At 44.5% G+C, this 144,179-nt stretch overlaps 3 protein-coding genes and 2 long non-coding RNA genes across 6 annotated transcripts in view; 3 read left to right on the top strand and 2 right to left on the bottom strand.

The window, feature by feature from the left end:
- Positions 1–33,244: 33,244 nt before the first annotated feature.
- On the bottom strand, positions 33,245–65,579 carry MAB21L3 (mab-21 like 3). 2 transcript variants are annotated; one of them, XM_063148379.1, is made up of 7 exons: positions 65,448–65,579; positions 48,942–49,050; positions 44,560–44,700; positions 39,744–40,035; positions 37,227–37,408; positions 36,257–36,451; positions 33,245–33,490 (listed from the first exon to the last, which is right to left on the bottom strand). In XM_063148379.1, the coding sequence occupies exons 2-7, from the start codon at positions 48,987–48,989 to the stop codon at positions 33,257–33,259; spliced, it is 1,092 nt and encodes a 363-aa protein (XP_063004449.1). In that variant the 5' UTR covers positions 48,990–49,050; positions 65,448–65,579; the 3' UTR covers positions 33,245–33,256. The 2 variants fall into 2 exon arrangements, with proteins under 2 accessions (XP_063004449.1, XP_063004450.1); XM_063148380.1 differs by lacking the exons at positions 44,560–44,700; positions 48,942–49,050; positions 65,448–65,579 and adding an exon at positions 42,426–44,522.
- On the bottom strand, positions 57,340–98,465 carry SLC22A15 (solute carrier family 22 member 15). Its single transcript, XM_063148378.1, has 12 exons — positions 98,336–98,465; positions 84,473–84,685; positions 81,221–81,353; positions 80,051–80,215; positions 78,461–78,590; positions 76,502–76,717; positions 75,006–75,146; positions 74,156–74,241; positions 72,548–72,668; positions 71,579–71,651; positions 68,817–69,005; positions 57,340–65,787 (listed from the first exon to the last, which is right to left on the bottom strand). Exons 1-12 carry the CDS (start codon positions 98,420–98,422, stop codon positions 65,701–65,703), a joined length of 1,641 nt encoding a protein of 546 aa, XP_063004448.1. The 5' UTR covers positions 98,423–98,465; the 3' UTR covers positions 57,340–65,700.
- On the top strand, positions 98,076–115,644 carry LOC134414174 (uncharacterized). Its single transcript, XR_010026685.1, has 3 exons — positions 98,076–98,365; positions 109,840–109,956; positions 112,991–115,644. It is a non-coding gene; the product is annotated as an uncharacterized LOC134414174 (long non-coding RNA).
- A 1,981-nt stretch (positions 115,645–117,625) lies between these two features.
- Positions 117,626–126,192, top strand: LOC134415110 (uncharacterized). Its single transcript, XR_010026940.1, has 5 exons — positions 117,626–118,010; positions 118,456–118,544; positions 120,793–120,972; positions 124,522–124,580; positions 126,122–126,192. It is a non-coding gene; the product is annotated as an uncharacterized LOC134415110 (long non-coding RNA).
- A 17,075-nt stretch (positions 126,193–143,267) lies between these two features.
- The window catches only part of NHLH2 (nescient helix-loop-helix 2), a 2,857-nt gene continuing 1,945 nt past the window's right edge, over positions 143,268–144,179 (top strand). The window contains exon 1 of the mRNA XM_063150413.1: positions 143,268–143,740. The gene's annotated coding sequence lies outside the window, so the exon portion shown is untranslated. The remainder of the gene's footprint in view (positions 143,741–144,179) is intronic.

Here is a 144,179-nt window from a genome sequence, read left to right as displayed (position 1 = left end):
TTTTTTTTGTTTTTTTTTTTTTTTTTTTTTTTTGTTTTTTTTTTTTTTTTTAATTTTTTTCTATCAAGCCTGAAGAAAGAAACAGAACAGAAACAAAATATAAATGGGTTCTCTCTCTGTAAGTGCTACAGCAGGGGAGCATTTTTGAAAAAATGAAAGCAAGGTCTGGGTTATAGTCTCCATCCTTACACTCACCTCCTTCTCTGTCTTTTCCCTCCGTGTCTTGCTTTCTCTCCAGCCTCCTACCACTGCCTCTCAGGGTGCTGAGCTGATGCTTGTGCTGGTGCTTCAACAGGTTACCAAGGAATTGTATCACTCACAGGCTGGGCCTGAAGAGACATTTTGGAAAGCGCCTCATCTCTCCCCACAGCCTATTGTCAACAGATGTGATAGCTCAAATAGGACAGCAATTGAAGGTGACAAGAATGTCATTGTCATCTGAGCTGCTGGGAGCAGCCTCTGGCTGCTCAGAGGGGCAGAATGTCCTGGTGAAGTACTGACCTCAAAGCTCAAACTGTATAGAGGGTGCTGGCCTCCTGCAGCACCACCTCCAAACCACCTCTGGCAGAAGATGAATCCCACTGGCATCTCCCTCCCCTAAAGAAACCTGGCCCTTGCCACCCGGTCCAACACAGTCCCTCTCCTGGCTGGCTCGGCTGAAGGTCCAAGGAGTGAGTGGTCCAGGCAGGTCCTGGCATGGCGAAGGGTCATTCTGCCACCCTCTGGGCTGCACCTACCTCCCCAAGGCAAAGCATGCAGTGTTGGGCTCAGGCACACCATGTGTCCCTCAGGAAATCTGCTTCACCCCTCCCTGCTGGCATGTCTCCTGCACCACCTGCCCCCATCCATCCCTGGGCAGCAGCAGAGCCAGAGGACAGGGGTTATCCGTGCTCCACACCAACAGCCTGGCAACTTCAGTTGCCCATTTCCATGACAGCGTCACGGGCTGCAGAGAAAGGTTTACAGAGGGCACAGTGCCAGGAAAGTCCCTGGAGAAGATCTACCTAGAGAAGATTCCCTTTTAAACCACAATCTCACCCACAGCACCCATGACAACTGATCTCTCCTAGAACTGAATACAGGGAAAAGGTATTTCTTTTTATGCCTTTGACTGGCAATGAGCACAAGGTAGAGCCCTGGACATGGGTCTTCATTCACTGGCAGAACTGCAGTGGCTGAGGGAATCGCAGCTCCCAAAGCCCCAGAGCAATCATGTGCTTGCTTGAAAGAAAAGTTTTGAAGCTGGATGACCCTTTACTCAGACCTGGAAACAAAAAAGCCAACATTTCTTCATTCCATAGCATGCCTCTGAGAACCATAGGTACCATGAAATACCTTGAAACCAGACAGCAGCCAAAAGCAGGCTCCCAAAGTTAGGACATTCTTCTGAATGCCAGGGAGGAGGCTGTGTGTACGCCCTGCCTCTGAGTGTAGCCTCAGGCAAGACACTGCCTTGGTTGCCTACACCTCAAACCTGCTAAAAGTAACCTTTCCTGGTCTTGCTTTAACTCTCCAAGAACATGAGTTCCTCTGCAAGCCCAGCACATACCACTCTCCACATTTAGCTGGCCAAGTAGACCTTCTGGAGCTGCGGCCTGGGCCCTTTAATTGCTGCTCCTGTATTTCAGATGGCTCTTGCAAACCTCCTGTAACCTGAGCAGACAAAATTGCTGCTGGCACTGGAAAGCAGTTATGCAATATGCAGGAGGTAAAACCCTCCTGGCAGGGGCACGTGAAAGGAGATACAAGTGGGAGGCTCCAGTTGCTGAGGTGAACACCATGTCCCACGAGGAGACTGGGAGAGAGGAGATATACATGTCATAGAATCATAGAATGGTTTGGATTGGAGGGGACCTTAAAGATCATCTGGTTCCAGCCCCCACTCCAGTGACTGTATCCCTCCTTGCTGTTGTTCTCCCAGCCCATCTCTGCCGTGAAGGGTGGACAGACCTGGGCATGGTGAAGACACTGCTGGAAAAAGCAGCAGTCTGAATCTGAAACTCCAACAGACAGGAGGCCTGTGCAGAGGCTGTTCACCCTTGTGAACATGTTTCAAGCATCACCTTTTTGTGTTCAAAGCCATCAAGTCAGCCACATATTCACTGAGTTGTATCCTGTCTCCCCTCTCCCTGTGCTGCCCTGGGGCATGCAAACACAGGAGGCTCCTGAGGCAGAGCTGGGAAGGTGCTGGGCACCCCCACAGGGTGCAGCCTGCCACCTGTTGCCCTGGTAAGCATGCTGTGCCATGCCATGCCATGCCATGCCATGCCATGCCATGCCATGCCATGCCATGCCATGCCATGCCATGCCATGCCATGCCATGCCATGCCATGCGTGGCTCCTCTGCCAGCTGGGCCCCGCTGCTCCCAAGGGCAGGGTTTGGTTCTGGCACGTGTGAGCAGCAGGGCACGGATCCTGTTTCCTTGCACTGGCATGTGCTGCGCTCTGTGGTGGGGCTGTACAGGCTTGAGCTGTCCTGTCTCCTCAGGTGAAGTGTGAGGCTGATCCCACCCCTGCTGCCAGGGCAGCTGCTCCAACCTGTAAAGGCAGGATTTTGCCCACAGCATGTTTTTCTCCAGCCATGCAAATTAATGTGGAATTAACCAAGAAGTGGGATCTCGCCAGTGCTCTGCACCACCTGCCTGAGTTGGAGTTGCTGGTACTCCTCTCCATTTCTCCCTGCTGAAAGCCCCCAAGTTGCCAGCTCCATGGAGCTGTCCTCTCGCCCTCAGCCAGAGAGACCAGAGCTCCCAACGCTGCTGGTTCAGCTGTGAACAAATGTCCACCAGCTTCTTGCTGCACTCTCCTGCATAAGCCATGCAAAATATTTGGATTTTGGCTGCAGAAGGTCTTGCACACTGCTCCTTTCTAAGCCTTGTGAGAAGCTGCCTTGCTTTCCCCTGCCTGATTAAGCACATTCCTTCCTCTCTCTCTCTCTCTCTCTCTCTCTCTCTCTCTCTCTCTTTTCTTTGCTCTGCCCTGCAGCAATTTCCAAAGCATTTTTGTGGCAGCCAAGACCCGGAGACAAATTCATGAGCTGTGGAGATGTGGTTTCTGCCATGTGCTCTCTGCTCTGAGTCCTGGCTAATGCAGGGGAGGTGGGTCCACAAGCATGAAGGCACTGTGCTCCTTTCCTGAGGGTCAAGGGGTACTCTTCCACATCTGTGTCTTTCTGAGTGAAATCAAATTTCTCACTGTGAGCTGATTGGGGAAATACTGTCTATGCATTCTCTTCCAGGTTCCTGACTCTCAAAATAATAATAATTATGTGGCCTGGAAAAAATTATTGTTAACCATAAGCCTGGGAAGTGCTTCTATTATTCAGCTTTATGGGAATCCATACAGCTCCCATGGAAGGGGATTATTTACCTAGGCCCTGAGAAAAAGTGGAGGAGCCTGCATGCTCCTTCTGGCTATTGTGCTGCCAAATCCCACGGCAAGGCGGCCGGAGGAGAGCGGTTTCCTCTGGCTGTCATTAATCCTTGTGGGCTTGGCGGCCTCAGCGCACGGCATCCTTGGGTCACCGGCTGCTGGGGAGCCAGGCTATTGTTTGAGGGCTTTTGTCCCAGACAGAGGAGCTGGGGAGCCAGGCTTTTCAGGTGTCCCCACCACACAGCGACTGGTTTGCAGCCTGACACTGGCTCAGGCCTTTCCCGGCTGTGCTGCTGGGATTGGACCCGTTTCAATGAGGCCGAAGGAAGGGGTGGCCCAGGGATGTCCCAGTATGAGCTGTGCTCACCCTGCATCAGGGAGCTTCCCCACATACCTGTGGCTGCAAGGAGAGGGCTCCACCACAGCCCCCATGGATAGGATGGAATGCCCAGGACCCCCAACTTTCTCCGGTCCCGAACTCTCAGCCTGATCTTCTAATCCCTGCAGGGCACAAGCAGGAAGGCCCAGTTTCAATTCACGGCATGAACTGGAGCAAAGGAAATGGGCTCTTTCTCTAAGAGCTGAAAGAAGTCTTGCAGAGAGGCTTTCTAACAGGGATGTTGCCCATGGCATGTATGTGCATAAATGTGCATGGAAGGAATTGTGTCATGGCGGGAAACCCAAACAGGCCATTCACTCTTGCCATGGGCTTGCAGAGCCCTTTCTGGTTCTTTTAATGGTGACAACCTTAGAGGAAGAAACAGAAATATGTGTTTTCCAAGCCAGGGTTCAAAGGGGGTTTATAGCTCTGATGGGAAAGTCTCTGTTCAAGGTTGCATCTGTCTCAGCACAAACTGCACTTTAGAGACAGCTCAGAAGGAAGTAAGCTGTGATTTCTTCCCCACTGATGCTGGCAGGCAGTGCACTGGTAAGTTGCCTTTTCTTTCTCTAGGTGAGGCATACAGCAATGCCTTCATGTGGGCATTTCTCCTCACTCCTGTCCCTCTCAGGGCTTTAGGAAGGCCCCAGAGCAAAGCAGCCAGCCCCTACAGCCACCACATTGTGACTGGAAGCTTTCCTCTCTGGCTTGCAGCTGGAGCTCCCTGTTCCTGCCCTCTTCAGAGGTGTTTCGTGCTGCCACAGCTTTGCCAGTGGCAGCAATATTATTTTGACGCTGCAGTCACTCCTTTTTGGTAACTCATTGCTTTGAGAGGTGCTGCTGATGGACTGGAATGACAAAGTCACTTTTTACAGCAGCCCAGCAGTGACACCAGAAGAGCATCCAGGATCTGAAGAAGGTCTGTCTGATGGCCCCCATAAACAGAGCTGTGCTATTGTCCCCCCCAGTGCCACCTGAGCAAGCGACACAGGGAGAGTCTGTGGGTTTTCCAAACCCACACAGTGTGGGGCTGCCTCAGAGACCCCATAGCTGGTGCACCCCATGGCCCTGTGTGCAGTGCTGGGCTGGGGCTAGGGGCACACTGGTGTGGCTCCAAACCTGGGCTCCCAGCCCACACCTCTAGTGCAGAGGTGCAGGGACCCAGCTGTGCAGCTGGCCAGGCAGCCTCCATGCCTTGCAGAGATCACATAACACCAGCGTGGCCCAAGGGACCCCTGGGAATCTGCAGCAGAGCAAAGGTCCAAGCTCTGTGTGACCCAGCCAGTGCCTGGTGGAAGCAGAGCCACCCTAGTCCTGCATCAGTGCGTGGGGGAACGGGGTGATGCTGCTCTCAGGCATCAATCCCTCCATCTTCTCCCTGACTTTGCCCAGTGAGGGGCATGCAGGGGTGCCGAGGGACACCCTTCCCCTGCCCTGTGCTCAGCGGATGAGCACCGCAGTGGCAGCCAGACAGAGCTGCTTTCTGCAGCACAGTGCTGCCATTGTCCAGCTGGACTCTGGGCTCTCTCATCCCCACCAGGATGCAGGCACAGCCTGGAGCTCTGCAGCCCAGCAGCACAGACAAAGTGAAGGGGATGGGTGGAAGCCTCTGGAGCCCGCAGCCCACCTTTGTGTCTCCACAGTGCAGCCCCACTGCTTTTTGGACTTCTGTGCAAAAGATGATGCAAGGGAGCACAGTAAGGTGGTGGCTAAAAAAAGGAAAATCTGAATGAATAGGAGGGGGAAGGGAGAGCCGATGATGCTGAGATGTGAGGGGCAAGAGCGAGCCAGTGAGAGAGAGCTGGGCTGCGAGCCGGAGAGGAAAAGCCGTGAGCCCCGTGGGAGCTGGGCTGTGGGAAGAGACAATGCGATGGAGGGGAAGGAGCCAGCTCCCACTCTGGGACAGGCACAAGCTGCAATTAGAGAGAGGAGACAGCGTGTCTGCCCAGCCTGGGAAGGCTCTGCCATGGACTCAGGGTCGTGCAGGGGCTGGGGCAGAAAGCCCCTGCCTGCTCTGTGCCCCTGCACACAGCTCCCCTTTGGACGGCACCCGAGGGGGCAGAGACCCCAAGGGCAGACACTGGCAGTGCCTGTGGCTCCAAGGCGCAGGGGCTTTGCTCCCCAGCGCTGGCACAAAATGTCTGGGTTGCTTTGTGCTTGCCCTGCAGTGGCACAGCCATACCAGGCCCCCTTCCCTGGGTCAGCGCTCCTCCCCTGGCTGCCCTGGGCAGCTCCCTCCTGCCTCCTAAACCAACTGATCAAATACCAATGTCCTCCAGGCAAGCAGGTTGCTTGACTGTTCACCCTTCACAGCTAGCACCCTTCAGCAGGTTTTTGGAATTTTCCTGGATGAAGGATGCTATGGAAATATGCAACTCCAGAGCACACACTCTGGTTTTAGTGTCCTCCTCTGCACTGCGATTATCTAGCTCCCAATGGAAAATTTAAGTTTGTTTGGAAACAGTCTCTGGGTTTGGCTTGAAAAGACTCAGAAAATGCCATGCAAGGGTCACAAACTTTTAGCACAAGCCATGTTTGGCTGGGACTGTAAAAGAGGAGGGAGGTGGAGGAGGAATATGAGCACACACCATTTTTGCTACCACAGACTTGGCTGGGAAACTCTGCGCTTCGCTCCCTCTGGACATAAAGGTCCAAGAAAGGAGTTTGGTGCTTTTAAAAGAAAACAACATGCAGCCAGAGGAACTGATTTCCACATTTGCTTTTTACGGCTCATTTTCACCACCCAGCCAAGAGGCAGATGAAGCAGAGCTCCTGCAAACTTCTGCTGAAGTGACAGCAAAGGGAGATGCTTGAAAAAAGCCATCAACTCGTGGCAGGGACGGAAGAAAGAGGAGAGCCCTGGTGAACCAACAGTGGTTTTTAAAAATATAAAATAATATACTTCAGACTTGCAGTGGTTTTTGCTTCCTGATCAACAGTTTTAAGCCAACCCAACTGCTTTCCTCTTTTTCTGGGCATTTTAAGATCTTTTCACCGAGGTGAAATTAAATACGAGGCGCCGGAGGAGACCTGCCGGTTTTCCTGCCATTCTCACCTGCGTGGGAGCAGCAGGAGCTGGGAGTTAAGGCAGCGCCGTGTATTCACTGACCAGGCAGGCACAGAGAAGTGTGGAAGATCACCACAGTGTATTTAAAGCTGTGCAGCAATAACAGCTAATTTGTTTTTGCCTAAAGAGCAGTTAGGGTTGGTTTTGTTTCATTTTAAATAAAGACATTTTGACTCCAAAGGTCATTTCCGTGGAATAACAATGCTCCTTTCAGAAAGGGGCACCGGCAGGGTCTCCGTTACTCCCAGTGCTCCCAGTCTGGTTTGAAAGCCCAGCTGCAGCTCAGCCGGGTGAGCATCCCCTGGGCTGCCCTCTACATGTTGCAGCCACGGGAAGTGCCAGAGCTCAGGAAGAACTGTTGGCTCCTCTGCTGGGGTGTTCATATAGGCACCATCCTCTCCTGGTGCCTATTTGACAGTAAAGTGAGGATGGTGTCCAGTCCATTTCACCCCTCACCCCAACCTCAGCAGCACCCCTGTGCCTTCTGGGAGTGCTGGAAGAGGATGGCGCATCCCCAGCAGGCAACTTACGGCCATAGGTTCTCCTCATCCTCAACAGGTATGGCATGAGGAGCAGATATGATCAAAAATTCTGATTCTAAAGTAGGTCATTTGCAGTGTGGAAAGGTTTTCCATGAGCATTTGTCATTTCCTTTAAATGGCAGGTGAATGTGCTTCACTGACTTCAGTGAAATTGGTACCATGATCTGTATCCATGCAAGCACATCGATGCTAGGCAATACAGGAAGCATTCAGCAGAGCTGGGTGAAAAAGTAGGCACCTTAGTGCCCAGATCCAGTTACATACTTATTTTCCTACATGCTTCCTAAACAGCTACTCTCTCAGGCTTTATGCAGGCAGAAAGCATTGGAGCTGTGAAAAAGTAAACCTAAGGCTTAGGCTATTCTCTGTCTTGCAGGCATGTATTTGCCAAAAACTTCCTCTCTGCTCCAGTGCAGCCCCCAGCATCACTTCCTATCAGTCAGTCTTTAAGTTACAGGGCACTTTGCTTGAAAAGTACTTTATCTTTTATTCTATGTGGGGAAAGGATCTTCAAAAAGAAAAAAAGCCTTTGAGTTAAAAAGAGCTCTCCTCCTTAGCAAGCACTGCTGTTTGTCACCATCTCGGAAATTTGTAAACCCTTTTCTCTGTATTTATCTAACTCTGCTATTTTGGGATTTGCCGTAACTGTCTGCACCAATGAGGTGTGTGTGGAAGGGAGAGTGTCTGTGCTGCTTGGCTGATATTTTTGGCCAGTGCAGAGCTCATTTCTGGGAACCTGGGTACCATGGGAAGATGCAGTTCTGATCCCCTCATCTCTCTGCCTCCTCTTCCTCTTCTGAGAGCATTGATACCCACAGAGGCTCAGGACTCCCCAGAATAGATGCCTCTGGGTGTGCTGAGGGATCGAGGAGAGAGGAGGACACTGGGATGGATGGCAGTGGGACCTGGCTGCAGTGGGACCTCTTCTCCCATGCCAGCACTCTTGTAGCTCCAGGAAAATTCATCATGACAGCTGAAGGAGGTTTGCACAATTTTGCCTCCCAGGGGCATGGTGGGACTGTGATGCTCCATAAGAAAAGGCAGTTTACTTCCTCTGCTCTTCCCAAAACTGCCCTGGCAACTCCCAGTCAGCCAGCTCCTGTGTGGGAAAGAGCAGCACGGGCCAAACGTGGCCAGCCAGGAACAGAAAGGAAAGGGCTTCATGAGCTCACAGTGCTCCCCAGGGAGGTGTGAGTGCATGCATATTGTATGCACACAAGTGTGTATGTACCTTAATACCCTACAGCTTACAAGATACTCGTAATTTTTATTTTCTTGACTGGCAAGGGTCTTTCCAAACCTTTTCCAGACACAGTTAACCCTGTCTGCCCTATTCCGCTCTCTTGTGCTGTCAGTGGAGAGACATGTCCTCGCCTGACCAAAGTTGTGTTCAGAGCCATTGTACATCTACTGATCACACACAAAGGTCTTCCAGATTTCTTGGAAGCTTGCAGGAAAAATTTTTTTCAGTTCCAGAGTTTTGATTAGGGCTTGTCTTCCAGTAGCCAGGAGGTCACAGTGTCTGCACAGATCACAACCTGAACATCTGCATCCTATTATACAGCGTGGTGATTATTTTTCAACATTCCCCACGTCTTCTAGCAGTGACAGTGGTGATTAAAGCCTGGAGTGGATTCCTGAGTAGCATTTCAGCTTCCTTTACTTTTGCATCCTGACCGTAAACAGAAGAAGAGGGTTTTCCTTGGGCACTAGGTCAGGAAACCCGTGTGCCTTAGGGTGATGCTGACGCACTGATGAAAGCCTGGAGATGTCAACTGGTACAAAGCAGCTGAACAAACCTGCCAAGGGATGCCAACAATAGCAGGATGTCACTGCGGCTCGCAGGGAGGAGATTTCCATTCACTGATTTGGCTCCCGTGCCAAAAGCCGTCCAGTGGTCCAAGGAATAAAGCCATTGTCTCCAGGAAGTGACCTGCAGCAGACTGTGGTGGCTCAGAGAGAGTGACGGGGATTTGGTTTCCCATCTGCAGTGCCAGAGCAGCAAGAGGAGGAGGAGGAGGAGGAGGAGGAGGTGTGTGAGGCAGGATCTGGGCAGGGCACCTCTGGGCAGCCCCCCTTGCTCCTCTCACATGGTTTGAAGGCCCTGCTACAAGAGCTCCATAAACCGTCTTGTAGAAGACTGGGACTTTATTGTTCTCCTTGGTGGAGGGAGGGGAGACAGGTCAGGGAGATCAAGGAGCCAAGAGGAAAAGGATTATTCATGGCAAGTCTATAGCAAGAGGCTGGAGCTGCCAAGCAAGTATTCCAGCCAGGAGACAGTCTCAAAATTTCCTGACCGAGAAAGGATTTTACTTTCTCTGCTCATTATGCATGGTGGCATTAATGAGCCCACATTTCTGGGCTGTTGGGTTTGGCCTTGTGCAGGTCAGCATTCAACATTCAAGAAACTTCCTTCACTGTATTTTTCCCTACAAGTCTGTGAGGCAGCCAAGGGCAGGAAACTGTCTATAAATGAGGGCAACTGCTCTGGGTAGGGTCCCAGCACTGAAAGCAGCTGATGTCTATGGTCTGGGTCCAGCCAGACGGGAGAGAGGAGAGAGAAGGCCAGACCCCTTCTCCTGGGAAGAGGGGCTGTGGCACACACCAGGGCATACGCCCTGCCCAGCAGCTCCTGCTGCTTGCCCTCACCACAGCCCTCTGCAGCTCCTCCTGTCCTGTCCCTCATTACCTGCCTGGCATTTCTCTGCTTGTCTGCTCATCTGTCCCCTCCTCGGTGTGCCAGAGTGCTGTCCCCATGTGCCTGCCTGCACGTGCAGCATGTGCAGCCCTGTCTGTGTGTCTTGCTCTTAGTGAAGGCTCAGGTTGCCCGGGGCTGCCTGCACATCCTCGTCCATCTGTGTTTCTCCGCTCAGTTACGCTCGTGTGCCTCTCGCTGGGTCCGCCTTCCAGCGCCTGCCTGTGTCTCTGCTTGCATCTCCCTGCACTGGCCCTTTTCATCCCGGTAAACAGGACAGGCACGTGCATCCAAACCCCGTGTGCCCAAGCTGGCTGGAGCTGCCCCGGCTCAGAGCCAAGACAAAGGACAGGGAAGAGGAGGAGGGACGGGGAAGTGGAGGGGAGCAAAAGGGCTATTGGAAAAGGCCTGGGGGACAACCCAGCTTCTTGCTGCCTTTGCATTGCTCTCATGGAAAAGATCCTCAGATAAGCTGCTCACTATGATAATGACCTAGTGCCTGCAGCCACCAAGGTGGAGGTGAAGAGAAACTCTCCTTCATCCTCCAAGACAAGAAAGGACGAGTATGAACCAAGGCAGCTGCCTCTTGGGCTAATGGGGGTCAAGGGTGGGGGGCACAGATGCACATCAGAGCTCAGGCAAAAGGGGAGGGCTGCAAGACATTTGGAAAAGGCAGACTCAAGGCAAAAATCCTCCAATTTCAGAAAAATGCAGGTTGTGCAAGTAAGGCTGTTAAGGAGTAACAATGCACCCCTCCCTCAGAGAAAGGGCAGCTGGCCTTGCACGACATAGCTTGGAAATACCTGCTCAGAGCCTTGCTTAAAAATTTGTTCCCTACACACTGGCAACCACATCACACACCAGATGAACTGCCACCTGCATGAGGAGCTTCTGTGCTGTGCCCACAGGTGTGGTGGTGCAGGGGGAGGATGCTGCAGCAAGGGCATGTTGAGACTTTCCAGAAAAGTTTGCAAAGGGCAGGAGAACTGTGGCTGCTATGGGCTTTGAAGAGTGCAGAGGACCCTGATGGGCCAAATTACAAGAAGCAGAGAGGTCAGGTGAGAAATCCTGGAAGAGGAAGGACTGGCAAGGTTTCTGGAGACATAGCTGGGAGGAGGGATGGAGCAAGCTGGCTCTTGCTTCTTGCATGGCACATGCCACACAAGTGGTCAGAGGCACCCTGGAGCACCGGCAGTGCCGGCAGTGTACACATGTGCAGGGAGACAGATGCAGGGGTGGGGAGACAGGAAGAGGCACAGAGGCAGGCACAAGATGAGTCAGCTGTACCAGCTGATGACTAGGGGGGGTCCTGGAAGCTGTCAACATTTCTGTCTCACTTTCTGGAAAATACCCAGCCTCAATGGAAAACTACTGCAGCAGAAGTTACCAGCACAAATCCTGCTTTGAATACTGGGCCAAAACCAACACAGCGGTGCTTGCTTTCCCAAATTTTAATATGACTCCTTTAGTCCTACATGGAACCAAAGAAACCTTAATGAAGCAGTTGACACGATGGAAGAAAGGGATGCCATCCAGACAACCTGGACAATCTTAAGATCTGGGTGCTTCCAAGGTCAAGTTGTTGCGTCTTATGCCCTTGCGGTCATAAACACTTAATCCAATTTCAATCTCAGCAATCTCTTCTGGGAGATCAGGACAGAAGACTCTAATGTTTTGAGGAGACGCCTGACGCTTCCTTTTTTGCCTGGCCAGCCAGCAGATGACAGCAAGCAGGACCAGGCCAACTGCTGCAGTCCAAAACAGCCACCCAGAAAAGAACCGGCCTTCCTCTGCAATCGTGCTATTCTCAATCTCCTGCAGCAAATGAATCAACTCCTGGTGCAGATGCACCTCACGCTCCAGCATCTGTTTGGCCGTGGCTCTGCTGATGTGCTGATACTTCTTCTGGCCAGGCTGGATCATCTCTCTGGCCATCGAAGCTAGGAGGAGAGAATTTGCTGCAGCCATGGCCTGGAGGAGGAGGGAGGAAAGGGGGCTCATCAGGTCTGCGTGGGAGAGAGAAGGGAGCTGGGGCCACCCAGAACATTCCCAAAGCCTCTCCAGGCACCTGCCATCTCTGGGAGCCCTGAGCCACTCTGCCACCAGACCCAAATGTGGCAGTGCTCTGTCCTGAGGGGCTCAGCTCTCTCTCTCTGTTTCAGAACCCCCTGGCATCTGCCCTATCCTCCATCCAGCCCAGCTTTCTCCCTGCACGAGCACTCACCAACACCTAAGTCCTACATGGGTGCAGCTGTGGTGGAGCTGGGGCTGCCTACTGATGCTCCTGGCGACTTCTCCCACTGAGGGACATCCTCCATGATGTCACAGCCACCAGAGCCGCATCACCTGGTCACCAAGCCCAGGCTCTGTCCCCACCACCCAGCTCAGCAAGGCCTGGCCACCACACCAAGAGCAAACCCCACCTGCAGAGGAGAGCTCCCAGGAATGCTCTTGGCAAAGGGACTCCCCTCCAAAACTGCAATTGAAATGAAAATGGGAACTGCAGGTGGATGTCCCTGGTGGTCTGACTCCAAGTTACCTTGCAAAGAAGAGCTATGAGCCCTTGGGCAGAGACCACTCTACTTCCTCCCATTCTCTTGGCTTCCTTCTGCTGGGGCAGGGCATGTGGATAGCAGTTAATTTAAGAGAAATTTTTAAAAAATCATGGCAGCCACAGCTAAAGGTCTAGCAAGGAGTGCCTGCAGCTACCAGTGCTCTCAGGTACAGCAGCAGGAGGGGACATCTTCACTGCCCATGGGAGAAAGCTAAAAAAAACCCAAATAAATCTCATTACTTTTCTTTCCTTCAACTACCCATTTAACTCCCCGTGCCTTCCGCTTGTTCCTTGCTATCTAATTAGATTTCCTCAGATGACCATGTTTCAGGGCAGAAGGCCGGGGGGTGTGCAGGTCTCCCAGGCCTTGGCCAGCTGCAGGGAAGCAGCTGGAATGTGTGCCCCCCATTTTCCCTGTGTCCAGGCTCTGTTCCTGGCTGCTTTGTGATGGAGATGTAACAAAGGGAACGCTGCAATCGCCACAGCAGGTTAGCAGATAAGCAGCCCTCCCTTAATGAGGACATGATATACCTGGCAAGATTGTACCCCTCGTGGGGAACAACAGGCTCTTTCACTGCAGGGCTGGCACAGCCAGGAGCAGCTGAGGGACAGAGGGAACAACAGCTGATAAATCAGCTCAGCAGCACCAGCCTTAGCAAGCCCCACATCAGCTGTTGTTGGGAAGCCCTGGGATGTCCCACATTGGATTCCACCAACAATCACAGCAGGACAGCAATTTTGAAGGGCTACAGCTTTTCTAAATTTGGCTTTTCCAGGAAGGCAGATGGGCATGGCAGATCTCCAGCACCAAGGGAAAGCTGCATTTCTGCCGCCAGTATCTGCTGGGGGAAGCCAATCCCGGAGGGAAAAGAGCAGCATTACCACACTGAGAGACCTCTGCTTGCTGCTTGGGAGGTAAAATCCCCACTGAAAGGAGCCAAATTGTTACTGTGTGTATCTAAAGGCACTGAATTATTAAGGAGATCTCTTAAGGCTGCAGGTGAAGTAGAAAGCTTTATGGATGATATTAAATGTAATGGACTTCTAATGGGAAACCACCTGATTGCCACAGAATGTTTCTCAGCTGTGGAGCAAACCCAAGCAGCTGGAGTGAGTGTGGTACAGACCATTATTGCCCCGGGGAATGACTGGGTTTAGTAGTCCTTTGCAGCATTTTGGAGTGTTACAGTGAGCCTGTGATGGAGAGGTACTCCCTCCCACCCCATCCTCTGAGAATATTCACAATCCAGCCTTTGCTTTTTCTGGATGAGCTCAAAACAGCCTTTCCCTGTCTCACCAGTGCACACTTACACGTGATTAAGGTCATATAAGAGCTGGCTGTTGTTTCCAAGCATCTTGAATTTGCCAAAATTAGGCTGGACTTGTGGAAACTGGGTTCCCGAGACCTCGGGCACTCCCTGCTTTGAATAGCAGGCCAAACACAACACAGCAATGCTTGCTGTCCCAAATTTCAATATCACTCTTTTAAAAAGTCTCACATGGAGCCACAAATTACAAAATTCATTTATGAGAGAGAGGACCCATGAAACACCAATACTTTAGGAAGCAGCAGGGAAATTCCTGTCAGTGATCCCAAAGGAGTTAGACAGGGTTCTTCCCAAAAGGTAAGGAGGGTGATAGCCCAGCTGAAGTGTCTCTACACCAATGCGCACAGCATGGCAAACAAGCAAGAGGAGCTGGAAACCATGGTGCAATTAGAAAACTATTACCTGATTGCTGCCCCAGAAACACGGTGGGATGAGTAGCACAACTGGAACACTGCAATTGAGGGCTATAAGTTTTCCAGAAGAGACAGGATGGGAAGGAGGGAGGGTTCCTGTGCTGTAGGTTAAGGAATGGATGGATTGTGGAAAATTGCCTCCTAGCAACAGCCACAGACAGGGTGAGAACTTGTGGATGAAAATCGAGGATGGGACCACCAAAGGACAGCTTGTGGGTGGGGTCTGCTCCAGGTACCTGACTGGCTGATAACACTTCTTGCTTCAGCTGCAGAAGCATCACACCCACACATTTTCATCCAGATGGAGGCTTTCAACCATCCAAACATCTCCTGGGAAAGCAGTACAGCTGGCTGAGAGCAATCCAGGAGACTCCTGGAGTGCCTAGAGGACAACCTACTGGTCCAGACATTGGACAAACCTGCCAGAGAAGTGTTGCTGGACCTGGTGCTCACATGTGCTGATGAGCTCATCACAGAAGTTTAGTGGAGGCTGTCCTGACTGTAGCAGCCAGGCCCTGGATGAGTCCATGATCTTGAGGAAGATGGGTCTCGTGGGGAGCAGAGTGAACTTCTGTTAAAAAAATTAGAGGATGAGATCCCCTGGGAAGATGTCCTTAGGGACAGAAGAGCTGACCAGAGCTTTCAGGACACTGTTCTTAGCTCCCCGTCCATGTGAGTCGGGAATCAAGCAATGAGTAATTCTTTAGGTGACTTGAGGGGTAGAAAAGGCCATTACAGCTGACTACTCTGCTGTGACAAAGAAGCCCTTGCTCCAAGACCTCATAATCAAATATAAGACAAACAAGGAAGGTGGAATAACCAGGGTGGAGAGGAAGTCAAGGGCTAGAGGAAAGTGTGATGTGTACCAGAGCTGCAGGGACTGAGGCTTTCTATTCCTAATTAACAGGCTCACTTGTCTTATTTTCTGCTCTGACCACCATATGAGCCTTTTAAATATAGAAGGCTCCTCCCTGGCTATGTACACAGCCAGCCAGGCACCACCATCCCTCTCAGCTACATGGCCACAGGTCACATTTTCAGAACCACTTGATGGGTGGATTAATGGCTGCCTTTTTATTGCCAGCTCTCCAGCTTTCAGGGTGGGGTGGAGGTGGGAAGGAGAAAAATAACTAATAAAAAAACCCCATATGTGAAGTTTTGAAGTGTCATGAAGGTGGATTAAAAAAAAAAAAGCTGAGATTTTATTTTAAAATTAATCTGTAGGGGGTTTATTTGCTGCTTAGTATGAAAAATGTGAGGCTTGTAGGCTCATTTTTCACACTTTCCCCCACACACAGCCCAGGCCTGGAAAGTTACTTTATTATTTTTAAATGAAAATATGGAGCTTTACTGGAATAACTAGTAACTGTGGGTGTTCTTCAGTGCTGCCCAGTGCAGCCACCCGCACAGAAAAATCAAGGTTTCTATTACATTTAAGGAGAAGAGCAGGGTCTCTTGCCCTCTCTTTCAGGCTTTGAGAGGCGATATTTCTAGGAAAACCCTAGAAATTATTTACCATAATTGATATCAGTTTTATGTACTAAACAGCTGAAATTGAAGGGTTTAGGGTTGTTTTGTCTTTTTATTACTATCAAGAGGGAAACTGCTCAGATTTAAATGCTGTGCTGTATGCAATGCAAATCAAACCCCAGCAGGATGCAGAAGGAGGTCTGGGTGCAGAGTAAGGGGAAGTCAGCAAGTGGCATGCACAGAGCCTGGGCTCAGAAGGGGGCTAGGAAATGAATCCCCACGCCTGGCTGTCTCCATCGCCTGTGGAACTGCGGCGGAGCAGCGCTTCGGTCAGAAATCTCCTGCCCAAATCTCCTGCCCAAGCCGGCGTTTCTCACAGTGGAAATCCAACCCCCCCGAAGGCCAGGGCGGGATTGTTTTAACCTCTCGGGCAGAGCCAAGTCTCCAGCCGCGCTGCAACAGGCAGCACGCCGCTCTGATGCTGTTCCTGCTGCGGCACAGCTCCAGCCCTGCTCCTGCTCCAGCCCTGCTCCTGCTCCAGCCCTGCTCCTGCTCCTGCTCCTGCTCCTGCTCCTGCTCCTGCTCCTGCTCCTGCTCCAGCCCTGCTCCTGCTCCAGCCCTGCTCCTGCTCCTGCTCCTGCTCCTGCTCCTGCTCCTGCTCCTGCTCCTGCTCCAGCCCTGCTCCTGCTCCAGCCCTGCTCCTGCTCCTGCTCCTGCTCCTGCTCCTGCTCCTGCTCCTGCTCCAGCCCTGCTCCTGCTCCTGCTCCTGCTCCAGCCCTGCTCCTGCTCCTGCTCCAGCCCCTGCTCCTGCTCCAGCCCCTGCTCCGGCCCCTGCTCCTGCTCCTGCTCCAGCCCTGCTCCTGCTCCTGCTCCTGCTCCAGCCCTGCTCCTGCTCCAGCCCTGCTCCAGCCCTTGCACCTGCTCCAGCCCTGCTCCTGCTCCTGCTCCTGCTCCAGTCCTGCTCCTGCTCCTGCTCCTGCTCCAGCCCTGCTCCTGCTCCTGCTCCTGCTCCTGCTCCTGCTCCTGCTCCTGCTCTGCTCCTGCTCCTGCTCCAGCCCTGCTCCTGCTCCTGCTCCTGCTCCTGCTCCTGCTCCTGCTCCTGCTCCAGCCCTGCTCCAGCCCCTGCTCCTGCTCCAGCCCTGCTCCTGCTCCTGCTCCTGCTCCAGCCCTGCTCCTGCTCCAGCCCTGCTCCAGCCCTGCTCCTGCTCCTGCTCCTGCTCCTGCTCCTGCTCCTGCTCCTGCTCCAGCCCTGCTCCAGCCCTGCTCCTGCTCCTGCTCCTGCTCCTGCTCCTGCTCCAGTCCTGCCCCTGCTCCTGCTCCAGCCCCTGCTCCTGCTCCAGCCCCTGCTCCTGCTCCAGCCCTGCTCCTGCTCCTGCTCCTGCTCCTGCTCTGCTCCTGCTCCTGCTCCAGCCCTGCTCCTGCTCCAGCCCTGCTCCTGCTCCTGCTCCTGCTCTGCTCCTGCTCCTGCTCCAGCCCTGCTCCTGCTCCTGCTCCTGCTCCTGCTCCTGCTCCTGCTCCTGCTCCAGCCCTGCTCCAGCCCCTGCTCCTGCTCCAGCCCTGCTCCTGCTCCTGCTCCTGCTCCAGCCCTGCTCCTGCTCCAGCCCTGCTCCAGCCCTGCTCCTGCTCCTGCTCCTGCTCCTGCTCCTGCTCCTGCTCCTGCTCCTGCTCCTGCTCCTGCTCCTGCTCCTGCTCCAGCCCTGCTCCAGCCCTGCTCCTGCTCCTGCTCCTGCTCCTGCTCCTGCTCCAGCCCTGCTCCAGCCCTGCTCCAGCCCCTGCTCCTGCTCCAGCCCTGCTCCTGCTCCTGCTCCAGCCCTGCTCCAGTCCTGCTCCTGCTCCTGCTCCTGCTCCAGCCCTGCTCCTGCTCCTGCTCCTGCTCCTGCTCCTGCTCCTGCTCCTGCTCCTGCCCCTGCTCCAGCCCCTGCTCCAGCCCCTGCTCCTGCTCCTGCTCCTGCTCCAGCCCTGCTCCTGCTCCAGCCCTGCTCCAGTCCTGCTCCTGCTCCTGCTCCTGCTCCTTCTCCTGCTCCTGCTCCTGCTCCTGCTCCAGCTCCTGCTCCAGCCCTGCTCCTGCTCCAGCCCTGCTCCTGCTCCTGCTCCTGCTCCTGCTCCTGCTCCTGCTCCTGCTCCTGCTCCTGCTCCAGCCCTGCTCCTGCTCCAGCCCTGCTCCTGCTCCAGCCCTGCTCCTGCTCCTGCTCCTGCTCCTGCTCCTGCTCCTGCTCCTGCTCCTGCTCCTGCTCCTGCTCCAGCCAGCCCGCGGCCAGCCAGAGGGATTTGACTGCAGCAGTGCTCCTGCTGCCAATGGGCCCGAGATGCCTGCTGCACTTTGCATGCAGCTGCTCTGCCCACAGTGATTCAGCCTCACCCTGGCTGCCCAGTGCTGCCTGTTTTCTTCAGAAAACCAGGGTGATGTGAGTCATCTGGTCACACCAGGGCTCGCCACATCTGGCTCAGGTGCAGGACCATCCTCAGCCCTCTGGCTGCAATGGGCTGTGCTTATCGTCTGTGGTCCTCAGGGCTGTAGCCAAAAGCACCTGTCCATGACATGGGGACACATAGAATCATAGAATGGTTCAGGCTGGAAGGCACCCTGGAGGTCATCTTATCCCTGCCATGGCCAAGGACACCTTCCACACCTCCCACTAGTTTACTCAAAACCCTGTCCAGCCTTGAACATTTCCAGGGATGGAGCATCCACAATTTTTCTGGGCAACCTGTTCCAATGGCCCACCACCATCAGAGTAAAGAATTTCTTCTAATATCTAATCTCAACCTACCCTGCTTCAGTTCGAAGCCCTTCCCCCTTGTCCTATCGCTAGGTACCCTTGCAAATAGTTCTCTTCCTCTTTCCTGTAGGCTCCCTTTAGATACTGGAAATCTGCCTCATGGGGCAGAAGACACATGTCTTCTGACCAGGGGCACGCTGTCAAGCTCACAAGAGGTCCTGTCCAGAGCAGGGGAGCATGATTTTTGGTGTGACTCCTGTGTGGGAGGCACATGGAGGGGCCAGGCCCCCTTGGCATCCTATTTCCCACATCCCATGCCCTTACACACTGGGCAGGGCTGGCTGCTGCACTACGAGGGTGCACAGGAGGAGACCTGGGGCCAGCCCTTTCCAGCTGCACCCAGGCGCTGCTGCAGGTTTGGGGATGGTGGCAGGGAGGGAGAGTGCTGACAGGGCACAGGTGCTGTCCCCAGGGCTGAGCCAAGCTGTGCTGAGTGCCAGGAAGGTGTCACACCTACAGGTCTATGCTCTTTGTGCCCTGGCTGCCTGTCCCAGGAAGCGCTGTCTTGAAAAACCACATAACCCGGGGTAGGGCTGACTTGCTGACACAGGGCATGCCCTTGCCCAGCAATTCATTGGGATGCAAATAGTATTTGCATGATAACTACTCTGCCTAAATAACACCATGTGTGGTATGGAGTGTGAGTGCTTTTCCTCTACTCTGAAATAACTTAATCTAGAGACAAGCTTTTTGAGATGCATGAAGCTCAGAGCAGATCCAAGGTACTGCCTACAGTTTCCACACAGCATCATCCTGACTTTCTTGTGCTGCTATGTGTGACCAGGGGAGCCATGAGGTGCCTCACATCATAGCAGGAGGGCAGAATCATCATGCTAAGCAATTAAAGGACACCCCCATCCCCCCACACCAGCTACCCACATGCCTGGACTTTCCTTCAGGCTGGCACAGCACCCACTGCCTTCCTGAGCTGGCATCTCAGCAGGTGGGAAGGAATTTGGACCCAGTGGATCTGATTGCCAGCACTGTTAAGGAGGCAGCTGCAGTCTTCACAGGCTGAAAGTCTGGCTTTAGGACCAGCCACTGCATCCCAAGTGCCTGGCTGCATCTGGACCCCATGCTGCCTGAGGGCACCTCGATGTCAGTAAGGGGAGCTGCTGTGCCCAGCAGCCTGGAGTCTGCACTGCGGTCTGGTGCAGCAGCGGGCAGTGAGTGGTCTCAGCTCATCTATGGCTTTAAAAGCCCTTCCAGAGAGAAGGAGCATGAGGGAGCTGTGTAGCTGTGTAAAGGGCTGATGAGAAATATTTAAATATTTCAGTTCCCAGTGTAACTTGAGTAATTTGGAATGGAAAGTTTCCATTACCCAATAAATCTAGTGCATTCATTTAAAAGGAAAAAAAAAAAAAAAGAAAATGGACAACTTTTGGTGTTGGCTTGGGGAACATAACAGTGCAGCAGAGTCACAGACAAGCACCACCCACCAGCAGGTACATAATGTTCTTGGCCCACGCTAAGGCCAAGGAGGGACACGGGGTAGGCATGGAGCAGTGGGCACACTCGCTGCCCAGGGAAGGCCTGCTCAGTCATGCTGGCATAGATAATGCAGAGAAAAAGTTAGGCTTGGATCAGAGCAGGTGAAAACAAAAACCCCAAACCTGTGCACCTTCAGATGAAATTAAATTGCATGAAAAACTTTTTTAGGAAAATTTATAAGGAGGTGCCCATGTGCGAAGCAATGCTCTGCACTACCTGACTGTGAGAACAATATCTGTCCAGGGATCAGACATGGTCACCCCTGGCTTCTGCCTAGGAAGGACAAGTACCTACTGCCTTGCAGGGATGGCTGTGGGGCTGGACTCTCCCAAATCCAGGAGCCCCGTGCTTACATTGGCTTGGAGGATGAGCTCTCCCTGCCCCAGCTCCTCCTGCCACGGCCCACCAGTGGCGCTTGTTCCTGAGGCGTGCTTCACAGGGAGCCACGCTCCCCACAGCAGGATTTGGGGGGAGGGAGGAGGCTAATATGTGCCCGGACTGCTGCTGTCAAGCAGCCCTCGGCCACCTCGATGGCTTCAGAGTGGGGACCCGGGCCGGGAGCGGGCGGTGCCGGCTGGCGGGGCTGCACTGCGCTCCAGCGGCCGCCGAGCTCCCTCCCGGCAGCAGAATGCCTGCTGGCGAAAGGCATCCCTCGGGCTCCCCCTACACCCTCAGACCGTCCTCACTGCGACAGCTCCCAGCCCTCCCCAGCGCTCTCTGTCTCAAGGACGATTTTAGTATTACAGCAACTCTGGTGCCTCCCGTTATCCTGCTTCCCCTCGCTCCCAGTCTTCCTGCAGCAACAGTGCAGGCAGAGGAGAAGCTCGCACAAGGACTGTGGCACAGGGTTTGGGGAGCTGGGGGCTGCTTGCAGCAGAGACAGGAACACACGAGTAAAATGAGTAAACAGAGCAGCACCTTCTTCCCTAACACACCAAAGAGGCACGGAGCACAAGGGAGAACACAACCAAGGCAGCCTGGAGCCTCCGAGCCCCTTCTCCCTAGAGCTCACAGCTCTTCCAGGGGAACAAGCAGGGGGATGGCACTGTGACACTCCAGAAGGGACCACCTGGCATGTGCTGGATGTAGGGCATGAGCTGTGCCCTCACCAGCTCGCACACACCAGACCCTACAAGCTCAGGAGCAGGGAAGTCTTGAGATCTCTCGCTGGTCAGAGTGACCCCGAGAAAAGTTGGAAAGTCTCTTTTCCCAGCCCGGCGCTCGAAGAAGGAGTCAGGGCTCTTCAGTTCTCGGTCTCAAGGTTGTTTATTGTATCTTATCTATAAAATTCTTTCGCCTGTCCTGCCAGGATGTGCTCAGCAAGACAGCCCAAGGCACTCTGCCTGCCCCCGGGGTGGTGTTATGTCTTTATACTAAAAACTATGTGTACAATATTTACAGTAACTTTCCAATACCTATCACCTATGTTAGACAGTGAGCTTCTACTCTAAACCAATCTAAAAGTGACAACATCACAGCAGAAGATGGAGGCCAAGAAGAAGAAGAAAAGGCTGGACACACCCAGATTCCTCCATCTTGCCCCCTGAACTCCCATTCTAAAACCTCCAAAATCTACTTTTTCACCTTGTGATAAATTCACTATCATTCTACTTAAACTGTCGTGGCTTGCACATCTTCATCTAAGGTTGGTAACTTGCTCCATGGGTCATAATCAAAACCACAGGCATTTTTGGGCTCTGCCAGGGTCTCTGAGCCCCCTGGCAGGGGCCTTGGCTGCTCAGGACAGCCAGAGGGATGTCCTGGGTTCTGACAGGAAGGAGAGCAAGAAGGGCTCTCCCTGGAAGGCTGTGAACAGAGGTAGAAGCTGAGCTCCCACCTTCACCCTGATTGGCACCAGAGCACCCAGCTGCCAGCAGCAGGGCCAGAGTGATGCCCTGCCCCTGTTGGGGACAAAATAAATGCCCTCTGCACCTGGGGGTGCAGCTGCAGTGCAGAAACTGTTCCCAAATACAGCTGGAGTTTTTTTGTGGAGCTGCGGCACAGACAACCCATGGCAGGGCTCCCACCTGAGCTGGCTGGGTCAGGCAGCAGAAAGGAGGGTGGAGCAGTGTTGCCTCCCTGCAGCAGGATAGTGCAATAGCAGACAGCACCCACTCACAGCCCGCCTTGTGTTTCTGGGCAGACACTGACAGTCGTCCAGATACTCATACAGCTTCCTGCCCAAGCCAGAGGAACAGAATTACTGCAAATACTGCTATTTTGGGCACTCTGAGGAATACAACCTTGCCAGTCAGTCCTGCCCTGTTGCAGGGACCATTTTTGAAGCAGAGGCGAAGGCAGTGGCATAAAAAATGGTCTCCTCATGACAAATCCTGCATTTACAATTGTAAATAATATTTACCTCCAAGGCACAAAAAATGTGCAGAGGGAGCACTGCAACTTGGCAAGAGATGTCTCTATAATCACCAAGAAAGATTTAAACAAGCAAACAAACAGAAAGGAAACCATACCATTAATGATATGAACTATCAACAGAGGGAAAAACAACACACCCTCACTAGCAGCAGCAGCAGCAGCTTTTTCACCTACAGAGCAGCCAGGCCGACACAGATGACTTTCCCAGCTCAGTACAGGCCAGAAGGCTGGGAGAGCTGGCTGGGTCCAGATCTGTGTACCACCCTCTGCTGCATCACTTTGCACAAGTCACAGGCCATCCTTTTGCCCCATGCACCAATGCAAGGAAGGAGAAGCCTGGAATATGCAGCACCACAATCACACCTCCCTCCTTCTTTCCCAAAATGGTGCACAGTTCTACCTGTGCCAAATGTCATACTTGGAAGGAAAAACTTCAGATCTCTCACCTTAAAAATCCTGCTAAATCCAGCTGTTCTTCCCGGTTCTCAGGACGGGCTGATGTGGGTTCATGTCTTGCCCAGGTCAGGGAGAGGGTCTGAAGATACTTTTGAGGATGTTGTAGGGATAAATTGAAGGAAGAAAAAGAGAGAGTCCTGTTGATTTTAATGGTCATCGTTCAAAGCATTACCATGTGCCTGTCTTACAAAGGTATCAAATGAGACCCCAGCACCTGCACTTCATTTGACCAGGGTTTGCCAGCTTGTAAGAGCAGACCACTGGAAAAAATATCAATAAAAGCTAAGCTTGAACTGCAGCCTCTAATAAAATGAGGTTTAGATCGAGCTGTTGTCCAGTGTACATAGGTAGGAACCTTTGTATTGTTCCCACACAGCCCTGCTGTCAGCATTACAAGAAGCGTGCTGGGCTGACATTGGTGCATCTCCCTGCTAACCTAGACTTGGGCACATATTACAGTTTCCTTTTATTATTGGTCACAGATCAGATCAGTCTCTGTGTGAACTAAAGGATACCCCTGCTCACACCACAAGTTTTGTGTGAAATTTCAGTGAAGGTTTAGCACAGCAAGTTTGTGGACAACTGAGCTATGCTTGAAGTGCCCTGGATAAAACAGAAATGAGCATTAGGGCTCTCCTAGACTGCCTTAGGCTGTATTTCAACAACTACTGAGTATTGCCAAGACTTCTATTTGTTTTCTAATATGTTCCCTGTTTAGAAAAACATCCCAAGCCCCCAGTGCCCTCCTGTTCACTAACCAGGTGCTACACAGAGCTCTGGAAACAAGCACTGGGTTTGGATGCTAGCATGTTTTTAATAAATTACATATATTTTGGATGTAAACAGTGACTATTTGTTGAAATGTCATTTTCTATTCTATTGTTTTGACTGTGGGTTGAAGGTTCAAAGAGATTAAATTTTAGAACAGCAAAAGTAGCCCTTGCTGTAGTTTCCTAAGCAAAAGGGGAATGTTAAGTACTGGAACACCAATAGGGAAATGGTCCTCCACTATGAACAGAAGAGCTTTCCTCTTGTTAAATCCTAGCAGGTGAGAGCAACCAGCTGCTACAGCCTCTCTGTGCTGGGATTGCAATAAGGGGCTTTGCCCAGGCTGCATGATGAGGCTGCTGCCACCTCCAAATCCCAGCCATCCCCACATCCTGACCTCTATCACATCCCGACCTCCATCAGTCTAGTTTGCCATGTGGCTATTTCACATGTAGCAGGAAGAACAGTGATCATCTTAGGTTTTTGATCATGTTTTGAGGTTTCTTTAACAGCCCTTGAAGTATTCCATTTTGCCAGAGGTACATGGTACCCATGTTTTCAGGTGTTCCCTTGCTATAGGACCCAAATCCATGTGCATCACGTGGTTTGACTTTGTCAGCTCTGATGTCTCACCATCCTGCTCCAGATTCCCCTCTCTCAGTGCCTGGAGGAACCTCACTGAAAACACTTCCAAACCAGTTCTTATCTTACAGCAGCTCCAAGAGGCACAATAAGGACCAGGGCCTTCCAGCATGGGGCTCGAGCAGGATTTCTGCATTTAGGAGCCTTGAGCACAAGGACAGTGCCTGAGCACAGGCTGCCTTGGCTGGCAGAGTGACCAGGGTGACAGGAGGACAACATTTGACCAGTCTGCTCCTCTGGGCAGCTTCTTTTGCACTGTACTTACTGAGGCAGCTACCTTCAGTTCCAGCTGGAGGCACAGAGCTTGGGCTCTGCCCCAAACTGATGGTGCCCATGCACCTCTGGAGAGTGATGAAGGAAAGCACAGCCCAGGTCTGGCTCGACTGGTGCATACATTATAGAATATCTGTTGTATGCATATTGCATATGATCATCACCACTTATTAAAAATCTTCATCAAGACTCGAGGTGCTATTGCTGGAAACAGCCTTTGTCATCATCAGGGATGCTTTTGGGATTGTGTGGAGCCAGAGGGGGAGCAGCAGCAGCTTCTGGGGGCACACAGCTGCTGCCATCCTGTACAACACTGTCTCAAGCTGCCACTACACCCAAGGTGGGCTTGGCCAGCCAGGGTAGGATTTCTGCCCCTGCCCCACTCCCACCATGGCTGTAGGCTGAGCAGAAATCCTCCAAGCGTTGTCAAAAGGCTCTGCCTCCTGAGCAGCTTCCCTGGCTCCTCATGGGTCCAGGCACTTGTCCAAAGTCACCATGCTGTGCAGAAGTCCCGGGAACAGCCCAGGGCTATGTCTGGCTCAGAGGAAGCAGAGAGAGTCACTCCACCCTGCTGCAAGGCTGAGGGGTGCTTTCCCTCTGTGTGAGTGCCCTTCTGCAGCCTCTGTCAGGCTCCAGGAGGGGAGACAGTCTGCTGCAGTCTTTTTTTGGTTGTTAATATCGGGTGTGAGTTGCCCGAAGCCATACACCGAGCATCTGGCACTGCCATCCCCTGAATGCTGCCACTTCATCATCCTAAACCAGGGATGTCATTAGTGATCTGCATGGCTGTGGCACTGCAAGGAGTGCTCATCCATCTGCTCCTCCCCAAGTAACTCCTTATCACTCCAGGAGTTCTCTAGGGTGGCTGGAAAGGCTCTGTTGTCTTTCCAGCTGTTCAGATCAGCATCTCCTTTGTTACTCTGAGGTTTCGCTAAGGGTTTGCATTGTGCTAAGTTTCAGAAAGCTCAAAGAAACCAAAGATCTTTGTATGCCAGGCTCCTGCCCTAAAGTACTTAAGTCTCCAGGGACTAGAGGGCAGACAAAAGAGAAGAAAGTGCAATATCAGAGCAACAGATCAAGCCAGTGAGAGAATATATTATTCATTAAGTATATCTCAGAACAAGTAACAGAGGGAGTGCAGGAACAGAACTTACAATTGTCTTAGGTACAGTTATGAAAAATTTATACACCCATTTTTATCTCCTCTTTTTTAACATCTGTTTACTTCATTTGGGATAGGACTAGGCCTAGCCACCATTTTTGAAAATGAGTGTATTTATATGTTCCCACTGTTTTCACTGTTCATGGTGGGGTGGGGTGTACGTGTGATCATGTGAATAGATAATGTCCACAGAGAGAGCTGCAGAGGTCTGAGTTTGAGTCTAAAGCTGGTGGTAGCTGGAGTCTTTCCTGAGACTTGTCGATTAAATGGGCTCACAACAGAGACTGAGCTGCTCTGACCTGTGGTCATGTCTGTCTGGTGGCACAGATGCCAGAAATGCATCTGTATGCTGCCTTTCTCAACATGCCAACTTTACTCTATGCTACTTCTAATGCCAGCCAAACCAGTTCAGAGGTGATCACAAGAAGACCTCCTAGATGTATATTCTCACTGTGGGGCTCCTGCTGATTTTTGGAGGGTGTCTCCTGTCCCCAGATTGCTGGAGGACTCATTGGATGCTGTGCTAAATGCACTGGAACAGGAAGGACCCAGGGAACAGCTGTTCAAGTCAAGGACCTGGGCCTCCAGCACAGAGATGATGATAACTAAGAGGCCATCGCCCAGGGCAAGCCCCTCCCAGAAGTACCACATTCAGTGCATGTGCAGCTTTGGCTTCTGGCATCCTTTACACCTGCTGAGCTTTCTTTTCCCATGCAAGCTCCCTCTTCAGGCCCTCATTTGGGAATAGAGGGAAGCAGTGAGGGGCTGGTGGCTGCAGAGCTACTCCCTATTTCAAAGTGGATGCTAAAACCTTTCTGCTCAAAACTGAGCAGGGACACAGACAAAACAAATACCCTCAGCTGGAGCCTCCACAATCACTTTTAACTCTCCTTACCACCTCAAGCAGAGGCAACTCTGCACTGTCATACAAAATTAAACTACCTCTTCATTCTCCAGTCTAATCTCTGTCTCCACAATATGATCCTGAGGTATAATCTGATTATGAACCTTCATATCACACTCTAACAAATGGCCCCAGCTGCCAGGCTAAGTGGTTTAATGAGATACTGTGTCAGTTATCAAACCAAAGGCAGAAGAGACACTGCAGACAAAGGCATTGCTTGCTCAGTCCCATCCCCAGGATGGGACATGAAACTAATGTTGTGTCTCTTCTGTAAGAGGAGCAGACCTGCCCTTCTGCAAGAGTTTTGATGGAGAACTGTGCTCTGTCAGGCAGGGTGGCAGATGCTCCATGACTGGCAGCTGTGAGATGTGACCACAGTGTTGTCTGGCCATGAGGGTCTGAATACAAGACAGAGAAAACACAGTTTGTCTTTAGTCAGATGTTATTACATCTGATCCAAACATAAAAGCCCAAGATGTATCACATGGCAAATCAATATAGTTGTTTGTTAATCCAAATGCAATCAGACACTTTTTTTTCGTCCTGTCTACATAAGACCCACCCTTCCCCCTCAAGAGTGCAGCCAAAACATAATTCCCTCTCAGTGGCTAATGGCATTCATAAATTACGCTCAAGATCCATTGTTCATTTAATCCTTTTTGCTGATATTATGTCTGGTCACTGATTTGTTACCTCTCCAGTCTATGGCATTTTAATGACACAGCTAAAAAACAGCCAAACTCTTCGGCTTAGTGATAAAAGCTGGATATGTGCAACAAGGAGGAATGGTGTCTACCACTAACTCAAGGGGAAGAAGTGTGGGAGAACTACAGGCCAGAGCTGGTTGTTGCCTGGGGAAGGCAGAGAAGAACAGGCTGGAGTAAACTCATTGATTCTGGCCTGAGCTCAAGTCTTATGGAGATGATGGAGCTGTTGGCCCATGGCCTCGGGAACATGGTTCACTTCCAAGACAACCAGACCACAGCAAGCCTCTTAACCAGCCTAACATGGTTTGCCAAGGAAATCATTGATGATAGTCACTCTTTCTTTGAAGTTGCAGTTGTTTTATAAGTTGTTTAACTTGACCTCTGTGTGTTGTTTCCTCCTCAGCACAGGGGTTATACGGCATGGATTAGTATATCAATGTGGCATTCCATTGCAGGAGATACTGATGAGACTCCATCTGGAAGGTTGCAAACCAGCCTGGTCATCTGTGCAGAGATGAATTACCCTCAGTGTAGAGCGAGAGTGGAATTACACTCAGTGTAGAGCAAGACTGGAACAGATGTTTTATCAGAGAGAAAGAGACCACAGAGTCTGGCACATCTAGTCATGCTCAGCTGAAGGTAAGGGAGCTTATGATTACCCTTGTGATGGTTGCACAGACAGCAAACCCCATGGAGGGTGAGCAGCAGCTTGATCTGTACTGGTACAAACCAGACTGCACTGGCTGTGAGCACATCTAGGCTGAAAGTTCAAAGAAAGCTCCTAATGATCTGTGTGGGTCTGAAATAATCTGCCTGCCTTGGGAGCCAGGGGCAAAGCATCCACCCACCTTTGAAAGTATCTACCTACCTTTGCTCTCGGTTATTCTGGGGGAAAGGACCAGGAAGAGCAGCAGATGGATTTGGTGGCTGATGACATTCCTCCCAGTCCTCACCCCTTTAAAATGGGATCCTAGGAATTCAACATTGATATTCATTTCCTTAGTAAATTTTACAGTGGATTTTTAAAATGTCCTCTGAGCTGCATTTTTGTTTTAGTTCACTACTAGCTTGAAACTGGACTTTCTTTCAGCTGTCCTGAATTAACCAGACTTTTTCCCTGGAATGCATTAGCTAGCCTCCTGGAGCTGCAGTGCATGCAGCCTTGCCCTTCAGGTCCCCCAGCTGTGTGGGTGACAATGCTGTCACCAGAAGGGCTATGGCCTGCCCTCTGCTGCTGGGATGTGCTGCAGAAGCAGATGGGTGTAAGGTGCCTGCAGCTGTGGCACAAGAGGTTTGGCTGTTCAAGTTGCTGGATAACAAATGGTGCCCATCTCCTCCAAGGCAACATGAAAAATGTGATGGGCCAGATGCAACTGAGCCATGGCTTGGGATCAGGCTCTGGACCACCCTGCCCATAAAGTGGTGCCCTCCCAGGCTGAAGCAGGCTCAGTTCATGCTTCTTGGAGCTGCTGGCTTGTGTTGCTGCCTGATTCCAAGAGTGGCTTTTCTAAGAATGGAAAGAAAAAGATATTAAGATTTTTAGTCCAGAAATCTTTAAGTAGCATAAGCCACAGTTGTGCAGCTGGTAATTACCACCACCCAGGGGAGTCTAGGAAGATGCCATTCTTTTTTTTAATTACTACAAAGCCTTTCAACTTGATTAATTCTTTCCTTAATGCATTTCCTTGTAATTTGTATTTGTGAAGATGCTAATGGTAAATTAGACAATCTTTCCTATGAAAAATACATTCTGTACTCTCCATAAGCTTGGTTTCTGGTGGCATCTGTGCATTCTTCATCACCCATCCAGGAGATGCCTTCAAAGTCAGGTGCTGATCCTTTCCTTTCTTTCAGTTCAAAGATGTTGCTTGAAGCAGAACTGACAAGGTACAACTAACACAGGTACAATTAATGAAAGCATCGTCCTTTTCTCTGTGCTGCAATGGTTTGGGTCAGAACAGACTAAAACACATTTGCTACCTGGAGCTGTTTAATTTCCTTTGAAATTGTGTATATTACTCCAGCCAGAGAAGTCAGATGCCAAGGAGGTCAAGGGCACCACAGCCTTCTACAGTAATGGCACAGGTTGGCCTGAAAGGGTGAGTGGGACCTCTTGCCATGATTTGAACACTGGCTGCTGTGTCACTATCTCACATGACATTACAAGGCCCTCAGATGAGTGTTGGGGGTGGGATATAATAATAAAAAATATGTTTCTCCTCAAAACCAGAAATCCTAGCATTGGTAAGCAGAAAAATATTTAGAGTGAAGGCAAAATTATCCTGCCTATCATTGTCCATGTTCCAGCTTTGCTCAGAGAGGGCAGGCTGCTCCCCTGGGAACATAGTTTGCAAGGTGATCTAACTTCATTGCTGGGCACCATTTCAAACTGAAGATGGAGTGTAAGTGAGGGTGAGTAGATGGTCTGTAATGGCCTCTGTGCACACCTGGGTCCCACGAACTAAAAGAGCTTTGATGTGCGCTGAAAAATAACTATTCCCACCAGAGCCAAAGGGGTGGCATCAGAAAACTTGTTCCGAGAATTTTTTTTTTTTTTCCTGGAGGAAGGAGAAAACAAGAGGGAGGCAGAGGAGCCTAAGGCACACATGGGAGTCATGGCCTAGTCCCATGGAGAGAGGGAAGGACCCTAATGGAGCAGGGCAGTGGCTATTCCTGCAAGTTCCCTCCTTCCCAGAAGCCTGCCTGCACTTTGCTTGTTGGTGCTTTCCCAATCGAAGGCTGTTGGGAATTACTGCAAGCCTATCAGAAGGCTCTTAGAGCTTCCAGAATTTAGAGACTTTTTACTCAAGTCTTGCTATTTATTAGAAAGCTCCCCCATGGTCTCTTCTCTCCTTTTTGGCAACAGAATTCAGCATTAAATCAATCGAGCTCATTTGTCTCAGCTCGATGATAATAACAAGATACTGATTTTAAGAGCAAGATCCTGGATTGGTGTTTGTGCTTCAGAGAGACATTGCCCTCTAGTGACTAGAAGGCAGGCTGTGTAAAAAGACAAAACATCACGAATTTTGCACAGTTTTATATGTCAGAGCAACACATTCAATTGAAATTTCTGACAGATGGAGCAATGCTGACTGTGGCAAGGGCTGAAAATGCAGCAAATACTCATGAAAGCAGTGAAAAAGAGAGGGAGAGAAAATGGTCATCACATTCCTTCCAGACATTCTGAACAAAGAACTTTTGATTAAACTTATTTCAAGAAAGTTGTATTTGTCCAGATGCTCACTTTTTAAAAAGAAAAATTATAAATATGAAAAACATAAAACTTATTCTGTAGCCAAAACACAATGTGGTATCTCTTTTTGGAGGAAAATTTTGGGATGAGGCCATGATTTTGCAGTCAGGCTTGGTGTATAAGTGAAAAGCTATTTGCAGAATGTTTACTATGGTAAGAAATGTGATAAATATATTTGGCAAGTTTGGTTTTTTTAATAAGAGACCTCCTGCACAACTCTCCCACAACCACAAAAAACTGCCTCACAACAAAACCCCACACACCCAAGCAGACCTGCATGAGATGATGTAAGATAGTAGCTCAAAAATGTCTCTGAAAGGAATTAATTCTTGTATTCAACTGCTTCCATGAACACTTTAGTCCTTTCCTCAAAGCCTTTTCCCTTTGCCAGTGGCCACCTGTATCACATCTTGCTGTTCTAGAGAAAAAGCTGCAGGATTGTTCCTGTGTCTTTGTGGTCAGTAGTAATGTACCTTCCATGTTTCAGTGGTGACAAGGATATTTTCTGCCCCAGCATATGCTAGCTGCTGCATTTGCTTGTGTAAACAAGAAGAAAACAGAACAAAAACAGATCAGACTTGCCTCAGAGCAGGGGTCCATCATTCTGTGGTTACTTCCTGGCTTTGCTGAGTCATTGCTGGCTGTAAGAGGCTGCCACTGTGGCAGAGCAGTGGAGCATTCCATGTCATGGCTGTGCAGCACACAGTGCATGCCCGTGGTTTTGCGTCACAGCAGGCTGTGACCCCAGCAGCTGATGACTCTGATACACAGCTGCATCCAAGTTAAGGTATCACCACTGAAACATTTTTTTTCACACAGCTATAAAGGGAGATAAATTCTTCAACAGCCACAACTAAATCCCACAAGAACCATACATCAGAGCAGTAAAATATTAAATTTGGGATTAACAGGTCTGAATGTTTTGCACTGTTTTCAAACAGTCTGAATTGTTTTTGCTCTCCTCTAACTTCAGAAGCCAGCCCTTCAACCGCAAGAGAAAATCAAGATGAGACAGGAGACATGACTTCATTGCCACAGCTGTCTGACTGCCTGGCAGATCGGCATCTCCTTGCGCGTTACGGGAACAGCTCAGCTCACAGGAAACAGGAAAGCCACACTTGAACTGGAGGTGTCATCATGAAACTGACACTTGTGTCCCATTCAGGGGGCCTGGAGAACAAAGGTCTAGCAAGAGAAGTTAACTGTTGGAAACAGTTCCACACAATGCAGTTACCCATGTGGAAAGGTGGCCTGGAGGGTATTCGAGGTTCGGAGCAACGCGGCTGCCGGTTTACGTGGTGGGATCAGGTCTATACATGGTGAGATCTGGTGCAGGAGACACGGGACCACGACCAGGCCAGGACCACACAGCTGGGATCCTTCCTGCCCCGTATCTGCCCTGCTCAGAAAACTAGGTGACAGCCTGCTCCAGAGGCAGAGGCTGTGCTGGAGACGCGTGGCTGTACCAGAGTCTGCCACGATGGGGAGATGCCGTGCCACGGATGCACCTCATGCAGCTCCCTGGAGTGCAGGATGCAAATCCCACCTCTGCCAGCCCCCTTGGCAAAGGACTTGTTTACTTTCCTGCACAGATGTGACAAAAAGCCCCACCAAACCAAGCCCAAAATCCCCTCTATCTTTGTTTAGTTTCAGCAATTTAATAACATTAAATCCAACATTCTTTATATTAATTCTAAAGCTCTGTTCTTTTGAAATACTAAAATCCATGTTGTTTTGAAACTTCCTCAAAATTAAAAGCACTGAGAGTCTTGGAGTTAAGAGCCTTTGAAAAAAACTCTCTTCTGCACTGCACCCAAAAATACATAGGTGTTAAGAAGTAGGGAAAGACCTGCTCCTTGTCCAGCCTGCTTGGTAGAGCCAGGGATGGGAGTGAAATCTGCCCTGCCAAAGCCCCCTAAATGTATGGCACTAACACAACTGGCAAAGGCAAACATGAAAAAGACATATTTGAAGAAATTGGAAGAAAAACATAAGTGGAGGAGAGAAAAATGAAGAGGCAAACCCCACTGTTCCTCTTCTTGCTTCCATTGACCTCTTCAACACTAGCAGCATGTTTAAATCCCTACTGGATTCCTAGTGGAGCAGGATCTCCCTGAATTGAATTTCCTCTGAGAAAACTTCCAGAACACCTCAGAAATATTCCTCTGCCTCTCTGCAGAGCTGGCCTGTGAGGTAAGCAGGCAATTAAACCTGCTGTCCTTGTGAGAAAGGTGAGTGCAGCAGCAATACAAGTGCTGGGTTACAGAGGCAGCAGAGCGAGACTCCTTTGCGCTGCCTTTCAGCTTAGGTGCCACAAGACTGGAGACACAGAACAAGGCAGTTGCCTGCTCTGACTGACACACAAAGTTGGGTTTCACTGGCTGTAGCTTCCAGGCAGGCTGTCACTGTTGAAAGCAAATTAGATCAGCTGGGCATCAAGTGATACCTCCCATCAGTTTTCACCGCCCACCGCTGCCAGCTCCACACTTCTCTTTAGCGCTGCATGTGCCAACTGTCTCACAGAGCCAGCTGCAACATCGACTGGAAGGACACAGGGAGCAACCACAGGTGGGGAGAGGAGCTGGGGATCCACTCAGGGTTGGGGCATGACTTTGCCTGCCTTAGTCCAGGCAGAAAACAGGGTTCTCCAAGAAGACTGCCAGCTTGCTGGCCACCAGGTCCAGGTCACTGGTGTTGGCATATTTGAGCAGATTGGTGTTCTTGAGAAAGTAATGCTTGAGGAAGTGCTGGCTTACACACTTGTGCAGCTTCTGTACCAGCCTCAGAAAGGCTTCAGGGAAGCAGCGCCAATCCTTGGTGCGTGGGTATTTTTCACACGTCCAGAATAGCACTGTCTGTAAGAAGCAGATGGGAGAGAAGATGTGTTAGAGGTTCTGTCGAGGGCTCACACAGCTTACTAAGGCACTTTTAGTGCTGGTAAGTGGCTGACAGCCTTGGAAATCACAGAGACTCACGCTGCTACCTCCCTGTGTTAACGTTTCTGCAGTGGAGGGATCCCAAGTGACCAGGAGGAGCAGCTTGGAGGTGCCTGGTGAGGATCTCTCCCCAGAGGAGCCACTCTCCACTGACTGAGCCAGGAGCCCAAGGAAAATGATCTCACTAAAATAATCTTGGCCTATTTGCCATCCTCCAGAAGGAGGCTCTGTAGAAATGCCAGGCATTTTAAGCTGTAGAAAATGGCCTATTATGCAAGGGTAGAAGCCAGTAGATGCAAGGAGGGACAGAGCATAATGAGATCAACATAATTATTTGTTAGCTTCAGCTGTATTTGTGCTGAAGATACATGAAGATCTGCATCCTAAACAGACTGAGATTCCAAGAAGCCATTGCAGGTGCAAGGCTTGCTTTCTGGTCAAATGCTGCCTGTTTTTTTCTGACATGTGATATTTCATGTCTTATGTTCTATTCCCCTAAAATTATTTTATGCAATTTAACATTTGAGAAATACATAGTTAAAATAACAGAATGCATACGATTATTGCTCTTATAGTATTATTTTTACACCGCCTATGTTGCATTTTCTCAGACTTTCCCATGACTGAGAAAAATTTTCTCAAGGAACTTAGACTTACTGTACTAAAAAAGCCATACTAACTGCCTTGGTCAGCCTGAAATAACTTTTTAAAGTTCAAAATCACCTATTCTGTGTTCAATAATTCTGCTAAGTCCCTTAACTATCCTCTGAATCCCAATTTTATTTTGCAAATTCAGCTACCCAAAAAGAGACTCAGACATTTTGAGAGGTGGCAGAACTACAGCCTTCAACTTGTCTCTTTCTACAGAGGTAGAATTTCACCTGTAGTTGTACTGCAGACAAATTTCTTCTCAAACAGTTTTTCAAATGTGAAAAATTTTTTGTTCACAGCTGTAATAACCACAAAGCCTTTTCTTGAATGTCACCAGGGAATAAAGACATAGTGAGGAATTCGAGCTATAAGTCTTTGAGAGCTGCTCCTTGAAGACTTGCAGAGCAGTTGCCTTTTGACACACTAAAACTACTTCAGCAGGCAGCAGTTGCAATGGAAGGAAAAGGAAAACAGTGCTGCTTTTCCAGTCATGAGCCCAAACAAGTGATTTATCCCCAGCATTTATGTCCCTAGCTGCCAGCTCTCTATCTACAGCATAGAGTTGGCTTTCAGAATGTACCTAGATATTTTTGAAATTCCAGATCTCAAACTCAATTTCTATGCAGGTAAGCAAAAGAAGGACAATTATGTGGTCCTCTCTGGCTTTCAGAGCTTCTGGGATACAGATTTCCTCTGTCAGAGAGGATCTTGTTTAATCCTAATTGCTGGATACCTCTGACAGGGGGAACCTGAGGATGCGAAGAAACCTAACACTAAGCCTCTGCTCAACTGCTGGTTTAACCACTGACTGTTTCTCTCATTTTTCTTTTTTTTTTTTTTCTCCTGTTTTTCTTTTTAATGTGAGTAATTTTGAAAAATCCTTTCTGTCTGGTAAACCAATCCTCTCTTGCCGTAAAAGCTGGAACTATAGTTACAGTAAAGAACTGAAGAGCTTCTGAATAGTTTCCTACTTTAATCAAGAGTCCATACAACAGCACTTCCTGCACATCTGCTCCTTCAGCCAGGGAAAAACATTGTTCCCAAGGGTTAAATGGTTTTCCACTTTGTCTTACATATGACAGTTTCCCCACCAGGTTGTTCTTACAGGCACTGAGGAGGAGTTTTGCATTCAGCTAAGCTATAATCAGCCTCATCAAATATTTTTTTACTCCATTTTGACTTAGAGTAGTGCCATGACTGTAACAGCATTTTATGGTTTTTCCAGCTTTTTCTTTAGGAAGAATCTTAGCATTGCATTTAGTTTTGGACACCAAGAGATCAGTAACTACTGTGGGAACCTAATGGCTTGAGGCTTCAAGGTGGGAAAAGTACAGCCTCTCCCTGGCAACTCCAGGAGGAAGAAGTCCCAGAAAACAGGATTTTAAATCTATAATCTAACAAATGGTGCTGCCTGTGGCCCATCGGTGTCTGCAGCTGTCAGATGTGGGGACACAGTCATAGCAGAGTCTTCTCTCTCTTCTTCACAAATCTTGTTTGAAGTCATCTTGAACCCTGAAATACTTGCAGGGAGGATGCCACCACCCCTTTAACTCTTTCTTCCCTTCCTACCCCAAGTGAAACACCACCAGAACTGTAGTTTGCATCTAATTCATTAATAATGCTTACCTAAGACAGTTTTGTTTGGTGCATATCCATAAAGAAAAAAATCACTATCTTTCACCAGAGAGAGAGGGATGGATATAGATGGCTGGGATAGTCAAGAAGCAGGAACTAAGTGTGTAATTACAGACAACAGTATAATGTGAAGTCAGAACAGAGCAGGGGCCTCGACTCCATTTATGTTGCTGCAATCATAATGTTCCTACAGGCCTTAGTTTCTTATTGAAGTTTGGAACACATATTTAGTGAACTCCTTGCCACCACAAAGCAGTGAAAAGGTAAAGCAGTTTTGACAGTTACCTTAGAAGTTACACAGGTGCTACACTGATTTACACCACAACATTCTGGCATTACTGGATGGAAGCCCCTGCAACAGATCCCATGACTGTAGGTAGGTATCAGGGTGATGCCTACCTGAAGGTGATAAGCTGTGATGACAGGCTTATTGCCAGCACACCAGACATCTTCCTTCATCTGCCTCATGACCCTGAAGCACTTCCTGCGACAGCCACCATCTTCATCAAGTCCCTCCATGAGGATGTGCTCAGCACGGGAGAAGCACAGCTGCCAGTGATAATTAGAGCGGGCTAGGAGGTCGAAACCCAGCGACTGTGGAACAACAGGGGAAGTGGGACAGCAGATCAGAGGCAAACTTCTCCCAGCAATGCAGGTTACAAAAGCACGTGTGACACCTCACAAAGCCTATTCTAAACAGGGTTAGCAGAGGCAGCAAACATGAGGCGCGCTCCCATCTTAATTCTTAGTTGAATAAACGTCCATTTTGCATTGTTTCCTTGTGTACTGGTATCACTTACTGCAGGGAGATCCTGTTCCAGAACCATCATGCACAGTACCAGCAGTGCCACTAAAGCAGAGGTGCAGCTCTGCAGGCACTTTGCTATGGAGCAGGAGCTTGTGCATAAGAGGGGAGCAGGACTGGAAGGTGGAATGGGACCTGCAGGAACTTGGCAGCTGGGGCTGGACTGAAGTGCCAGAATCCAGCCATGAGTGTTGTAGGGAAAGACGGGATTGAGCTGGAAGGAAAACTGCAAGACACCAGCCCATTTGCTGAAGTCTTACATGAGGCAGAGCAAGAATAATGCATGTCAGAGCTGTGTGATGCAGGCTGAACTGTTTGCCAGAGACTCACGGAATAAAAAGCTAACTCAGATATTTTTTCTATAGAATTCACCACTGTAAGGGGGCAGAAACAAAATCCAAATAAATTCTGACAGAATATTTTGAAACATTGCCTCTCTCTTTAGAGAATACATCTTCTAACCCTACTGCCATCACCATACAGTTCTTCCTTCGGTAAAACACTGTCAGACACCTGAGAGGTAAGTTCCATCCCAGAGTTAAGGGTGTTTTTTACAGTGTTTACCTTGATGCATTGCACTTTTTCCTGAGAAGGCCAACGCTTAAGGCAACGAGGCCACCGGGCTTTCTCAGGCCAGCACGTTGGAATCTCCACAGCAGGGACCAGCTCCACCTCAACCTGGGATTCTGACGTCTCCACAGCCACACGGACCACTGAGCTGAAGCTCTCCAGCACTGTCACTTTACCTGTGAAAGGACAACAAGAGAAGAAAATATAGATAAAAAGGTCCTTTTTTACAAGCCAAGCAAGAGGCTGTCTAGGACCTTGCAGTTCTATTGGTCTGTCTTAACATTTTATCTTCAATAATATGAAGAATACAAGAAAAACCTAAATCTATGCAAGTCTATCCTGGGGAATGAGAACAGGAAGATGAAAGAACAAAGTTCTTAACTTTACACTCAATTATAATGCTTTTTTTTTTTTTTTTTCCTTTGTAGGTCCTCTTAAACCCTAGGATCGGGTTCTTAAAAATAAAGCTAGACAAGTGATGCAACCTAACATTTCTAATGGTACACTACAAGGAGATCACTGTAGATTGGAGAGGACCAGATTAACACTTCCTATCTAAAGATGTTCTTCCTTCAGAGAACCTGAGATCAGGCCCTTGCCAGATCACACTTAGCACTGCCAGTCATTCAGAATGTTTTGTGGGGTATCTGTAAAGTTTGTTTCTGGAGATGCACTTGCACAGAAGACACTACCAGAATTTATGGTCTGTTGTGCAGAGCAGTCACCCATAAAAGGCTAACTTATACATCACTGCGAGCGCTGAGTGTTAAGAAAAGTTAGTTCCAAGGAGATTTGGAGGAAAGAAGTTTCCTCAGTGTGAAAGAAGAGTGCCTCATCTCCAGGAACAGCACAATCTAAGAGTACAGAAAGGAAAGCAAGCTGCAACTAATGGACTTTGTGGGATGTTTCCTGTTGGTCCAGTTGAGTTCATGGATGAAATTTCTGTCCAGTCACTGAGGGAGGATCATTGTCCCTTCAGCTCTGCCATCTGAGCCTAATGCATGTTCATCCTCTAACCCACTGAAGTGAAAGCCTGAGCAGATGAACATAAGCAGTTTAAAAAGCAGAGTGTTATCCCACCTCATTTTGAGTGGCATGGGCTAAGGAGCAATTCATGGGGTGAATTACCTTGCAAAGAGTAGAGTCCATCCCAAACAGAACTTCATAAACCTCAGAAAATCTATGTGCTATTTCCTTGCTGAGCCAAGCCTGGCATCAAAACAGGAACTGTTCTGTTCCCAAGCTTCCAACAAGGATTTCTAGCAGCTGAAAAGTGTTAGAGCAACCACTGTGTCAGCATGTAAATATGTTCATGGCTTTTCCAAAAGCATTGCAATGCTTATACCTATTTTTCCACTAATGAAAAGTGAGACACCTCAAAAACTGATTTTGCTAGTGCTGAAAGAATTAAAAAACAGGGAAGCAAAGATATCAGTGAAGTTTTTCTGTAACTTTAGCCATACTGTGGGATGAAGGAAGTCCATTCTTCACAGAGACAAACAAAAATGGTAATTGCTTCTCCTGACTTCATCTTAGCCCATCTCCTACCAGCGGACCTTACAAAAAAGGCATCAGAATAATCAACCTAAACTCCACTCTCTGGGGTCCTTGCAAGTACCTTTCCTGCAACACTCAACTTTCACTCAAGAACTTGATGTGACTGTGGATGTGACTGTGAATGTAACTTTCACATAAGTGAAGCCTCAGAAGCAAGCCTGTTCCAGCTGGTCTTTCCAGCCTCAATGGTGAAATTTCACTCCTATCCACCTTTCCATTCCTATGATAACAAGTATTTCCTGAAAAAAATGCCAAATCTAGCAGAGCTTGACTTTAACAATTTTTTTCCTGTGACTACAATTCAGAGTGCGATCAGATGAGTGGAAATAGCTTCTATTGCTCTGAAATACAGAAGACTCATTAGGCTACCGATGAATAAAGTCATTCTGGAAACATGCCATGGGAAGAGGCACCACAGGAGTAGCTTGGACACTGGGCAAAAGAGCGCTTGTCCAACATACTTTGCTTCAGTAGAAGTCCCTCTACTTAGTTCCCACCATCCCATGCTGGAAAGCTGTGGGCAGCTAAGGTTTCCCCAGAGCATTATCTGCCCTACAAATATCTTCAAACATATTCTTCTCAGATGTACACATCTTTCCAGTATCCAATTTTCTTATACTACCTTCTGTAATAATTTAAATATATTGCAGGGGCTGTAGTAGAGAAAGATTTTTTCCCCAAACTCCTAAATGTTCTAAAAATCAGGGCTGCCTCTTAGTTGAAGAGGGTGATGTGGCTGGAGACTCTACCCAAATTCCTAAGAAAGGAGTAACATCTTGCTACAAAGAGCCCAAGAACTACTGACTTCTATCTTCAGTGCAGGTCTGTGTCTGTCAATGCAATCGCTTGAAGTTTTCCTGGTTTGGGAGAGTTTTGCTCAGCTTCTGACCACACAAGGCAAACACTGTGTGTGTGTGTGATGGATTCCCTCACACCTGTCCCCACCAAACTCACTGGAGAGGTTACAGGAGACAATCGACTTCTCCACCAGCTCCCGGAAGACGATAAGGACCTTGGCTGGAACCAGATCACCCTCGATGTTCACATCCTCTTCATGCCACTGCTGGAGGCTTTTTGAGAACTGCTCCACCTCCAGCCACTGGTGCAGTTCCTCAGGGTCTCGCACGGAGGAGAGGAGCTTGGCTCCATGCACGGTGTAATAGCGCCAGTGCCGTACCTGGCACTCCCTGTAACCCGTCAGGCCACGCAGAGGAACTGTGATGAGGAACTGGCTGGGTGCTAACACCTGGGAGAGTTCAGAGACATTGAGAGAGGAGACAAGGGCAGATCCATGAGCTAAAGGAAAACAGGGTTGAGGAAGGACTAGGTCAAAGTGGGGGCTTGGAAAAGAAGGACAAACCATGGTATGATGGGACTAACTGAACACAGCCAGGACCAGTCTAAGGGTTACCTTGGAGGCATGCAGACTAAAAGGAAATTGTCTTAGAAGGCATTTGATGTGAAGCCCTTAGAAGATAAGAGCTCACTGGCTGATTTGCCACCACACCTGCCATGTTTTCCCCCTTCTCTTGCTATTTCTAGTCTGCAGTTGCATGAGATGTAATAACCAGCAGCTTCCAAGGAGCAGAAAGGCATGAGAGAATATGTTTTGAGATCCAGCCAAAGGAAACCCAAATAGTGCTAGTTATTATCTCAGAATTGTTACTTGAGATAAGCCCAGAGTCCAATACTAGTAATAACTATGGCAAAAAGTGCACCTTTCTGATCTCTTTCAAAGTCCACTACAGACAATAGCAAAATAAGGCTATGGCACATTAATTTTACAAGTGTTTCACTCTGTTTGACTGACACTTCAAGGGACAGAGACATAAGGCAAGTGACATGCCTGAGCCTACAGAGGCTCAGAGAAACTCCCAGAAACAAGTCCAGATCCTGGCCTGCTATAATAATGGAACTGCATCTCCTGATGAGCATGACAGAAACAGTGTAAGGATGGAGGCAGAAACCAATGGACAAGGAAGCCTTAAACAGGCTTGTTTGCAAGCCAGTTCATTTGCCTTACTTGGGGAAAACCCATTTTCCAATAAAATCCAGTTCTGAGACACTATTTGCAAGGAAAGAATGAGGTGACTCAAATACCACAAAACATCATTTGTCTGGCCCAGGGCATAGCCAGACATGTCCAAGAGCTACTTTGGAAGCATCTGGCAGTTGTGGTTCCAGAAAGGGTGTTCAAATTCCTTCAGATTTTTACCATGTTGGCTTAGGAGCTTTTCAAGTCCACTTGCTACCAAGCCTAACTTACACTGGCATAAGTAAAGTGAAGCTGCTGCATGAGCAGGATGTGAAGTGACAGCCACTGGTGTGAGGTGGTTACACCCACGGTGAATGAAACACGCTTGTCACTCTCCTGTAACAATCCAAAACACTCAGGTAGCCTTCCTCAGTTCAGATCAGCTGATTTAAAGTATTACCACAGAAGTGCCAGGCCCCTGAGGGCAGTAACAAGCTTTATTGTCCCTAAGCAGCCTTTCTGGGACTTCTATCCACACCTTCTGCCCATGGGTCTGGGCAGAACCCCAGGTTAATAACCCATTTCAGTTAGCCCTGGGCTCCAGTGAGTGGGGCAGTGGCTTGACCTCAGACCTGACTTACCAGCAGACTTTCCTGATGATCCAGACTCTTGGCTGGCCCAGCTGCCCTCCTTGTGTGTGTCACACTCAGGGACCACAGGGCAGGGGCTGCCTTGCTATGCTCCTGCCTATCTCTCTCTCTCTCACAGGGAGCAGCTGGTCTTCTCTGCTCCTTGGCAAGAGATTTGGAAAATAAAAGATGGCCAGCCAGAAGCACAGAAATAGCAAGGAAAACACCAGGATGCTGCTCTTTTGTCAAATATAAACCATAAAGGCAGGAGGACGCTGAAAGAATGACATCGAGGATCAAGCTAATCTGCACACATCAGGTCTGGTGGGGCTGAGAAATCCTGTGAGCAGCTCAGAAACAGAGCAGTAGGAAAAAATACAATGGCTGTCATGAAGTTACTGCTCCTCTCACTGCCTCAGCCACATTTGCAGGTAAACAACCATACCCCCCAACCAAAATGCTGTCTTGTATGCACTGGCACCCAATAGAGTGCAAAGGGAAGAGCTGCACATGTTATGTGAGTGCCTACAAATGCAAGGGTTCACCACCTGGGGCTTACCAGAAAACAACAGAATGCACAAGGCTGGGATTAGCACTGTAAAGCTGGGCAGCTGGTGTCTTCTTGGCCTGAACAAATCCCAGTCCCACACCTATGCTCTGTCACACGATGGTCTCACGCACCATGTGCAGGCCACGGGGCCCCAGAAAGTCACAGGTTCGAGCAAGAGTCTCCAGTTCTGGGGTATGTAACTTGTGGCCAATTCTGCTGTATTAAAATCCTGTCTAGAGCATGCTGGGAAAATTAAATACAACCTCATTCTTGTGAACCTGGCCATGCTGTTCCAGGGAGACAGAAACAGTAGGTTAGAAAGAAAATAATTATGCTTTGAGGGGAAAAAAAAAAGCAAGCTCTTGTGCAAAAGACAAAACAGTCATGGAAGGATCAGTTTGATGGGTGCAGGTGTCTGGAGAAGAGGGTGTATGAGGAGGAAGCAAGCACAGGGATTGTCAAGCACCAGGAAGGCTTTGTACCTGGATGGATGGGTGGAATGGGCGCTTCCTCCGAAGCATAGCTGACCACTTGGCCAGTAAAGCTGGCTGATCCTGAAGAAGCAGAAAGGAAGACAAGTACACAGAACAGAAAGAAAGCATGTGCTAGGTCACTCATTCACAGAGCAAAGCTGCAAGCTTCCCTGGGTGCTTGGAGTTTGTTAAAGGAAAATCTCCCCATTGCCCCCACCTTGATTAAACACTTGGCTGTGCCACTGGGCAGTGCAGTACCAGTGATCAGTCTGGACCTCTTCATTATAACTTTACTGAAGCCTCCGCAGCTTTTGCATCAGCCCTGCACGGTTGACAGCTCCAAAAATGGTGGGCCACAACAAAAACAAACACTTAGAACTTTTAAAAATTAAATAATCTGTTTTGTTCTTCTGAATTTTAATTCAGGTTTTTCATTAAAGCACGACTTCTTGTTACATGGGTCACAGGAAAACACTGAATACCTAGAGACTTTTCGTAACCATTCTCCACTCAGCCCTTCATATTTACAAGGGAGCTTGAGGCTTCTCAACAAATCTAGATGTCTCACCATGTTAAATTGATTCCTTTTAGCCAGAAGCTGAAAGTTCTGAAAAATCCTGTAGATTCAGCCAACAGAAAAAAAAGATGTTGCAAAATGAAACATGGAATAATGAATATATGAATACATTGACTTTCCCTGGACACAAGTCTCCTCTATGTTGAAGTATGTCAGCAACAGTATTAAAGTTTCCAATTTTTGGAGGGAGACAGCCCAAACCAAAATAATTTCTCATCAACTTGTTCTTTGCTTCCCCATACATACAGGACAGTTAGTCAGGTCCTCTGAGTGTAACCTGCACAGATTTGTAACACTGGGTTCAGTTAAGCATGAACAACAGATCTGCCACCTTTAAAGGAACAGATTTTGAGGATTTCTTTCAAGCAGAATTTGTTCAGATCTTCATACTATGATACCAAGTTACTGCTCATAATAGATTGCCTTGGTGGTTTTGTTCTGCTTTGCTTTCCAGAACAACAGTTTTACCCTGACCCTGGCCCTGTCAGACCTCATTAGCCAAGCAGGTTTGTTCCAGCAGAAGAGGTGGCTGGCAGAGCCTGGCAGTCAGGAACTTGTGGACCAGGATGTGGCACTGTTTTACGTCACTGTGGCCATACCTACGGACAAGACCACATGCTCTGGGATACACGAAATCCCAGCAAAGCTAGGAATCTCAGTGTCTGTGTCCCAGGGCATTATATTTTGCCTCCACCTCCATACCCTTCCAGCAGCTTCACACAAAGACTTCTTCCCTTTCAGTCCCAGAGAGCTGCAAAAGTTGCCTCGTGCTTTTGTGTATTTGCTGTGTTTTGATCTGTAAATGGCTGTGGTTCAGTATAATGGTTGACATTATTATTTCAACTAGTTCAGATGAAAAAAGTTGTTTTCATCTGAAGTTGTCATTGTTGTGATTGTTTCTTGTGTCTTTACTAGTTACTTTTGTGTAATGGAGTCACAAGAAAAAAGCAGCCTTCTTCTGTCACAGCTGGGACAGAGCATTATTATTTTCATGTCTGAAGGTCTAAAACAGGGAGATATTTCACTTCTCCCACCAATAACCTTTTTTTTTTCCAATAAAAAGAAATTCTGATTCATGACAAGGAAAAACATATTTTTCAGAAGAAGCTTTCTAATGTTCATAGCAGAAGAAGGACTTCTAATTTTTCTTTCTTTTGTTTTAGTGAGTTGACAGCTTTTCCACCTGTGAAAAATACAGGTCATAGCTCATGAAGACATGAGCATTTTTTCTTATGTTACTGCTGTGTAACTTTCTTTCTGTCTCCCAAAGAGCTCTGGCTTCTGTTTGTGGATTGACAGCTCTGGCAATAGATGCTGTTTGTAAACACAGCAGCTCTAAGAGGCTCTGCTTGATTTACCCATCTCTCTTGAATGCTCCTCTGGCTGTGAGATGTCCATGAGTGAGTGCCAATGACCCAGTCACTAGAACGCCACAGTGAAGTGTCAGCACATCGTCTGTGGTGTTTTGGGTGAGGCACCTGCCCATACAAACACTTCCATAATGGAGAAATCACTTTCTGGTTGCCTACAGGCTGCCAGAGAGTGCATTAGAGCTCTTGTTCATACCTTAATGTTCTCATTGTGGATGCCAGAGTTGGAGATGGCCTGGAATCGCACGGCCTTGTAGCTGATTTCTGCAGTCAGCTGCTGGATGATTTTCTGCACCTCCTCCACTGCTTTGGAAACCAGGTAATGCCGCCTTTCCACCTGTCAGTTCCAGGAAAGACACTTCATGTTGCAGGTAATTGCAGTCTTTGTCTCCAGTGGGAAGCAGACAAATCAGCTTAAAGCATCCTGAAACATTTGTGCTTGTGCTGCACTGAGATTAGAAATTGTTTCCCTGTGTATTGGAACCAATTTACCATGAGACAGAGCTGCGAACAGCAAAGGGTCAATATTCAAGACTATTGAGCATTAATTGATATTTCCATGCCAACACCATTGGATGGAAGGAAAGGAGTTCATTACACAGATAAATTTGTTTTCAACTACAGCTACAGTCTCAATTCTTTATCCATTTGATGCAGAATACCAGTTACTCCCCTGCATATGGTAACCATTCTCAAAGTCAGGACATGTTCCATTCCAAGAGCTGACAGGACATCAAGAGTTACAGATCTGTCCATTAGTCAGGGGGCAGATGTATCTGGCATCATTTAGATGCCTACCTTATACACTGAAAGTATCCACACTGTCTTTATGGCTGAAGTACAAATGAGACTCTACTCCTAGATAGTGTGAAAGCATCTTTCCAAAGCTGGTCCCATTGGGAACTAGGTGTTTGTGTGACTTAAAGGGTAATTCTTTAAGAAGTAGTAGCATAATGAATTATTGGAAATTATTTCAGTGAAATGTCTGAGTCTTGGGAAAACTGAGGTGAGGGGTGGACAACTCAGAAAAATATAAGATGAACCTGAACCTTCACTTATGACTAAAAATGAAGCACCATAGGGGGGACTGTCACAATCTGAACAAGGAGGTTCAACAGGAGGAATGTGAAGGAACCATGTTAGTAAAGGGCATTTAATATTTTCCAAATATCCTTACACATGTAGCAAAGTGAGGAGATTCAGCTACTGTTAATGAAGTTCATGAACATATTTGTCATTACTTATGCAACCAGAATTACTTATGCAGAGTGAAATATTAAGAGTGTTTACTGCTCTTTTTTGGATCCTACACTTCATCTCATTTGGTTGCAGCTTTTGCTTTCTTCTTGATTCTTCTTTTTCTTCACTATATTCTACTAAACCTTATTGTCTGCAGGCAAGAAAAAAAAATCAGAAACAGAGTCCATCACCTGACTAAAGTGAATGATAAAGTGTAATTGCCAGTCAACATAATTGCTACAGTCTTTTGTTATTATCAAAAGGAAGCAAAAGCATAAGTTAAAAATTCTGTACTGTGAGGGTGGTGAGGCCTTGGCACAGGCTGCCTACAGTACAGAAGAAGCTGTGGGTGCTCCATCCCTGGAAGTGTTCAAGGCCAGGCTGGACAGGGCTTTGAGCCCTGGTCCAGTGGAAGGTATCACAGTCCACAGCAGGGAAATTGCACTGTATGATCTTTAAAGGTGCCCTCCAACCCAAACCAACCTATGGCTTTCCAAAATTCCTGTGTCCTCTTCACTCAGCATCTTCTTCAGCACCTAAACACTCTCTTTTCTCTTTTAAAAATATCACTGACAAGTACTTCTTTAGAAGTCCTTTTGGACACCTTTATGTCAAATGTTGAACTATCAGCAAAAAACACTCAAGTGTGTTGAAATGTGTCCCCAGGGCCTGGAAGGGGACAACAAAGAGATTCACTTCTTCACAAAAAGGGACCATTGAATGGGCTAAAGCAGACCAGTGCTTGCCTCACATCCATTAACCATGAACAGCAACTGACTTATACTGAACTTGAAGACAAGCAGAGTTTGAATACCTTCCTCCCTCAGACAACAAAGTTAAAGGTATTTTTACTAAGCTGAATAGCTTTTGTAAGTGGGAAATACATCAGACAACAGCATCATACTCCCTTGACTGAGCTCTCATCCACTCTTGACATCCTGCTTCTTTGCTATCTTAACACCATGTAGTCCTTTATGTTTATATAATGCCCTTTAATTTCCCTAGTAGTTCACCCTCCCCCTCATTCCAATTCATCCTTTTCTCTAAGAGCAGTTTTAGCTACTTACATGTACTTTAAAAAAACCCCACTGAAATATTTTAGCCCATATTCATTTTCACCTCTTCATCTCAGATATCATTTATGGCACTTCTCCATCTGTATCTATACTGTATCTATTTTCTCCACCTTATTTTTGTTCATCCAGAACAACTCCTTAGAAGAGTCCAATAAGCTTGACAAGATACCTAATGGTTTCTCCAGGAAGTGAATGGTGAGTGCCAGAGAAAGTTGTCCATGTCTAAGAGCTTTTAGACAAAAACCAGACTTTTTTTAAACTGAGGAGTATAAAAAATATACACTGTGGGTCAGCTCAAAAGACCTAGAGTGCCCTCTGTATGCATTGCTCATGCTCTGTTCTCTCTAAGGGGCACCTGCTGGGAACATTTCTTGCCACCTCCAATATCCAGGGACAATCCATTCAACCCAGCCTGGCCTCATTTAATTCTGCCTTCATCACCTACTGGCTAGGCTACAACAGTTGTCATGAATTCTTTGTAAGAGTATACCCTCAAAAGAACAGTTGAGGGAGTACCACTAAAGTCCACTTTCAATGTGTACTCCCCATCACTGGAGCAGGGATAAAAGAACAACAGGCATGTGACTGACAGAGGCTGCTCACTATAATTAGCTATCTATAATTAGCTCCCTAATCATCCTGTTGGAAAATATAACCTTCCTACAGAAGGGAGGGCAGAAAATCAGAAAAGAGAATGTGAGTCTGAAGAGCCAAGGCATTTATCTCAGATACTTTTAGTACCAGCACAGACGCATTGGGAGAAGAGACATTGTAAGGTCTTTGTTGGACAGTCACTTCTGTGACTTACTGGTATTCCCCTTACCAGGTCTTAACTCAGGGAATTGTGTTAAAACAAATGTACAAAACCTGAATAATTAAGGTTTTATTAAGGGGGAAGGAAGCAGGATTGGGATTTATTATGAATTGTTAAGAACATTTGGATTTTCTCTTATTTACCCAGCCACATCCACGCCATATGCATTTGAATTTTTCCCTTGATGAGTGGCGTAAGGATGAAATCTATGGTATTATAGAGATTCATTGCACCAGGTGGTTGACCTGTTTCCAAAAACAGGCAGAATTTGACAAGCTGAACTGCCTGAAGTTGGACAAGAGACTCAGGAGCAGGCAGAAATAAGAATCCATCAGAGCTGGAGGGCTGCTAGAAAACAGACTTCCAGTATAACCTAAAATATTGGCAACTATGAGCCACACTGAACTACAGTCTGCTTCTGTTCCTTGTACTTATGGCTGTCATATGAGCATTTTCCTGTGCATGGCTTCCCTCTGTTCCCTCCTTTGTAGCTCTTCTTTTTAAATCTTCAGAGAAGCTTTCACTGTTATAGCTCACTGAACAGATTCTCATGGAATGATTTTCCTGTGCACAACACCTCATGCCTGAAGAAGGTATATTTCTGGGAGAACCTTCATACTTACCACTAAAACATTTCCATAGAGAAAACAAACCTTTCTTACCAGCCCCTTCATTGTACCAGAATAGGCTATCCTTTACAGAAAATAAAACCTTATACTTTCTGATTTTGAAATTATTTGTCACTTTGGTGTCTTGCATTTTGTTGGGAAAAGCAGACTATAAAACAGGATCTAGCTAAGTACTACCATGAAATATGTCAGCTTTAAAAAATGTTATGGCTCACTTAGAGCTTTTATTAATTGTTTCACAGAAGATTTTATTCTGTTTTATTTCATTTCATAATGGGGGAAAAATTGAGGGCTGGAATATCTTAGAAAATGAGATTCCAGTCTTCATGTGCTAATGAGACATGATATTTTAATCATGGTATATAGAGAAGTATCCTAAGCTGAGGTGACAGACTGATGACTGAATTCTAACAATATTGGTCTGTCTCTGCAGTTCCTACATGAATCTTTCTTAGAGGCAACGCCTGGTGTTGGTCTTGTTTCAGTCAAGCCAAGACTGCCAGACAGGGAGAGAGGCAAGGACACTTCCTTAGATTTAAATGCTGGCAATTACAGCTCACATCTGGAATTCCAGATCAGGAACAAAAATTCAGGATACCTAGAAGAAGAGGACAAGCACCTTGAAAAATTAGGCTACCAGCAGATAAGATTCTGCAACAGAAACCTAGAAATCTCATTAGAAATACAGTTCTCATGAAACTTCACCCAATCCTGTCTCAGAAATGAAGACAGCAGGCGAGCAACTAACTGTCAAATTTGGCACCCTTCAGAATCAACACCTAGTGTGGGAGACAGAAAATCTGGTCAGATAAAGTCTTACCTTGCTCTGGATGTAGATTTCTACATCTTCATCTGTGAAGGGTTTCATGGCAAGATGGTCTTCGCTGCTCTTTAAAGTGTGAATTCACTCTTCACTTGTTCACCTGCCTCTGGAAGTAGAGGAACACTCAGAGAAAGCTGCTCAGAGCCTTCTTGCCCTGTGAAGCTCAAGTCACCTAGTATCTCTGTGCTGGGGATGAGTAAGAGAAGAGAGAAGCAAGGAAGCATGCCTATTTTTAATAATTTTCTTTTTCTGGTCTGAGCTATGATGGTGACATCCAGCTCATTCAGAAAACTATCTCCAAGTATTATTCTCTAAGTTCAATTGTTATTATTCATCATATTACTTTTAAATGGTGGATCTGCATGCAGGCAAACACAAAAATACCCCAGCAACTGCTCTGTCTCAGGGCAGATCTGGAAGTGCTTTTCAGATTGCAGTGCAGCTTCAGTACATTTATGCACAGCATTATTACTCTGCATGCCACTAGTTCATCCCTGCCTTGCTAGACCTTCACTACATCCTTTCTTAAATGCTCTCGGTTATTCCTTGTTGACTAATCACTCTCCATCTGAAAATGCATGGGTATTTTTACACTCAGATCACTCACTGGGGTTGCAATCTGCAACCCCTGCTCCCCTCTCCTCCCCTCTCCTTATATCTCCTCTCTCTCTCTGGCTGTATTGACAGTAAATACTGTGCAGCCTGTCGCCTCCTGTAGCTTGCTTCGCTTTCTTTACAGTAAACAGACAGAAAGCTGCCTCTCGTTTTCTGCCAGCAGCTCAGCTAACAACCCCATATGGATGATTCAGAGGCAAAAACAATTGATCAGGCCTCATTGATCCAGTGAAGCTTGCTGGCTTTTAGAAAGAAGGGTACATCAGCACATGGAAGGGAGTGATAGAGTATAGAGATGAGATGCCATGCTGCTAAGCATTCCTTATTAAGGAAGGCACACTCCTCTTTTGGGTAAGATCACTATTTCCCCCTGGAAAATGATCTTTGACATCCCTTGACCAATTTACTGCCTCTGCAGCAGCTGGCAAAGGCAGCACCTGGGTGGGCACTGGGTGCTACCTCAGGAGAGGCACTGTTGTTGCTAGTTATCCTTCATTATGTCCTTCATTAAGTCAAATACGAAGTACATTAATTTAAGTGATTGATTGGAGCACAAATACCTGCAGGACATCTGTTTCTCCAGCACCTACAAAGCAAACCTTCCTATGCCAGACAGCTGCCACTGTCTTTTTGCTGAGGGACTTGAGGACTCCTTCACAAAGACATGTAGCCATTTACTTCCCAAACCAGCTTCCACTAGAGTTGGGCACTGACAAAGATTTTCTTGGTTCCTCAATGTTTAGTGACTCATGCCACATTCTTGCTCACTTCAAAACTTACTGGCTACCTTTCCTCTGAGGAGCCAGCAGTTTATGTGAGTTCTGCTAGGGAAACCAGATAAAAGGCAGGGTCTGAAAGAGGGTAAGTGAAAATTACAGGTTGGAGCAGAACTTGTAGAGGCAGGTTAGATGGGATTATATCCAAGTAGAGTGTACAAGAGAGAAGAATTAGCCTTTTAAATGGCATTATAAGCATGCTCCTAAAACAATAAGTCCCTTGTGCCCTCTCAGATAGCTGCATATACAGCAGACAACTTCCTTTACACTCTTGACACCACCACACATTAATACTCAGAACCTTGAATATGTATTATGAAGGAAGAAGAGATTCAAGGGTCTCTCTTTCTTGCACCTGTAAGGTCTCTTCTCATGACAGCTGTCCAGAGACATGGTGCTGGCAGAGAGATGAAGTGGGTTTGGTAATTTTTCCTTTATATAATAACATACCTTATGCTCATAATCATTATTATTATAATGCATCCATTATTTCCATCCTGTCAGTAGCACATATTATGCTACTATTTGGCTGACAGTAAATACCACAACTGATAAAGGCCTTTACACCACCAGCAAAAACACGTTGGAGTGGTATGGGAGGCAGCAGCCAGTCTTAACCTCACAAGAACTTGTGTTAGTCACATGAGGACCAGATAGCACAGAATGCAGCAGAAAAGTAGAGGCAGATGGCCATGTGTGAAGAGAGAATGTTACTGTGGGAAAAGCCTTCATCAGAAGGAAAGAGTGAAGAGAAAGGACAGAGCAGAAATCAGAACATCTGCAGAGATAAAAGAGGATGTAGATACAAAGTGGGAAGAATCCAGGCTTCTCCAGTGAGGTCTACTGAGCTGATGAAGTGGTACTGCAGAGAAACCTCCATTAGATGCATCCTCCTCAGGACCTTCTACCACAACAGTGCTTGAATAAAGTAAGACTAAGGTGGAGAAAATCTGAGATGGATCCAAGCTCCAAAAGCTAATAAACAAAATCTCCTGAGAAAATATTTTCTCTGAGCCTACAACAACTTAATTCCCCAGGCACACCAGCAAGAGGGAGTGAAGAATGGCTATTTCTTTTTCCTTGCTCTTCAAGAAGCACAGAAGGAAAGAAGGAGACCGTGAAGAGGATGAGGCCGGGCTCTTCTCAGTGGCTTCAAGCATCAGGACAAGAGACAATGGGCAGAAACTGATGCACAGGAAGTTCCACCTGAATATGAGAAAGAACCTCTTGAATGTGGGGCTGATTGAGCACTGGAACAGGTTGCCCAGAGAGGTTGTGGAGTCTCCCTCACTGGAAATATTCCAGAACTGTCTGTATGCAACCCTGTGCCATGTGCTCTGGGATGACCCTGCTTGAGCAGGGAGGTTGGACCAGATGACCATTCTTTTGTGAAAAGCTCACAGCAGCTTCATGGAGATAAAAAGCACTCTGCTGAAGCCAGGCAACCATGTGAAGATCAAACCACAAAAGGTCTCTTCAGTTCTAGTTAGCTCACAATCCATCAGATATCATGGACATGAACACTGTTGAGAGCTTTTGAACTTGATTAATTTGGCAAATTAAACTTCCAAGTATACTTGTTTCTAAGGAGATTCCCATCCACACTGAGAATGGCTATCTTTTTGACACCTCCGAATCCCTTTCTTTTCTAGTGATTGTTAGAAGTGTCTTAAGTCCCCACTAGGGTCTGGGCATATTTTTGAGAGAGTTTCTCCAGACAGATCTTGCTGAAGCACTGCAACCTTCCTTTCCTCTTCGGTGGTGTCTCTGAGGAGGTTTTCAGCATCACATATCTAATTAGCCAACCACAGACACCCAAATTCTGCTTGATGACCATCCATTGATTTATACAGCTTCTCTCAAATATTTTCAAGCCACACTTCAATACTTTCAACACACAGTTCCCTGCCTGCTGATCTGCATAAGATCATATGGAATGACTCAGGTGTATTACATCACCCCATTTATATTATTTCAGTTCCCATTTCATAGTACCTTGTAATGGAGTTCAGATGGTGGCTAATTTCCTTTCTACCTGCATCTTCATTTACTTAGCAGTACTCTTTTAAGAGGACTTGGAAATTTCCTAGTATCTGCAAAAACACTGAATCTGTGGTATATAATTTTCATTCATGCTGTTGGCAATGTGCAGGACTGAATATGATTTTGGATCTGTGAAACCCTTGTGAAAGTATTCTGTGAATATATGCCTTGAATGGTATTAGATTGGCTCTCGTACGTTCTGAAGATGCCAATTACTGATGCTTTCCATCCTTGCTTGGCTTTCCTTTCTTCACTCTTCAGTTTCACAGATATGACAAAGACATTTCAAACCTACAATCAAAAGTAATACGAACTGTGAACTGCACAAAAATAAAGAAATCGCCAACATCTTGTAAATAAGAGCAGCAGTATTAACTGCACAGGGTTGTCCAATGTTGTGCCTTTTTTCTGTTGGGCAACTATTTAGAAAAACTATTCATACGGAACAGTGAGCATGTATTAAAAAGCCTCTGCTAAATCACACAAATGAGTCAGACCAATGTACCACTTGTGACTCACAGATGATCTGCAGTGGCAACAAATAAGCCCTGCTGAAGATGCTGCCTTCCAGATGAAATACAACCCTGAATTTCTAGTTGCTAATGATGACCCATCTCTTCTTGCTCTAATTACCGGAGGCATTAAGTCTGTTGCATTAGCTGAAGCATGTACTTGGGTCAAGACAGACTACTAGACCAAATGATCCCAACAGATTTAATAATCTCTGACAGTTCTCTTGCCTTCTTAAACTGTTGTCCCATTTCTCCCCATTAGTGGATTAAGTGACTGTGCAAAATGAGTAATTGTAGCTCGAATCCCCTATACCATTTATGCTGTGATAGTCATTAGAACTGCTCAACCTCCATTCAGAGGATAGCAGCATAACATAATCAGGCTTTTTGGGGGCAAAAGTTCTGGGAATTTATTTGGGTTTTTTTCCACTTTGTCTTTTAACAAGTTGATAAGAGCAAAGGGGATACTTCAATGACAAAAGCCTTGGGATGGACTAGAGGGAAAAGAAAGTCCTGCTAATTCACTGTGACAGCACCAGAATCACATGTGGGTGCCAAATTGAAATGCTTCTCCACTCATTCCCTCCCATTACCAATCAATACTTGGCAGGCTCAAAAAAGCTCCAAATGCTTATGCTGCTTGTTCTCACTGCCACACGTTCTCACATTAGCCTTGGGCCTGCACTTCATATCATGCAAGCTAAAGGTTTATATCCTTTCCAAACTAAGTACAGGATTGGATCATGTCCAGTCATTTATAAAACCAGGTGCCTTTTTTCCATTTGTGGTCATACCAGACATGTCAGAAAAAGGCAGACAGCTTTTGCTAGAAATGAGTTCTCTTAATCTGGGAAGAGATTTTAAACCCCAAATTGTTTACAACCTGAATGTTTTCAGGCTGCAGTCTAATGTTTCCAAAGAAAGTGATCACTCCAGGATCACCAGCTGAGGATGTGGGAAATTCTGAAAAATGCTGAGATTATAATGCTGCTACCCACCGCTGACCAGCCTCAACTAGGAAATTCATCAGAATTCATCCAGTCCATTTTGCAGCTGCTGTTAAGCATTAAGCCACTGGGCAACAAATATAAATCACACAGCAGTGCTTCTAGTATTGCCAAGATCACTGGGACCAAGTGTGGTGATGTGCCCAGGGTCTGGAAATTTCCAAGTTTAAAATGGTCAGCTCAGAAGATGGCAGAAGAGACAGGAAGCTGGGAGTCCTGGCTGCATCAGCTCTGAGGCTTCCAGGAGAGTTCACTGAGATGTGGGACAGGAAGACTGGCATCTTGTGTTCTGAATCCATGTTCTGTCCTCTGAAAGTTCACTGAAATAGTGTAATTTCAGTGCATCATAATATAAACATAAAATATTCCACTAGACCATTTCTAAGGATATTTTTCCTCTGTGTTTTATCCATCACTAAACTACAACTACTGTTCTACTGTTTCAATCAGGATGTCCCACCATTTTGAAAACCTACCTGCAGCCAACATCCACAAAAATGAGAGACTTCCAGCACTTTTATTTATATGCCTACATAAACAGCCTGCATGCCAAAAAGGAAATACTTGATACCACTGATTTAAACACATGGTTAGAAAAACAGCATCTGGAAAAAACATGTTTGGCAGAGCACAGTGCAACTGGGAAAACTTTTACCACTGGAAGTCTTTTCAGGTGAGAAAAAGCTGCCTCACTTTTGATGTCAGCATAGGGTTGCTGGTTATTTTCAGGTGTCAAAAAAAGTATTTCAAATTTAGGGGCACAGTAACTTGGGACAGAGAGACCAAGTCCAAGATTTAAAAGAGCCAAACCAAGAAGCATGCTTGCAATGATGCTCTTTCAACAAGAGGGGCTGAATGAGACAGGATCACTGCATTTCCAGGAGCTGGTATTTTTTTTTCATGACTGCTCTCAGAGCACAATGTTAGTCTGTATTATTTTTACACTTTGCTGTTGTGTCCAAATTGACCTGATTCAGAACTTATTGCTCGAGTCCACAGCAGTTTGAAGTAAATTGAGTAAATTACCAGTGCTAAGTGAGAACAGTCACTCCAACACAAACTCACTTGGGAAAGAGAAGACTCAGACTGGCATCCCTGTTTCTGTGCTTCACCCAGTCACTGACTAATAAAAAATGTACAAGAGTTCACTGGAGCCAGAGCTAGAAACTAGGTCTCATATATCACAGACCAACAACAGCTACACACCCATTAAGATCTATTGCCTTCTCTTGATCAAAATACAATTACTGCAGAACAAACAGGTCAGCTTGAGCAAGGAAACTGAGAAGGGTCGCCTGGTCCCTGGGAGCTATTTTAGAGTGCTGGAAAAAATACTTGTGTGGGAGGAGAGTGAGATTAAACAAAAAGCTAAACCAAACAAATAAAACAACAAAAAACCCCCCCCCGACAACAATGAAGCAAACTCCCCCCATCCTCTCCCACCCAAAACAAACAAAAACCCACAAAAAGCCCCCAGGAGAGTGAAGACAGCTGACAACCACATTCTGTCTGAACCACATGAAAAGCAGATGTGTTTTTGTATGATCTTGGTTAACAGTATTGCCAATCTACTGTAAAAGCTGTCTGATCAAAGTCCTCAGCTTGCCACCCTAAACACAAGGTCAAAGATACCAAACTTCCCAGGTGATCCTTAGGATATGTCAACTTGGACACTGTGTTGTGTCCTGGGGCTAATGTGGCACTGTGGAGAGGACACAAAGGAGAAGCTGAAGAAGCAGTCAGGATTAAAGGAAGAGTTTGCCAATATTCCTGTAGAAGTGTCTCAAGAGAAGCACAGGGGAAGGCCCAGACAACTACATGCTTTGTGTGGGAAGAAAGCAGAGGAGGAGAGTCACTGGGACTCTGCCATGCATGGGCCCAGAGAGTAACAATTGCCATGCAGGAACAATTACTGTACAATAAGAGCACCAGCAGAAGTGAGAAATAATTTGCTTTTTATTGGAAGCATGATGTATGTACCATAAAGCAGACCAAGATAATCAGCAAACTAGTGAGAACAAGCCTTGTCAGAATCTCTACAGAGGCTTCAGTCAGGTATTTTCAGAGAATTTCTAGACAGATCAGATAATGACCTCCATAGATACACACTCCAGCTTCGCTGGAAGATGAGCTAACACAGCCTCCAGTCCAAGCTAAGTCTGGCTAATACATATGCTATTCTTTTAGTCTATAACTTCTGAAAATTTGTCATCTGAAGAGCAGGTAGCAGGAGAAAGCAAGCAAGCAATTTAATTCTCAAGCAAACAATTCCTCCTTCATCTCAGACCAATAAAACTATACAGCATCAAGCTAATTCCCATCAGCTGCCCAGCCCTTTCCCCTTTATTGGCTGTTTGTGCAGTCAAAGCCAAACTGCCAAAGGGAGAGGGTCAATCGTTTGTGCTGTATCTGCTCCAGGCAGTGACAGGCCACGGGACTGATATTCAGGGCTAGAACTAGTTAAATGCAGATTAAGGGCACTGAAAACAGGAGTGGGGGAGGAGAAACCATAGAGGAATAAAACCAGAGCAAGTTGCTTGGCCAGGCTAGTGCAGAAAGGAGCAAGCCATCTCTGCTCCTTGGGTTTTCATGGAGGGAAGGAAACAAGCAGATGTGCTTCAAATGGGAAATGGGGTGAATAATGCTACCAGACATCTGGTGGGACAGGGACAGTTTGGGGCAGGAGGGAAGAACCACATTCACAGGAGCACAGAGCTATTCAGTTTCTGCTACCAGGGACTCCATGAACTGCTCTCTAACAAAGCAAAGGCTGGCAGAGAAAACAATCAAATGGCAGCTTAGAACAGAGCACTGATCCCTATTCCCCTACAGTCACTTTTTCCAGGTTCTGACAATATTTTCTTTGCTACTGGACAGGGGACAGGAAATGCAGTCAAGCTATTTATCACCTCATTGCCAGGTAATGAAGACAAATGTTCCAATTTTGCCATTCCCTGAAGAGATGTTTTGGCAGGAGCATTGAGGACAGGGACCACGGCCTTGTGCATCTGCATCCACTTTAAGAAGGGGTGTTTAAGAGACAACTAGAGCTCATGGGAACCCCCCCAGTATGTGTTAGTAACACCACCACAGACATTTGGCTATGCTAAACCCCCCAAAGTGTTTCCAGTCTTTCAACATCAATCAGCACAACTGAAGCCAGTAGTAAAATTGATTCTCACATTCCACTGGTGCCAGTTTTTGTTAGAAATGATTTGTGATAGATAGGGTGGAATATATTGATTAGTACTGACAGTCCCAGTTTCCCAGGCGCTTTGTAGCACTGCCTTTCCAGAATGACCTGCTTTCCACCTTGTCAATTTTCTTCTGCAGAGTCCATTAGAAATATCTATTCTATTCTGAGAGCTTCATGTCCCTCCAGAAAACAAACAAAAGGGTCAGGCAAGTAAAAAAATCAGTACAATAAAATAGGTTTGTGGTGTTGCAAAAGAACTTGTTTTTATTGAGACATTTTGTGTCATGGGAAGAAAAGGCACAAAATAAGTTACAAAGACATTGGATGAACTGTACGAGTCAGAGGCAGTATTAGAGCTGTTACAAATCACCTAAAAGTTGGTTTCCTAACATAAGTTAGCCTCTACAAAATTCCTAAAAAAATATGTATTTAAAATTATTGAAATAATTCAGAAATTAAAAGAGAAAGTAAAGATAACCAATATTAACTTTTTGACTAAATTCACCTGGGCTTACCCATCATCACCCTCTCTTAGCAGACAGATCACTGGAAAATATTTAGTATTACAGAATTATTTTAAAAACTCATTAACACATTCTAAATTAAGAACCTGATATTGACTTTTCGTACCACCAGTGAAGTACAATACATACAGGTAAGGCAGTATGCATAGGAAATACATTAAGAAAACAGAATAGATAAGTGCAATTATTCTGAATATTTCAACATTTGTTATGGCCCCTCACTATGGCAAAGAACATCTTAAAAAGATGGATCCAACAGCTGTTCACAGAACATATGAATATATCACCATAAAAGGTCTATGGTGGAAAAGCTTACGCTGTCTTCAGTTGTGACTTCTCAGATGAAGTATTCTACAAACAGACTTTCCAGCAGTACAGCTCTGAGTTAACAACAGCACATTAATACAGTTAGAGAAGAGAAAGTACTTCTGAAATACATCGGTCCTCATTTTAACATGGGAATGCTTGTAACACTCAGGATTCCATTAATCCAAATTAAATACTTAACAGTACACACATCAACTATATACAACTTCATTTTTGAACTGAATCTGCTCCCCCTGCCCCCATTACCAATTTCCTGTTACTCAGCTCTCAACTGGCAAGGACTTTTGATTGTTAGTTCACATTAAACAGGAATGAGAAAACAATGCAAGTCTACAGCATATAGAGAATACATAAAGATTCGTTTTCATGATGATGAAAGGTGGAGCAGCAAAAAAAGTAATTTACCCCTCTGGTCAAGAGGAGGTCTAAGTTCTGTCTTCTGAAATCAGCAAAGATGTAAATGCACACAGACAGAGCTTGGCTATAAATGTCTGTTCATGTCCTTAGGAGTTTCAGTTACTTGACCTAAGACAACAGCAACACAGAAAGGCAAGACAGTACCAGCCACCTGTCAGCCCAGGCCAAGGACTTGACGTGCAAGAAAACCCTGTGGAGTGGTGTATAAGCACGGCTGTCAGGGCTCGGGCAGGGTGTCCTGTGAGGGAAGATGCCAGGGACTGCCTGTGCTGGTCCCAGGCAGCTCAGCAGCAGCCAGCACAGGAATCCCAGAACGGCTGAGGATGGAAGGCACCTCTGGAGGTGGCACCTCTGGCGGTGCCCTCCATCCTCAGAGGAAGGCAGGCACCTCCTCTGGAGGTCACCTGGCCCAACCTCCCAGCTCAAGCAGAGCCAAGTACTAAAGCAGACTGCCCACGACCATGTCCCAGTGACTCCTGAGTATCTGCACACATGGAGATTCCACAACCTCTCCAGGCAACCTGGGCCAGTGCTCCATCTCCCTGGCATTAAAAAGGGGCTTCCCTGTGTTCAGATGGATCCTCCAGTGTTTCAGATAGTGGCCACTGCCTCTCAGGCCCAGTGAGCACTGACCCACTGCACTCCAACACTGCCAGAGGAACTGATGGCACTTGGACAAAAGCATGTTTAAGATATGGCTGTAAATGCCAAGAAAAAGAGATTACAGTGCTACAACAGGATGAGGAAAAAGGATAAGCCCACATCAGCACAAGACAAACAGAGAGACAGATGAGCAGGAGAAACACCAAAGGAAAATCAGCCTGAGCAGAGGCTGAGAGTAGACTCAAAAGGAGCTACAACTCTAAATGGACTGTGGCTGGTGCTGGAACCCACAAGAGAGCAGCAGAACAAGAAACAAAGAGTGGTGAATGAACAGAAGCACAACAGACTGATGCCAGTCTCCTGCGCTGCCTGTTACCTTGCTGAGGGGACAGAGAATGACAAGCAGCCAAGGAATTGGAGGATGGCATGGGGTAGAAAGGAGGAAGACCAGTGTCTGGAGAAAAGCAGCAGCATTTTCCTTAAGTGTTTTCATTATTTTTAATTCCAATACCAAAGCAGTAACAAAAAAACTCTAATTGGCAATAAATTAAATTGATTAAAGCCCCCTGACTCAAAACTTACTATTCCTGAAAAGTCATGCCTTCAGCTGACATTAGTATAGAATTAAGGGCTTTCTGTCCCTTTTAAAGGCAAACAATATATACAGGAAAGCCATTTCCTTACTGTGTAATTATGAAGATCCTCCGAAGTTTTAAGTCTTTTAACTAAATTTAAAAAAGCTTTTGACAAAACCTTTAAAGGGAAGGATGACTTGAGGACTAAGTAATGGATTCCCACACAAATAAAAAAAGGAAATATTTTGTTGTTTCCCCAAAATCAATTAAATACAAAAGTGACAACAAAAAGCTCAACATAAAAGAGGTAGCCTAAAAAAATCAAAATACTTATTTGATTCAGGAAGCAAAGGTAGTGCAATAAAAGTATCCATATGAAAAACATACTTCTCATTTCCACATTACTCAAATTTTAACAGGAATAAAATAAAATCTGGGTTGGATTTTGAGGAGCAAAAGGGATCAAATACCAGAAACCAGTATTTTAGAGGCCTATTTGAAATCAAAGCATACACAACTCTCATCACAAATCCCCTAGCAGTTTTTGCTCTGTAACAGTTTTCATCAGTATCTGCAAAACTGATTTTTCCTACAGACTAACATCAGAAATGCAAGTCTCCTAATCAGGCTTCCAAAATTTAAAAATTTTGTTTGGAAACAGATGTACCAGATACCTCTCTGAGGAGATTCTTTAGTAAATACAGCTTTCAATACTGGCAAAGGTTTTCTTACCATCATACTTTTGCCTGACTCCTGACAAAACAGGTACAAAATGAGCACCTCAGATGCGTTCGTGGGATGCAGAAACATGCATGATAAAGACAGATTTCCTCTAGAAACCTTTAGTGAATGAGGGCAGGCAAGTATTTAAACATATTCCATCCTACAATCTTACTGTATACACCCCATGGTCCCCCTTTATTGTGTACACATAGCAGAGAATGGCTTGAAAGAAATAATCTTTCTTCTGGGCCTAGTCAGCCCTCGCTGTATAAAGTTTTATCCACCTGCTTTTTTGCTGACAAATATGCAGCCATGTCAAGGCTGACTTGCAGTGAATATTAGTTGTAGTAGGGATTTAAAATCCATACATTATTATTTAGCAATGCCTCAAACAGAGTGTGCATTTTACAAAAACCTGCTAGATCCCAAGAAGCTCCAGGCAAACTGTTTACTAGCAATGCTAATTTGTAAGATTGATGAATGAACTAACAAATTCCAGTGTACAGTTTTTAACCAGGTTTTATCAGTCTTAGAGAGTAAACTTTGACACTTGCTACTCAGAATCAAAATAGGTTCTGCAGATTTCTCTGCAATGGCTACATGGTATAAACTCTGAATGTTCTACAAAAAGAACACTTTAATCCTTCATTTAATTTCTTTGGTTTCTTAGAAACAAAAGCTACTTAAGTGAACCAAGCAATGAAAGCCAAGCAAACAAAGGTAACTCTCTGTCCCTATAGTTTCAGGGATGCCTGTAAATACCAGTTCTGCGAACCAGTTCTGCATGGATAAAGTCTAAATAAAGGCAGCTCAAACTAGTTTTGGACTATTGCTCTCCAGCAAAAACTGTCTTTGGCACACATATAATCCAATTCTGTGATGCTACTTTACACATAGTCCCATATAAAACTGACGGAGGAAATTAAAGACTACTTTCACAAAACAGGCACTTCAAATTAGAACAAAAAAAATCTGTTCCCTATTAGGCAATACAGGAGCATTTTTCAGAATGACAGTAACAGAGAACAGTACCAAAACTGGGATGAGAAAGTTCAGTAAATTCAGACTACCAGGGTAAAAGTTTTACCCAGCTCTACTAGCCTTAAATAACAGTATCACCTGGAAAATCTGAAGGCTACAACAGACTAGACAAAATTAAAATACATTAAAATACATAGCATGAAAAAATTATTTATCAATTTGTTCACCCTCCAATTCCACATTTAGATCTGCCAGAGAGGTTCTCTTATGTAGATGTCTTTCTACCACATATCTTGCAGCAAGATACAACAAATGAGACTCAAAATACAGCTATACCCTAAGTCTCCTGTTTGGTAAACACCTGAATATAGACATTTCTGATAGAAACACTGTGTCAGATCAGACTAACTTCCACCATCAAATGACAGCACTGCTCTTGGGCTTTTCTGACATCTTTACTGCAAGGCTCACAGTCTGCAGTCACAGATTCTGCTGTGTCAAAGAGCTGGACCAGAGAAGTGCTCCTGGGGTGGGAAAAGGGATAAACACACAACCTTCAGCTAAAACAAAATACTGCTCACCCAGTCTGCATTCAGTGATTATTATCTGCATTCAGAAGACTTAAGAACAAGAGTTTTAGTGCTAATATTCCCTTTAACACACTCCAGGAAAATTTCCTCACTTTCCCTTTTTCCTGAGTGCAAGAAAAACTTTCTCTTGCAAACGGCTTTTACATGCTTAGGTGAAATACGCTGTAAAATGTATGGCTCAACTGCATTCCCCATGGCTCTGTAAATCATGTCCTACTAAGAACATCCACACAGTTGGGAAAAGCTGGCATGGACTGCACACTTTGAGCTAATGAACACATGGCTCCCATCCTTACAGCCTTGACTGTAACTATGGTGGAAACAAGCTGCAACCTGCTCCATGTTAGCTGGGTGTCTCTGGCGAGGCTCCTCACTCAGCATCCTGACCTGAACAGAGTCACCTCTGGCTCTCCTTTAACACAGAGCTTCTACGTTTCTGGTATGTCAGGGGTCTCTGAACTTTCCCAATTCCTAATTAGAGAACACTATCTTCGTTTTCAGGAAAAATTTAAAATTGTATTGTATTAAAGGGTATTTCTACCCAACAGCTATTTTGTGTTTTCACTTACCCTTGCCCTAAAGTGTTTCAGTTGAATCCTCCCTTTTTTTTTTTTTTCACTTCTTCCAGCTCATTCTCCTCCATGCTGCCTCACATGACCTGTCACTCTCCTTCACTCTTAGGTGTATTCACTCATCACTTGTGAGCTCCCCAGGTAGGTGAGGTGTGTTTGGGATTCTGCTCAGACCTGACTAATCAGCACCATGGGAAAAGCTCTCTTCTCTCTAGCATAATCCCACTAAGTGAGCTACCTGAAAAAAAAAAAAAGAAAAAGAAAAAGAAAAAAAAAATCACAGCCACACAGCCAAAGGAATCCAGAGAAGAAATGCCACCTTGGGAAAAGTGGTACCTTAGTGCCTGTACAACATGAAAATGGCTTTACAGTACTGGCTACTCTAGCAAAAAACATGGCAGAAGATTATCACACTGCAGTAAACTATAGCAAGAACCTTGGTCTCAGACTCCTAGCACTACAACATGTAGTAGACTGATGTACCCAGTGTTCTACTTTCCAGTAGCTCCTCATGGCAAACTTACTGCTCACACACTGAGATACAACTATCTCAATATTGTAAAGCATTACATATCATGGGTAAGAAGAAAAGTGATCCTATAGGTTTCTGTACCAGAAGGCCAGCTCATACTAAAAGTGAACAGCCTCAGAAAAGAAACTTAATGCACCTAATGGATCTGAACTTCAGAACACAAAGCTGGAATGCAAAGTTTGATGCTACATTGCTGAGCTCCTCCTGCAGGGATTCTCTCCTCTAAACTTTCTGAATTAACTGATATGGGAAAGTATAAATGGAAGATTTAGAATTCCTTTTTAAATATTCCCTTTAGAATTTCAAAGGTAAAAGCACGGGACAGATTTAACGTTAATAAAAGAGCAGCAATTCCTATGCAAAAAAGTTGCTAATTTTGTCTTCACTCTTGTTTCTGCAATTTTACATATGTATACCAATACCATAAAGTGCATGAGTGGAGAGGTAAATTTAATTTTTATTTAAAGACTCACAAAATCTAGCTCAGGTACTGCAGAGAGTAATCTTCTCCTCCTGAACCATTACAGCATCCTACTGTTAATGAAAATTCTGTTGAGGGTCTTGAGGCATTACACAGGGTTGCCAGGGCAGATAATGGCAGCTCCTGACTAGTTCCACCCAACACCCAAAGAGAGACAGAGGCAACAAACACCTAAAAACAAACATGTAAAAACACCTTGGCAACATGTTATTACTGCCAGGCTTACTGCTGTTTGCCACCAGCAATAAAAAGTCATTTTCCCAGCTGTCCATAAATTAAAGTGTGAGTAAAAAATTTAAAACTATTTGAATAGCTCCAACTTTTCCAACTATTTCTGAGTACTTTATTTGGTGAAATTTCCTTATACACAAAAGGGCCAAATAAGGCAGAAAGACTACCCACCTGGGTTAAAAAGTGCCACATCTATAACAACTACTCAACAGTCTGTGGGGGAAAAAAAAGGGAAGACTATGAGTGAGAATTCTTCCAGTGAAGAATAATACAGGCAAAAAGCACAACAATATTGACAGACTGTTCATGGGGACTGAAGTTCCCAACTTTGTCCACAGTCAACACCTGGATCAAGTTCACACCCAATTGGAATGCTGCCTGTGTCAAACTGCAGACTCTGGGCTGCTCTCTGCACCAATCAGGGCAGATGCACTTTGCTCAGCATTACAGTTCCCAGTGAACAAAGTTCAAGCAGCTGGCTGCAAACGTCAGATGCTGGTTACTTTCACTTCCTTGCAAGTAAAGGAACTTCCCACTCTAACCAGGACATACTCAGCAGACAGCTTTTTGGTATTTTTAGACCCACCTTTTTTAATTCTAAGATCTGCAAAAATGACTCATGAGTCTGAAAATATATTTACTGCCATTGTGAGCACTTTACTAGGAACTCAAAGTAGGAAGACTAACATTTTATGGAAACCAATCTTGACAAAGAGAAAGCCACAGGTTAGAGGATGAAGATGGCAATGTCATCAAGAAAACTGAATCTCTGTAAGGCCTCATTTTTGTAGTTGGAACATTCCACATGTCTCACACTTCCACATATCCCTCTAATGAAGCACCTACAGAAAAGTCAGTGAAACAGGAAAGTGAAGTTGTTCTCCTTAACAAGGTCAAGTAACCAAGTGCTTGAGCAAGCATTGGTCAGAAAACATCAAGTAACCAAAAAGGTCCAAAGAGATTTGCTGTCTTTTTAAATTAAAACCTTAGCTACACAAAAGATTTTAAAATAAACACCAGCAGCTTCCTGATAACAGCACCCAAAATATAAAAGCACTCCACAGTTCCTCTTACAACTTCAGAGTTAAGCCTTTTCCAGAAATAAAGACCCAGACAGGTCCACAAAAGTGAGCTATACATTCTATCACACCACACACACATGGTATGTGATAAATGCCTCACCTTTGTTGCACCCAGGAAACGATATCCATCACAGAATTATTTCACTCCACAGAGAAGTTGCTGAGCTTCAACAGTTATGGCAAAGTGAGGACAAGGTAAAAGTAGGCAAAGCTATAAACAGCCATGCTGAGATGTGGGGAAAACGTGGCAAACATACACAAGACCAAGAAAAAGCTTTGTGTATGAAAAGAAGGAAAAAAGTCAGTAACTTCCTGTATGTTGGCAGGCTTTGTGGCCGCTCTTTTGTGCAGTCCTTCCTCCCAGCCTTCCATTATCACTAAGTTAAAGCCCAGCTCATGACTAACCACCTGTAGGTGTGCACACAGAAACCTTTTGTTCACAGCTGCCTCTCCTCCGCTGAATATGCAAAAGCCATTTAAACATACAATTTCAGCAATTTGTTCCCACTGGAGTAGCACACAGCACATTCTCTGACCACTTTCACCCTTATGGAAAATACAGTGGCTGTTTCCAAGTTTACCAATTTGTACTGAAATAAAATCCACCACCTTGAAAATAAAATACTAACACACACACTGATGATCTGTCCAAATTTGTCTAAGCCTAGGTTATTCCTGGGCTTCTGAAATACATCATCTCACTCCTGCTGTCTCACCTGGCTTCAAATGCAGTCCATGCACTGTATTCTGAACCACAAGAATTGGAATGGCTGCCTCATATGGAGAACATCAGTGATGTCATCAGTCTGAACAGTACCCAAATCCCTCTCCAAGTAAGGAAAAACACAGGCACTTGCCCAATTACATTGCCTGGCAAGCAATACTTGTCATACAGTACAAGTACTTGTCATACAGCTGGACTGACTGGGCAAGAAGAGGCATAAAATAGGCCAGTGTTTCTTCTTTTCATTACTTTATCATGTGAGTCTCTTCATCAGCATCATAAAACTCCTCATCTTCACTTCCACTCCCTGTAGAGCTGTCTTTGTCTCCAGACTAGAAGCAAAAAGGAAGTTGTTTGTTAGACTGAAGCCACTAAATCAATCTCAACATACATGAGCATGAACCATTACACTTATGTGGAATGCTGGTATAGAAAAAGTAAGAAAACACAGGTCTAACCACTGTATTAAAACTTTATAAAAGACATTATGTGAATTCAGATTCAAATCCTTCGTTCCTCAAAATATCTTTAAAAGACATGGGGTTGTAGTGGATGGACTTTCTCTGCTCCACCAGTACACTAGAGAATATATGCAGGAGAGACTGGCTAGAGTGGTTCTGAAGTGGTAATCTACTAAGTTTTCTTAAATTTAGTCTAAGGTACCTACTCTGTGGAGAGCTACTGGAAACACAGTAGTCTCACCACTGCTCAGAACACATATTACTTATTTAGGTAAAGCTTCTCCATCCCAAATTCATACTTTTCCTTGGCTAGCACGGACGTTTTACTGCGCAAGTTGAATTAAAAAGATTCCCCTGCAATACTAATGAAAGTGTTATGGAAAAGGGAAAATCATTACCATGCTCTATGTTCAGAAGGTAAAATCCCTATTATAGGCATACCTACTCCAGTCAGAGTCCTTTCCACAACATAATTTATACCACATACCCAAAATAAAGTCAGCTATTACAGCTAATTGATTTTTATTTGGCCAGTGCAGCATTTTTCCACGGAACTGACACAAACGATTCCAGTTAAAAAGGTTCTCCTGCTAGTATAAGCTCCATCTCATTTGATTATTTAGGATTTTTTCCCCAATATGCTTGCATCCATCCTAAGACCTCTGTCTGCCTAGTCATATGCTAAGAAGGGTGAGAGAGAGGGTGAAAAATAGAGAAATGGAAATAGTGCTCCTGACTGACAGTACCATGCAAGCAAAATCTGTAGCTTTAGATCTCTCTTCAGAGGAGCTTTGCTACGGCAATGTGCGTTAACTGCAAAGGAATTTCAAACAGTTTGAGCATTACGACCTGTCAGAAGATGTAAAGGGAACTGCGTTAGGCTTTTTTTTTTCCTAGACTTCTGAAACTATTTGAGGAAAGTCAGGCTATTACTGGATGCTGCCCAACTTGAATATCACATTCATGTACGTTAACAGGAACAAAACCTCCGTTCTGGGCAATCAGAACACATGTTATCTTGAAAATGGTACAAAAAGACAATGGATTCCACAGGGGGAATTCAGGGTATGCCAAATAAATTCTAAATCTCTCACAACATCTTCATAAGACCTCTCATGGCCTTGTCAAATAGGGTTAATGTTTAACAGCTTCCCATTTTAGCAGTACTTTCTTTGTGAGCTTTAAAATAAATCCCTAATGCACTGCAGATTTAACTTCACTGAAGTTACAGGATTAGTTAAGGCCTGAACCAATGACTTTTTAATTCGGATTCAGTAATTTTAATCCATCCTGGGCAAAATTTTTCTGAAAGCCATTCAGAACAACGTCCCCTTTTGTGGGTCCTGTTCAGGTTGGGATTTTTAAAAAGCCTACAGAAGGACAAGCAAAGAAGATTTAAACTTGAGGGGACCGACTGACATAAGCTAACCAATTTGTGGGAATACTAACAGAAAATACTTGTCACCTCAAAGGGTAACCAGCAAATGACTGCAGTCGGTTAAAGAATAAATGAAAAATGTGACTTCCCACCTGTAAGCTGGAACACCTGCACTGCTTACAAAAATTGATTTCGTTGGTAAACCATCTGCACAATTAAGACGTAATAATTGTGTAATTACCAAAATAACAGCTGATGTCAACATATATGATGGATTTGTGTAGTCAGCAAGAACGTGGTGCCATAACACATTACCCAGTATGGTTGAAAATGTTTATAAAATAACCATGTAAAGTAGCTAAAGTATAAAATTAATGGTTACAGGGCTGCCTTTTTCAGCCTTTCTTCAAGGGTGCTTTTGTCACTAAACTGTGCTGTTCTATCAAGAGCTATTACAGCTAAACTTGGTAAACAAGGCAACGCATTGAAGCTTCTGATAGGAAGCAAATGTTCCTATTCTAGAAGTATGTGATTTCTGTGAAAATAAATATGACTACCTGTGAATGTCAGAGTGCTTGACCAACAACTATTCAAATGAAAGTAAAGGTGTTAAAATGATCCTGTCTCATCTCAGCCTAATGGGACAACTAACATTGTTTGTTACAAGTTTTCCTTCAAGTCTTCTGACCACCTATTCTATTTCTTTAAGTCCCTCCATACTTCAAGTTTTAGGACCAGGATTTAAACTTTAAAACTTTACCCTGATTCAAACATCCACTCCCAGCTCCCTAGCCACTTGTTTCTAATCCCACTTCATTCACAGAGAATTAACCATGTCAAAAAACCTCCACGTGAGTGGAAGATACAGGCATCCAGAGAGGTGTCCAGGAGTTTAATAAAATAAAGTGATCTGAAAATCACAGCTCAAGGAAACCTCATTGAAAAACATCCTGCTGCCACATTTATTTATGCTTATACCTGGGAGTTTTGTAGTTCCAGTGTTTTCAATGAATCTCATTTCCCAGAGTCAATAGTGGGAGAGATCTCAGAGGTTAGTCTGGCTTTAACCCATTCAGAGCCTGTCTAGGACAGACCTGGTAACTGGCACTGCAGAACAGGTGGGGCAGGTCAGAAGTAGTGTGCTGCCTTTGAGAGCAGCCCTTCACAAACAGGCTTCTGGTTTTGATAACATCTAAGGCTTCTCAAGCTTCAGTGTCCAGCTTTGGCTGAAGCACACTGCAGCAATTAGTCTTTGAGATTAGAGATGCACAGACATCATTTTATCCCAAAGGGAAATGTTGTAAGCTTGTGGCCTTGAAGGGATGAATTAATCCAGCTATATTTCGGCCTGCATTTCCAGAAAACATTTCAGACATGATGGTAGGGCTGCTACACTATCTTCTCCTTGGGGCCTATCCTCCACAGGCCAAGAATCACTACCCTAATCTATTTAGAGTGGCAGATTCAAGCTGACAGCTGATATAAATACAACAGAAAAGTACCAGGAAAAGAATGAGTATACCTGTGAGCCATCTAGTGCTTGCAGTGACATGGCTTCATCACCCAGCCTCCAGTAGGAGCACACCTGCAGGTCTGAAATAGTTTCTAGCAAAGGACTGTTTAAGGTCTCTGGCAACAACAAGCTTAAGAGCCCAGACAACAGACCAGTTGCTCCAAACACAATGTAAGGCAGAGACCACTGTACAGATTTCTGGAAAAAATAATAAAATTAGGTTGAGATTGGTTCCTTGTAGTTCATATTGCATATTAAAGGATTTAGCCTTTACAACCATTCCCGCTGGCAGTGTTTGTGTTCCTATTCAGCACAAAAGTCACCAATCCTTCTGCCATGGGTTTTTTTGTTTGTTTGTTTAGTTTTTTTACCAGTATTGCCAACTGTATCTTGTCAATACTATTAGAACCCCACAGATTTTATAATGAACTTTAAAAGAAACATCTGCTGAATTTGAACTCAATTCTTGCCTCTAATCTATGTACTTTTAAACAAACGTAACATTCCTCTGTAGAAGGGAATAGATACCCCAGAAACACAAACATGCTGCTTGGAGATCTCTTGAGGTCATCTAGGCCAACCACCTACTCTAAGCACAATTACAGCCTCAATCAGATAAGCTCAATCACTGCTTCACATAATCAAACAGCAAAAAATCTCCAAGGATGGAGATTCCCCCCACTCAAGCAGAGGCTGCAGGCTGCATTAAGCCTCTCAAAACGCTATTCTCCAAATTTCTTCTCTAACCCGCAAGCCAAAACCAGAGATAAACATATGCTAACAATGAGGGATAGTATCAAAAGCCTTCCCTGCTCTCCTCCCTTTCCCCATCCATACTGCCCTCCATGATGAAATGGCTGACTATCAAATCAAGCTGGCTGAGAAGGAACTGTCCTTAATAAATCCATGTCCACTGATCCCAATTACCTTCCTTGCCTTCACATGCTTATAAACAGATTCTGGGAGGTCATGTCTCAGTCCTCCCACAGACTGAGTTAGAGGTGCTCAGCCTGTCACACCTGGGTCACACTTTCTGATATTGAAGACACACACAGGATGAGCCTTTTTCCTCCCACAGCTATCAGTGATCCTTCACTACAATAGTGGTTTACCACAGATGATGAAAACACTTGCTGCACTATCACAACCATTCTTATGGAATCCTACCCCATGGAATGGAAAGCTTTCAGCTCTAAGTGTTCTTGAACCTACCGCTCCTCCTACTCTTTCCTCAACTTCCTTTTTGCTTCCTCCGCCTTCTCTTTCCTCAACTGTGCTGACAGGCAGAGTATTGGAGAGAAGCTTTGTCTCTCAAGACTGAAGCACAAGTATTTCAGCTTATTCCATGTCACCCACCAATGGGATGCCCCTCCCATTCATCCACAGACATATTTTTCTTTAGCTGACAGAATCCCTATTTATGCTCCTGGCTAGTTTTAGCTTCAACTGAGCTTTGGCATTCCTGGCATCACCTGTAACAGCCCAAGCAATGTTTATACTTCTCTTTTGATGCCTGTCCCTGTTTTCACAGTAAAGAAGGCTCATTTTAAAACAGGGAAAGAGTTCGGCTGTTTGTTTCAAAAACTCACATCGTATAGAGCAATTCTAAATTCATGAAAATAACAGGCTGTGATCAAATAAAAGACCAACATTTCATCTCTTATCTCAGCAGTTAACTTCTCCTATTTTTACTATTATGAGATCTCCAGGCAAAAGACACTGAAAATTCTTTAAAATACCAGAAGAAATGGTGAAACATAAAAATTACTGATTATTTTCTCAAATCAGGGTTCATTTGTTATGCAACCAGAGCTACTTTCATTTTCATGGAACCCCTTCAAACATTATGATCTAAGATTTGTGTCTCATGCAGTATCAAATCTCTGGCAGACACAATATAATGAATGCCCCAACTGCTACATAAAAGCTGCCTATTAAATCCACCTGGTAGACTGGCAGCACTCTTGGCTTTGCCTGTTGCTCCCCAGAGGTGTTCACACTCTCACCTGCCCAGTGCTTCGTTCTGCAGATCAAAAGGCTCTCTGTGCTCACCTGCCCTTTTGCTAACCTTCTGCCTCACATGTAAAATGGCAAATGGCAGAGAGGAATATTAACTGAAATGAGATCTGTCACATTAAAGGAATTGCCATGGGGCCTCAGCAAACAGCTGGGAAAAACTGGCACACTTTTTCCTGCATACACATAACACACTAAGCACAGGAAAATAATGGTATCATCCCCATGTTTTGTTCTTTAGAATCTTTCTTTGCCTTGCCAGTGTATCTGATCTCCACATCACCTTCGTTTACTGAAAGGCAAATTGCTTTGCTGATATTTATAACCCATGGATATTTAATGAAGTGTACTGACATTAAAACGAACATTTCCTCAAAAATATGAGTTATTGAGCCCATACGCTTAATTTTGATGCAGTTCTTTTAACCACATGGGTGTTTTGTTATTGCTTGTGCAGGGTTTAAAATTTGGTATCACCATCTTGGTGATTTGAAGTATTTTATTTTAATGTCCATTAGATAGGTCCCAAAATTCCTACAAAGCTAAAATACCTTCTAAATTAAATAAGGCTGAGATTCTGTCTAATCACACAGAAGATACTGCAATTCTTTTGGCCTACCATAATACTGTTAAGACAGGCAATTTATGTATCTTAATTTATAAATGAAATTTATCCCAAACATTCCCATCTCTGCAAGCCTCTGATACACCAGAACCACAAAACAAGAATATATGTAACAGAAGTTCAGACAAACCAATGAAGGGACAAAAGGCGCAATGATTCCACCAACACGGGAAAACATGGAGCAGGCACCCATTCCAACATTCCTATAAAAAAAACCAAAAAGAATTAATCTTTTGAAAAGTGTCACTGAGCAAGGAAAAAGATTCATCAGTCATTATCCTGAGCACATTAATTGGCAAAGGAAAGTCAAATGTAATATCCTGAGCACATTAATTGGCAAAGGAAAGTCAAATGTAACTGAAAGCATCCCAAGACAGGAATGAAATGTGTTTTTTGTGATTAAAATGAAGCAAAAACCCCCTTTAGATTCAGAGTTTTTACATACATACATAGGCAAAACAAGTGCGATTTCAGTTCATGCATTTGGCCTGTGTCTAACACTGGCTGAATTCATTTATTCAAATCCTACTTATCATCAGATTTACCCACTGATGAAAAACACCACAGTATGGTTTCACTGGTGGCTGACCACCATATGCACCTCTATGGCAGAAGCTCCTGTCTTCCCTGTCAGCAGCAGCAGGGGGTGCTTCTGCCCCTACTGTTGCTCACACACAGCCTGAGAAGCATCAAGTTACTTCAACAAAGTTTATTAACCAGCCATCTTCAATGCTCCTGGTTAAGCACGTATGATGAGAGAGTTGTCTGGTTTTATAAAGCACTCATTAAAAGAAATATCTGCAGTGCTACAGTTACCCTCATTAGTAGGAGGGAGTTGTAAGCAGGCCAAGCAGATAAGGGTCTATTTTACTGTTACATAAAAATACACTCAGTCTGAAGAGAACACTGCAAACTTGATGGAAGAGGGAGTGAGAAGATAAGGGGAAAAATTTCAGACGTAAAACTACATCTAACCTTTATATGTGACTGAAAAAATAAAATTAAAAACTATAGTTAATAGAAAAAAAAAAATAGAGGAATAAAAGATGATCATGTAAGAGAACCAGAAAAACGAAGACTTAAAATTAACTTGCGTTACCTTATGACTGTGGGATAAAGTTCTGATGTGTAGATGTAGACAATATTAAAAGCAGCACTGATTGTCAGTTTTCCCAGCAAAGACAGAGAGCGACTGTTCACCACAGCAAACACTCCAGTATCTGAGAGAGAAAATGTGACCCTTGTAAAGCTTTTGAGCACTCCAATACACCTCGAAGCATTTCAATCACACAATAGTATGGTGTGAAAAGGAATCTAGTGAAGAATCTAAAAGCTGAATCTACAACAGTATTTTCAGTCTACCACTAATTAAATACTAAATGAGTTCTATCAGAAAGTTCGAGAAAAGTATAACAGATACCTTTTCCAAAAGTGAGTACATTTTTTTTAACAAGAGACATATTCATTGTCATTTCTATAGTATGACAATATTCTTCTAATATTATTACTTTGAAAGGAAGATGCTGTGAAGAATCACACTAAAATTCCCATCCAGCTTAGTTTATTAGAACAGCCAGTGCTTATCTGCTTTTAACAGCCAAATCAGAGCTCATGCCCAGTGAAGACAGGTGCTGGCCTCTGGCCAGTGAGCCCTTTCACTTCCCCAAGCACTTCACCCTTGCCTGACTTGGGCAGTTCAGTACACAGCTGATTTCCTGGGGTCCCGTGGTTCTGTCCTCTCTTTTAACGTCTTAGGTTTGGAATGACATGAAAAAAATACTTGGTGACTGGTACCAAGCAAACCAGAATATTTCAAAGTGTCCATGCTGGAAAAATTCTGAAAACTTAAGTTGCATCCCTTTAAAAAAGCTTTACCTATGAGACCCACTGCCATCTAGGGCAAATTCTGTACTCTGTCATACATGTTTAATTTCTTGAATCACACTTCAAGCATTTGAAACATTCTCTTACTTTATGAAAGGTAGTATACATCCATATATCTTACAAGCAAGGTGAATTTATCTATCTGGTTTTAAAAATAAAAACTGCTACATAATCTGAAAATTAACATTAGTGCATCTTCACACAAAAGATGTTAAATTTCACATTTTTTAAAGACTCCCCAATTCAGAAGTTTATCAGAATGCTCTCCTGATACAAAGTTGTGTAGCCACATTACTACTGCCACGACCACACTACTTTTGAATATTACAAAGCAGTGTGGGAAAGATGGGAACTTGCTCCAGCACTCAGTTCTTCACATCTTCTAATACTGATCTTCCCCTTGGAGAGTTATATCCAAGTTGCACAGGTACCACTTACACTAACCTGTCATCTAGCTATTGGAGATACCACAAGAACATAATTCATTGGGATTATGTCAAAAACACTGGAAAAGAGCAACTGATGTGAACAGAAGTACAGGGCAGAATCCAAAAGCAAAAATTCAAATCCAAACCTTACTAACAAGTTTTCTCTAAGGTCTTAGGGAGGTTAATGCTTATTGTTCTTTTTCTAATGAGTTGGCCCATTAGAAAAATGAGCTTCTCCAGCTTCAAAAATTGAGACTCACATATGGTATGAGAGTATGGTATGAGAATATGGTATGGTATGAGCCTAATCTTCCAGCAGTCATCAAATTGTTATGCTGTAGGATGCTGCCTTTACCAGTTCTTATCACATACTCCAGAAACAAAAAACTACTTACCTCTCTTCTTAGGCAGAAACATGACAATAAGACAGGCCAATCCTCCCAGGAAGAGAAATGCACTCAGCGTTCGCTTCCGACCAAACCTGATACACAAAGATAACAAAGGTTTATATTTATATTCTGCATTAGGTTTGTGGGTTGCAGAGTAATGAAACCTCTGAATTCACACTGACTCCTTCTTTGCAGTTGGGAATTCTGAATTCCATCTTCCACCAACACCTCCTCTCACACCGTTTTTAAACAAGCTTCTGCTGCACACTTAACAAAATGAGTGCCAACTTTATACAGCGACTGGCAGTTTCTAGGATTTGGGGCTGCTTCCCGCTGTGTGTGACATTTGTAAAACTCCTCAGGAGACACAGAGCAGAGACTGGGAGGAAATTCTACAAAAACTGAGAGGCATTGGACAATGGCTCTCAATGTATCGTGGTTCAGGAAAAGGCAGAATATCTGCTCTGCTCTCACAGTAGCTCAGAGAGGTACTGCTATTGCAGGAGACCCCAGGACAGCCCAGGCGGAGTGGAGTCGGGATAGCTCTGTCCCGGCAGCGAGGATGGGATCAGGGGGCAGCGGTGGGAAGGACGCTATCTAGTGTCAGCCTGCAGGCAGCGCAGCTTCCTCCCAGCTACATCAACCCCACCCAAGCCAGAGGGACGGCTCATCGTGAGGTGGGTGACTGAAAAGAAGTTAAACTGCTATTTGAAACAGACATGAATCAATGGGACTTTCACATCGAAGTGTAAAGCCCACACAACAGATACAAGCTAGGAGGTGTGATACACAGAAAACCTATATTTGAGAAAAGTTATAAGGAAATCCTGAATGGGTTAATAAATTCCATACTTACCATTTTTGGTTAATCAAGTAAATACAGACTGGGTATGCTGGGATTTCTATCAAGCCTGACAGGGCTAAATTGGCATAAATATTTCCGCCTAAGTCACCCACATTAAGGGTAAGACCGTAGTAAACCAAGCTGCACACAAACCTGCAAAAGACAGGAGAAAAAAAAATAGTGAAATCAGAGCTGACACTTTGCCTGCCAAATTGAAGTACTGGTCTGGCACAATACAATATAAACTATATCTAGTGTTTCAGCAGATAGGTGTAAAATGTTTCCCTTTAAGTGTATGATGCCTTCTAGGCAAATAAACCATTTTGTCCCAGCAAAGACCCAATTCCTGACTTTCTCCTGAGTAAAACTTAAAACTACACTTATGAACAACATGCATAAACCAGTATAAAGTAAAAATACAATCATGACTATATTTATTATTTAACTTCTTATCCCTTTTGTTTTTATCAGGTTACACTTTCATCCACACTTTTTCCAATTGTGTCTAAACCAAATTTCTCAAGCAGTTCAAACAACACTTGAACCTTTTTTTAATTTCTACACCCTGATCCCATTTTATTCACTCATTCTCCAAATCTGTTAACTTTTCTTTTCTAATCCTATTGTCATGTTAACCCCTGTAAAAGGGAGTTGTCTTTACAGAGAGGAAAGAAACTGGTCATGAATTTGTTCTGCAGCAAATCAGCAATTCTCATTTAAGGAACAGAACAATCAACTATTTATTCTGCAGTTAGCACTTTGAAAAGCAACATGAAAACAGTTCAGTGCTGTATGCTGACAAAACCATTTGTTTTATTCTTAATTGACACATCTTACCCAAATATATGCATTATACAAGCAACTATATGAGCAGTCATGCCCAAGGACCTGCATACTATGTCACACATAAGGTTTTTTTAAAGAAGCAGCAAAAGACCTCAGAGCTACCAAGATATCTGAAAAAAAAAACCAAAAACCAACAGGCACTTTTGGAGTTAAATTTCTGCTAGTAACTGGAGGGAGCATCACGGGCTCCTGCTCCTCACTGCAGCAACAGCTAGCACTTTCTCTTAAGAACTGTTGCCTGCAATGTTTACTCATTAGACAAGGTAGGCCACCCACCTGCTAATGGGCTCCTTAGACACAAAACAAGAAATAATCCATGTGAAGAGATACTGACAGCTCTGGGCCTAAGAGGAGGACGCTGTGACCAATCTCAGCAGCCTTGTGGGGCAGAACAGAAGGGGCAGTTCTCAACTATTTTGAGACTCAAAACACAAGATAGAAATGCAGAGATAAAACACCTCAGAACTGGACTGTAAAAATGGCTTTGTGCTAGCAATGTACTAAGGAAATACTCCAACAGATACTTAAATACTATAAAGGATCCTTTTTAGGTACACGGTCCCTAACAATCTGTAGGATGAGGCAATCCTCAGCACCACATTCTCTCAAAGACTGAAAGCGGTCGCAGCAGCACAGCTGGGCCTACAAAGCATTGCCAGTACCAGGTGAACATCATGATCAAGGTGCGTCCCAGGAGAATCCTGTATCGGAACAGGTCCAGAAAGCTGCCAGCCTCTCTGGAGCTCCTCTCCGCTGGCAGTTTTAATGAAAAAGTGCATTTCTGCTTGCGGTTCCTCCTGGCAATGAGGTAGAGGGCATCTTCCGCCTCGCTCAGACGGCCCTGGGAATAGAGCCAGCGGGGGGACTCAGGAATGAATCTGAAACACACACACACACAGACACCTTTAGGGGTTTTCTTCTCCATGAGGCTGGACTTGTCTAAAGGAATAAGGCTGAAATGCACTTCAGTATAATAAAGAGTTTTCAAACAACCCTTCAGGTATAAAATTCATGTACTGAAAAAGAAACAAAGCATGTTGAAAGGAAATGTAAGCCGTACATAATTTAGATACCAAAAAATTACACTGAGTGCATACATATATACACACATAGAATGACACTACAAGTATGATTTTATACATATATATATACACATGTACACACAAGTACGATTAGGATCCTGTCTTTGGAGAATTCATAACAAAGGAGGCACACATTACTACAAGTAACACAGGATGCTTTTGTAAGACCCACTAGTTCCGTTTCTCATTTTCCACAAGACCAACTTCCACTTCCCAGTTTTCAGCTTTTTATCAAATTCTCTCCTGTAGACAAGAAGGCAGAAACTGTGCAAAGGTCAGGCTCCTTGTGTGCACTCTTCACCTGACAGATCTGTAACTCCAACAATATCTACTACACACATCTTCTATTATTTTGAGGCTTCCAGAACTAATTTAAACTTTAGCCTTTGGCCAGAAGCTTTTTAAGATTTTTGCCTCAGACCAAAAATTTTCTTTTTCCTCTAAGTTTAAAAGAATATGATTTTGTGTTTTCACCAAAAAAAAGAGCTTAGAAAGGAACGTATTTTCTTCCCCAGGATAAAAATCTGATAGTATTTTCTACATTGAGTAATTTTTAAGCAACGTGGCAGGGAGGCAGTGTGAAATTTGGAATTTAAAAAAAAATGTTTCTTACAGGAAAGACAGGTTTCTGAGCACAGCTCTGAAGTCACGACCATAACTCATTTCAAAAAGTTGTACATATCAATCTGAAAGTTAATTTTTTTTTCCAAGGGTGCCTATCCACACAAGGTTTTAAATATCCAAAGTGTCATCTCTGCCTTTCACCTCATAAACAGCCTCAACCCTTCCCTGAGTTCTGATGCTTCCATTGAAAGGGTTGTGTGGATTTTTTGATGAGCAAAAGTTTTATTCAAAGAGTTACTGAAGTAAAATAGATGTTGGAAAGGAAAAGACCTCTAGTTTAAACGGCAGCTAAAGTTATTTTGCTCTTTTAGTTACTGAGACTTAGATGTCAGAAAGCAAGTAAGAAAAGCAGACCACACTGCATCACAGAGCTTTCAGTGCTAAAATTCACAAAGCCCCTACTATCTCCAAAAAGATCACATTTGAAAAATTAAAGGCAGCTGCCAATTTTTTCTTTTGCATGCCACTTTTAAGACTGGACAGGCAAGCAATTTTGATGCTGTTCCCTCTGTGTAAACACAGGAGCAGCATCATGTTCTCACATAAATACAAAATCATTCCTGTATCTTTTATCATGTATTCATAGTGCCTCGTAGCACACCAGTTTAGGTTATCTACAGCACACCAGCTAAAGAACAGGATGTGCTTCTCTTCCACCCTAGAGACTGTTCCCATCTACAGGAATACTGCACACACAGTACAGTGTACACTTACAGGCTCAGATATTGCAGCACTACTATTTGAAGAAACCACATACCATGTGGGGAGGAGGGGATGTGTACAAGTTGAGAGAAATACCTTATTTACATCATTTCATGCCATCCTAGAAAAGCAACTTGACTTAATAGTTTGGGTACTCTGTTTGATTTTTTTTTTTGACATCTTTCTTTATGAAACTCAGTTTCAACAACTTACAGAGAGAAGAGAAAGACGACTGCTCCTTCCAGATTAACCACAACAGCCAGAGTCCTCCAGGAACGAACGAAATACCCTAATAAAGCATACTGGGCAATTCCAACAGCAAAGAACAAGCCACCAATAGAACCTAACACACAAGTAAAAACAAAACAAAACATCATCACTTCTGTAAGAAACACTAGTAAATCTCAACAAATGGGATCAGACAAGAACTAACTCTTTACTAGTAAAAATTCATTCAGCAATTCAGGCAAAACCACAGCTCTTTGACCAAAGAACACCCTGGCCTTCATTCATGCAGAGCAGAAGTATTACATCTAATTGCAAAGATCAATAAAAGCCCTTTCTACATCCTCCACACCCAACAAAGCCTTGTGAAAAATGAAGTAATCTAATTCCAAATATGTGTATGTATGCAGCATAAGTATGCACCTTTCTATGTGCAAAAATAAATACTATGAAACATTGAAAACCTGGTAGTTTTAGGAATATGTAGCATTCATTTACAGCTTCCAATATTTATTAGACACCCTATTTTAAAACAGGCTCAGCATAGCACTTCTTGGGTTTTGTAAGTCAGGCCCTGGAGCTGTAGTGATGCCTTAGGTTTTAGCTTTCATATTTTTCTGATTCTGTACTGCTTTAGTATGTAGTTCTGAACTCCATAATAAAGGATGGTAAGCTCTCTTCACAGAATAGCTAGACAAAACAATTATTTTTCTAGCTTGGGACCGAGGACCACTGATCCTAATTTCAGGCCCACGAGCATAAACAGCAGTGGACTGAAGAGAGAAAAACAAGATGGGACTTATAACCTAAAGCTATAGTTGGACAATTAATTCCAATATGCAAATGGATCAGAACTTATAAAAATGAGAGACCCTGTGACCGGTCATTCATTTTTGTGACCATTTTGGTTCATCTTGGGTGTAGCGCTGGCTGGGCTCTTGTACTGCCCAAGGTGGATCCATTGAGGCCTTTTAATAAACACCTACTTTAGTCTTTAACTCCATCTAGCCTCTGTTCCAGGTCAGCCTTCACAAGGCATCAGTAGCAGTACAGGTTACACTCATTTCTGAAGGACAGGTCCAACACTAGCAAATCAAGACAATCAAGAGGGTCTGTATCTTCTAAATTCTAAGGGCAATTACTACATGGTACAACTTTTTAAAATAACATATAACACCAGTTTTCTCATCCTCCTATGACACAAAAACACTTCTGATTTCTTTTTAAGAACTGCCAGGAAGGAAACAATTATATGTAGTGTACGAACACTTGGCTGTGTTTAGCAGAGTCCAACATTCTGATTAGTAGAGCTCAGTTGTGACAAACCTTGGATGAGTATTTAGCTAGTAACATTCATGGGAGAGGTTTCAGCTGGATCTTTGTCAACTTGAGTGATGCAGAGATCTGAATGGCCCCAGGTCATCTGCCCTGCTTGTCCAAGGTTCATATTAAACAAGCAGAGTTCAAAGGCTGTGATCACAGACATGCTCAAGCAGAGCTAAATTTGCAACTGCTTTGTATGCCTCAAGTGGTGTGTGAGATTGAAATCTATGAATTCTGACAATAAAGGCAGTTTACCTGCTAATGCCCAGTAGGCTGTACCCACACACTCATTCAGCAGAACAAAGGCTACCAGGGACATCCCACCATTCATCATCCCTACCAAGAATCGGGAAACGGCAAAGAATTCATACGAGGGTGAGAATCCGTTTGCAACGGCAAACAAGATGTCAAGCGCAAAACCTGGAAAACAAAGCAAAAAGATTCATTTTAGAAGGGTACCTAAAGAAACAGAAGCAGTTACTGGTATCTTTACTTGATGCCCAGTGGCATCTGTCCTGAGCCATCATAGTAAACACCACCGCCACAAGTTTGGAAAGAAATTTAAGTACCTAGAGTCAATATCCAAAAGGAGGGGACACAGAAGGAGTGCTTTTCTGATACATAGTTTGCAGTTTGAACCTTTAAATTCAGTTCATAGCACACAGTTTTTTTTATACAGCCAGAACCACTGCCTGACTCCTGTTAAAGATGGCTTTATATTTATCCCTGATACAGAAGCCACCAAATATCCCTCCTCATTTTTAGAGAGCCGTGTAAAGAAACCAGAGAAGAGAAACATTGCCAGGGGACAATACATGATGGGTTTGCACAGAGACCAGGCCCACCTTTTTGTGCTTTGAATGAGTGCTGTTCCTTCGAAGAAAAACAAAAAGCATAAAACATTTATTTAAACTCTACATGCTCATGCATTGACACACAACTTTATACATACACAAAACATGCAGTTTTAAATGCTGTTTCATCTGGGGACAGTTAGAAAGCTTATGAGCTTCAAAAGAGTATGAGCATCACAAATACATAAAAATTAAATCATGCAGACAGGGGACAAAACATGCAACAAATGCCTAACAGGTTATACAGGTAAGAATGCAGTTATAAAACTACTAAACATACTAATTGCAACTTGCAGAGATCCCATGAGCACAACATTGCACGAGTGAAAGCCTTTTACGGCATGACTCACAAACCCAGAACACCTCGCAGAAATCCAAATGGTGACTGAATAGTGAAATACTGATTTGTTGTCTCAACTTCTATGGCACAAGTATATTGGAATGCCAAAACAAACAAAACCACAGCACATGATTTTCAGCTGCATATCAAGCTCTCAGCAGGAACTGGGCTGCTGCCACTGATCTTGAGGGACACGACACCTTCATGCCATTAATGCTGTCGAGGGGTTACCTGTGAGATAGACTTTCTTCCTCCCGAAGCGATCGGACAGCTGCCCAAAGGAGATGGCTCCAACAAACACACCACTGAAGTAGAAAGAACTGGCAGCACTGACTTTGTACGATGCATTGCCAATTAAAAACCACTGGACGGAGGGGGAAGAAAAACCAGAAACAACAAACCAGCAAAAAGGCAAATTAATCAGAATCCAAACAGTTCACCAACAGCTAATAGCTGGAGGGGATGTTACAAATTTTAAAGATCAAACTCCTCACAAATCTCCTAAGCATCATATTCAGTAAATCATCATTCCCCACTGCCGTCTCCCAAACTCCTTGCAGGATACTAATAATCACAGTTCTCCCAAATCAAATGCAGTCTTTGGTTCTGAAATCAAGAACAGATTCCTCACAATACTCTAATTTTTGCAGCTTTCTCCCACTTTCCTTCTTCTGCCTTCTTTTACATAAAGCTGTTTACCTAAACCGATTCAGATCTACCTACTGACATGTGTCACTGCAGTGTGTAGAACACACATTGTGAAAAAATAGTTGTGGTTTATGTCTGAAGATACTCCTGCACATGCTCCTCTTTATGAACTGTCTTGTCCCTGAGCAATACTTTGGTAGCAGGCTAGTCAGGTTTTCTGCACACACTCATCTTTTTTACAGTGTACTTCATCACTTCCAGTTCTCTTCAATTCCAATACAAATACATCTTGAAAGGTTTGATTCTTAGAGACTTAATGTCTCAAGTTGAACCTGACAAAATTCTTTGCCCCACAGAAGTGCAGAATGAAAATAGACCATGCTCTCAATGTACAAAAGTTATTTTCTTTTGTATTCTAAACACTCCACATCTTCTGTTCTTTTCTTTCACTATTCCTCTTGCAACTTGAGATAATGTTTCCTTTTAGTGACAACCAACTCTTCTTCCTGTGCTGGTAAGCTGGTGATTATGTCATTATCCCTGCAATAACTCTCTAATCTTCTCCTCATAATCTCCTCTTCCTCTACCAAAATCTCATTAAATATCCTCTCTAGCAAAGCTTATATTATTTCAAAGCTCAGTTATAAACTACCTCATCATGAGAACAGAGCCATGCAATTAAACCTCACAAAGATTAGGATGCTAACAAAACATCATTCATAAGCTCCAAGAAAATAATTTGCTTACTTTCTCTATCTGCTTCATTTTGAATTGTTACTTTAACAGGCAGGTAGTTACTGATAATAGTAGGAAATGCATCCATAAAGTGCCAAGACTGACAAAATTCAACTGAAACCAACCATATGACCATAAATCAGCTTTTGAAACTTCTGCAAACTTCAAAAACAATTGCCAGAAAAATGCATTTGTAAAACAATTGCATATGAGATTAATTTTATCCTGGAAAAACATGGTCAGTTTGTTTTATAACAGCTACAAGAATCATGCCCCAAATTTTGGTATAAAAATTTTAAAAAATTTTAAAAATTTCATGCCAACATGAAAACTGTTGATGTGAGACACTTTCTGAATCATTCAGGGATTAAGGGATAATTTGGTTGTAAAGCAAAATTTCTTCTCAAGATTTATCTCAATGTCTAAGCCCTTTAGAGAGCTCAAGGCTTTTCTACATAAAAACATGCTACATATATGGTTATTCAGAAATCAAGCTTTTTACAATCTTTTTCAGTGTAAATTTGTAATGGTCATGCTATCAATGATGCCACAAGGTTAAGCATTGACACGTCCTCTTTCAATGTAGGAAAAAACTTCTTTACAATCAATCATGAAATTAGATTAATAATGAATTAGTGGTGAAATATTCTCCAGCTATGTATATTCTCTCTCAAAATGCTTGTGCTTAGCACATAACCTCCAAATACACCAAATATTTAGCTAAAAATTCATTAAAACTGTACTTTAATAGAGGGAAACAGAAGAGGTATGAAGATTTTATTCAAATGGGCCTCTACTGAAACACATGCTACAGAATTAGAAAGCAGACTCTACACAAGTTGCCTTGAGGTTGGGGTTTTCTGGGGTTTTTTTGGTTGGGGAGATTTTTAGGTTTTTCTCTTGCTCAAGCAGGCTTTGTTCTTTACCTGCATTTCTTAATTATGCAACCAAAATGTATAAAGATCAGTATAAAATCTATGTCATATGCTAGGCTCTACAAGCATGTCTGACTTGTCAAGTTTAAGAGAGTAAAAGATTCTTGGGCAAGTTAAAAAAAAAAAAAAACAAACAAGAAAAACCCCACAGAAAATTTAAAAACCTTACTGAGTTTTAAATAATGCTTAAGAAATTCACCATCCATTAAAATTTTAATTTAAATGGTATCACAAGTACTCATATCCTCTTTACTGAGAGAATAAGAAGCAATGCCTTTTGTACACAAAGACTTGGTACTGCTCCAAAGCTGGCCATTTTGATTAATATGCTCCTAACCAATAAACTGCTTTACAGGAGTAATTTGGATAGCATTAATATCTCAGGATAATAGCCACAAACTATCAAGTGGAACTACACTTGACTCCACAGTTCAGCTCTACATTCAGGCCTTGTAACCAATGCACTCAGGGCTCTCGTAAAGAGAAATTTGACATTAACAGTTACTGACAGACTCAGGAAGGGCAGGTGTTGCACACATCAATGCAGAGTCTGGAATCATTCCTGTAGGGACTATGGCTAGACCATGAAAGAAATCACTTAAAAAACACAGAGGTCGTGCCAACAAAGCCAAAGCTTGTTTTGGAATAGAATGTGAGGGATCTGCTTTGTCCACCTGACTCCCCACTGCCCATGTTCTTGCATGCGGAGCTGCAAAAACTGCAGGAGCCAGTTCCTCTCCAGTTCCTCCAGTGCTTGCTAACTGCATGATGGATGCACTACATGCACTGGAGCTCAGCAAGGGGATGGCCAGAAAGAGCTCAGAGTCCACAAAGGATTGTGAGCAAATTAGTAAAATGAATGTCATGATTACAGCTCAAATGTGGAACCAGGCTGCAGGATGCAATATGTAACCTCTACACAGAAATGGTGGAAGTTTTGGAGCAGAACACTGATCAAGATCTGCATAGCAACATAAAGCTAGCTTTTGTTGCCAGTAAAGACATGAGCACATTACCTGGGCTCTAGCTGGAGGTGGCACATTTCATTTGCTAATCAAAACATCCATTAGTATGCAAGAAAACAGCAGTACAAAGAGACCCCCAAAACCATCTCAGTAAGATTTACTACTCACACACGAGACTGCCGAGCACAACTCAGACTCACCTCAGAGACAATGGATGTGAAGTTGCTGCTGAAGTGTACGTGCTCGCGCACCTCGCTGCTGTTGGCAGTCAGAAGCCATTCCCCAAAAGCTCCCTGCTCGCTCACTGAGTGGTTGCCATGGCTCTCATTAGCTGAGAGCCCCTGGAGATCCCACTGGTAGGGAGGAGTTGCACCCACCAATGCGATGAGGATGGCTTCAGTGGCCACATAGAGCTGGTGTGAAAGACAAAAAACATCAGAGATGCTCAGCTTGAATCCAAGTAATGTCTCCTCCATAGCTGTGTGAAAAATGCCAATCACTTGGTTTAAAATTTTAAAAGTTTAACAGTAATAAAATTATTATAAAAATAGTAATACAATTAGAGTAATAATAATTTGGGCAATTTGATTTAGGACAATATGAGACAATAGAAACAAAGAGGTACGGACGTCTGGGTACCTTTTTCTGGGCAGCATAAGCCCAAAAAGGACACACGTTAACAGAGGATTAACTCTTAAAAGCAACAGCCTGTTGCTTTTAAGCATATTCATACATCTCACACATGATGCATAAATTCCATCCAAACACAGGATTCTGTCTGGTCATCATGAACTTTTTCCTCATAATCCTAACGGCGTGATCCTGCCCGAGCGAGGCGGGAAGAAGTTCATTTCTCCTGACAATGGAGCAATAAATTCTCTTTCTCTGAAAGATTTAGGTGTCCTGTGACTGCTATCTCAGTGCGAGTCCATTCTTTAAAAAAAAGTATCCTACATAGCATAGTTTCTATTTTAACATTTTGTTATAGCCTAAAACTGTATTTAATACACTACTTAAGAGAATTAATACAGCATTACTTTCTAACACAACACATATAATATTCATTTTAATATCTGCGAAAAGCCAATCATATAATACGCATTTTTCACAGCCGGACTGAATCAGTATTAGAAGCATTCCTACTTTTCTATTTGTCTTCTGCCACTATGAGATGTCATGTACAGCCCTTATTTACCAAACAGCACACACTGAAGAACCACAGCTTCAACAAAGTGGTTCTTGCACTTTTTACGTGTGCAATATTTGAGAGAAGTTTCCCTCCTGACACCTTTCCCTCAGTCAGAGAGCCCCAAGCTCCCACCCACAGCAGGTACAGATCATGGATGGAGGAAAAGCTATTTGATGTAGGGTCTCCTCAAGCCAGGTCTTATAGGCTCTTGGAGATTTATATCACATCTGAGGTAGCTCAGCTACCTCAGATGGCATAAAATCAGCAGGATGGATTCTGTGGCAGTGTTGGAAACAGAAAAGTTTCAATAAAAGGCAAAATAACAAAGCTTTTTACAGAGAAAAATTGAGCCAGGACAAGAGGTTCTTGCTCTTGGTAAATCACCTCACAAAATCAATTAGTTCCTTTGTTCTTCTCTTTTTCTAGTAAATTAGTTAGGCGGGACTTTAGGGCTTCTGTCCAATTTGCTATCCTTAAGTTTGAGGTGAAGTCTCCAAGGTACTACGAGGTGTCTTTCTACCTAATTGAAGAGAGAAATCATGGCGTTTTTCCTTTTTCAGGAGACAAAGGACAGTTTTGTCACTCCGTCAACAGGGGGCACATTCCTACAGCTATTGGATGTGTTAAGGAGGAGAAAACCCCTATTCTTTAATGCAATATATTACTCTTCTATCTTCTCCTTCCACCTGTGCAGTTCACTCCTCTAATTCGGTATTTGGGCTAGATCTCCTCACCATGTTTTCATATCTAATCCTTCCCAGTTTTGACAAAATGAATTCTTTGCTGGCTTTCTAACTTCTGCGGACCTGTTTTACTTTTAGAAGAGACAGGAACACCACACATGCTTTTTTAATATACCTAAATAATAACAGATACACACAAGGTCTAAATAGTGATCAAGTCACTTTTGTTTAGGAAAGAATAAATAAAACTGCCGGAAACCCAGACATTTCAAGTCTGGTCCAGAGCTGGTTTGCTGCTGTTTGCTGAGAAGAATATTCATAGGTCACATTACAACTACAGCTTAAAACCCCATGGTTCGAGACCTGTTTGAATATAGAAGTGGCACAAATTCTGCCAGAGAAGATGGATCATGAAGTCTTGAGAGAGACAAAAGGCATTGTTAGTAACAGCCCCACACTCTCCAAATAAAACTGCTTCATCTCAAGCCCTCATTGATGAACTGTACTCGGCACAATGGTTCCTGCTAAAACAAACCAACCCCTTCCTCCCAAACTCATTCATGCCTCTCCAACCTTCAAACCCTACTTGGGTACCTCCTGAACAGTCCTTGCTCTGCTCCCAGCATCTCCTCCCCATGTTCTTGGGAAGAACATACCCACAGGACGTGTGTTCTCTCAGAAGGCTGCTTCACAAATAATTCACAAAACTGGGAGAACCATGGGTACAAAAAAAGCAGCCTGAGGACCTCTGAATTCTGATGCAAGCAACACCAGATAATACTGCTCTGTTCTGCACAACAGCTGAGCAGCTGGAGTTACACCCAGATCTAAATGAGAATTATTACTAAGCTAAAACAGAGCCTCGAGTTATTATCTGAAAGCAATTTTTCCCATTAGCTCCTCTTTGTATTCTACTTGATAAACTGCTACTTTAGTGGCAGGAGGTAGATAAATTTTTTTTAAATAATTCTCTTTCAAGTTTCCATTTTCAGAAGAAATTTGGAAAAACAAACAGTTGAGTGTTATTATTTAAGTTTAAGAACAACTTCTAGATCGACAACAATGAAAAGTAAAAGAGCTCATCTGGGAAAGAAGGCAATGACTAAGATCACATGGGAAAAGAGATTTTAAAAAGCTGAGTGACCATGTTGCTAGGGATGTGTGGATACAATACTCTCAAGAACAACTTGAAATTACCGAGAAATGAGAATTACAGGTCATGATGTGTGGTGCATCCCCCTACACTGACTCACTCAGACAATTATGTGCCATGGCTAAGTGATAACATCCTTGCTTTTGTTCCTGTGAAATAATAAGCATATTTTTGAAGTAGGTCAAGAAGATAAATCCTCAAGACATTTGGTTTCAAGAAGGAAAACATAACATTTTCCATTTTTACACGAGGTGAAACCAGCTGTAGAAAACTGAATAGAAAAATAAGCGATTGCAGGCACATGCAGAAACACTACAGCAATAATCAGCCTTTGACATCCTAGTGGGTGCAGCAACTAAGGTTATCACAAAGATAAAAACACTTTCAATTGATTTGTGCACTCAGCAAACCACATGAGATGGAGATGTGTTTTGATATTATCAAATAGTATTGTTCTATACTCAAGTTCACTGAATCACTGCTGACACAAAACTCTCTTTCCTAATGGGCACCTGCCTTGTATTCTGGATAAGAGGTACAGTAAACCCTATTAATCTCATCGTGGAAACAAAACAAAGCCCACAAAACACCCCCAAAATTCACTGACAATTCTCAAGGTCAGAAGCATTTTCTAGAAGTGATTTTAAAAACATGATGAAGGAAACTCTAGATTACAAAATAAAGCTTTCATTTAAGTAAGAGTTGTGTTAATGAATCTGAAGATTTCTCCCTTAAGAACTCTAAATGCTTGCATTTAGTATTAGTAACATACTTGTGCAGACTGGTGAACAACACAAAGCAGTAACAAATCAAATAGAAATGTTATATAACAACTGCGTAAAATATAAAATGACTACATAATATACATTGTGGCAAACAAAGCCCTTGATTTTGCATTTGTTCTATAACCCAAATCAAGTCAAATATATGTCATTTAGTGTATAGTTCCCATTCATAAAATGTTTTAATTGGCTCTATATGGATATTAACAGTTCCCTACCAAATTCCCTCCACTGATCTGTATTAATCAGGATGAATACCAAGTACAGGGGGAAAGGCACCAGCTCCCAATCACTGATGATGAGATGCTTAGAGTTCTATTAGTTGAAGTTTCTCCTATTTGTTAATATTCTATTTAGGTTAAACTTTTATAGTTTGCCTAAATTAGAAGACTGTGGTGTAAGGGAATTTATTAAAAGGCAATGCCATAATAACCTGTAAACTTTCATGTTCCCTGCTAAGTAGAAGGGATTTTAGTTAGCCAGTTCAAGATATTTCACTAATACACTTTGAAATTAACCTAAAATTAATATTAACAGAAGTGACCAGTTTTCCAGGTGTTTGTTTTCATAATAAATTACAACCAAGAAAGACGCAGAACCTCCAATAAGACTAGCAAGGAAGGGGGAGAATGAATTTAAAGTTTCATTTGTGTATAGTGAAATGAGCACAAAAATAAAGTAAGAAACTCTTTTAGACCTCATAATTTACCCATTATGAAGCACAAATGAAAAAACAAAAGCAAGACTTCGATTCTAGGAAGAGGAGCTTTCAACATGTTTTAGTCAGCTCATCAGCAATTCTCAACTAGCCTGGTCATTCTAGACAAGTATCAGTGGAAGCATTCATTGCTGAACAAAATAATGAGTAAGACAGTAACTTCTGACCTTTCCAATACAGAAACATTAAAACTGCACCCTGAGGAAAGACAGAAATTAAGGAAGAACAATGAATGGCCTTGCTCTGGCAGAAGCTTTTGATAGAGAGATGGTTACAGTTCAAGATTAGAGTAATTTCTTCTGAACCCATGATAAGCAGCTGAAAAGCTGGAGGGCAACCTCATTTTTGAAAATCTGATGATGTCATCTGCTCCAAGTCATCTCCATTTGGCTTTAAATTCACATTATTTTTTCTCCTCAACAACTCCTATGTAGAAAAGCCCTACAATGTCTTCATGCCTCAGAATTACTCTTTGCTGCTGACAACACATTCCTCCATGAAAGTATCCTTCCCTTCCTGGTGGCATGGTAAGAGGGAGAACACAGTAAGACAGAGGAAAAGCTGTAGTTAAAGCAAAGAATCACCATGTGCAGAAGAACATGACATCTCAGTTCCTTACAAAGGCCAGACCCATTCTGACAGGAAATACTTCTCATGCAGAATGCAACCACTGTTGGTTGTTATAACCTGTGACACCAAGGACAGAGTGGACACATATTTTGAAAGACCTTAGGGTTTCTGCAGACAAACAGAGAAAACAGAAAACCTACACAGTTTAGAGTTTTTAAGCCTGAAACTGCTGGCCTCCAAAATCCACAGCAAAAAGTCCAAAATCTGTCCAAAACCTTACATAACTTCAACTTAGAAATTCTTTAACATCCACAATGGAGACAAACACTGCACAGCAGACCACAACTCTTAGAGCCTCACCTCCGAAAGGTTTGTGGAAAATGCCCCTCAAGCTTCCCCCTCCGGTTCCAAATATCCCAACACACCCCTCTCAGCTGTGTTTCATTCTCAGGGTTATTTTGGTGGGCAGTGGCAGCAGCAGGGGTTTGCTGCTCCTGCTCAGCCTGGGTGCCCACGAGCCAGGTGACTGCTGCCATACACAGACAAGGGCTGCTTTACTTTTCACGGGCAAACACTGGAGTCTGAAGAACAAGCACCTTCATTGTACAAGCTCTCTGCAACATCTCCTGCATACACACCTTTGTCTGACAGGGCCACGGGAACACAGCACCCTCACTCACATCACAGGCTGACACATCTCTGAACATGCATGATGAAGTTATTTTTCTGCCTTTAGAAACACAAGGCAAAAAGAAAGCTCACGGACTGGTAAGTTAAAGAACCAAGGCAATACACATGAACCAAAATTACAAAAAGGACTATCTATCAATACTACCTCAGCTTCAATAGGAAAACTCAAGGAAGGCAAATTACATTAATTTGCAATCAAGCGCCACAACTCCTCAGTCAAGCATCAGCTCCATAGTTTCACCAATATCACATCAAAGGTGCCACTCCATTCTTCTTATGAGGAAAAGGACTTAGACAAGAATAAAGCAAAGAAGTGGTGTAAGTTCCTATTCCAGTTTAAGATATAATGCAAAGCCCAGGAGTGGACCATCCCAATGGTATTATAGGGTAACATGAAAAATAGTCAGCAACTGCTGGCAAAAAAAAGCAGGAACTGTGGGCTGACAAGTACCAGGCAGGGTTTAGTCCTGCTTCCACAAGCATGATTATTCTTTTGTCTGCATTTCACGTTTGCCCCTCTTTCTCTCCATACTTTGCAGTCTGTGTTGGCTATAAACTTACCTGAGTCACAGGCAGTATTTTAAGAGATCAAAGTCCTCACCTGTGCATGACATTTTGGGACACTGCCAAGGAATACTGGGTGAGCATCCTGCTCTCAGAGAGGCAGTTCTGCTAAGATTATAAGAAAAGCACATTCTTGGCTCAAGCATTTAACTTAGTAATTTAGTGATTACTTCCAAAGTTCTTGTTTAAGTATCCAGACTAAAAGACAATGCTGACATTTGTATAAGCTACTTTCATTTATTTATTCATTTTAAGGACCTGCATGAGGGCAAGCAATTAGATCTACTTGTGTTTTGTTTATGTTTTTTTTTAAACTGAAAATGTCTTCTGTTTACTACTATTTCAGAGCATGAAATAGTAGTGTGATGCTCCAGAACTGAAAAAATACGCTTTTCCAGTTACATTGTGGAACTTGCTAAACCATTAATTTTCAGCTTAGAGGCCTCAGAATTCACTGAATTACTTCTTAAAAGTGCTCAGAAAAATAATTAAGAATTACAAAACTGTTTCAGCACTCTTAAATTTACTGTAAAAAGGTATAACCTCTTCAGGAGGAAGTCTGTCAAGGGTCTACAAATTGAAAGATATTAAAGGACTCTGATATTTATATATTTTTAAGACATCACTAACTAAACATCACACCACAAAGTTTTGTAAGCTACACACACAACTCGCTCCATCTTTCCTTATATGAGGATCTCAAAACCTTCATCAAGCCTTCCAAGGCAAATTCTTAACACCCTTTCACCCTGAGCCCACCACAACTGGAAAAAAGACCAGGTAAACACTACGTTTAACCAGGTTACACTGCAAACTTAGTCAGAGATCATATTGTAAACAGACAAGACCTAGAAAACAGATGTTATTGCTCCAGAGGGACTCCAGTCCCACTGGGCTAACACTTGGAAAAAGCAAACAGGTTTTGCTTAATGTAAACAATACAGAAGAAGCACTGTCTTAAAGAAGTAGTTATATTAACTATTCCAGTTAAAATAACAAAGACATTTGAGAACACAAAACTTTATCAGAAATGAAGAGCAACTATCTCATGCAAGTGGCAAACAACTACTCTGAGTTCAATTACACACCTACTAATTCTCTCACCCAAGAGGAAAGGAATTTAGAGCCTCTAAAATGGAGACGTGTCAGTGAGGAGTGCCTTGATATTGCTAGTGGAAAAACACAGGTAATTTATTGCCTACAAAACATGGCAAGTCAGAGACTGTGTGTACACAGGGGCAGAAAAGAAGGAAGGGGAGATAATGTGTCATAATACAAATATTTTTAACCCATAGTGTTTGCTACCCAGTAGAATTTTGCCTGTTAACTCCCAGGCTGCTCTTCCAAGGGCGCTTAGAGGACAGACTGGCTGGATGGATTGCAGTTTGCCAGACTGAAAGGCAAACAGCAGAAGATGGGATTGCTTCAGCAAGTCCAAATACGATCCCATAGCACCAAGTAGTCTGTATAATAACAACTTTATTATTAAGAAACTGAAAATATCTCCCCATATGTACCCACAGCCCATACAAAGACGACAATCACTATTGACACTGTGCCTGCAGGCACCTTCCATTCCCTCCTGGTAAAAAGACTTTGCAAAAATCAAGGCATTCAGCCACAGCTCCAGCAAAGAGCCCCAGAGCAAACGCCTTCTGACAACTTCACTCTACACACCATGTAGCCACCTTTCTACTTTTTTTAAAAAAAGAAAGCTGGATTTTGGTTTGCTTTTGGGATTGCTTTTTTTTTTTTTTTAAACAGACAGAATACTCTACTACATTCCCTCTGTAGGTAAGCCTTCAGCATGCCTGCTCTGTGCCTCTCTCAAAACTCACACTTCTTGCTACACCCATCAGCAGTAGTCCTGCTAAGGTCTTCACAACAGCACACTGAACAGGCATCTTCTTGGGATGAAGTCAGCCTTGTAAGTTAAATTACAGAAGCTGAGCAAAGGTGTTTATACAGGCAGAAACCACACAGAATGTGTGGTTTAGTGTCAGAGTGAATGTTGTGATCATTAGAAGAGCAAGAACATCCAGCAACTGGCACTTAAAAACACCTAAATATGAGCTCAACTGCACGTGCTTTGCAGTTCAGATACAGCTAAAGAAGGAAAGGTCTTGAAGTCACAGCTCACATCTCTTCTCTCCTCAAGCTTGCTCTGATCATACTCTTGCAGATAAATGTAAAGCAGATAAATGTATGTGAATGATGCGCTGGTTTGATTAAGACACAACATAACTTTAAGGGAAGATGAAGGCGTAGGCAGCTGATTACATGTTCCTAACTTCCCTCCACTAGGGATTCTTTTTTAAAAAAACAAACAGAAGCAAGTTAGCTTTTTAAATTTCATCAGTAAGGAGACAACTGTTAGCATCCAGACTTCTGCAATCTATCTGACAGTTAAGGACCCCACTGCTAATAAGGCATGTCACAGCCCAGCATGGTTGTTTTAGGTTATCTTCAGAAAACACTACAATGTCTGCATCAGCTGCATTCATATTTTTAATGTTATATGTCATATGTTATATATATTTATAACATATATTTATGTTATAAATATAATAACATTAATGCAGGTGATTGTCCCTCTTAAGTAAGTTAGTTATGGATCTGAAAGAAGGACAGAGACCAAGGATTATTGGCTAGCACCACTGAAATCAAATGTCATGTGTGAACCAAAAACTACCTTTTTTTCTTGAAAGATTCCCCCCACCCAATTGAAGTAAATGGTAGGATCTGTCTTCACTTAGCAGTTTCATCAGTTTTCAGATGGAAATATTCTTAGCTAAATCAGTAGCAGCACATCTTTATGCATCAATAGCTTACATACTCACACCCACCTCATTTACTTGTCCTCCCAAAGAGAAGTATGCTATACCAGAACAAGGATTTATATTCAGCGATGCAAGTACTCTAAAAGCCTTCATCATATTTACATGGAAAGCAACAACATCCTTCAGAATAAGCATGCTCTGACTAGGATACAATGCACAAAAATATGTGACAATACAAAGCTTTCCTTAAGAAAAACATTTGGGTCCCTACATTTTATGTTTGTATTCATGCCACATCTAAAGCCTCTCCTCCACGGAAGTGGCTGCACATGTCTGACACACATTCTGCAACTGCTTTATTGAGAATCAGACAGACTTAAAATTCATACTTCTCCCACATACAGAAAACAAAACAAACATTGAGGAAATCAAACTCAAAAAAGATTACACAGAAATTCTGAAAATCCTTTTTATATCTGCCACCTTGCTCACTTACCTTTCAGACACCTGTACTTGAACTGTGTCTACGTTACAGTGCAAGTAACTTTGGGTAAACACCGTCCCTGTCATGATGCCCCTGGAACAACTGCAGCACACTATACCAGAGTGGTAATGCAATTTCTGAAATATCCCTCTCCTTTCTTAATTTTAAATTGTTCATTACATTTCCAGTTTGTTTTGCTCTTCCTATTTAGATAAGTTCAAATAGTATATATTATCAAGGACTGGGAATAAGTTGTTCAATGTACAGTTGTTCAGTTCTGGCTGGTTCAAAGAAAAGTTTAAAAGATTCAAGCAAATGTAAGTATTAAAAGAAGATTCACTGACCAAGTATTTCATTACTGTCATTGCAACTATAGAGTGATGTCTCATGCCATTAAAAGAGGTAGAGTATGTACAGGGCATAAATAAGAAATGTCAAGAAACAGGCAAGGCTACATAGGGGATCACACCTGCATCCTGTCTGAAGACAGACATTATTCCTTCTGAGTTATTTCTAGAGATCTGGAATGTAATTAAGCCACATGCCCCAGAATGCGCTTTCCCTCAAAACATTTGTGCAGAGGATTAAAGACCATCTTTGTGCACTGGGATGTTGTAATGACATAAGTCATACATGATATTGTGGTCATTAATAAAGTGATGTGAGCAACAACACTCATTACAGCTGCACTGCATCACAAACAGTTTAAGGCAAAGGTGTTATTCAAGCAACTTGATGTAACTATCTTAACTGTTTTTACATCCTCCTCTCAGTTAGTAAGGAGTTCCCAAGATGGATGGCAACAACCACCCTTGGTAATTATCCATATTACTGTGCAAAGCACATTACTCAAGGCAAAGACTTTTTCAGCTGTGCAAACAAGAACTCCCTTCTGAATTTTAACATGTTTTTTAAAGCCTTTTAGTGGAGACACAGTAAGAGCACATCTCCATTCTGTTTGGGCTTGGGCAATCCTGTAGCTCCAACTCACTGGCACAGGCCAGACTCGTTCAACCAGGTATGTTGAACCACAAGAGACAAAAAAACTTTTTATTTTTAAGTATGTTTGTGTGCTCTCAAGTATCTGATCATGGTGTGGGATTTTGCTCACATTGCTACACACACTAAACACCAAAAGACTATTCTTTAATAATACTTCAGTATAATTTCTTCAAAACGTTGTGACAACCTTTCCGGTAATCAACAGGCATTGAGTACTTACTTTAAGCTCAAAATAAAGTCCTAAGTATTTTAAGAGTTATCAGCTCCCTTTGTTTCTTCCTGACTTTCTTAAAAATATACGAGCAATGCAAGACTAATCCAGCCTTAATTTCACATCATTAGTCATTCTTCACATTCTTCAGGTAAGTCTTGTGTTTCTGTAACTCCATGTTATTTGGAAAAACATTTCTCTGTTGTCAGTCCATTATAAAGTCAGCAACTATTGCTATAGAATACACCTAAAAATCTTCCAAATTCCTATTAACTTGATAGCGAATAAGCCAGACATACCTTGATATAATAACAGCTCAGCAGGTTAATGAGTAACAGCAGCAGGTAGCAGAGGATAATAGAAATCAGGGAGGATGAAAGAAGGAGCCCAAAAGACTCACACTTTGTCTAGTTTTACACTGATAACACAGAAAAACATTTTTCTAATTAGAAGCAACGTGGAGGTTTTTGCCAGAATGTCAGTAAGCTCATTCCACATATCAAGTATCCGTTCACTCAAGCTCACCTAAAATTGACTCATGTGGAAAGTCTCACCCCTACAGACAGAAGTGTTTGGTAGAGCTTGACACAAAGAAGGTATGTGAACTAAACTATGTCCGTAATTAGAATTCAGAGACCAGATACACTGGTGTATCACTAAGGCTAGCTGGTGCAAGTAGCTTACTGTAGAAATTTATATTTAAAAAACCAACTAAAATGAAGGAAAGTACTTATAAAGTATGAAACTCAAAGAGATTAATAACATGCAAAGATGAAAAAGCATAAAAGCCTACAACAAAAGCAAGTGCACCTGCCGGGAATCTTACTGGGAAGGGAAAGCACAAAGTCTAAGGTCTGGATATTGGCTACAAAGATGAAGGGACTTGACACAGCAGACAAATATTTTCACACATTGGGTGTTCTTACCTTTAAGAATGTAGAAATATTTTTTATACCAACAGGCCAACATAAAGATATAGGCCAGCTGCGGGAGCACATGGAAGGGGACAGGGAAACTAGCAACAAAATGGAATAATCATGGCACAGCCAGTGATAGACTACCAAGAATTCTCATTCTGCTGCCACATGCTGCATCTAATCCACTACACGAGCCCATGATTTCCTAGATCTACATTCTACATCACACACACAAGATACATCACTTACCTTTGGGTCCATCCTCCAAAGGCTGATGATAAACCAGACAAAAGATTAACACCACTCGTGGAACCTGCCTTCAGCCTTGCTCCCACACCTCCCAGCGACACATTATGTAACTTGGCACCAATAAAGGAACACAAAGAGCAATCAACCACCCAAGCAGGAACCAGATGAATAAATCCAAATCTACCAATGAACTGAAAGACAACAAGCTTCACATCTAAACTCCTTACAGACTCCTATGCCTGCATGATCTGAAGTAAAGAAAGCCTACGAGTTGGAGGATGATACTCAATTGGTACAGTTCAAGAATTAAAGATAACATGAGAAGAAAAAAAGCAGACCTGCAAACCTGCTATCCTTCTTTATTTATTCTGAATTAGTTCCAGGATTTGCAAAGACTTTTCTGTTTACTTGTCCCATGAGAAATGCAAGTTAATCCATTAAAAACAAAACAAACGAACACAAACGTTATGGAACAGATGACCCATACTAAAAATTCTGGAAATTGACAGAGCACATGGTTTGCAGTTCATTCCAGAATGTGACCAGCACTGGAAAAAGAAGTAACTACTGCCTCCTTAATTCTTAATCTTCAGTGAACATATACATTTACTAGCCAGCTGGCCAGCAGAATAAGCAATGTCTAAATTCAAGAATTTATCAGCTAAATCATATAAATAAGAAAGAAAAGAAAGAAAAGAAAGAACGAAAAGAATGAAAAGAACGAAAAGAAAGAACAAGGAAATAGAAACCTACAAAGCTTTTGCTGTTTATCATCAAAACTTTGCAACCCAGTATAGAGCTCCCATCCAACAGGACTGGGCATCTTCATCTTCTTTGGTCATCTCATAAAGCATCTTAATATTTTGGTCAGTCTAGGGGAAGTAAGGGTTGCCACGAAAAGACCTCTTCAGTCTCACAGCTCATGACTGCAGTTCTTGATTAGTACAAAATGGGTCAGCAGAGGAGGGAGGACACTTACATTCCCCTCTTCCTTCCTGCAACTATTAAATTGCCACAGTGGAAGTAACCCAGCACATATCAGCCTAGCTGAATTCATGACAACGAAGTTTGTGAAGCTAACATGGGGTAAACCAGACTTCTCTCAGATTCAAACCATACTTCAGTCCTACGCCTGACTGTGACAGTTCATGTATTATTCTTGTCTTCCTTTCCTGTCCTCACAGGAAAATGCACAAAGATGAAACGAAATTGAAGGGTGACAAACATGGCTGCAGAGCACATCAGTTGTACATGCAGGCTCTGAAACTCTGTCTCCAGAGAGCCTGTCTCTTCTAGAGCACTAGAAGAGTGTTCTCTCCTCTAGCACTCTACTGTTATTTTGGACTCCACTTCTATCACGAAACTCAAGAGAGTTCCAGCTTTGTATCTCGCAAACCTGACTACCCAAAATGCAGGGCCTCATCCAATACCTAATGGAGAGACACTGCCCCTGTACTCTAAGAGTTAAGTCAGGTCAAATCAAAGCACCATAAGCAATCATCACCTGTCAGCTGGTTACACGAGAGCTTCTGCATACAGAGGTATCAGTGACCACCTGTCACTTTATCAGTGACAATCAAGCCACATGCAACCTAGAAATTCCCAGCCTAGCCCATAAACTCCAGGTTGCGCAGGATTCCCAGCAGAGCCTCTTACAGAACTCCACGTCTTCCAGTCCAGGTCACGGAAACCTCCGTTTAACCTCAGCCAGCCCTTCACCTGACCAGCTCCTGAGGTGTACCCGCCCAGGAAATGCGGCGCAGAGAGCATCAGCTGCCTGCCCCAAATTCACTCTGCCCAACTGCGCGCTGCCTTTGGGCAGAGCTCACCTGTGTCCCAGGAGCGCAGCAGCTGCTGCAGGACAGACCCAGAGGGGAGGACGTGTTAGTGCCACAGCAGCCCCCAGCAGAAGCCCTCCCACACCAGCCGTCGCAGCGGACAGCACTCCCCGCAGGGACATCCAGCCAACACTTTGGGAACAGCTGTCCACCGCAGCCAGAGCCTCCCCCTCCCGGCACTGCTTCCCCCTCGGGACAGGAGACGGGAGCGGGCGGGAAGGGCGGCCTCTCACCTGGAGGAGCACGGCCAGCAGGACGCACAGGTACACCTGGTAAGGGCCCATCTGCCCCACCAGCGGGAACGCCTCCTCCACCTCCATCCCGCTCCCCGCCCGCCGCGCAGCTCCTTCGAGCGGCCGCCGAGCAGCGCATTCCCGGGGCGGGGCGGGGCGCGGAGCGGCGGCCGGGCCCTCGCGGAGCTGGAGCAGAAGGAGAGGGAGGAGGAGGAGGGAAAGGAGGGAAGGGCGGGAGGCGCGATGCGGCGCTCATGCGCAGGCTCCGGGGAGAGCAGCCGGGATGCGGCCGCCTCCCTCCTTCCCGGGCGCCCGGCGGGGAAGCGGAAACGCGCGCGGCCGCAGCGCAGGCGCGCGGGCCGGGATGCAGCGGTTTGGGATGGGGCGTGAGGGGCGGCGGGCGGCGGCAGCGCCTCGGGCCGGGCCCTCACAGTGAGCTCGGCACTGGGGGATGTGCCTCCTGCCGTCACACCTGGGCACAGCTCTCGGCAAGGGGAAAGGGCACAGAGGTGTTGCCTCTGCACCCTGGCTTAGACCAGGGCAGCACGCTGGGCGAGAAGGCTGCACTGGGTCCGTGCTGGCGAGGTGTTCCCGGTTTTATGGCATTGTCCGCGTAGCAGCTGCGCTCCCGCCGTCCAGGGTCATCCAGGAAGGCACAGTGGAGTCCGAGTGTGCGCTTACCGTGGGAAGCTGTACCCACACAGTTAGCTTCTGTCAGTTCACATCGGACCCCAAAATGCTGACACACCTCAGCTGTGGAATACTCTGTAATGATGCTTCATAGCCTACCTGCCGATAGTTGGGGAAAAAAAAAACCACCCGAATCTGACATTCTGCCATAAGGCTATTGTGTAGGTGCCACTAGAGGTCAGTTCAGCACCCACACAAATCTTGCTGTTCTTGATTTAATGCCTGGTAAGGACGTGCCTCTCTCCGTTACACCAGTTTCCACAAAACTGTAGTTGTAGTGTATTTTATGGAAAAAAAAAAAAATGAGAGCCTACATGGGGTAGAAGTTCTCACTTAGACATGGGACTAGTTTGGGAAGGAGCATGAACTCTACTGCATAGAGAAGGGAAGGGAGATAAATACAAGTGAAATAGGCATCTTGCAAAATGACAATGATCTTTTCATGGTCCATTTTCATTACACCTTTACAATATAGCTCCAGGAACACGAAACAAGTTATATTGTTGAGACTTTTTTAACGTAGCGGTACCGAGAAGCAGCAGCAACATCTTTATGCTTGTAGCTTTTATTGTATGAACAATAGAAAGGAAGAGAGTTGTCATGAGCTATGACCTTTAGGACCATGCCAGAAGCCTGGGAAATAATACCATTTCTGTGCTGAAAAAATCTTGGCAAATCGACAATCATCAAAGCAATTTACTCTTAAAATGAAATTCACCTTTGCCCTAAGCACTTCTTTTCATATTTGAGGCTTAGTACAGATTGATTAAAGGCAAAACAGCAAAGGATTTCTGAAATGTCAGGACCTTTTTGCTGTTCACCCAACTGCACTTGTCTCATTTTATTGCTCAGCTAAGATGTGGAGGACATGTCCTTGTGTTTGGGAGTTCTGCACTCATCTCCGCTGCATCCTTCCCATTCTTGCCAGTTCAGCCACACTTTGTGGCAGCCACAGCTTTATTCCAGCTTGTCCAGTAACAGGGAGCTTTACCATCAACACCCAGCTCCTCCCTGGCTCTTGAGCCAAGGTGAACAGACCCTGGGGAAGAATGTGGTACGTGTCAGGACTGTACTGCCCCCCGAGTGCACCCTGCATTCCCCGGCACTTCTCATCTCTGTCGCACTTGGGACCTCCAGCAATCCTGCCTGGGGGTTTTCCTCCCTATGCTCCCTGCTTGCTTACAGCATTCCCCAGGCACTTCTCATCTTTGTCTCACTTGGGACCTCCAGCAATCCTGCCGGGGGGTTTTCCTCCCTATGCTCCCTGCTTGCTTACAGGCACCCAAGCTCCAGGCTCTGCCTGCTATAGGGGCAGCAGTTAAGAACAATCAGCTTTCTGCATTCCCCTCCATGGGGTGCTGCCTTCCAGATGATGCCTCTGCTCTGCTCCTGCCACGCCTCTGCTGAGATAACACCTCTGATTCAGCTTCCAGGCCTGACCATAGTGAAGTTACAGCACTGGCCTTACAGGTGTCAACACTGTGCAGCAATGCCCTGTGCCTGGGGAAAACAGCTGTCAGGGAGCTGTCTCCTCTGGTGCTGCTGCTTCCCAAACTGAGTCCAGCAGAGAGCCATGAAGGGGATTAAGGGACTGGAGCATCTGTCATGAAAGGCAAGGCCAAGAGATGGTACTGTCTAGCCTAAAGCTAAAAAGGCTCAGGGAAGAACTTCACAATGTGTGTAGAGAACCTGATGGAAAGGAATGGAGAGGAGGAGCCGAGGCTCTTCTCAGTGCTGCCTTCCAACAGGACAAGAGCCAATGGGGACAAGTTAAGAAAAACTCACTGGCAATGAAAGGCGAGTGTCCCATGAAGCCAGTGGTCTTGGAGATGATTGGATGCAATATTTAGAGGTTTCAGTCAACAACAGTACTGCACTCCACTTAGCCAATGATCTGCCCTTGCTGGAGCCCTCAGATCTTCCCAGAGAATTACTGTCTGTGAAGTTCATTAATGTACAATTTGCTACCTCCTCCTCCTCATTAATAACTATGTCAAATAAGACTACTCTTAATACTCCTGTCTGTGGGGAATTTTTATTTTAATGAGAGCAAATCAGGCTTCTTACTCAGCCATAAATGTGGTGCCCTCTAGGTTTTTCCACATCGCTCCCAACCCTTTCTCTGTTACTACTGCTTCATGGGTTTGTTCCATTAGAGACTTACACATCAAATTCATCTGGGCAACCCAAAACTGAGACAGCTGCATGGCTTCTTTTTCAGCCTTTCTGAAATAATAGTTCCTGATATATTCTGCTCTTTTCTGTCTGTATGTAATGATGACCCAGAGCATTCAAAGTACTAGATATATGTAAATGCAAAGGGATAACCCTAAGCTATGCTTCTCTCTGGGAAACAAACAAACAAACAAAAATTTAAAATAATAATAATAAAAAAGTAAAATCCGTGTTTTAGAGCTAAAAACTCATTCTGGTTCACTGATGTTGTTTCCAGATTTGCTATATTCATTTGTAGTAGATTCTGATAATGGCCAGTCATTTTTCTTTGGAAACACAATCAACAGTAGTTTTAAAAAAGACCTTAAAAGAACTTCTGATGTTCCCACCTTCTGGCTGGGGATTGCTTACCCCCATTCAAAGGTGTCCACACAAATTGTTGATTCAGCAGTTGGCACAGTGAGATCTGAAGACTTCTTCAGTGAGATCTGAAGAAGTTCTGTTCCTGATGGAGGAAGTTTCAGGTCATCCATGAGTGGATAGTGTGAGTTAGATATGAGACTCTGTAGCCAGGCTGCTGTAGATGACAGAAGATAAGCGGGTTCAAGTGAAGGATCAACAAGTACTAAACAGTACAAAATTCCTCTGAGGTTTATCTAAAAAAGGAAACACCTCTGGCTCTGAAAAGTCCCCAGGAGCCAAATTGTTCAAAGCAGATATCTGAAGGAAATATTTGCCTTCTCTTGTGATACTCCTATGTAGGCATTAGCTTTGGGCCACAGCAAGAGACAGCGTTTGGGCCAGAAAGGACATTTGCAGTCCTGCTGCCAATTGTGCAGTCTTGCACTTCATCAGGTTCCCATCTCCTCATGGCCTCCACCCCCACCTCACAGGAGGTTTCCACCACATCAGCTGTGCTGAATGCTGAGCATTGAATGGCAAAAGACCTGAGGTCTGACTGCAGCTGTGAGAATGGCAGTGAGAATGGGAAGAGAGGTGGAATATAAAAGGGTTGTGGTTCACAAAACCTGTTACTATTAAACAAGTCCAGGGCTAAGAAGGGGTCCCTCCTTTAGGATGAAAATAAAGCAGAGGTTCTCTTGATCTCTTAACTTCATCTGGTCCACAGCACAATGACAGGAGCAGTCAGAGGGTTGACAGTATCTGCCAGAATGCTTGCCTTTGCTGGCCCCCTGTTACAGAAAATGAAGATTTTTTCCAACCAGACTAATCAGCTGCTCGTTGCAGCTGGCTTACCCCATAATACTATGCAAAGCTAGCATATGGCTCATTACAATATACCCTGACTAAGTGTGCAGCCAAACAATCCACCAAGGCATTTTTGCTTCTCTGATGTGTTGTTTGCACTTTTTGCAAACAAAGCAACAAACAATTCCTTTGGAGGCACTTTTCAATTTTAGATGAGGCTTGGGGATACTGAATTTCTGTCTGAACTGCGAATGATGTTAAAAGCTGATTCCCTGTCCCTTCCTAGACGGACAGTTGTCTGTTGCAAAACAGATCCAGTTCAGGTTCCTGAGAAATCGGAGCTTGTTCACATATCATGTATCTCTGGCAGGGGATAGTTGCTCTCAGGATGTCTCCCCTGGTCATGCCTCAAAGTGCACATCTGTGACCAACACCTTCTTGGCCAGAAGCTGCTGTAACTCTCAACCCTGCTCAGTTTCCCATCACTTAGACATTGCCCAGTGTCCATCCTGGGCTGGGAGCTCTGCTTTCATCACAAAAGGGGGTTTCAGGTTTGAGAGGGGTTTCAGGTTGAGCAGAGGAGTTTATGAAGCCCACCTCTGTGCTTAAACATAGTAAAATCTTAGACATTAAAAAAAAAAAACAAAACAGGGTAGTCTTAAGAAGCAGGATTGGCCTCTGTGGCCTCCCATCACTGAGTGGGACAGAGATGGCAATGTTGAACATAAAGGTGAATGCTTGTACCTCTAAATGTCTCTGTTGAACAGTTGAGCCACACTGCCTTTGAGAGAACCCATGTGTTCTCTGTAGGTTCTTTTCTTTCCAAGCAGTCATCATTTGGCTGCAGTACTGCTCATAATCTTGACATTTACACCATTCATTCTCTGCCATATCACCAGCATGCAAAAGACTTGTTTGGACCATGCCTCGCTCTGGAGACTGATGAAGATCCCAGAGAAGTAAGCAGAAGCACTTACAGGTGGTTTGTCTGGCAGAGGCAACAGCACTCTGGATTTGGAGGCAGAGAGGGCATTCGGCAAGTGATAGCTTTTTCACAATTCCCTCAAAATGCAAAAATTAAGGATAACCTCATGGATTTCAGCAGCTATTTCTATCCCAGGTGTGCCATGTAGTGCAGTACTGGTATTCTGCTCAGTATGTTTGACCCCCCCATTAAATTTCTTAATCATCTCTGCTGCAGGTTATCAAAGGAGTAATTCACTTTCAACAGCACCTCCAAACTGAAAAAATAAGGCTTTTGTTCCTGTCCTGCTCTTACCAGAGAAGTGTGATAATTTAGGAGCACCCCTCAAAAAGGAAGGCGTAAAGTCAGCCAGACACCAGGCAAGTGTTGCTGAGTATAAGGTAGAAGCTCATAGTCAAAATTATCAGAAGTTTGGAGACCTAGGAGCACTGTGGCAGCACCATGGGAAGTCTGATGAGGACTTGCTTGTTGGACCTGATGGGCAGGCACAGACTGTGTTATATGGACTGCAGGCTCTGCCTGGCACTAGCTCAGGGCTATCCAAAGTATGATCTAAGGAAACATGTAGATGTACCTTAGGCTTCTGCACACAACAGGGGAAGCATGCATGGATGATGGGATTCTGTATATCTAGCTCTAGACATGGGAGGTGCAGGATACTCATTATGTGAATAAACAGAATTCCACAAAGAGGTTTTTTATAGGTAGTTATAGGACATTTCCCCAGCAAACAGATTTGCACCTTGGGAGAGTTCCAAAATCACAAAGGTCTTGTGGACTTTGTTTCTCCAAAGAACTGTAGTTCTCAAAGTGATCTTGTAGAGCATCTACAAAAGATGTTGGCAAGAGAAGACCCTCATTCAATAATACCAGGAAGGTACAGTAACACAGTCTGGGTTTTGCAGCAAAGAAGTCTTTTGAAATTTATGCATCTAGGCAGTGGAAGAAGATAATCCCAGGTGCTTCCCTTGCTACCCAAGGAAAAAGGAGGTTTCAAGTCATCCTTATGTTCTGACATCGCAGTTCATTTGTGGGTTAAAAAAAGACACACAGGGCACAGTTTCATAGTATCATATAATTGTTAAGGTTGGAAAAGACCTCTGAGATCATTGATTCCAACCATTACCCCGGCACCGCCATCTTTACCACAAGGCCATGTCCCCAAAGTGCCACTTCTGGATGGTTTTGAGCATTTCCAGGTCCCTGCGCAGCCAGTTGCAATGCCTGACCACTCTTCCAGCAAATAAATTTTTCCTAATATCCAATCTAAACCTACCCTGGTGCCACGTTTCTCATGTTTCTGCTCGGCACCCTCAGCAATTGGCACTTAAGGTAAAAGAGCAGGGTGGGAAGGAGGCAAAAGCGAGCCCCTCTGTGGTCAGAGGCTCCCTCCCAGCCCCCAACTCTGGCCCGACGCGGGTGGAACAAACGGGAGGGCGGAACCCTTCCACCCAACAGAAGGCAGGAGCCGAGGAAGATGCCTAAATCTCTTTTCAGTTCGGGACAAAACCCATCAATAAGTGACCAGCTGGCGGCGGTTCCTGCGCGCCGCGAACAAAGAGCGGCTGCGGCGCCGGCGGGGGCCGGCAGGGGGCGGGCGAGCGCTGCGCGCCGGGCGGGGGCGCGGAGGGGCGCGGAGCGCTGCGCGGGGCTCTGCGCGCTCCAATTGGGGCCCTGCGAGCCGCTCGGGCTGGGCGGCACTCGAGCATCAGCCCTCTTGGCGCGTCTCCTGGAGCATAGGGCATGACAGCAACTTGCACATCTTGCTGCTTAAATGTGCTATTTAAATAAGGCACGGCTGAAATCTGGGCTTGGATGCTGTTGCCTGGATTAATCGTTGACAGAATATGAAAGCGGTCTCGTCGGATATTTCTGGCAAAAGATATGCAAATTTGCCATTCAGACTTGTAAAGATCTAGTTCTTAATTGCTATGACTATTAGTCACTGTGCCCATCACTACATCACGCTATTCCAGCACAGAGCTGTGATGTACAACAAAAGCCAAAGAACATTTTTCTACCAGAGGTGAGAGCAGCAGCTGCTCTGCAAAGGGTTGACTTCCACAACATGGCAATGATAAGTACCAGTCTTACCAGTATATCGTCTCTTGGCCATGGTGGTCATGTTTTCCAGACTGCTGGAGTGTTTTAAATCGCCATAACAGGTACAGAGTGGCTGCAAAATTTGTCTATGTTGGCAAAACCTAAGAGAAGGGCAGAATGAGACCCTTCCCAACTCTAAATCACATAGCTGAATTCCTGAAGGTAAATGCATGTGGCAGTTTTATACGTTTTTAAGTTTCTGGGCTACTGCGCAGAAGCAATTTTATCTTGAGTTAGTGTAGGCTGAATGGGAGAAATCCTTTTAGAAAACTGAAATGGTAGAATCCAAGTCTTATGCAGCAAACTCAAAGACTTTTTAGAAAATCTGAATGATGCTAAAATCTGAGAGTCACTCTTGTCCTCCAAATAGAGAAGGATTTCTCCACATTAAAAATACATGATCTTCTGAATCAACATGTTCTAGAGGAATTCAAAATACATTCAGCAAGAGGCAACCACATTTCTGGTCTTTCTGGATTTGTATGATAAAGGAAAGGGAGATCTTATTTCCACTAGTATTTCTATCATGTAAAATTATGGGTGATTTCCTGAACAAACATGGTGACTCTGCTGCATTCATTCCAGGACAGTTTCTGTACTCTGTAGGTCTGCTGGAAATGTGAATGCCTCTCCAAAACATCATGTTGCTGTTCTGGGTGTATTTCAGTAAAAGTTGTTACACAGCTCTATGGGGGTGGGTTTGGATGTCTTCCTCAATCCAGAGTCAAAGGCCACTTCAGTTCCTATAAGTGTCTTATGGCCACAGGAAAAGCCTATGTTGGCCAGAGTGGGCTGTCTGACTTGGAAATGAGCTCCTTCTAAGATCCAACTAATCCCATTGACCCTTGCCAGTGTCATTAGTATGCACCTCATATAGAAGTAAGTGTAGAGTGTCTCAACAAAGATCAGTCCTGTCTCTCCCACTGAGAAGTTGCAGATACCAAGGGAAGACTATGGGCAAGGTGGAAAGTTTACCACAACATTTCCCAGGCCCCTTTCCCAGTCTTCTTGCAATGCGTGGCTGGTTCAGCCACAGCTGATGCCTTCATGCCTAGCAGGTCTGGATAGGTTCTCTTCCATTGTCCAGTCCCTTTTGAAGTCCTGCCCACTCTTTTGTTCACTGTGTCTTGTAGCAAGGATTTCCACCATGTCACTGCATGTTCTTTGAAAGAGGACCTCCTGTTGTTATCCTGACACCCGCCACCTGCCAATGCCTTGTTCTTCATTTGGTGAAATTGGAGGAGATTTTGCATCTTCCATGCCACTTATAGTTCTGTAAACTTTCACAGAATCACAGAATGGTTTGGGTTGAAAAGGACCTTAGAGATCACCTAGTTCCAAACCCCCTCACCATGGTCTTCCACTAGACCAGGGTGCTCAGAGCTTCACCCAACCTGGCCTTGAAAACTTCCAGGGATGTGGCATCCCCAGCTTCTCTGGGCAAGCTGTTCCTGTGCCTCACCATCCTGAGAGTAAAGAATTTCTTCCTAATATCCAATCTAAATCTCCTTTCTTTCAGTCTAAAGCTGTCCTCCCTTGGTTTTCACTACATGCCCTTGTGAAAAGTCCCTCTCCAGCTCTCTTTTAGGCCCCCTTCATCAGGTACTAGAGCTGCTTTAAGGTCTCCCCAAAGTGTTTTCCTCTCCAGGCTGAACAGCCCCAGCTCTCTGAGATTGTCTACTTTGTTACATCTGCTATTGTTTTGGGACAGTGCACTGAGGAAGGATAACCTGGGAAAGCTCCTCAGCTGGAAGCGCAGGGGAAAAGTGCATAAAAGGTTCTCAGATGTGTGATTTTCTGTAACCAGGTCCCAAAGTGCTTCTTTCAGTCCAGAGCTGGCCGTTTGGAGCAATCTCAGTTAGGACAGTTGATATAAATGAAGTAAAAGCACTTTATATAAGTAAAAGTGAAGGAGAGCATTTTTGCTGTCAAAAGTGGTGCGTGCTGAATTCAAGCTACGCAGAGCCTTCGTATCTACACACTTCTAGAAGAGGTTGCAAACAATGTTCCTGCTCAGTTTCCTCCTTCTGTGGGAGCTCTGGACTGTGAGAACAATCCATCCAGCTGAGTCTGGTCTCCCAGTCTAATTCTTTCTGGTAGTATCAAGCATGCATTTCTTCTCCCCAAAATCTGGTTATCCACAAGCTGTACTTGTCAGTTGGCCTCAGACCCTGCAATTCTTGATGGGATTGCTCTGCAGATTTGCTCTGAGGATTGCTCACCCTCAGACTGATCTCCAGGAGACCTGTGTGGAGCCAAGGAAAGAAGTTTCCTGAGCAGGGGACAGTTCACACAAGCAACTGTATTAGATTTTGGTGACAAACAGCATCAGTAGGAACTGACATCAACTCCAAGCCCCAGCAGGGAGCTGGAGAACTTCCCTTCTTCAGTTTCCACTGCTGGCATTCAGGGCCTGAGGCCTCCTCTTGGAGACTGGGTTCATTCTCCATCACTTAGCTCCTCATTGACTCAAACTGCCAAGGAGGACATCTGGTAGCAAAGGGAGGTGGTGCTCTTTCTGAGGTGGAAATACAGTGTCTTTATTAGCTGCTGCATTTAGACTTCTAACTAATTTCATCTAGGCCACTGAACAGTTGGAGAATGACAGCAACTCCACTGAGTTTTGAGGGTACAAGTGTACCTAAAGGCTTCAGCTGTATTAACATGTTTGGCTACTGTGTGACAGATCTGCCGTGGGGTATGAATTCAGGGATGGCATTCTAAGAGGAGCTGGCATTTTTGATCGGTTCGTTGGTCATGACACCTGAGGCAGGAGTTTGCATAAGTCTCAAACCCTATTTCCAACGCCTTTAATGATTGCAGTCACTGAAGTGCATTGTGTCGAGGGGGCAAAGGCTCCATTTGGAGGGATAAAGGAAGCACAAGTGTGAACAGCTGCGTTACTCTTCAGTGAGCCTGGGATATGCATCCTAACCCCAGGGTGGGCAAGAGAAAGGGCTCCGAGCTTCACAGCAGAGATAAACTTCCTCACTGCCTCCCAGTTTATTTTTCAAATGCTCACGTGTGAGTATGGGGAACTGAATTCCACCCTAAATTACCAAATCTCCTAGGGGCTAGAGTGGAGCAAGAATTCAAAAGTCAGTTTTAGGAGTCTTAGGGAAATGGACACCATAAGCAAAGCTGATTTTTGTCAGCTCTGTGAGATGCACAGAGAGTCAGCAACAGTGCTGGAAGACGTTATGAGATCTTTTTTCAGATCTTTTGCCAGTTGTGAAGTGGACTGCCACTATCCCTGGTCTTTTTGCAAAGACTGGGCTGGCAACCTTCCTGCAAGGAGGAGACCAAAGTTAGAAAACTCACAGGATAGACACATTAGGACAACAGATATCTGGGAGGATAAAATAAAGTCCCTGTAGGGATTTGATTTTAAATAATTTGTGAGATGCACAGGGAGGCAGATGGGTTTTAAACAAAGATTGTAGGGACCAGCTCATTTCTCAGTCAAAGAGTACCCTGATCCTGTTGATGCTTCAGATGTGTGCCATTTTTTATACCAAATGGAAAAAGAAACCCGACTTCTTGGACTTGACTTGCTTTGCTTCCTGTGAAATATGTTTCTAAGGATCAGTTTGTGGAGCTGAAAGAGATGCATGGGACATGAATGGAACATGGTGCAGTGAAGCTAACACACCATAACATTTCCAGTACTCTGAATTGAGTTTCTCTGCATGGCACAGTGCGGACCTGGCAGTTCATTCAAAGCCAGCTTACAACTCTTAGACTTGATATGCACTTGCATACCAGACTCAGCCATTCTGGCCTTGCTAAGCAGGACTTTGATTGTTGTTTCTTCACTGAACATTTTTTTCTCAGTCAAAAACTTCATGTCAGTTCAGCCCTGTTCCATTCAAGTTACAGTGTTGAGAGAGGGAAAGCTACCAATGTTTGCTTTCTGTAATGAGAACAATAATGTTGGAAGCACTAATGAAGAGAAGGAAGGGTGTTTTCATAGAAAACATGTTGCCTACGTTCCATCTGAGAATGCGAAAAAACTGTGGTTGCCAGCTCTAAACTTGACAGGTTGCTGCCAAAACAGAAGCATTGCCAATAAAAGCAAGGAGAGATTTGCTAAGAATACAGGCAGAGCTGATTTTGCTCTTCGTGAGTGGAGAACAGTTGGAAAGTGATTAGTCCACAGTGCCACTTGAAACAACTTTATCATATGTGCCATATGGACTTCAATACAAACTTCTCTATAGTTTAATACTTGCTAATAAAGAAATCAACAGAAAGAAGCTAAGTGAGAAAAGTTACATCTATGTCTATGTAGACTGAAAGCGAAAAAGCGAAAATGGAAATTCAGAAGGGGTTTTTTTGGCAGAGATGCACTGCTAAACCTACAAGCAAATAGTCAAGAGGTGAGAACCACAGATCTGCCCATGGGAAGGACAGGAAAACTAACAATCAGCCAGCATGGATGAATCACCTCCCAGGAAAGGTAAGGCAACACTTGAAGTAAATACAACACCCCCTTCCTCAAAACGTGCTGTAACTTTAGTTATCTGACCAGAGTTCTGTGTTCTCCTCTGTCATTTTCTGGCCCATCACGCCCACTTAAATTACATTACCAGTTACATTATATATGATCAGTTAAGTTATATTTCTAACACCAAAAGAAGGAATCACACTCCATAACTGAAACAAAGATCTATATTTTCAGTTATTTGAAAGTCAATAAAGACTTGTCAATTGAATCAATTGAGTGCTGTGATCAGAGGCAGGTCTATCTTCTATAAAACACTTGAGCAAGTCAGTTCCTAGATTTTAGGTCTGGGGATTTAGTTTTTCTCTATACCAGGAAAATCTGGGGTCAGACCTAGATAATCTAAGATATTTTCACCCCACAAGTCAGAACGTAGCTTTTGCCACCCATTCTGTCCATCCATCCATCCATCCATCCATCCATCCATCCATCCATCCATCCATCCATCCATCCATCCATCCATCCATCCATCATTAATGCCTCTAAGCAAGATTTTTTTAAATACACTCATAAATTGCTGATTTCTGTAGAGTTCCAGTTAGGATTATTTATGTTCCATTTCCAGTTATCTGTAAATAAAATGTAACAGCTACAAAGACAGCAAAGGAGGGCAAAGGCAGAAATGGAAGAGAGAATAGTCAAGAGGAGCTTTTTAAATTAAAAGAAGTTTTTCCTTAATTCATGCTATATCAAATCCACATGAGACTTTGGGATTTTTTTAGATTGGAAAGTTTATTGAAGCAATTTGAATTTTCATTTTGAAGTTTATCCCTTTTCTCATCAACTAAACATCCTCACGCCATGCTCAGTACTTAAAAGATCTATGCATTTATCTAGTGTCAGTCTCAGATTATCCAAGCAGCAGCAGACAAGCCATTTCACCTCTGTGCCTCCATTCCTCCTCTTACCCTTCAAGAGGAACCAGAGTATTCTTCTTGCCTACATGCTAGGATTTTCCAGAACCCGCATATTTCCTTATTTTGTCACTGATCCAAAAGCCACTTAAGGTCAATGCAAAGATTTCAACTGATCTTTGAGCTTTATCTTGGTTTATAAATATACTCACTCTGAAGCCTTTGGACAAACAGCACTGTACAAATGCACTGTTGGTGCTGCTGCATCTTACACTGTCTCCCGTCCCTTCTTTAGCTGGCGATAGTCCCACAGAAGACAGACTGAGTGAAAGCCAAGTGTCAAGCTCCAGATTTCACCCATTGTCTTCTAAAACAACTGAGTTGTAATGCAAATTGTTCTGCTTTGTTAGGAATGAAGTGCAGCAACTCAACAGAAGTGTTTATTCTCAGGGATATTTCTTGATAGACAAGCTGTATTGCACCCAGGCGGGGAGATTTAGCTTTTTGTTACATCCTAGATGGTGCAAGCCGAAAGGGAGCTTCCCTAGTGAGCAGAAGTATCCATATTTCCTAAGCAGGGAAGGCAATGACAGTTTAAAGCCAAACTCCTGTCAGACAACAGGAAACCTCCCGTTAGCCTCAGAAGTGCCCAGATTTATCTAATGAATCGGCAGCACAGGCAGGGAACTGACCCAGAGCTCACATGAGCAAGAATATCTCTGCAGATTGGCCCCATGACTCTGCTCCTTCTTTTAGCATTGTCTAAACTCCTTGCATTCATTTAGCCATGTTGATGAATGGCTGTCGACTTTCGCCATTCATCAGTGCTGAGGCTGGGAAACGGCGTGGAGGCGCTTCTGGCCTTTTCAGTCCCATTTGGTTTAACACTCATCTGCTGAGGTCTCTGTTTAGTGCTTAAGGCCCTGACAGGAATCTTTCTGTGGTGAAGATCCAGCACTAGTTAATACTGGAAAGGAACCCCGCCAGACAGAGAAACCCTGCAATGCTTCCTCGGTGTCTCCCAGGCTAGAAGGGTTTACCTCTTAACAAGATCGCAGAGATGAACAGATGTGCCCTGACCCGAAAATTCTCAGCGTTTTGATCAGTGTATTAACACACAACACTTGAATTGTCAAAATCATTTACACCTCCAAACACATTCCTTTTGCCAGGCAGTTGGAAGAAGTGTGTTGAATGTTTAAACAAAGGCACTGACCTGTGTGTGAGACTCAGCAAGCTCTTTGGATCGCTCACCCTGTAATATTGCTTGTCAAAGCAAGACAGAGGTAGGAGTTCCCAAGTCTGAATTGCCACTCTGGAGTCACACAATACAAAACAGACATTTCTTTCTGGCCTAGAAGTGGTGTCACGTGCAGAGAATCTTCTGTAAGTTCATGCAAGTGCACTGTGTCAGGTGGATAAGCAGGGAAGGTCAATCATACTGCTCCTCAAGGTGTTTCCCAGGGCTGGGCAAGAGAGGCAGCATTTATGGTCAGATAAAAGTCAGAAATCAATAGGGTTTAGGGTACATTTCTATGTCTGTTAATAAGCAAGATCATCTTCAGATCCTTTTACAGTAGTGTGTTGCATCATTCTTCATTGAGTGTGGAAGGGCAGAGGTTGAAGATTTCAGTTTCTGTAGCCTGAGATATTTTGTAGAAGCTGCCAATGTCTTATTTCTCTCTATCAAGTGATCTACCAAAGCCATCAGTTCATCTTGGAGAGGATCCAGGGAATAAGAAAGAAATGGGTAACAATAACTCATTATTAAACCTGGGTTGTTGACTCCTTCCACCAGTGAGTAGTTTAGATATCAGGGATCAAAGGCGTTGCTTCCAGCAGGAGGCATTTGCACACACATCTGTTTGGCACTAATAAAATAGCTGCTAGACAAAGTGGAGACTCCAGCCTTTGAAACCTATCCATCTGTTGTTTGGGGCTGAGGGCTCACAGTTCCTTGGGCAGCATTTGGAGTGATTTTGAGGATCCAGCAAAAGACATCTTTTCTGATGTAGCAGTCTGTGTTGAAGTGGGAAGGAAATATTGGAGGAACTGCTAAGTCAGTTTGCACATGTATTTTAATGCTATTTGTAAAAAGATGTCTCATCCCTAAGGAGACTTCTTCTCTTTTGTAGCTGGAACCTTTCTGGTTCTTACCCAGTGAGCATGTGGCAATATAGAAGAGGATGACTGCCTGCAATCCTCTGAGATCTACAGCAAGAGTGAGACTACATGGAAGGAAAGCATCCTGCAGAAATGGTGCAGGGGTAGTCTGCTTCAAGTTTCAAAATTATGTGCCCTAGCCTGCAACGAAGTGTTCCTGCTTTGATTTTTTTTCATCATTGGTTATGGGGCACATGAACACAGAAGTCAAAGCTATCCCTTTCACATCTCACTCTAGAAAAAGGTTAAGTAGTGAGTGAGATACAACAAGAGTACAAGTTTACAAGAGTAACACACCCATACCCCCATGATATAGGGAAGCCTGCAATATATTTGGTGAGTACAGTAGCCCCAGTGCAATAAGAACTGAGAGGGCTGCTTTTAGGGAAGTTACAATGTATTATGCTTGTACAAACATACCACGCAGAATAAACATAGGCAGAGGAAGAAACATCAACAACAAAACTCAGTGAGCCTCACTGAAGATCCTGCAAGTGATCCTACCTGTGAACTGGGAGAACTCCAGCTTGCCCAAAGACACAAACCCAGAGACAATTCAGAGAAAGCGTAGCATGGGGTCCTGAACTGAACAAAAAGCAGCATCAAAACCATGGCTGATACAGAAGAACGTGTATTTTTCAGAGCTAACAGTTTTCATTAAGCAGGAAAGCCAAATAATAAACCATAATCCAGGACACATCCCACAGAAACAATTCAAGAGATAAGGTGGATGACATACAGGTCATGAGCAGGTGTGGAGGATGATGGAGAGACAGCACCATTTCACTTCCCATTGAGAGCTCTTCTGCAGAAGGAAAGCTGTATAATGGATGTTAAGGTACATGACACAGACTTCCAGTGCAAAGCATTTCTGTAGTGTGACAGCAGAGACAGGGAGATTCACATATGCGAGGCACATCTCTGAAGGCTGCCATTCAGCTACCATTGTAGTAACTCTGCTCTGAGATCAATGACCAATGTGATTTCTGCCGGACTGCTGACCCAGCTGCCATGCAATACTAAGAAAAATGATAAGCAGGAAAATGAGCTGGGAGAATTATATCCATGTGCTGATTATGCATTGGCCAGTGGAAGGTAAATGCAATTCATAGTAGAAAATGCATTATTCTGTACAAGAAATGGCAACCTATTATGCCCCGGAAACAGCTAAATATCCTGATCTCAGGAAAGATTCAAAGAAAGCAATATGCTTTAGAAGAGTCAAGCAGACCCAGAACAGCATGCAGAATTTCAGTATTGATGTGTGTAGTGTGCTAAAGCAGTGTTACCTGGGTGCCAACATCTCCCTGAAGGTTATAGACATGATGACTTATTTGTCTCTCTAGATCTGACACAACAACGTTGGGCCGTTTCTCCTGGTAAGTTGGCTCCTTCCATTCTCCTGGAAAGCTGGCTGCTTTTTATTGCTATGGAGTTGACCAAACAGGATGTGCCTGACAGCACCAATACCCGTCCAGGAGCAGCATGAGAAGGGCTGCTCTGCTAAGGAGGGCAGGCAGGAAGCTGGGCGTGACCTCAGCATAGTCAGAACAGCACCTTCACCCACACGGTCTCTTAGTTCTGGAGCAGGGCAGAGCAATGGCAGTCCACTGCCTGGCCTGGACAAGATGAAGAGGTCAGAGAGCTCAATCAGAAGCTGCAGGAGATGTGGTCAGAGCTAGGGCAAAGCTGGTTACAACACAGGTCTGGAAAACCAGCCAGTGAGGCAGGGTAAGGCAGAGGCACAGCTCAGTCTAGATCTGGGCATCTGTGCCCTGAGCTTACCTTGGGTCTGTGGCAGACAGCCTAACAAAGGCTGTGTGAGATGCTGGTATTCAGTTTATTGTATGGGATCATGGGGGAATGCCAGAACATCCTTGTCATATGTGAGGATGAAGAGGTTATTGTAGGTCTTATCCAGCTCTGTACCAAAATACTTCAAGGAGGTGAAAACCCTTCAACACTAAGATAAAGTTAGATAGTAACCCCTTTGTGCCATCTGTGAGACTAATGAAGCTGAGAGTTTTGCTGGCCTTGACTATAAAGCCAGAAAACAATGAAGAACATCTACAGATGTTTTCTGACAACATGAAGAGAAAAATACAGTGGCAAGAAGATTCCTGGCTCTATGACAAAAATTAAGTATGCAGTCTATTACAATTCATGTTCATACACAGCATTAAAATTATAATTTCTGCAAATGGCTGGACTCTTAGAAACTGAGATACATTAAGGATGTGACGGAAATCAAGGACCTTATGAGAAGATGCAAGAATCAGGCCTCACACTTGGTTTCAAGTGCAAATCTGGGTATATAATTAAATCAAACATACTTCATGTCATCAGTACACACCTAAGTCTGCCTTCACTGAGGGCAATGGGAGACACAGTTTCCAGCCTGAGGCTGCCACCATGATTCACATGTACCATCACAGCTAAATGGATGCATCAAGAGGAAGGAAAACATCCATCTGAGAACAGGAACAGTGCAAACAATGAGTAGGAAAGGGATCCAAAGTCTGGCAGATTTGAAAGGCAGCAATAAATGTTCTTCTAGATGGGTCTGTGTGTTGGTACTGCAGGGTTTGGCAAGGCAGCAAACATTCAAACAAAACAGACCATCAAAAGCAGCTATAAAGCAAGAAACAGCAAGTTGTGTGGGCCATGGAGCTGTGAGTGCAGGCGTGGAGCAGCTTGGGCTTTGGAGAATGCACTAGGAAGTCTGTCCAGCCACATGCAGACACAATGACTGCTGTTGCTGCAATGCCTCCAAAACAGCTGGTGTTGGTGAAGCACAGGTTTACTCTTAGAAACATTGCACTTTTCTGTGCTGTGGGTCCTACTAAGCAGTGCATGAAGCAATATCTAAAGCTACAGTCCAAGCTGAACACACTGCCAGTGCCCCCAGAGACATTTAAGGCTCTTTTCCTGCCTTATACTCCAACAGCTCCAGAAGAGCTCATGTGTCTAGAAGAAACCCAGATCCAAACCATACCAGGATCCCTGATTTTCCAATTGTTTTGGTGTTTAGGCTGCTGAGGGTGAGCAAAGTGTGTGATAAGACACACTGGAACATCTGACATGAAGCCCGTCTCCAATTCTTTCAAAACAAATAGCATGCAAAAAAGGAGCAGGTTTTAACCAGCCTTGGTCTGCAGCCAACATGGGCACATGGTTAGCTTTAGCAGGACTGGACAGCATATGGCACAGCGACCTGGCTTGTTGTGAATAATGGAGTATAATAAAACCTGTCAAACTGCTATTGGCAGCTAGGGTGAGGAAAAGTCTCAGTGCACAGACAGTTTGAGAAAACCTACTTGTCACTGCCATGCAAAATATTTTATGGCAGTAAATACGCATCATAAAGTGCTTCTCAGCCCTGCGTGTTTTATCCTCAGTCCCTGAAGTTCTACAGGAGTCCAGCACAACTGTGGGGATAGCAAAGTGGGGAATGCTAACAGCTGGGAGGAACAAAAAGAAGGTGCACGAGAAGGTGAAGAAGATGAAGAGCCAAAGTCCAGAAGCAAGAATAGCAGGAGGAGTTAGAAGGGGTAGTAGGAAGACAGAGGGGTGTCATGGCACCAGCAGGTGTGTTGGCTGAGAAACACGAGGGGGCTGCCTGTTGGCCCGGATGGCAGAGGAGGAAATGGTGTGTACTCAAGGCAGGCAAAGGGAGGAGGAGGCAGGATCCTGTTGGAGAGGGCAGCACTGTCTGGCTCTAGGTTGAAGGAGGACTTTGTGGCTGATGGGAGGGCTGCATTTTGTGTGCTAAAGCTTGAAGGCAAGGAATCGACAGGGGAAATTCTTTGTTGTTCCATCCACACAGCCAGCAGGGAAATGTGGGATAGGCATAATGCAGCTCTTGACCTATAAAAGTTCAGCCAGTGCCTGGCCCCCACGGCATCTCTGCAGAGCATGTGGGGCCATGAACTAGGCTTGCGAGGGCAAATCCAGCTGACATGCAAGGACTCCAAGCCCCAGTTCCATCCCTGGCCTTGGAGCACTGAACAGAATTCTGCCTAAGCAACGCAGGTCAGAATTAACCTCGAATTTTTGTGTCTTGAGTCATCAGCCTGAGCCTAATTTTAGGCTGCATCTCTGGAGAAAAGTGAGTACTGCAAGGCTTAAGGGCAGCTCAGCCTGGGCTTCTTTGTGCCCTGCAGTGCTGTTCTCCCTCTGGCCTTGGATTTGTCTGGTTTCTGGAATTGTCCTGCTCTGCAAGAGCATAACAAGGCAGTAGAAGCACTGCTTAGTCATTACATCCTGCCATTTCAAGCACCAGTCTTGGCTTTTGTTTTTTTGGTTTTTTTATTTTTTAAGAAAACACTGAAAGTACTTCCCTTATAGACTTAACTGCCTTAAATATTGCTACTGCTGCTTGGGGTGCCTTGTTTGTAGTATCAATGGCCTGCCTTAGCTGCACTAAATGCACTTACATGGGAGCAATAGCAACAATCTGGAATTCAGAAAGTCTACAAACAGGCAGGCCTGTTTTAATTAGTTGAGTACAGAGACTAATTAATATGCAAATGAGGAGCTTACCAATATTAATCATCTGTTTTACTAGGCTGCGTTACTAAAGAGTTTCTAACGAATTTGCAGATGAAGTTTCCATGACATTAAAAATCAGCTAAACACCTACCTGAGAAATAGTCTCCCACAATAAAAGGGAAAGAGAGAAGGGGAGAGTGATGCTTTGGTTTTTTGGAAGGAAAACTTCAATGACTGAAACTAATTTTGTCTTTGGCAAGTGTCACATAGGCTGACTGAGTCAACTGCTTCCAAGCCCTAATTGAAAGCATTTCAGTAAGCGAGACACCAAAAGGCACTTGGACAGTAGCAGCACACACATGTCCATGTGCGCATATTTCCTTCTGAGAATTGAGTAAAAAATTGCATGAATGACTAAAAAATTGCATGAGTGACTAAGAAATTGCTGTCTACCTTTGACATCTCTCAATAGCTGTCAACACTGTGGAGCATAACCCCCAGGTAAGATCACACTGAGTTGTACCTTCTGTGTATTTTCCTATCTCTGCTCCTGTTACCAATGCCTTAGAACACGGTAACCAAAATCCTGCCCCTGAGCTACACCACTCTTTCCTCTGTTAGCTTTACATTTTGCACTTCACTGAGCTTCTGGGTGGGTTTGGTGGAGCTTCTTGTCAAATTTGCTCTCTGATTTTCATACTTTAGTTCAATGCAATTGCATATGGGTTCCCCTCACTGCCCCGGGGAATGCAGAAATCAAATAAAGAATGTTTTCATCTCTAACAAACCTGTCAAAGCATTTCTGTACCTCCTGGTTTTCTTTTCATATACCTTTACCCCTGTGTTTCCTCTATTGAAAGCAGAGCCTAAATTCTTGGTGTGATGTGCACCTTTAAGTGGCTGAAAATGTGAGAATGAGATTTGCAAATCTCTTCTTGAGTTACAGGTGAGACCAAAAATCCGCCAGCAAGATACTTCAAAAAAAATTAAAGACAGCCCTAAAAATGAATCCAAATCCACTAGCTGATCTTCAGGGTGAGTGAATGGAGCTTGGTGGGTGGTTTGGATTAAAGAGGTTCCTGAGGTTGCAGAGCTGGAAAATGGAAATAGCTCAGCAGCACCTGCCATCACCCCTGAGATAGCCTTCTCCCTCCCAGCTGAAAATGTGGAAGATACACATTTCATTTATTCAGAAACAAGACGGGCTGAGGCTGCCCTTGCACTCCATTTACCTGCACTGAAGTCAAAGCCAGGGGTATGTTTCCTTCCTGAGCTGGGGATACTGAGACGAGAATAGCTGAGCCCCATCCTGACTCCCGGCACCTCCTGAAAATTCCTGCTGCTGCTAACTGGTAACCAGTTTTTCTGTAGCTGTCTGAAACAGGGAAAATTGCTTTAATTTCAGTTTTTGCATTTAATGTGGGAGCATTGCTCATTCTTCATCCTAGCACCAACTCTTTTTACCACTCCTTCCATGATGCATTTAGCACATGACCTCAGGAGCTCTTGATGCAGTGTAGTAGGTGCCAGGAGAGCCCCACAAATGGAGGTTCAAAAGTCAGGACCTTGTGGGAGACAGGACGGGGCAAAGGGGAAAGGATGGGCTATGAGTCTGTTTTTGAGGGATTTTTTTGTGTTTGGGAGTAAAGAAGGGAAGCAAAGAGGGGGAAGTGAGGAGTGAGAGATGTCATGTTAGTGTGGGAGGGTTTACAGGCTTTAAATCCACCTCAGAATTAGGATTTAATACCAACTACCCCACCATCGTTTCTGCTTGAGCTCCAATAGTACTCATTGTCCTAACAACCCCAAATCTGGCTTTCATGGAAAGAACTGTGCACACCATGGAAAGAGGAATGCTCATGAAACAAGGACACTTCCCTGAATGGTTCAGATCCTTTAAAGGAGCTGGGGTATTAGCCAGGTGCATAACCCCATCCTGGACCCCATCCCCATGCTCCCACACACCTCCCACAGGCATGAAGGTCTGAGCTTCATTCCTTCAGGTGTTTGTGGCATATCCCATATCATCTCCCTTGATGTGCTCCCTAATTCTCCCTGCCTTCTGCCCTCCAGAGCTGGAAACAAGCAAAACAGGGCTGGCAACCTCCCTGTGTTGGTTCAAGGTCCTCTTCTCCATGCATGGTGCCTCTTCAGGCACTTGAGCCACAGTACTGGGGTGATAGAAGTGTTTCCTTCTACAGAACTGCTGAATGGCTTGGACTCATCTTTCCTAGAGAAATACACCTTTGAGTGGTCATGAGAAATGGGCAGACTGCAGCCTCCCGAACAAACATTTTAGAAAGTTATGAGTGACTGAAGATTAGTGAACAGAACAAACTGTTTCGCTGACTTTAGCTGTAGCTGTCACTAGCACAACACCCACACCAGCAGGTGGAAAGGAGGTGAGTGCAGGAGTTGGAGAGGTGTGATAAATACAACTAAGTAGCTGAAAAAGCAAGAACTATCATTTTGCTGATACAAGCAATTTAAAGTTGCCTCAAATTTTAGGATCTGTGAAATGAGCTCTTTCCATGTTTAAGGCTAATAGCACTATTCTCATGGGGGGGGAAAGACCCCATTAATTGGAGAGAATTCTAACAGGAAATGTTTTTTTCTCAGTAGTAGCAATGCAAATAAGAATAGAGTGCTAGAGTTTGGTAATGGAAGGATTAAATCATGTAGAAAGTCACTGAGAAAAAAGGAGAAAGCATGACATTTTTTCCATGGAAAAGTAAGCAGAACTGAATGAGATTAAAAACACAGGTAGGATGTTTCAAGCTGTTTATACAAGAAAGTTCCATTGTGCCATTGGACAAACTTCTGGGGTCATTTTGTTTTGGGGAGTTTTTAGGAAAATTTACAGGTTTTAGTATGATGTCATTATTTTTACAACATATTAAAAGTTTCAGAGGAAAATGAGCAGTCTTCCTATTCTTTAAAGGGAGCATAAGGACAAGAGAAAAGACAGAAAGAAAAGAACAAATTTGGATAAACAGAAGCAGTGGAGTGTCTCATCTCTGATACAGAATCCCACAAAAAAGACCCCTGAAATGGTTTTCCAAGCCCTGATGCCCTATATGGGTATAATCCCTTCAAAGTAGTGTAAACCTCAGTGATCATTAATATAATTTTGGTTGTTTATATGAACCTTGAGGGGGAAAGGAAGCTTCTGCCATTTTAATTCCTTTGTTAATGTCTTTATGAATGCAATTAGCACTTCATTCACGCTTCTTTGTTTCTGGATCCCATTACGATATGGCTTATGCCAACTTCTCTCTCCCAGGAGAGGTGAGGCATCATGCAGCACTCCACTCAGCTGCGTGGCTGAGCACTGACAAACTCAATTTGCTGGAGGAGAGCATGAGATGACACGGTGCAGTCGCTGCTGCTGTGATATGGACAAATGGCCTCTTTTGTTCCAAGCAAGACGTCACCTGTCCTGAGGAAGTGCATCTGTGCATAGGTAAGTGAAAGAAAAACAAGGCTGATTTACCTGACAAGAAATTAGCCTACTGCAGCTGGTTGTAAAATGGAAGTATCTAATTATTTAGTCCCTTTTTTACAATTGCACCATGCCTATTCAAGTACCTGTTCAGTTGTTTTAAATTTCTTACGATGATGCTAAAGTCATCCCTTTTGTAACACCATCAGCCTCTTCAGTCCTAAACCAGGGATGGATTTGACCCTTCAGTTTTTTTTCCTGACTGCTCCAAAGGGCTTTGATGTGAGGTCAATGTCCCAAGCTGCAGGGCAGCTGAGGTTGCACAGCTGGACTCATACAATCATATGAAGCAATTGTGAGTTGGAAGGATCTCACAAGGATCCCACTGAGTCTGACTTAAGAAAGCTTTACCTTTACATTAGCAGAATCTTGGGTTCATTTGGGGCTGATCCTGTCCTTGGTGTTCATCAGGGGAGGCCCAATGAGATGAGTGGGCTTGTAGTGGTGTAAAGTTGAAGCCAGGAGGAGCTGAAGCCTGTCATTCTGTGAGGGCAGCTCTCCAGTGCTACATGGTCATTTACAGATGCAGGGACTGTGAGCATCAGGGGCTTGGGCAGCCCCTCTGGGCAGGGGGGAGCCTGTGTGTTTCTAAATATCCCACCAGGTACCAATTCACACCTAAATACTCTTGGAAATGCTGTTCAGGACTTCTCTGAGGAGAGGAGCCAGCCCTGATTCAGGAGTGTGTTAACTGAGCACAGCCAAGGAAATCCAGAGAGATTTGAGCCTGTGGGAGCCCAGCAATGCTCCCAGCTGCAGGCTGATGAAATTTTTGCCACCTCCATCAGTGAGAGGATTGAGCTAGGTGCAGTTTACCCACAGGAGTGATTCTTTAAAATTACCACAATATCCCATGAAGGGTGAAGAATGTCTCTTCCCAAACAGGGATGAGGGCAGTGAAGACATAAGCTGTTCCTCCTACCAGAAATTTCTGGTGAGGCAGATGGGAAAATGCTGATTTACAGACCGTGTTGTAGAGTCTTTCCCCCTCTTTTTATGTTGATCCCATGCACTCTTTACCATATCCAGTGCAACCTGGCATACAAAGCACATCAGCAGGCACTGAAGTCCAGACACTCCCTGTGGGCTCCAGGTCCCGTTTTTACACTGCCCCCACATCCCCAAGCAACCTACTGCCAGGTAAAGGGGATTGTTGTTTCCATCACAAGACAGAAGGGAGGGAAAAACTGTAGGCTGAAAGCCCAAGGAAAAGAGACAGGAATTCTTTATCGCTTATTAAATGTGCAATTCAAAACCTGGTGAATAGGGAGATGAAAAGCTCCTGCTGAGAAATGGAGAGAGAAATTGCATTTTGGCCTTGGGGAAACCTGTGCCTATAATATTAAAGATGTGCAAATAAATAAATAAAGGCAATAGCTCGATTTACGTGTCTAATATCCTTGCATGCCGTGATCAATGTCGATATTTTACTTTTTTATGAGGTTCTCCAAAAATCCATGGCACTTTCCTTTATTAATTGTTATCCTCATTGTAAAGGTCTTTCACATGTCTCCAGCAACTAGGTCTTAGCTGTCAACTCCATTAAATTCTATTATAATGTGGCATGATTGAATGCTCCAGTGGGATTGGCCAGCCAGTGTGTATTAATATATTATGGAGCATGCAGAGGCAGGCACCAGCACCTTGCTGCATTCACAAAGATGCTGTTGTGTTTACATTTTTTTCCCCTCTCTGTGCACGTCTGCTGTTTCAGTGGAAACTGGCTTTACCATAAATTATCCCTTGCAAAAAGAACAATGTAAACTGTGAGGGAGCTTTCCCTGGGACGTGGAAGCCAGCGGTCTTCCCTCAAGTGAGCAGATTCTCATTCTCTGCCTAGGATGTATTTGTACGACTTTAATTAGTTTGTGTTTGTACAGTATGAAAATCTAGGAGGCCCATGTTATTTAACATTAGGGAATATTGAAGAGCATAGGATTTCCCACCCTGCTGGTTATAAGCAGGGATGTTATGCTGCTGGGAGGGAGCAGAATCAGAATTCAAATAGATGTGATCATAGATTTATTTTTTTTAAACAAAGGAGTTTGGCAGATCACACATAAGCACAGTTTAAGACCTGTGCCTTTTGGGGGTGGTGCATCCACACTGGATAGGATGTCACCTGCAATGACACCCGTTAGACAACTTAATACCATCCTCAGTGCCTATTTGTAGCCTGAACTGAGCGACCCAACTTGGGCACCTTGTGCTTCTACCAGGAAGGCAAAAAAGCAAAGCAAGACCACAGGCTCCAGCTAAAAGTCAGTCCAATTCAGAACTGGGAAAGAGAAAATTAAAGGCATATCCAGCTCTCAAATCTTTGTTTGTCCAGAGGTGCTCTGATCGGATGCATTCCATAGTTAGCAGCATTAAGTCAGCACTTCTGGATCTCTGGAGAACTCTGATGGGTCACCAGCCTCTCAGCCCATCACAGCCGTGCTCATTGCTGCTGTTATCTCTCTTTGGCTGTGTTTACATTTGCCATTTCCAAAGCCCTGTGTGCTACCATGAGCAGGAACATGGCCAGGCAGCAGCTGCCCCAGCCCTGCAATGGGTGAGCTTTGATGACCACTAATGCCTTGGCTGCAGCCAGACAACAGAAGATGTAACCTGATTGCCTTTTGGGGGCCATGCTGAGGTCAAATCAAGCACAACTTGTGTTGGACCAGGCAGAATATGGCTATCAGAGAACCAGACAGGGTGTACCTGGGTGGTGCACTATAGGCAAACTTTGTGAAATTCTTGGATTATTGAGGGGTGTCTGCCACAATGGCATTGTTTGAAAGGCAGCAGTATCCTTCTCCTCCCCTGATTCATGCAGGTTCATATTCTGCACTGTGTAGTTTTTGTTCCCATGCTCCTGACGCACTAATTGCCATGGTCCAGGATGTTGCCATGCCCAACTCAATCTGCTTTTAAAGACAAGAAACTCACCTAATTCAATAATTCATCCTTAGGATCACACTCCACTTGCTTCCAAACAAAAAATAATATACAGATTGATTGATCTTTTACAAGTGCTGAAGATGGTCTAGTGTTAGGGGATGAGGCCAGGGAGAAATAGATACTGCTCATATACTAATAAACTGTAATTCTTTTCCCAGAATACCTGGGAAATTGTCTTTAGTCAATTCAAGAGACTAACCAATTTAGAAGAATAAAAATAATCATTATGGTTACAACAGTGACTGGGGGGGATTAAAAAAAGGTAAAAAATCAAACCTTTCAGAGAAGCAGAAGAGGAAAGAGAAGCTTCTCCCAAAGATATGGTTCACTTTTGTGCCTGTGCCATGCAGAAAGAAAAACAAGTCTGCTTTGTTCCTCCTCGAGCCAAGTCAAAGGGTGATGATGTAAAACAGAAGTGCAGGCTACATTTTCCTGGATCTGAGGAAGATGTAAATGCGTAAAATGTGATGGAAGAGCTTTGATTTTTATTCTTTCTTTTTTTCTTTTTTTTTTCCTTTTTTTTTCCCCTTTCTTTTTTTTTTTTTTTATTATTATTTCTCTCAGGAATGGTCTGACAGCCCCAGGCTGGAGTATGTGTCTCTCCCAACTACTCTGTCACCCAGGTAACCATGGAGACCATGACGATCGATTAGATGCCATCTGATCTCAACCTCATAAAAAAAGCCCCACGTGCACCCGCGCGCGCGCATACGCGCACGCACTCACACAAAAAACAACCCAGGCAGCAGATGGCAACCAGGCCACTAGACCTGTCTCCAGAGAGAGCGAGCCGGGGAGAGGGCCTGAGACACACAGGCGCAGGGAGATCATGAGGGAACAGGGTAAAAAAAACAAAGGCAGAAAAAGTGGGGAGGAGGGAGACAAAGAAGTGAAGAGATCAGGAGAAAGAAAGGAAAGAGAGAGAGGTGAGAAGAGGGTCCGCAGCTGCTGTGATTTCTGGGGGACTGCCTTGGGTGGAGTAGCAATCATTTACACTGCCTGCAAGTCTGTCTCCTTCTGAGGGTGGAGATTGAGGCTGAGAGAGATCAAGGAATAGAAGTATGAAAATACCAGGTCAAATCCAAGGAAAAGCCCACAGAAGTGCAGTAAATGCGCCCTTGCACACTTCTGCCCCAGCGACAGCTGACCCCTCCTTGCAATCGGTCAGGCCAAACAAGGTCTCTCTGTAAGGATGGGAGAAGGGCTCTGAACAGAAATCAGAGCTTCTCACCCCTCCCCAGGACAGAGTGGGTACAATGTGAGAACTGCAGCACCAGCTCCATGCCGCCAAGAGGATTGCAGCTACCCTCTGGACATCTTATGGGGATGTGAGAGATGGAGCCAGAGGAGCTGCCTCACCTGCAGCTTACCTCTGAGGACCTGTGCATTGTCTGGACATTCTCACTAGCCTGGAGGTGACTGGCAGAAGCAAAACTGCTGAAACCCTTACCAGCAGGAACTCCTATGTCTGTACAACGCTTACAAAAACCGGGTCTCTCCAAGGCCCTTGTGGAAATGCCAAATAACCAAAGAAATGGCAAAGGGCTCTTGGAATTGTAGGACAAAGGATTGGAGTAAGATCCCAACAGCATCTCAAAAAATACTGGTGTTTGTACCATCACTTTGGTAGGGAGATACCAAAATGAGACAGGTTAGAACCTCTCTGAAATCTTGCAGCAAGGGTGTCCATTTTTTCTGCTGCTGTCAGCTGTAGAAGAAATGGACTTCCAGTTCCAGTATGAACTGATTGGAAAATGGATGGGCCTAGCGTGGAGGTGCAAGGTGCAGAATCTCAGATGGGGAGAAGGCCAGACCTATGTATGTGACTTGCATGGGCCTCTTTTTGAAGCTGGGGGTGGGATTTATGTGATCAGTGCTGAGCATCTCCAGTCATCAGTCTGAACTACTCTTACTGGGGAGAAACAGGTCCTTCTGGTGAGTATTTCACATCCCTCTACCACAAACATCTAAAATAAGCAAGATGTGTCACATCATCATCATGTCTTCTTTTCTCCAGTGAGCGTAAAGGGAGCCAGGAGGAACTATCTCAGATGAAGTGGGGACATAAGAAGTTAACGGGGATAAACCCCACTCCAGGCATGTCAATGGCACCAAGACTCCTGCTAAATAGCTCATCTTTATCCCTTCCATTGTTCTTCTACAGACACAAATGAATTCACATCTCAGCAAATGCGAGTTGGTCCCTGGGGATCCCTTCCCAGGATGCTTGTCAAGAATAGTGAGGATGGTACCTTCATTGTGAGGAGATTGTCAGGTGAGGAAAATGGCTCATGTTCAGAACATGGGGATTCAGGTGACCTTGAAAATTGTTCTCAGGAACAGTGGACAAGTTGAAAATTTGGTAACTGCCAGCGCCTGAAGTTAACCATATCTAGTTTAAATACCAAAATGACAATCATCCTTTCCTAAATATGGTACCTGTCTGATGTCAGGGGAGGCAGGAGAGGGCAGGGGAGACTGATGGTTGTGTGAAGTGGGGCTTCTTTGAGACCAGCTCTCTCTTAATCTGCCTCTACTTTAAGGAGTGGGTAGAGAGGACCAGATCTGTATTCCTGCTCCATAAAGATTAGTCATGTGCATGATCTCTCTTTCCTGGAATTTTGTGGAACATTTGAAACAGGATATTGACCCCACTGATACCTAACATTACTTCATAGATTGACCTTTACTCCAGTTGACACAACAATCCAAACTTCAGCAAAGAAAAATAGCCGTGAGCATTATCAAACTCAGAGAATAGCTCTGCAAATCCTGAAGATGGCCTGTAGCCCAAATCCTTATTTTCAGAAATGTCAGATTTCCTGGTTTCTTCTCCCAATAAGTCCTTTTAAAAGAAAGGTTTATTTATCTCTCCTCAAGGAAGCATAGAAGGGAAGCAAATCAGAAAGCCAAGAAAATGCTGGAGATGGTGAACTACAGCTCTGCAAGTATTTTTTTCTAGATGCCTTCAAGGAAGATGAAGGCACAAAGTCATCTTCTATTCTCAGCCACCCCTGTAAAAAGTCACATGGAATATTTCTGCAACAATAAAGTTGCTCTGATTTGCAATGAAGAAACTGAAAAGGCAACATAACAAGTCATCTCATGGCAGTCTGATCAGGTCTAATGTAATCCCCCTGACCACACTGGTTATTTGTCTGAAGCCTTGTCATTCACCAGGACTGTCCTGCATCTCTCTGAGTGTAAGGCAGTGACACTGGATTAGTGTCACTAGCTGAGGGACAAAATCGCCCTAAGAAGGCTAAGAGTCCAGCTATCATGTGTGGGATTGTTGAAATGAACAGAAACTGGATCGCACATGCAGGAAGAGCTGAGTTCCAGGACTGTCAGAGCAGTGTCATGTCTAAAGGCAAGTATTGTTTCAGATAAAATTTGTTCCGTTTACTTGATTAGAAGCAGATGGTCTCTGACCTTATATGACCAGAATGACAACCCCCCTAAACATTCATGTCTCTCTCTACTTTTCAGTCTTCCTGCTCTCCTGCAAGAGTTTCAATAGTGTTTAGTGTTTAAACAAGTTTGGTACTCATGGCCAGCTCCCATGACATTTTTTTCCGGGATAACAAGTCCAAAACCTATGACAGAATTGATGGTTCTGGTTCTGTTAAGAGTCCACCTGGAGTTCATATCAAACTTCCTAGCTCTCCACTACCTTTCCCATATTGTGTCAACTGATGTAGCTTAAGAGAAGTACCAGGGATTTACTGACATTGATTGTACAGTAAGAGATGCTTAAGGGCTCCTCACCAGCAGCAAGGATAGATGTAAAATGTAAATGGGAAGCCTAGCATCAGGTTGGGTATAAGCTGGCAGGGCACAGCATGCTCAAACATTTGCTAATTACCAATGTATCAATCTCCCAGCAGAACTGGGTATTTGTTATCCTCAGGGCTGGAGGGCACCATTATTACTGCAGTGTTTTCTCACTGAGCTATCACACCAAGAGGTGGCAACATGTGATACGGCATTTTTAAGCAAATGATCCCAAATCTCACTTGATTTATGAACCAATGTGAAAACCAGTTCAATTCCATCTCAGAGATTTGGCAAGAGGAACAGGAACTGGGCAGTAGGCTCAGTTTAGTCTGTTGGGTTGACAGGGTTTTGCTTGACAGTTTCTCCTGCCTGCCAAAATATTACTGAGGTGCCCTGTTTGGAGCAAATCACCAGAGCATTACCCAGGGAATTTTCTGAAATACATGGTAATGGAAATCAATATCCCATAATGATGTGACACAGGAGTACAAGAAAACTGGCATGTTTGGTGTCTGAGAGAAATTCTGAGTAGTTGATTTCTCTGTTTTGGCTAAATTGCTGTGAATTACATGATCACATCCATAGGAGCAGAGCACAGAACATCTTGGTTTGGGTGACCATAGTTAAGTTCCCAAAAATGAAGATACACTGAAACAAATAGGGCCTTATCTTCAGAGCTTCTGTACAGCCATAAATTCTCTAGCCTTTGCTGCTGTGGGAGATAAATGACACTTTTATTTAGATGTTAAGATCTGAGATTAATTTTATTCACTCAGGTATAAAAATATGAGCCACTGTGCTTGGATAGGTAATTAACAGTGCTTGTGAGGATTCTTCTTGAAATGACACCCATTATGGCTCTTATCAAACAGAGCTCTCTGTTCTTGCTCTTTAGATAATATTTTCCCATTTAGTTAAACTGGGAAAGGTAGCAGATTTCTCTTACAAGAAAGTACTTTCCTACAGCCTGTTATCACCTGCCCTCATTTCCAAGAGTCCTATCAGCCAGCCTGTAAGCCATAAGGCCTCTCCTCCCTTCAGTGGAGGTAATATACCTTCTACTTTTATTTCTTTTTTCTTTTTTTTTTTTTTTTTTTCCATTTCAGCCAAACTCAGTGTTTTGCCATAAATTTGCATGCTGATCTTGCAGCTCATTTTCTGTCTGCACACTTAGCCCACCTGACTCAAGAGACTGTGGCCCACTCCAGCCTCTCCTATGCCAAGAACCACTGGCATATTCAAATTTCTCAGAGCTTTTCTAAGTCTTATTTAACCAACAAGGCAAGAAAAATATTATTACTGCATCCTCTGGCTCTCAAACTCAAAAGCATTGCCTCACTAAAGAGTACAAGCACTGATCTAATTTAAATATCTCCAAAATGTCCTTTTTGCCTAGTGAACTAAATGTAAATGCCTGATTTGCACAGACACAAGAGCAAACTACAAGGAGAAACTGAGGAACAATAGAAATAACCCCAAATTTGGGAAGAACAGTTTTATTTTGAGGAAAGAGCATGGGAAGAGCAGCTCTTGGCAGCAACCAGTGGAGAGCACAGACAGTGATTATTCACAAGAGCAAGGAAAGTATTGTGGGACTGCATTAAGGAGCAAAACAAGAAGGCATACAGGACATAGCAGAAGGAAAATGTGATCTGGACCTGTAAAGACAGAGGCTGCCAGTGAGCCTGTGGCTCTCCCACAGGCCTGAATCACCATGTGTGAAAGAGTGGTGAGCACAGTCCAATGCCAGTGAAGGACTTGGCTGGCCCATACAGCTTGGTGGCACAGAGTCACTCATGACAAGTGTAAGAATCCATCAGCTTCCTGGGAAACCACTCCTGCTAGTGCTTCCTGAAAGAAAATGGTCACATGGAATGGAATGGAATGGAATGGAATGGGATGGGATGGGATGGGATGGAATGGAATGGAATGGAATGGAATGGAATGGAATGGAATGGAACGGGACGGAACGGGACGGAACGGAATGGAATGGAATGGAATGCTTCTGTCTGAGGGATGCCACAGGTTGATGTAGCTGAAATAGTGGCAAATCAGACAAGCTGTAGAACATGCATATCCTCTGTGGGTCTGACACAGGTTGAGGTGCTGGAGAAGGTCTCCTGAGGCACCTTTTGAGCATATGAGAGCTACTGGTAGATGGAAGAGCCTTCCATGGGACACAGAAATCCTGTGGCTAGAGTATTTAAAACCAGGCAAAACAGTAAGAGAGGTGTGATCCTTCATAAGCATATGACAGGAGAAGAAGGGAGCAGACAGGACCTCATAAATCTTTACCATCTCTAGTTTCATAAGCCCATTTCCTATTTTGTTTTACCCTATGTCTGCATGTCATATTCATAAGGAACTCAGCAGAAGGGTGACCCTACCAATATTTGCAAGATGTCACACCTATGTCTGGTGTAAAAAATAATGCCATCAGTGCTAGTAATAGTGTGCACTGGGGGCTCTGGGGACACCCAAGCTCTGGGCCAGAAGAAGTGGGACATGATAAAACCATTATTAATGAGAGTCGTCAGCCCAGACTGTTGCTCTGAAAGGTGGAGGGCAACAAATGTTCGAGCCTGAGTTTTGCTTCTGGGCCTGGGTGGTTTTGTGCCTTTGCTAATGAAGCTATTTAGGCTTCTTTAGGTCTCTGTACTTGCTCAGCCACCCTGTTTTTACTACAGAAGGCTTAGGCTAAGGAGCAAGAGAGCCACTTGCTCTCAGCTGCTCAGGTAAATTCACCAATTTCAAGCAATAGGTTTGTCTGCCTATCCACTGGCCACAACTATTGAGATCAGCCTTGAAACTTGTCTTTAGAACCTAACTTTTCAATACCACAAGTCCTAAGTTTTGTTTCCTTCTCAAGTTAAAAATTATGCAGAATTCCTAAGTGTGAATAATTTACATTAGGGGATGGTGTTAGATTAACACAATCACATAAGTTCACCACGCTCAAGAATGCCCAAAACTCAACATGACCTGATCTTACTGCTAAGAATATTTTTTTTCATTTTTTTCCTCTTTTTTTTTAGTAATTTCTCCTTCCTCTTTTCCTACTTCTTTCTTCTTTCCTTCCTTTTCATATCTTTCCTTGCCATTTACTCCTTGCAGTACAGTCTCTTCTCCTTAGTAGAAAGCTATGTACAGAGCAGGATTCAGACAAGATGACCTGGAGTGGGCATTTAGGCACTATTTTGGACAGTGCTTAGCCCAACAACTTTCTTCCTCATGAAGGTTTTTGTCAAAGCTTGCTCTGGATTTGATTCCCCCAGCCTTCAGGACTGCATCCTGCCAGTTTGATATAGTGCAATGCCAATTAATTCAGCTGTGACATGTGAGGATAAAGTTGTGGGGGAGGAGGCTGAATAAGTCCCTGAGAAATCACAGTGGCCAGATCTTCAGGAGCTCTGAAGAAACTAATTCCCTTCAAAATCAATACTGCAATGCCATTGAGAAATCAAAGCAATGCACTTGAGTGAGAGCAGGGCTGAATATACCCATGAACAAGTGTCCTGATCACACACACCACAGTGCCTGATCCCCTCTCCCTTGCAATATTGCAAGTCACAAAGAAATTAATTGCAGTCCATAGGGCGGTGCAATCATAAAGCATGAGTGAATCAGGGGAGAATCAGGGCCGATAAAAATACACTCCCTGTGATCGAAACATTCTTTGCCACACCATTCTTTTCCTCTTCCATTTTTTTGTCTTCTCCTCTTCATGCTTAACTTCACTTTTCAGGCTTCCCAGCACTATGATTATTATTATCGCTATTATTATTATCATTGTTGCTTTGTGGGCTGAGAGTTGCAGATCTCAAAAATAAAGCAGATGTCAGCAGCTCTGAAGGATCCTATTCTATTACACAGCAGAACAAATGAGTATGTCAAGGAAGGGCTTTCCAATCTAACAAGAAAACAGCACAAACAGACACTAAATAAATAAATAAATAAACCCTGCGGGGACAGGCAGACTAGTTCTGATTAGATATTATGCTAACATGATGCCTACTTTCTACACTAACAGTGTTTTAATACATTTAAATGATACTGGGGAAATAAGTCATGAAATAGGAGAAGAAGTCTTCATGTCAGAAATGATTAAACTTATCCAAGGGGGCCAGACTGCCTCTCTCATGGAAATGTGGCTCATGGTGTGGGATTATGAATGTAGCCCAAACAGTATTTACATAGTGTGCCTGACTCCATCTCATTACCTTTGCCAATGATTGCTTTTCCTGGCTGCTGGAAGAGCAGTCCAGCTGGTGAGGGGGAGCCCAGCACCAATGTCTACACCATGGCAAAGTCTCAGTCTCTGCTGAGGCTCCGGGATGCCTCTGGCTTTTATAGGGATATGTCACAGGGAAATGCCCGAGCAGCCATAAGAGGGACTGGAGCCACCTGCCACACTGGTGCCCCTGCTTGATGCTTGCAGCGGGTGCAGGCCCACCTCCTGCTTTCCTGCAAATGGACTGTGAGCCAGGCTGAGCTTTTTGGGAAGGCATGATTCCAGAGCCAGGCTGCATTCCTTAATGTAGTCTCCCTCCAAACTTTCTGAGCAGGGACAAAGCCAAGCCTTGCCTGACTCAATCTGTAGCCTCTAATCTTTCTCTTGTCCCCAGCTACCTGCCCATGCTCCCCATTTCACAAAAAAGGAGATCTCTTTTCTCTTGAGGGATTTACATAAAGAGCCTGAATAAACCTGTCAAGCTCCATGCAGCAATGTTAATTTTGCTCGTGAAACTGCAGCCTTGGAAGACCCTCCATCTCCCGAGTCTTTGCAGCCCTAGTAAATGGCCATTTATTAGCTGCAGTCCATAATTTGCTTCCTTCTGTGACCCATCTTGTAATTTTCCTTGAGATGACAAGCTCTGAATGAACAGCATACTCATTTTCCAGCTATAGCATATAAAATATGGATATGGTCATGAAATCTTGAATCCATCAAAAAAAGCAAAGACCTTTCCTTTTAGGACCTAAGGCTCTAAGGACCCAGGGCTGGGCTGGAGCCTCCATACCCTGCAAGCTGCAGTCTGCTCAGGCACAGAGCAGTGATACTGATCTCAATTACCAGTAACTTGATTCACTGTAGTGCTCCGACAGATGAGCTTTGATGAGCCCCACAGTAGCAGTTTAAGAACTTCCTGGTGACCCTCCTCCCATTACTCCCTTTGCAGAATTGGCAGATGAGAATGTGCATCCTCCTGTGGCTCTGCCATGGTGAAGTTTGGTGCATTAGCTTAAAAGCACTGAGATACCAGATGATGAACTGGAGCTGCTGAGATTTTCTGTCGCAGGGGCAATAATTTGTGGCTGGTGGAGGGAGCAGACAGCTGGACATGAAAGTAGCCTAAACTGCCACAAAAAGACTGGCCAGTTCATCTGTCAGCCCTAAGTGAGTGGTGAATCAAACTGCATTATCTTCTGCTCAATACTGAAGAGCAGCAGTTGTCAGGAAGCTCATGCTCACTACACAGAAGGGGACAACTCACAACTAAGTCCTCATTCTAAGAGACTCTGGAGAAAGTGAACGGTGGAGAGACCTTACCTGAGAAAACCAGAAAAGGACTTCAAGACAGTCAAAAGTTTAACTTTATTTCTTTAAACCTGGACCCTGAATACAAGCAAACTATGGTCAATAGCAAGCAAGGTTGTTTACAGACTAAAACCACCTCAGAGGTTTCATTTTTTCTGGAACCAAGGACTAAGAGATGCCATGCTTTGTAAATGACCCTATGGAGACTTTAAGTACCACCAGTCTGTGGAATATTTCCCTTGGAATTTCTCCAAACACTGGGATCAGAGAATGACAGCATCAGCAGACCTGAGAGCGTGAGCTTGTTTGGTTTAGCAGAGCACCATTAGTTACTGCTCTATCCTAAGCCGCTTCATGGAGGTAAGCAGGGGACTGTTCTTCTGTGTAAAAGCTCCTGACATCTGAGTCTTGGTGAAGAAAGGTTTGAATTGGCTTATAGAATCATAGAATGGTTTGGGTTGGAAGAGACCTTAGAGACCTCCTAGTTCCAATGCCCCCACCATGGACAGGAAAAACGGGCTGCTCAAAGCCCCATCCACCCTGACCCTGACCATTTACAGGGATGGGGCATCCACAACTTCTCTGGGCAACCTGTGCCAGCCAGTGCCTCACCACTCTCAGAGTAAAGAATTGCTTCCTAATATCTAAACCTACCCTTTTTCATTTGAAGCTATTCCCCCTTGTCCTGTCACTACACCGGTAAAAAGTCCCTTTCCAGTCATTTAGTGAGAGTTTCTTGGGGCAACGGGCACAGCCCTGGCAGGGATAAGAAAGGCTGCTGAAGTGGAGCTCACAGAGCTGAACATTTAACTACAATATGCAGAAATGGAAGCATCTTCCATCCCACAGCCTTCAACATCAGGCACTCTTCACCTCCTAGAAATTCTTACACTTGCTAAGCCATATGGGCTTTCAAGTGCTTTACAGCATCCTACTACAACTCTAGTCTTATTAAAAATCTTGTCAGTAACTGTGAATGATGAAATTGTGCCCCATCACAATGATGCAAGATAGTTCATATCTCATAGAATTTTGACCTCAGTACTCTTCATACACATTCGTACTTCTCTGCGTCTAACGCTCTCCAGGCACAGTTTCAAATTCATCTCAACACCATGAGGGCTAGAAGCACTTTTCTAAGGGGATGTTGTAATTTTGCATAATCATGACTCCAGAAAAAATCCAGACTCCCTAACCAGATATGTCTCATACTAACCCTGCAGACATGAACACAGAGGCCACAGAAGAAGGAGTAAATTAGAATGTGAATTAAAACATGAAATTTCCTAGACACACAATAGCTTTGCTTTATTTATTTTATCTTTAATTGAAGCCCTAAAGTGGACTTTTCTTGAGAAGACAAGCAGAAAATCTGGAACCTGAGAATAATCTAAAGAAGCTGCCTTACAAATGTGCCTATCTGAATTCGTGTGTATACATATATATAACGAGTTACTGCCCTAGGATGTTTCAGTAGAGCTCCTATAAGCATCAAGCATTGTCATACATACAAATAGAAATGGTCTGAGTTCATGAGGAAATCCTGAAAAGATAAGAGAGGTTGTTTTATTCCTTCAGGGAGGCTGTGTTCTTCGCTTGGACTGAGCCCTCACCAGCCACTCTTCTTGTTAAGACTTCTCTCCTTCAAACAAGGGACCACCCAACCAGGTAGTTTGAGAAGAGTTTATGATGAACAACAACAAATAGCAGCATGGGGAAACAAAAAGAAAAATAGGGGGTCCAGGCAGGAAGGATAACAGTGTCCAATGGACAAATTTCATATTGAGAAAGATAGGAGGAAACATGTCAAAGAAGAGGATACAAAACCAACTCTAGAGCTCACACCAAAAGACAGAGTTCAAAATTATGGGAATAGAAGGAGAGGAACATCCAGCAGTTAATGACCTAGCTGGTTTAAGTTCAGAGAGAATCTCAAAAATCAGGACACCAGTGCTACATAGCCTCTGTGAAATGGAGAAGGTGGTCAGTGGAAAAGATTGAAGACACAGAAAACCCAACACCACCTTCCACATGCTCAGGACCAGAGAAGCAGAGCTCTGGAAGCTGAGGGAGAAGCAGCTGTTGGAGAACATTAAGCCTGCACAGTGATGGAGCCTAGGATATGGTGTGTGCCTCTGTGGGAAACAAGTGGCTTTTCAGACACCTGATTGTATTCCCTGGAAACATTTTGATAGGAAAAACAATTTGTTAGGCCTGAATGACTTCTTGGAATAAATCGATTTTCGTCCTTTACCAGGAATGACCATACATCTTGTTTACAGCATTACCAAAAGAGGGAAACCTGAAAGAATAACATAAATCCGTACAGCTCACAGAAGTCAGCATAAAGCCAGTTACAGCTGGCCTATGCTATACAAGGTAGAAATAAAATGGTCTTGAACACTCCACATGCTGGTGAAAACCTTCCTGCTCATTCCAGGAGAGGTTGATACTGGCCATGGCTGGGGAAAAGACATTGAACTGGGCAGAGTACCTGTGAGGTACCTCCTGTGAGGCCCTTCTTAGCCTGCATGTAAGGTAAGAAAAGCATGGCAGCTTTACTTCCCTGGTCTACTGTCCTAAGCAGTCCAGTAATGATCACTGGGATTTGTTCTACAAGTTCTGCTTCCAAGTGAAGGAAGGAAGCCTGTGGGCTGGGGTGCTTGGCATCAATAGAGGGAGAAACATCTGCTTATGGAATGCAGGTGGCTGCAGAATCTTATTTTTTTTTCTTTTTCTATTTTTTTTCTTTTTCATAGGAAAGAGCATTCCCCATGGCTACACACACAGACATCAGATTTAAAAATAGCCAAGTTCCACCTCGACTGTGGGTGAGTGAAAGACAGAAGACAGATGCATTGGCTGCCAGCTACACTTGACATCTACTTTTTCTTTCCTCACCCTGGCAGCCAGCAGTTGCACACATGTGCACAGGTAAGGTCCTCAGTGGCAGAGCACACGGTGTCTGCCTCCCCCTCAATTCACTGACTGCTGCCTGCCAGCCGTGTGTGTCTGGGAGCCACATAAACCCACACTCCCCATTTAGTGCATCAGGCATGTATAAAAATCACCAAGTTCCTCCTATTTGTCCTACTTAATTCACAAATTCCTCACTAGTCATTTATGTGTGGGGATTGCTATCGAGTTCATTGTAAAGGTTAACACATCTCTGTTTCTGGCTTGTTTTGTTAACTCCTTTAGTGCTTGATCCACATGGACACTTTCCATGGCTCCAACCTATATAGTGATTGTGTGTGCTTGTGCACGACTGGTCTCACTTTCAGAACCTGGCCCAGGCCAATTAAAAGTGATCAGTTTCAAGGAACAGGTCTTGGTCTTGCTTCCTTCCTCTTACCCAGACTGCAAGAGATTCCTCCTCTTTTTCTTCACTGCCTTTAATCCACCCACTGTTTATGCTTCCAACCAAATTCATTCAATGAAAACATAAGGCACTACTGCCCACATACTCAATGCTACTCTTCATGTGCTCATCAGCAGTAGAAGCCACAGTAATTCAGCAAATTTGGCTATTTTATTTTCAAACATGTTTACAAGCATCCCTTTATGCATTTACCTAAATCACACGATTTGCAGAGAAGTCCTTTCCATGGAAAATTATGGATGCTGAAAAGTCACTTGCATTCAAACCACAACTTGACAAATTCAGAAAAGGAAAATTCATCCAGTGCATTAAACTTTAATTAACTGGATGTCAGGGCACTATTTGAGGGCAGTATCACTGTAGATTTATGTTATTCTTACAGGTTTCCCTCTTTTGGTAATGCTGTAAACAAGATACCTTTGTCTAACCCACTGTGGACATTCTTAGGTTTTTACATGTGTTTTCCATAATTTTAGTGTGATATGATTTCCTAATAAATCTGTTCTAGGAGCATCCAGGCTGCATTAGGGTCTTGCAGACACACTGTAGAGCACAGTAAGTATTTCTTGTTCTACATTTGGAGCTTGACATGCTAAGCATCACATTTCTGGTCCAGGAAGATGGACAGGAAGAATGGAAAAGACCCATTATCAGAACAGCCTTACAAATAGAACAGACTTGGTCTCTTCTGCATAATGACAAGGCATTGAATCTTGTTCAGTTTAACAAAAAGAAGGCTGCAGAATTGATATGACCACTACTAATGAATACTGACCTAGGAAGGACCAACAGATGTCTGGGTTCACTCAGGCATGTCTTCTCTTTCTGTCTGAAATGTTTGCCCAGGTGGAATTTTCCCATTTGTCCAAAATTCCCAGACATTTGACCTGAGCAGCAGCAATAACTGTAGCTATGCTCTGCATGACCAGAAAGTCCAAGCTAATAACTGGTGTATGCAGACATATCAGCAGTACAGCACACATGCATATGCCTGTTTTAAAAATCCCACCTAAACCTGATAACATAATAAAAGAGAACTCTTAATCCAGAGGCCAGCATACAGGAAAATCCCACAGCTGGATGCTGAAGGTGTGCATACTCATTTTTCACATCAGTGTTTTCAAAAGTGGGGAGAAACAGCTGGTGGAGTAATTTTCCAGGCATCATTGGGAATCCTCCACCACCATCAATGTTTAAACCACAAATGGGTATTATTCCTGAAAAATGCTCCTAAAGGAAATTAAGAGGGAAGTCCTGTAGCCTTCCACCTGTGGAGAGATGCTCACAGTGGTCCCTTCTGCCTTTAAAAACTCCTCATCATCCTCCATTTCTCAAAATACCCTTCTCTCAGGAGAGCTGTGACTACTCACTGACATCACAAGGACAATCTTTGGAGAGGTCAAGACAACACGGCGGTGCAGGGGCATGACCACCCTCATGAGCACACCTGGCTCCTTACAGAGGCAGCTGGATCTTAATGCCATGTCTCCTCTAGTCCAACAAGAAAAGGAAAAGACTGGAAGTGGAGACCAAGAGACGTAAGCCAAAGGCTGCAATCAGACGAAAAAGAAGATTTTGTTCCAAGAGCCATACATCTCAACTGGTTTAAACATAGCAGCCGCTCCCAGGGAAGTCACACTCGTATTTGTGATGGAGCACCTGAGGGTCCTGCCTGTCCCACAAACACTGGCAGACCTCAGCCAGGGTGAAGGTCAGCCAGGTCCTCACATCTAGACTTGGTGGCCCTAGTACCTCAGTTCATGGGACACTACTATATTTTTCCCCTTACCCAGCTGCAGGCTGTTCCTGCCAGCAGCCTCAAAGCTCCCGACCTGTTATTAAAACAGCCTCAGAGAAAGTAAACATGACCAATGGAAAAACAAAAAATATCACCCAAATGTCTAAGGAAACCATGAGCTACATCCAGCACAGATTTTTCAAAAGGACAAGGATTTTCATGGCTCAGCGTTCTAATTTGTTTGACCGTTTATTTCCAAGGAACACATCCAAGAGTGACAAGCTCCATTTATTTCAATGGGCAGCATATGCCAGCAACGTGAATGGCGTACGCTGTAAAAGAGAATGGATGTTTTCAAGCATCCTGGAAAGCTGTCCTTTCAGCAGACAGAGGACATGGAGGTAATAGAAGTGCAGCTCTGCTCTGACAAGCAACACCATAAAAGCAGCATCCTGGCTTCTCATGTTTGATGTCTCCCCACAGCAGACCTGAGAGATTTGCTCAAGCTGAAAGTGAAAAATTATTACCTAATACCTGGCCCAGCACTGGAGAGAGCAGTTGGATTCTTTCATTGTTCTACTTTTCTAGGCCAGAAGGACATCTCCTTGGGACATATGGCCACTTCGGGGTGTGAGTGCTTCACCTTTTTAGACTTTCAGAGGCTACCCACTAACCCAGGCTATTCTCACAAATGACATCACCTTCAAAGCTCTGTCTGATGTGAACATGAGATGTTCACACAAGAAAGTGCCTTCTATTAATAAAATACCATCACGTGGCAGCACTGTTTTCAGTCTTGTCTCTTTGTACTACATCCTGAAGACAATCCTCTTCTCAATCTTGCCTTTCCACTGAAGCCTGAAAAACTGTGAGTTGTGAGTCTCTCTCACAAATTCAGTACCACATAGAACTTGATATTGTTTGGTGGCCTGTGACACTTTACTGTAAGTCTCACAGGAGTGGGCAACTTTTATTGGCTATCATTAATGAATTAACTAATATTAGTTCTGTGTTAGGACTTACCTAGGGAGCAATCTAGTTCATAAGGTTTTATTGGCTTGTCAGCAAGCACTGGAAGTCAAAATAGAATGATTCTCGACTTGCTTTTCAGTAAGATGGCCCCAACAAAGGTTGGGTGTGGCTTTGTTCATACTGAGTCTTTCTCTGGACACCTTTCATTCTCATTAAACTTAAGAGGTTGCTAGAAGGAGCAGTGTGAGCTGCAGTGTTGTCCACAGGAATCCACTTCCCCTTCTCCTGTACCTCCAGCCAGGCAACATCTCAAGCCATGTAAAGAAGAAGAGACGTTCCTGACTCCCTTACAGCCCTCCAGCATGGCAAAATGAAATCCCAAATTCTCCTTCAGGAGATTAATGTCCACCTGTGCTGCAAGGCTCACTATCCTGGATTTAGTCTGCAGTAAGGCCACAGCCATACAATACCCCTGGATGCCCATTGTACAGGCTGGAGACCCTTGTTGTGAGACTGTTTTTCCTATTCACTTTCTCTTCAGCAGGTGCAGCTTGTAGGTTGCAGTTCCGCCTTTTCTGGAGAAGCCAAATCAATGCTGTTCATGCCATTGAGGGCATCTTTGAAACCATGTAGGAATATTAGCTTGCCTTGACGCCAGTGAGATGCTTGCTTAGTGAAGAGGCCAACCATAGGCTTGTGGCTAGCTCTGTGTGTATTTGGGGATAAACCATAAGGTGGCTTTGCATCTACGCAGCTTCCTTTGGGACCATGCTGATTGCCAGCATGTAGGTCTCTACTTGCTATGAGCTATTTCCAAGGGAAAAGACAAAAAATGGTTGAGGGAGAGCTACAGTCATCCTTCCTTTGTCAAAGTGGAACTTTTCGTTTCCATCAAATGCACTTTTGTTTCTCAATTTCTGGTTGTTTCAGGTGACTTCCACGCCTGGACCAGTTGGCCCCATGTATGTTGAGCTCTCAAACCCAGTCTCTTGCTCCAGGTGTGAGTGGTGAGAGTCAGGAGAGTTCTCTGCTGGGAGAATTTGTCCCTGCTTCTGGGCTTTGGGGCTCTATTAGGTCAAAGAAGAGCCAGGCTGTCAGCTCCAGCATTTCTGACTGGCCTTTTAAGGCTAAAGATACAGACTACACCCTGGGTCTTGCAGTTGATGTGAGAAGATTTGCAGTATCCCAGCAGAGAGGTTTGGGAAGACACCCCAGGCCTGTCATGCCCAGGGAAAACTGGGATCCTCTAGATTTAACACATCTGGTAGTGGAGAGTGGGGTAATAGAATCCCAGTAACCAGTGCTTTACGAGGTGTCAAAAATGTCCATCATAACTGAACAGCCTTGTGAAGCAACTGTGTGGTCTTTTCCTGAAAATTAAAACTAAAAAGCAAGCCATATGATGGCAGCATCTGTAGCAGAGAGCAGGGTGGCTTGCATGAATTAGCAGCTTCCTGGCTGTTATCTGTGGCAGCCTTAGCCAGCTACTTATTCCATCACCTGCAGCTTCTGTGGGCTGAGGCCTCAGACTTACACCTTGGGGAGCACTGCAAGCCAAAGCCCCCAGCACTGAGCCACAGTCAAAAAAGAGCTGGAGAAGGTCTCCTCCACAGCTTTCTCACTGAAGTCTGGGATCGTGGCATTTGATGGAATAGGATCTTGGGTCTTGGAATGTGGAGCACAGTGGCCTTGAACGGCTCAGATCCTGATCTCCAAAGAGCCCCTGTGAAGGTTACCAGTAAGGTGGGCTGACTGGGGATGTGCCACAGCCTCGGTGACTTGCATCCAAATCTTCCTGGCATGTCCCAATGCAGGCAAGAATAGATTAGTCAAGAATCTCCAGAAGCCCTGCTGAGATCATGTTGGATATCCATGGAACCAGTGCCAGTATGTGGGGTCAGAGCAAGTGATAGCCTCCTGCTGCCTTGGAGACTTGCTATGGGTAGGAGAAGAGAGATAAATCCCCAAATTTCCCTGGAAGAAGTGCTCATTAGGATCCATTTTCAGGCATTTCTTTCCCAGGTGGGCCAGGTGTCATGCAGGGGGGTTATATTCTGTGCAATAGTATCCACCATTAAAAAAAAATAGACAAAAACCCAAAATTACTCAGATATTACTCAACTCATTCTTGTTAAGGTCCTGTAAATCATATCAAGTGCAGAACCTCTCCCCTTTCAGAGATCTTCCAGCCTGTTGCATATGGATGGCCCTCAGGGATCCCTGCAAGTGTCCTCCTACCACCTCTCCCCTGTTCTTCTTGCTGATGGGACCCAGAACCACCCACTGAGCTGCTGGTGAGCAGCAGAATCAGTTCTGCTCTGTCTTACCCACCCCTACTGCTGCCCGTTTTTGGGGGCTTCTGGCACAGAAAAGTCCCCATGGAAGAAGATGATTACACCCAGAAAAGTGGCCATGGCACCCATTTGAAGGGATCTGCAGGGAGGGTAATGAGGATCAGAGCAGAGAAGGCACTGCCATCTGGCAGGGGCTGGAGCAGGGTGACAGCAAGAGGAGTCACTTTGGTCACAGGCATCCCCTGACTCAGGCACGAAGGGGCCTGGCTCCATCCAGTCTCCTGAGAGCAGAAAAGCCACAGACTCATGGCTGACTCCCTCGCCTCATTGTCTGTGCACTGGAGCAGGGAGGGCAGGAGGCAGAGGGAGTGAGGGAGCCCTTTTGTCCCCCTGGCTCTGACAGGTCCGTGCCTGCCACGCACTGGGATTGGGGGTGGGTGGGAGACAGGGCAGGGGGACTGCCAAAATAAACGAGCTAAGAAACCAGTCTGATGATTCTCCACAAGCTTGGTGTACATGATGCAAATTGATGTTTAAAGCTTATTTATTAGCTTACATGCGAAATGCCAGCGGTGTTTTTCTAGATCAGTGGGTATCCAATATTTGGGCGGGGGGAGACAACGGCAGTGGGAGCGAGCATGGCTAGAGACTGTATATCCAGAGGCTAGGGTTTATATCATGGGCTGCTCTCGACTGTTATAATTTGTGGCACAGATTCAGCGAGAATCTGATCTGCTGAAAATATTTGGGCTGTGAAAACTCCCACACTGTGACAGATGTCAAGTCCAATTAAGTGACTCGTGTCCAGGTTTCTGTCCAATAGGCTTTCCCATTAAATACCAATTTAAGAGGGAAAAAATGCCGCCCCCTTTTCTCCGAGCCTTTATCTCTTCCGACCATCTCTAGGCGAAACCCTTTGGTACCAGAAGTGGAGCCACACGCATCTCTGCTCCGTCTGTCTGTTTCGCCCCTGCCACCTTCCGCACCCCTCCTTGGCTTCTTTGCCGCTCCGGGAGGGGTGGGAGGAGGAACTGCACTTTCTTTTTATGCATGTGAGCGTACCTTGTCCTGCACCGCCGTTATCTCTCACAGCCGCTCCGAACCCGCGCCGAGATTTTCGTTTATTTCGTTTTGTTTTTCTTTTTCAGCGTTCGCATATTTTCCTTTATTTTTCACTCGAAAGATGCAGGAGGAGTTAGGAAGCTCAGGGACGGATGGGGGTTTCGTTTATCCTTTTTTTTCTCCCCTCGCCAGTTCTTGAAGGACCAGAAGAAGAACTAAACCAAACATTCATTTTCCGACGGCGTCTCCCCAGCTCCTGCCCCTCTCCGCCGGACCGGTGAATTAACAAAACCTCACGTTACAACCCCCCCCCCCCAAAAAAAAAAAAAAATAGAGAAGAAAGGAGGGAGCGACGCATTGTTACCCCGACCCGCGGCGTGCCTGTGCGCCGGGCCGCGGCGGAACAAAGCCGGCAGCGCCGCGCCGGGCTCCGCGCCCCGCGCTCCGGGCTCCGCGCCCCGGGCCCCGCCACCGGCCCGGCCCGGCCCGGGAGCGGCGGGGCTGCCGCAGGGAAGGAGAGGCTCAGGGGGCGGGAGAGAGGGAATAATCCCGGACGGTGCCGGTGCTGTCGCCGCATCCCTTTTGTTATTTATCGCGGTCGGGGAAGAGGAGGAAGAAAAGCGGGGGAGAGGGCACTTTCCTCCTCTAAAACCGACCGGCCGAAGCCGCCGGTGCGCTGAAGCCGCTGCCCCGGACAAGCGGGCGGAGGAGGACTTTGATGGGGAAACGCTTTTTCTCCCCTGATGCATCGTAAGTAACTTAAGTTGATATTTATACTCCGCAAACAAACACGACAGTATAACATCTCCCATCTCTGGAGCGCTGGAGGCCGCGGCGAGGGATGAGATCTGCCTTTGCCCATTCGAGCAGGACACTTTTTCGCTCGTAATTAATTTTATTTGATTTTGATTTTTTAATTTTTCCATGCTCCGCTCCTGAAGGGTCATTTGAACTGTAAAGAAATCGCCGAGGGGGCGAGGGGACCTGGACAGAGAGGCTATCCAAACGGCTCCGCCGAGGTAAGCAGCCTTAACAATATCTTTCCCTTTTGCAGGTAGCAGGGAGCATGGGTTTACAGCAATAATAATAATAATAATAATAAAAATAATAATAATTGTTTAAAAATAGAGACGGGGGAGGGGGGAAAGAGCCTCTTTCCAGATCAGCTCGCCAAACCTCACCGTACAGATAAATCCAAATCAAAGCGAAAAATTCAACACACACCGTTAGAGAAACCTCTAAGCAACTTTCTTCAGGAATCACCGCTTTAATTGCCCTTATTCGTACAATCAGCCTGCAAATCCTGCCTCTCTAACCTGCTTTTTGCATAAGCCCCCTCGCTTGGGTGCCAGTTGAAAGGTGATTTTAAACCTTTCCTCTGTATCTTTTTGCCCCACGAGATCACTGATACCTGACTTGCGCGCTAATGGGGTTTTTTCCCTACCCCTGCCTTGTGGG

Source organism: Melospiza melodia, chromosome 2 (genome assembly GCF_035770615.1).
Source record: "Melospiza melodia melodia isolate bMelMel2 chromosome 2, bMelMel2.pri, whole genome shotgun sequence".
Lineage (NCBI taxonomy): Eukaryota > Metazoa > Chordata > Aves > Passeriformes > Passerellidae > Melospiza > Melospiza melodia.
This window is presented reverse-complemented; position numbering and strand designations above follow the sequence as displayed.

What these genes read in the sequence shown, in the direction of transcription:
- MAB21L3 (XM_063148379.1), bottom strand. Translation starts at nt 48,989, where the DNA reads ATGAAACCCTTCACAGATGAAGATGTAGAAATCTACATCCAGAGCAAG. An exon ending in AAAAAGTGCAATGCATCAAG is followed by an intron (nt 36,452 to 37,226) that starts GTAAACACTGTA and finishes GTTGTTCCACAG; the next exon opens with TCGCTGGGTTTCGACCTCCT. An exon ending in TCACAGCTTATCACCTTCAG is followed by an intron (nt 33,491 to 36,256) that starts GTAGGCATCACC and finishes TGCTTCTTACAG; the next exon opens with ACAGTGCTATTCTGGACGTG.
- SLC22A15 (XM_063148378.1), bottom strand. Translation starts at nt 98,422, where the DNA reads ATGGAGGTGGAGGAGGCGTTCCCGCTGGTGGGGCAGATGGGCCCTTAC. An exon ending in GTTTCTGCCTAAGAAGAGAG is followed by an intron (nt 72,669 to 74,155) that starts GTAAGTAGTTTT and finishes TTTCTCTCTCAG; the next exon opens with ATACTGGAGTGTTTGCTGTG. An exon ending in AAGCACTAGATGGCTCACAG is followed by an intron (nt 65,788 to 68,816) that starts GTATACTCATTC and finishes TTTTGCTTCTAG; the next exon opens with TCTGGAGACAAAGACAGCTC.